The following is a 144,179-nucleotide window of genomic DNA, read 5'->3' as shown; positions in this document are numbered from 1 at the left end:
CTCGTGCATCATATTGATCATTGCCCGACGCGTACGCTGAGCTACCACATGTCAGCTATGGTTAGACCTATCTTTGGAAGGATTAAGGAGGACATTAAAATCGCCACCAATTATTATTGGGACAGTAACTTCTACAAGTTTGGCCTCCACTCTGAAAAGACAAGCCGGGTCATCAATGTTGGGACCTTAGTAAAAAACTATGGCAAGGTCAACCCCCCCTATAGCCACCTGCACCAGAATCCACCTCCCGGATTGATAAGTTAACGTGGACTTGATGGAGCTGCCTAAGTTAGATCTCAACAAGACGGCTACTCCTTTACTATGTATTGTCTGCTCAGAGCAGCGCAAGCACTCAACCCATTTATATTTACTGAAGACAACTCTAGACTCCAGATAGCTCAGATGAGTCTCTTGTAAAAGAAAAACCTGGGCAGAGGACTGTTCCAAGTATTTAATTATCAGCCTTTGTCTTCGAGGGCATCGCAGCCCATTGACATTCCATGTCAAAAACTTTATTTTTGTGGATGTCATTCTATACCAGATTCTCCTCCGATCCCCCCTTCCTCCTTAGGTCGGGCAGACTAAGGTACAGCTTACTCTTTAAAATAAAGTCGGGAATGAGAATTTTTTTTGTATTTTCTCCCACTGCAACCCCACCCGTGCTCCACCACACCCCACCCCACCCGCCCCCCGTGACCCCATCAATCCTCCAAATCCTTGGGGAACCCTCCCTTTTCCTCCGGGCATAAGCCCTTGGACAGAAACCCCCCTTGATGTGTGGCTATAAACAAAATATTTCTATACTTAATACTAACAGACTGATCTTTCTCAAATACGTGGCCTTATCATTATTCAATTTCCTCATAACACTCGCCCTGTTGTTTAATTTTATCTATTTATTACGGATATGACCATGGGGGGAACATGGCGGCCGGAAGCTAACGGCCGCGACGGAGCACCCGTGATGTGTGGTTCAAAGGAGTCTGACTGGATCGCTACGGTGGCCGACTGCCATTGAATTCGCCCTGTTATGTCGCTTAGGCTAGTGATAGCAGCATAACTCTTCTCTGAAAAGCTTCTTGCCCGCTCACCCGCTCACCCGCTTACCCGCCCGGTATCTTGCAGGTTCCTTGTGGCGGCGCTGGCTCCTTCGGGGCAGCGTGCGGATGGTGCAGTACATAGGGGGCGGAGCGGCTTCAGGGCTTCCGTGTAGCCGCGTTCTCAGTGCGGCCCGGGAGTGGAAACGGTGGGCTCTCGTGGTACAGCTCCGGTTGCTCTGCTCGAGGTGCCGGTTTCCTCATTTCATCCATTTCGGCACGCAGCAGTGGGGGATACATCAACCTACAAATTAGCGCAAAATGAGGTAGGAGTTGGGAGCGAGAGTGCGGGGAGCATGACTGAGTTGACTAAAGTGACTCCAAGCCAGGGGTGTGGGCCTTTGTCCCAGACTGGGCTGAGCTTGGGAGATACATGCTTCCATCCAGTATTGGAGGCACATAAAGAGGATACTACGCTGTACACATAAAAAAAACCTTGCACACCAATTAGTCTATCGTATGGAGAAGTGTGCGGGTAGTAACCCCAATAGTAGTTTGTGTCTGTCACTAGAGTATCGATCAGGAAGATACCCTTAGTATAACTTCAATCAATCAATCAATCAATCAGAGCATTTATATAGCGCACTACTCACCCAGAGGGTCTCAAGGCGCTAGGGGAGGGGGGTCCGCTACTGCTCGAACAGCCAGGTCTTGAGTTGCTTCCTGAAGGCGAGGTGGTCCTGGGTCAGGCGGAGGTGGGTCGGGAGGGAGTTCCATGTCTTGGCGGCGAGGTAGGAGAAGGACCGTCCCCCTGTGGTGGCTCTTTGGATGCGGGGGACGGCAGCGAGGGCGTGGCCGGTCGATCGGAGCTGCCGTTTGGGAGCGTAGAAGTTGAGGTGACTGTTGAGGTACCCGGGAGCCAGTGCAGGTCTCTCAGGTGTCCGGAGATGTGGCTGCGACGGGGGATGTCCAGGATGAGTCGTGCTGAGGCGTTCTGGATCCGCTGGAATCTCTTCTGGAGTTTGGCGGTGGTTCCGGCGTAGAGGGAGTTGCCGTAGTCCAGGCGGCTGGTGACGAGGGCCTGGGTGACCGTCTTCCTGGTCTCGGTGGGGATCCACCGGAAGATCTTACGTAGACTTCAGTGAAGGGGGGCGGTTCTCAATCTGGACATCAGTTGCTAGGAAATCCTGAGCCTTTCCAGCATTCCCCTTTGCCATCCCCACCGTCCATCCAACCCATATCGGGGTTAGTCGGGTCGCCTGGGTCTCCTGGGACGTTGGCCGATATTCTGATGAGCTTGAGAGATGACATTAGTAGGAGGTTTACCATCACGGAGGCTAACCAGGCAGCTATCCAGGCTTCTTGCAACGTGCTTGCACAGAAGGCAGAGGAGGTTGCACAGAAAGCGGACGTTCTTGAGGCTGAGTTACCAAAAATTAACGAAGCTCTGAGTGCGTCTTCTGCCTCAATGATTAAAATGGGCAAGCAAAACCAGGACTTGAAAGATGACATCGAGCAGTTGGAAAACCATTCCAGAAAAAATAATTTGAAAATCCTAAATGTCCCGGAAGACCTGGAAGGGAACGATATTAAGAATTTTGTTGTTTTGCTCCTGAAGGCAACCATCCTGAAAGACTCTGAGGATGTAGGTATGGACCTGATTGCAGACATTCAAAGGGTGCATCGCGACCCATTTAGGAGAGTTCCAGGAAGAGAGCGCCCTAGGAAAATCTTGGTGAACTTCCTCACATACACTATCAAGGAGAGAATATTATCTCTAGCCCAGAGAGCAGGGCATCTTAAGTGTAGTTCGTTCTCTGTTGCATTTTCCTTCTCTATTCGTTCAGATGTCTCCCATATCACTGCCACAAAGCAGTGGGAATTGGGCAAAAGAATGACGATTTTGAATGCACTAGGAGAAAAAACCAAATTGAGATTTCCTGCTTCACTACGTATCATATGGAACAACCACATGTATAATATTCGCCAACTAGATGAAGTTGACTCCCTAATAGATAAAATCAGAGAGGGAGGCGGGGGTGGAAGCAGTGGTGGACGTGGAAGTGGAAGTGTCAGTAAGGCGTAATCAGTAAAGGTATGCATGAAATAAAAAACGGTTATATCCATATCACATTCTATTTTGAAGACATTTAGGTACCTAGAGGTAGAAAATTAACTATTTGTGAACTGATATTAGCTGGTAAAACTCTGCAAATCATGTTACAAAAGCTTATGATGCTAAAACCAAGTAAACTGTCTTAAATGCACTGTATTCCACTGTAGCATTGGTATAGAGCTTCATACTGCTGATGAGGCCAGGAAAGACTAATTTTTCGTTGGTTCCTGGGGGCCTTTCCGAAATTGTGGGGTTGGAAGAATGTTAGATAGTACATATACAGCCTGATTCATGTACGGGCCGTTTTGCGTGTCCCTAATAGCGATTAATAGCGACTCGCTATTGAGGAAACGCAAAACGGCATTCATGTACTTTTCGGGGAAAAAATAGCGACTCGCTCGCGGGCGCTAAAGCCGTTAGCGACCTACAAAAAACGCAGAAAAATCGCTATTTCCGGCTACCTGCGATCGGGATAGCGACTCGCAATCCCGATCGCACGGGATAGCGACTCGCAATCCCGATCGCACGGGATAGCGACTCGCAATCCTGTGCGATCGGGAATGCGAGTCGCAATCTCGCGGGATCTGGAAAACGGGAAGACGCATTTCGAGCACCGTGATGACATCACAACCAGGAAGCAGCCAAATCCCACCCCCAAACACCACAGTGACGCTATCAGTCGAGTGTTCACGACCGAAAGCTGCCGCTAAACCGCCGTTAGCGACTCCCGACCCCGCCGAAATAGCGACCGCCATGTCCGACGAACCTCAGCCAGGCCCCAGCAACAGCGCTGGCCGCAAGCGCAAACTGAAATTCTCCGAGCAGGAGCTGGAGAACCTTATAGAAGGGGTGGTGGCCAACCATGACCAGCTGTTTGGTGCCAACTCCCGGAGGGTCCCAGAGCAGGAGAAGCGGAGGATCTGGGTGGGGATTGCCTCCAGCGTCAACTCTGTGGGCGTTGCGGACAGGTCTCTGGAGGAGCTGAAAAAGCGGTGGTACGACCTCCGAGGGCGTGCCAAGGAGAGGGTGGCGGAGCGCCTTGGTGAGGCATCAGGCACCGGAGGTGGTGGACCGACTGTCCCACCCAACGCCCCCCTGGAGGACCAGGTAGAGGACACCTTGGAGAGGGAGGCGTGTGTTGGCGTGACCCCTCTGGACTCCTCCCGCCCCACCCAAGACACCCAAGGTAAGTGGCATGCGACTGCGACCCTGTCCCCTATGACCGCCCCTGACCAAATAGGCTCACTCATTGGCCCTTAGTCATGCCTATGTTGTGCATCAGGAAATGCCCTGAAGCATTGTGGGAGACGTAGTATGTCCACAATGTAGTAGTACCACAATGCGGCCAGAAAGGTTCCAAAGTGCGCAAATACACAGCCACCCAGGGAATGACACCCAGCATGCATGTAACATCTGCACGTCTGACAGTCACATGCACCTAATGAGTATCCACTTACCCTCACAGGTGCGGGTGATAGCAGTGACAGCGAGAGGCTGCTGATCGATGAGGAGGCCCAGGAGGAGGAATCCCTACCTGATACCCAGCCACCAGCCCCTGCAGCAGCGCCAACACCAGCAGCCAGGTCCCCCACCTTACCTGCTGCAACATCTGCAGGCCCACCGGCTGCCAAGGCCAGGCCCCCCGCCTCTGCTGCTGCAACATCTGCAGGCCCACCGGCTGCCAAGGCCAGGCCCCCCGCCTCTGCTGCTGCAACATCTGCAGGCCCACCGGCTGCCAAGGCCAGGCCCCCCGCCTCTGCTGCTGCAACATCTGCAGGCCCACCGGCTGCCAGAGCCAGGCACCCCACCAATGTGCCTCCAGTGCCTGCCGCACCTGCAACACCAGCTGCTACAACACCTGCAGCACGTCCAACAAGATCTGGGCCAGCCACATCCGCTACACAGCGGCCCAACAGCAGGCGGGGCAATGGGCATCTCCATGCCTGCATGAGCGTGGAGCGGCGCATGCTCCGAATACACCAGCGCCAGTCGCAGCAGCAAGGAGCCATCCAGCTCCAGCTGCATAAGATAGGCCGCAATGTGGCGGGAGTCGGCGAGCGGATGGACCGCATGACGGCGGCCATGGACCGCATGACGGCGGCTATGGAGGACAATACTGCAGCGCTGGTGAAGCACCGCAGTGTTGCAAGCAGGCGCCACCACCAGCTGCTGAGCCGGCTGTCCACCTATAGTCGCTCCAATTATGTGGCAGCAAATGCCACCACCCAGCTGGCGCGGCGCTCGTTGACCCAGCAGCACCAACTGGTCCAGTGCTGCGAGGACATTACCCGGGTGCTGGAGCACTTGACCACCGCCGTCACCGCACTGCATGCACCTGTGCTACCGGCCATTGTGGGGGGGAGATGATGCGAGTGAGGGTGCCTCCAGTGTCAGCAGCCACTCTGCCACGCAGGCCCCCCCACCTAGGCGCAGCACCAGGGCTACGCCTGGTACAGCTGCCCAGGATGAGGAAGAGCCTCACAGGCGCCTGGGAATTGTGCGCCGGAGGCGCCAATGACATTGTGTCAGGGACACAGGCGCAGGCTGAAGCTAAGCCTGCCATGAACCGTCTCATGCAGTATGCATGAATACTGCATTTTGTAAATAGTTGTTACCATGACCCTTTTTTCTTGTGATTCAAACAAATACATTTATTTTGCTGCACACATACGCCTTGTGTAATCATTACAGTTTGCATGCAATTGTGATATGTGGGGTGGGGGAAGGGGGTGGGCTAGAAATTGTTAGCTGTGATGTGGTTGCGACGTCTGTGGCCTTCAGCTGGGTTCTCCCCGCGTGCATGGTGCGCATGTGCTGGTGGCCGGTCGTCCCCCTCAGATTCACTGCCTGAGATGTCAACTGGTATCCGGCGCTTGGTTGCAATGTTATGAAGCATTGCACAGACAGCCACAATGCGGCATCACGCTGCAGGACTGTAATACATGGCCCCACCTGTCTTGTGCAGTATACGGAACCTGCTCTTGAGCAGGCCAAATGTCCTTTCAATACAGTTCCTTGTCCGGATGTGCGCAACATTGTAGCGGCGTTGCTGAGGTGTGGCAGGGTTGAGGTAAGGGGTCAGGAGGTATTCCCGTAGGGCGTAGCCACTGTCACCTGCATGAGAGGAGCAGATGTTGATTGCCTGTGCAGCGCAGTTACTTCATAGCAATGTGACATTGTCGACAAAGTGTACTTACCAAGTAGGTGTCCTTCCCCAAACTCTCCCCTGATCAGTCGTGTGTGGAGTCCGCTGTGCCTGAAGATAAAGGAGTCATGGGTACTCCCTGGGTACTGGGCCACAATGTCAGTGATGATGGTCTTGGCATTGCAGACCATCTGTATGTTGAGGGAGTGGTACGACTTCCTGTTGCGGTACATATACTCCGTGCCAGCTGGTGGGCAGATGGCGACGTGGGTACAGTCTATGCAGCCAAGGACATGGGGAAAATGGGCAACATTATAAAATTGTAGTTTTGTGAGGTCCAAATCCTGTTGGCTCGTGGGAAATGTGATGTGCTGGTGGAGCTGGCTGAGCATGGCGTCAACAAAAGTGTGGAGGCAGCGTGACATGGTGGGCTGGGATATCCCCCCAGCAGCGGCTACTATGCCCTGGAAACTGCCGGATGCCAGGAGGTGCAGGCTGCACAATACCTGCACATGTGTGGGCACAGAATTGTTTCGCCTTGTTGGGTGCTGCATGATGGGGTCGAGTTCTTGTATCAGCCAGGTGATCATTTCCCCATTCAGCCTGTATTTAGCATAAATCTGTTCTCTGGTTTGCCCCAGCAAGGTGACCCGCTGCCGGTAAATCCTTGCCTGCCTCATGCGTCTCCTCCGTGCTGCTCGCTGTAGCCTTCGCCGCCTCACCACCATGTACATCCCAGGCATTGTGGAACGCCTATTGCTGCTGCTGAATGTCCTTATGTGTGATTGGTCAGGCCTGGACCTGTTGGTGATTGGCTAACAGTTTTTAAAATTTTGGTTAATCATGGCTTTTATGGTTACCACCTGCTTTGAGTTGTCCTTAAATTGCGCCGCGCAAACGTGCGATTTAGCGCTTTTTCGCTAATGTATTTCTTTCATGAATGCCGATTGAGACAATATTGCGTTTCGCTATTCAATTCGCAGATTCCGTGGTTGGTCGCTATTTCAGTATCGCTAATGCTCGACTTCCCGGAGTCTGCGACTATTACAGCGTAATCGCTATTCCGCTCGCTATTATTTTTTAGCGATTTCGCTATTTCGTACTTGAATGCCGATTCCGTGTTTTGCACCCGCAATTGCGTTTTCGCAGCCATTGCGGGCGCTATTTCGCTTCATGAATCAGGCTGATAGTGTGCAAGATGTTGGTTGAGGTGGATGATGTTTGAACACATGCTTCCAACATGGGTCAACATCAGACATGCCCTGCTTAAGCATGACGTTTTGCATAGAACATGGAAGAAGACGTAGCTGCACATACCTATGTATCGAGCTGTAAAGATGATTGTCTGCATCTTGTGTTTAAAATGATTGGAAGTGAGTGAGTGAGTATTGGACTTCTAGAGCGTGAACTTAGCCCAAGGGCGCTATTTGCAGACTAAAGATTGCAGACCACATAAAAGGCTCTACCTCCCCACCTTGCCTTCTTAAACCTCTGTAATGTTAACAAATTTTTGTCTGAGGACCGGAGCAGTCTGCTAGGAACATACCGCTGGAACATCGCCTTGATCCCCTCTGGGCCTGACCCATAAAAGGTGTCATGAGCCAGGCACAGTGTTTTAAAAAGGATCCTATGGTCCAGAGGCAACCAATGAGGTGACCTGATGGAGGCTGTGACTGAATGGAATTTCGGAAGATTCATCACCAGCCTAGTTGCAGCATTTTGCACCTGCTGCAAACGTCGCACTAGACCCTTGTTAATGCCCAAATAAAGGGCATTACAATAGTCCAATCTGGACGTTACCAAGGCAATAATAGCCTGCTTGTGTGCTTCAAAGGAGAGGAAATGGGACATTTTTCTAATGATCCCAAAACAAGTGGACACTCCTGCTGACGTGGAAATTAAGGGAAAGTGAGTTATCAACAATAACCCCTAGATTTTTTTGTTGTGTGCAACCAGACAAGGGCAGGCACCAAGATTGTCCGGCCACCAGACACCGGACCTGATCTCCAATTTACTGCCGAAAATCAGGACCTCAGTCTTCTCTCCATTTAGTTTCATAAAGTTCTCCACCATCCAGAAGGAGAATGCCTGCATACAGTTCCTGAAATTGAGGGCAGAGTCCCTAACGTTAAGAGCAATGGATACCAGTATTTGGGTGTCGTCCGCATAGGACATAACCTCTAACCCAAAGGATCTCACAACCTTAGCCAGTGGGGCAACATAGTGTTGGACTCAGGGAGGAGCCCTGAGGAACACCACATGACAAGGATTTAGAGGCCGAATGAATTGGCCAAATAGTCAATCAATCAATCAATCAAAGCATTTATATAGAGCACTACTCACCCGGGGGGTCTCAAGGCGCTAGGGGGGGTCCGCTACTGCTCGAACAGCCAGGTCTTGAGCTGCTTCCTGAAGGCGAGGTGGTCCTGGGTCAGACGGAGGTGGGTCGGGAGGGAGTTCCAGGTCTTGGCGTCGAGGTAGGAGAAGGACCTTCCCCCTGTGGTGGCTCTTCGGATGCGGGGGACGGTGGCGAGGGCGTGGCCGGTCGATCGAAGCTGGCGTTTGGGAGCGTAGAAGTTGAGGCGATTGTTGAGGTATCCTGGGCCTTCGTTGTGTAGGGCTTTGTGTGCGTGGGTGAGGAGGCGGAAGGTGATTCTCTTGTTGACCGGGAGCCAGTGCAGGTCCTTCAGGTGTCTGGAGATGTGGTTGCGCCGGGGGATGTCCAGGATGAGTCGGGCTGAGGTGTTCTGGATCCGCTGGAGTCTCTTCTGGAGTTTGGCGGTGGTTCCGGCGTAGAGGGCGTTGCCGTAGTCCAGACGGCTGGTGACGAGGGCCTGGGTGACCGTCGTCCTTGTCTCGGTGGGGATCCACCGGAAGATTTTACGTAGCATACGCAGGATGTTGAAGCACGACGAGGAGACGGCGTTGACTTGTCCGGTCATGGAGAGGGAGGAGTCCAGGATGAAGCCCAGGTTTTGTGCGTGGTCTGTTGGTTTGGGTGCGTTGCCTAGGGCGGAGGGCCACCAGGAGTCGTCCCAGGCGGAGGGTGAAGATCCCAGGATGAGGACTTCCGTCTTGTCCGAGTTCAGTTTCAGGCGGCTGTTCTTCATCCATTCGGCTACCTCTTTCATCCCTTCGTGAAGGTTGGCTCTGGCGGTGGCGGAGTCGTTGGTGAGGGAGAGGATCAGCTGGGTGTCGTCGGCGTAGGAGATGATGTTGATAGTCCCAGGTCTTTCCATAATTGGAGATAATTGCCAATTCCTCTTATTCAAGAAGGTCTTGGGTTCTAAAATGTGGTTGTCTGGAGAAGAAAATAATGCCAGTTTGAGATTTTCGAATGGTGAAGCAATCAATACAGGGGTCGGCCACACTTGCAGAGATCTGATTTGGCAATGTTCATAAACTTTTTTAAGAAGGAAAATTGTCTTCATCCATGCATTGCTTTGTGAATTATACACACTGCTCTAAAGGGGATCATTCAGTTACTGGGAGCCACTGTACAGGCAACGGCCAGCTGTGATATGGGTCTGCGTCAGTAGGTTGTGAAGCTGTCTGGTTGCTTCATTTGAATTTCTCTCTAGTTTACATATAGTGGTAAATTAATGATCTGTCCCGTTGTAACAATCTCCATTTTAAAGATATCGAACAGGAGGTGGTCAGAGAACATCTGCACTTAATTGTTAGTAATCAAAATCAAAGTCACTTTATTCAGCAAATTATCACCATCAAAGATCATAATAATACAAACATGTGGAGTTAGTTTAAAAAGAGCAGAATAAACTTTAAGACAATAAAATGACAACAGAAATGTTACTAAAATTACATACACATAAAAGTAAAAAATGTAAATGTCTTGTAGCACACAGGTTAGCTACCAAATAGTATACATGCAGCATAATTTAAAGTGCTCTTTGCCTGATCCATTACATTGCCACTAAAAACAAGGGGGGATATTCTCAAGAACGTGCAATAATCATCGCCAAATCGGTTAACGCAATCTCTGTTATCGCCGTCTATTGCAGGAAAATAACTCAGTGTCAACGTCGTATTTACAACGCAGCGGTATCATGCAATAGTATCCCAATAACTCGTCAAATGTCCGCGATAAAAGTCCCTGGACGGCGCTAAAAATCGAAACCCCATTGCGAAAACATTTGCGATGGGCACAACTGAGAAAAAAACTGGGGGGATGAGGGCGATGGGCATAATGGCACACATGCACAAGTAGGTATAGCAGATCTGCAGACAAACCATGCCTAAGAGTCACAACTCTGACCAGGAGCCCAAGTTACACAAGTCTGCGACATCTCAGCACTGTATAAGCACAGAAGTGAAAGGCACACAACCTGAAAGGGATAAGGGCCAGCCAAATCAGAGCCGAAGGGGCAACTCACCCACAATGCAGCGCAACACATAAGATTGAGAGCACCCCAACATGGACAACAATGTGGTACAAACTGCAACACTTTCACAACAGAACAGACAACACAACTGCTGCTGCTTGTGTGCACAAAATGGCCATTTGCATTTGGCATAGCAGAAAACTGTGCGATGACAATGTACAAGTACAACCTCACATCCCTGATGGTGTTGAAATGCCAAGTGTCCCGCTTCAAGTAGGCGTTTCCTCATAAACAGTCATAATGTACATTACCATGCTGTCTGACAGTAAACTTGTACAATGCATTAACATACATGTGAACACAATGTCAATCTGAATTTCCCCTTCACATGGCAGAGGGAGAATCAACACCTCCTGTTAAATATTGGAGGGATTTGTTAGCATGAGCTGAAATCCATTTTGCATTTCTGGCTGCCACATGCTCGCCATGTGCACTGTCCTCCCTCAGTGTTGACTGCTCTTGTAATCTGGCTAGAAACGAACTATATTTAGCATCTTCCACCTTCGCACATGCTCAGAAGGGCCTAGCTAGTAGAATACACCTGCTTCTCTAGTATAACTGTCAGGCTATTTTGCTGCTGTATGGAAAAGTAACTCTCCTCCCACTTTGTTGAGCAAGCAGATCTTGCATGCCCATATTAGTCATTTTGCATGCTTACATGAGCCAGGACTGCCCCTTGGTCTTATGCTGACTATGTAACCCTAAGCATATATAAGGCCCCAGTTTTCTGTACTCCTTAGACTGCCTCATTTAGTTGCTAAGACTTCTGTGTGACGAAGTCTCCCTCATTTGAGGTTAATAAAGATGTTCTTTTTTTATTTCAGCTTCTGTGCCAATTTCTTCTTTGTTGGTTTAAAAGGACCAAGTATCAGTGGGATCCCTGAGAAGGTTTCTATTTTCTACACTCCTGCAGAGCAGACCCAATAACTCAGCACTGATGATGAAGAGGACCTCCCGAACGTCTACTCCGACGCACTCCAACATCTCAGGGACAGCTCCGGCACCCCACCTCTAGGAGCAGGGCAGGCCAGCTGCATCCATGAGACCCCACCCCTGCACAGACCATACAGCTGGAAGGACCCACCACCACGGCTGTCTCCCAGAACCCCCACAACCAACACATGGTCTTCCAACGCTGTGTGTTAGGGTGCCAGAAGGAGATATCTGACCAGCTGTGGATGGGGTTCGACCTCATGGCAGCCAAACTAGATGCCATACGTGGGTGTCTAAGTCCCATCAGGGACAACTCACAGTCCCTAATGGACACCCACTGTTCGCTATTTGCTCCTCAACAAGCTATGGCTGACATCGCTGAAGTCATGACTCTGAGCCAAGAACAATTGCCTAGTCCCCAGCAATGTCATCTGTGAGTTGGAACACATAAGGAGAATGATGGAGAGCTTGGAGCAGATGCAGGCAGAAAGAATGTTTGCCGCGGCTGCACACCAGCGAGATGTAGCTGGGACCTACCATGCCCTGCAGATCCTCATCATGGCATTGCCACCACAAGGTCTGGCACGGATGGATGCTGCTAATGCTACTACTACATCCACATCTCCTCCCCCTGAAGTGTCAGTGCCACACAGTGTGGCAGATTTTCCACCTCTTGCACCCTGATGTGTCACTGCCACACAGTGATTCAGATAAACCACCACCACCCGCATGTGAGGCACCTGACACATCAGAGGACGAAGGTGAAGATGAATCTGGCTTTGTGGCTAGAATGAAGTGGTAGCATTCACCTCCGCCATATGGCCGGGTTCAGCTTGGTTCTGCCCTCCGCAACATGCCCTGGAATAACACCTCCCACTGTCCCCCTATACACTGAGCGACACTCACCTTGGACCTTGACATGGACTGCCATATTTGGTTTGGTTACCAATGACACAGCAATCACACTGCAGACTGTAGTCTTTCACTCTCTATGAAGTTGTCAATCCTGAAAGGACTCTGGCTGGCCCTCCACGGGCCATCAATGGAAAGCGGGCTTTGCATGCCACTGTACTGGTCCAGCTGCAACACTCCACTGAATGTGAATAAAACATTCCATTTCACACAGATGTGTCATGGCCATGATCAATCAAGAATGAAAGTATGGATGAATGTAGGGACAGTGATTCCACAAAAAGGTACTCCCTGGGTAGTGCTATCAATGTGCATGTATGTCTGTGACGCAGATAGGCATTGAGACACACATTATCATTCAAATCAACACTCATCACAGTTGAAAACAAGTGAAGGTGCGTAGACTTTATTCGCATATGCTTGTCAGTACGGGCAAGATAAGTGCCACAACATGCAGACCAAAGCATCAGTATGTCAGAATGAGGAATGTTGTCCACTCTGGGGGAGTGCCCCACCTTTCACAGGTGTGTTAAGCCGCGTTGTTGTCTGCTCATGTATCTGAGTCCAGGTGAATGCAGCCATGTCCACTGTTGTCGTAAGATATGTGACCAGATGTTCAAGATGCAACAATGTGTCGGGACATGTGCAATGTGTTCCAATCTGTTGGGGCTGCAGGTACGTATTTACTCGTCCATGCAAGCGGTTGTAGCTTCGTAGGCTAACATTTCCAACATGAGGTCCTTGTCGACTTCATCAGACAGGACGGCGAGTTGATCCATTAGCAGGTCCAGACAGATGTGCTGCGCCCACCCCCTTTCACCAATTAGCACTACAGCCCAATAGGGGAGCAGTTCAATGTGGTCACTGCACACAAGGATTTGTGAAATCTCCCAGGTCCTGCTGTCAGCATGTATGCCAAGTATCAAGGCATCCCATAAACGGGTATCATGGTGACTCTCCTGGTCGAGGGCCAACAGGGGGAGCACACACATGTCAAAATCCAGTTCAGCTACCGTCCTCTTGGATAGGCAGACATCCATGGCCTCTCGAATATGCATGATCAACAATGCAAAACAGGCTGAACGCAGGTGACGTTGGCAAGGCGGAAACTTAGCCGTTAACTGATCCGCAGCACTGCCAATGGCAGTGCCCCCAGTAAATGCAGCATTCGTGCATGTTACAGATCCACGTGACAGGGGTTGTGCATGTGTCTGGGATGTTCGCCATTGCGTTAGTGGCTCTTGCTGAAGAGGCACTATTTTGACCTGCGCCAGTTCTGTGGATGAAATGCCACATCTCAGATCAATGAGTTGTTTTAGTGTGCACCGGTTGTACACCTGGTATGTTGTGGGAGTAAGTGTGAAGGCCATTCCATGCAAGATAACTTCAAGCAAAGACTCCTATGTGTGGGGTGTGTATACATTGGTCTCTGATTGGGCTGGGCGTAGTGTGGTAGTCGGCATCAGCTGCTATAGTATCTGTCAGGGGTTGCCGGACACATGCAATTCCAAGGTCGGAGGTGCAGATGTGCTTCCGCCTGATAGTTGAGACAAAGGAGCTTTCATCCCTAGTGTAAGTTTGTAATCTGCTTGCATTCATGAAATGTGAAGTGGCTTGTTGGGGGTGGGGTGGGATGAGTGCGACTTTGGGATTAATTTTTGACATGTCTTGTACGTGGCATATGAGCGGCATCACTGTGTGTTACATTGACTAAAAGCTTCTCCTCCATCCCCCCGCACCCATTTACTCATGTGCGCTGCGCGATTGCATCACTTGCACACCTACGGCACAGTATTGTCATGCCTGTCTGCGCATGTCAACAATCCTGACAACGACAATTTGATGTTGGCCATTGAAGGTGGTGGGCCACATGAGTGTAGGCCTATGGTAAGGATAGGGCGGACACAGATGTAGAGTACATGCCTGGCTGAACTGGCGCTACTAATGTGGCTAGGCATTTGGCTCATGAAGCGGCAATACAGATACACACAACACTTGGCATGTTTGATCATGGACCCCGAGCGGTCTTGCGCTCCTTCATTGCTCCGTTCGTATGAGCCCGCCCACCGGGGACATGCTACACTGCAACATTGTCGCTTACAGGGGGGACTTAGCTACATGTTCAAGCTCTTATCCACTGCCTGAGGTGACACAGTTTCATCTGCTGTCCACAGCACAATGTAATGTGGTAGAGCCCGGGGCCATCATTCATACATAATGACCACACGGACACACTTGGATAGATAGTGGAACTGGCCACGGGCACGGGCACCCGGCCCCTTTTTATTACCAAGATCACAGATCTAGTGATGCCTGTGCTGGAAGGGTGTGGGGTGAGTGTGAGCCAGCCCTCAGGGAGTGGTTGGTGCTGGCAACAACTTCAACAGTGATCACCATTAAAGCGGAAACAGAAAACACCAACATAACGCAAACAACTGCGAAGCATCATGGGGTTAGCCGGAGCAAGTACAGAGGTCACCCAATATTCAATCAAAAGGGGCCATGACTTGTGGCACACTGAGGTAGGGGGAACCAGGGCTGAGCGTGCTCATGTGATGAAATTGTCAATATTTGTGTCCCTTTGGGATATTCCTGCTGCAGCTGCTGTGGGGTGTGTTACACCTCCCTCATCTTCATCATCATTGTACCAGGTCTTCCACACTGCCTGAGGTGACATTGTTGAGTCCGCAGTCCACAGCACGTAACTCAATCATAAAGGGTCAATGAGTTGTGGTGCATAGAGTTAGTGGCACCTGTGGCGCTCAGGGGGTGCGCGGCCTGCGATGATGCGTGGTCCGTGCGGGCGCACTGGTCGCAATGTCTGAGGGCTACTTGATTGCGTCATCTACAATCGCGACTTGATCTGAATTGTGAGCCCTGCTGACAGCAATGTAGGTTGGAGGCAGAGGTCAGCAGGGGCCCACAGCCATGTGGTGTTGACTTGTGGTGCACAGAGCTAGTGGCACCTGAGGCACACAGGGTTTGCAAGGCCTGCGATGATGCGTGGTCCGGGCGGGCCGCACTGGTAGCAATGTCTTTGGTCTACTGGACTGCGTCATCTGCAATCGCAACTCGATATGAATTGAGAGCCCTGCTGACCACAGTGTAGGCCAGAGGCAGAGGTCAGTAGGGGCCCACAGCCACATGGTGTTGACTTGTGGTGCACAGAGTTAGTGGCACCTGAGGCACTCAGGTGGTGCGCGGCCAGCGATGATGCGTCGTCCGTGCCGGCCACACTGGAATCAATGTCTGTGGCCTACTGGACTGCACCATGAATTAATCAAGACTGGATTTAAATTGCAAGCCCTACAAACCACTGTGTAGGTCAAAGGCAGTAGTCAGCACAGACATAACTCCGCGTTGCTGTGCCACTGGGTGGCTGTATCGCGGATGCCAGTGATCGGCTGAGGAGGCTGACGGTCACGGCAGCGGCCTCTTGGCAGGGTGAGGGGCACCACCCTGGCAGACGTGTTGGTCATCCCGGAAGTGAACCACGCCCAGAGCCCCAGCCTATTTATTCACACTCCTACGCTGGACTTGGGTACGCCGGACCAGCCCACTCCATTTGCGACACAGGGGGACGACACAGATACATGACCTAGGTCTTTCCCACTGCCTGAGGTAACATGCTTTCGTCCACTGTCCACAACACTGCAAACATCGGCAGTATGTGTCCACATGGACAGGTCTGTGCTCTGCATACCGAGGTCTGTCCAGCACATCACCACCACGCATTGTGTGCATTCTTATTCATGGGTGACTTGCCTCTTTCACACATACTTGGTTCCCACCTCTCCCCACATTCTGGTACTGTGTGGCTGAGGGGCCATGCTGTTTTTGGAACATCCGCTGTCCTGTTCTGCGCTGCCTCCATGGTAGTCAATGGGAGGGCAGTCCAGGGGGGCATGGGGTGGGTGGCGGTGGGTGTTGTGGCCCTCTTTGGTCTCCTAGCTGCATGATCACTGGCTCCCTGACATGTGTTGGTCTTCAGATTTTGCTCTGGGCTGGGCTCCCTATCATACTGCAGGTAGTCGTTCTGCTTTACACCAGTAAGAGACAGGTGTTAAATCCCTGCTGCTAACGAGCCTTAGCACCTGTTTTTGGATCGCATCACAGATCTGGCTGGCCGTTGAGAATATAGCAAAGTGGTGCTTTTGTGTGTTTATGCACGGGAACGCCTACTCTGCATATCATTAGCATTCGTTATCACTCTCATCCGTGGCGGTGTTTTTTGCGGAAGCTATAGCTGGAAAACTGGCAATTTTGGCAGTTTGCACCAGCTTGAAAATGGGGCAATAATTCTTTTGCCACTTTTGCTGCGCTAAAGGGACGATAACTCGGCGATAAGTCCTTGAGAATATGCCCCAAGGAAATTGCAAAAACCACAAATTGCCTGTTGTCGGATGTTATGATTCTAGAAGTTTCTCTGAAGTCTTTGACGCCAAGGTTTTGGCAGAGCTGGGCAATCCACTTACTTCTTATACTACGACAACTAGGGCAAATAAAAACATGTTCAATTGTTTCGGACCATGTTGCACAAGCGCACAATAAGCATTACCAGAATTTGCTGTTTTCCCCCAGTTGGCTGTAGTTATCATTTTCCTAGCTTTAGAATGATTTGTATGTCAACAGAACCACTATTGCAGCGACAATTGTAGCTTTTACAGTATCCAAAGTTGCACTTAGAGGTGCCTCAATGCCATGACCAGGATGGAATCCATTTTGGTTGTCCGGCAGCAGGTTTTTATCTCATGTTGAATGGTGATATTTGTTTGAATGCAAGTCTTTCAATCAGATTGCCTAATAAAAGGGCAATAGCTATTGGTCAGTAGTTATTTGGGATCAGATGGACCAGAACTTGGTTGTTTAGGTTTAATGTGTGTTATTTGGAGTTCCCTTTGGAAGGTGTTAGTTGCTAATGAATGATTAATTTTGGTTTTGACCAAGTTGGCCGCAGAGCTTTTAAGCAGAATATCACTGAGAACAAGAGCTGGGCAAGGGTTCTCTGTTGCTCGCCTTGAACTAAAGGCTATTATTGTGTTGCAACAAGCCCTTTAGTGATGAAAGGTCAAAGAGCAGGTATTTCAGACTGTAGTTTGGTTTGTGGCTAGCTTGAGGCTTTAGCAAAAGTGCTAAAATGCTGTTTGTTAATATCAAAGTAACTTTCAAAGTCACTGGCGTTTTGTATAAAATTGTTTTCCAAAGAATCTCAGTGATATTGGGACTTTATCATTTTCAAAACAGTATACCCTGGGTTGAGGGATTGAAGATTTTATGTTGTTGGCATGAGACTGTTTGGAATTTGGAATTTGGAGGGGTATTTATAAAGCGCGGCGTTCGCTCCGGAGGGAGCATCATGGCGCTATGAATCCTAAAGCCCAAATCACAGAGTGAAAGGAGGGTGGGAGCTAGATAGCCGCTTTAGTCCAGTCGTCGGGAAGATTGAAAATCCAGGTTTTAAGGAGTTTCCTAAAGGGTTTCTCAAGGGTCTGAAGTCTGAGATGTCCTGGCATGCTGTTCCAGGCTTTGATAGCCAGGGTGCTAAGGGTTTTACCGCCTTTAGACTTCAGGTTGAACTTGGTGGGGGTCATAAGGTTTTCTTGTGAGGATCGAAGGGAACGACATGGATTATAGTGGGGGAAGCGCCTGATGAGATAAGCGGGAGCTGTTTGGTTGAAGGCTCGAAAAGCAACAATGAGAATTTTAAAGAGTATTCTCTTGTGCAAGGGGAGCCAGTGTAAGGTCTTGAGGGCTGTGGATATTGATGATTTGCGTGGGAGTTTTAGAACAAGGCGGGCAGCGGTGTGTAAAACACTTTGAAGTTTCGAAAGAGTGGATTTTTTAGTCCCTGCCAGAAGACCATTACAGTAGTCCACCCGTGAAAGTATGAGGGCTACTGTAACTGTCTTTCTAGATTCAAGGGGGAGAAAATCAAAGAACTTCCTCAAAGATTTAATTATGCCGAAGCATTTTCCTGCAATAGACGTGACATGATGATCGAACGAGAGGTCAGAATCAAAGGTGACCCCAAGGTTTCTGGCAGAGGAGACCGTCTGAGGGGGGGCTACCGAGTTGTCAGGCCACCACAGGGCAGGGCAGAAGGAGGCATTCTTTCCAATGGGGAGGATCTCGGTTTTATTTGAGTTGCAGCGAAGATGGTTCGCGTCCATCCATTGGAAAACTGCCGTTAGGCAGTGTTTGAGGTTAAGCTCAGCTTTATTGGAATTGTCGTCGAGGGGGATGATCAGCTGAGTATCATCGGCATAAGAAGTTACGGTTATGCCAAATGATTCTATCAGACTGAGAAGAGGGATGAGGTAAATGTTGAAGAGGAGGGGGCTTAGGATGGATCCTTGGGGGACTCCAGAGGAAACCTTCTTCTCATTAGATTTAAAAGAGCCAAGGGTGACAATTTGGGACCTATTGCTGAGGAAGGATCTGATCCATGATAGGGCTGAGTTGGTGATGCCGATATCGATAAGTCTATTGATGAGGATGGAGTGAGATATGGTATCGAAAGCTGCCGTAAGGTCGAGAAGGATTAGAATAGCCTTCTTCCTTTGATCTTGTATGGATTTTATGGTATCGGTCAGTTCGATTAAGGCGGTTTCAGTTGAGTGATTGGCCCGGAACCCGGATTGCTGGGGATGGAGTAGATTGTGTGAGTCGAGAAAGGTCTTAAGCTCTTTGTGTACGAGCTGTTCTGTTATTTTACCCAAAGCGGGTAGCAGGGTGATGGGACGGAGGTTGGTCAAGTCCATTGGGGATTTGTTTGCCTTTTTCATAAGTGGCTTAACCATGCCTTTTTTCCATACGGAAGGGACAGAACCGGAGCTAAGGGACAGGTTAACTATTTCGTTGATAAGAGGATTGACCTCGTTAATGATGAGGTGGAGAATCTTGGGGGGGCAGGGGTCAGAGGGGGAACCAGATTTGCACGCAAGAATGGCTTCTCTGGTCTGAGTCAAAGTTACAGGGGTGAAGTTTTTGAAACTATTCACGGTCCGGCACGGTTGGTCCGAGTCGGGGATTTTATGAATTGGAGGGGGTGGGGGGAAATCTTTTTGAATGGAGGTGATTTTATCATCAAAATAATCAGAGATCCTGTCACACAGCTCTTGGGATGGGGGGATTTCAGGCTGTAGAGCTTTGGGGTGGGTAAAAGTTTTTACTATAGTGAACAGAGTTTTTTGCTTTTGGCTGGCTTCGTTAATGGCGTTTACGTAGTACGTTTTTTTAGCCAATTTGATGGAGGAGAGATAGTTTTTTCTCTGTAGAATATAGGTGCTACGGTCGCCATTATCGTAGGTTCTGCGCCATATGCGTTCAGCTTTCCTGCAGAGTAGATGTGCAGAGGCTAGATCAGGCGTGTACCAGGGAGCTTTGATTTTATTTTTCTTCAATGTGCTACCCTGTTGATTGGGTGGGCACCGTTTAGTGAGTTCCTGTGAGAGCCAGTTGTGAAAGCAGACAGCATCTCTATCGATGTTACCGGATAGAGAGGGGGTGCTGGTTGGGGAAAAGGGATGGAGGATTAGATTTTTCTGGACCGTTTTCCAGTTTATCGAGTGAGCTTGGTAGGAGGTGCGTTTCATGCTGGTGGGGGGGTGACAGATAAAAATATGAAAAGGGATCAGGCAATGATCTGTCCAAATCTGGGGTAGGGGGGGCAGGGTAGTGATGGACGGGAAGTTAGAACAGACACCATCCAAGGTGTGACCAAGAGAATGGGTAGGCAACTTGACGCTTTGTTGTAGCTTAAAGATTTCCAGTGTCCGCAGAAAGTTGCTGGTTTGGACGTCTGCAGAGGTCTCTAGGTGCAAGTTAAAATCTCCTAGGAGGGTGAAGTGTGGGTAGCGGAGTAGAAAGTGTCCCAGTGCATCGTTCAGGGAGTCAAGAAACTTGGTAGCATTTCCAGGTGGGCGATAGATCAGGCCACCGGAGAGGGAGAGGGAATGGCTGAGTTTGATGGAAAATCCAAGTCCCTCTACGTCGATGAGGGGGTCAAGGCAGAAGGTGTGGCAGTGAAACGTGTTCCTCAGTATGATGGCAACACCTCCTCCTCTACCTTTCTGTCTGTCCTGCCTATGGAAGGAGTACCCCTGCGGGAGGGCTACGGCGATGTCAGGGTTACAGTCTTCAGTGAGCCATGTTTCGGTGATCATGAGACAGTCGAGGTCGTGGTCAGTAATAAGATCGTGAATGTCCTGACTATGTTTGCGCATAGATCGGGCGTTTATCAGGCCACCTGTGAAGAAGGGACGCTGTTGTGTGGGGGGGGTTGGTAGCTCAGAATCAAGATTGAGCGACCAGCAGCATTTATTGCAGCTGAGGGAGCTGACTACTTTTGATAGATCTATTTTACAGGAGCAGTCAGACCTACCTCGCAGTCGGCGGAGGTCATCGGGAGCGTACCTGATGCAGTGGGGATTTTGGGCAGGGATTCCTGCGCCTTGCGCGGTCTTGGCGCGGACGGGCGCAGACGGGCTTGCCTTAGGCGCTCCCGCTGCGCTCGTCCGCTGCGCTTCCTGTGCATGCACATATTTATAGAGAGGGGGCGTGTCCTAAAGGGGCGTGGCCAGCGCGCACGCCTGTGCTGATGGCGGCAGCTGGGAGAGGAAGGGCGTGGTCAGAGTCCAAATCGGCTGAGCGCTGAGAGTATTGCCAGAGATGTGCTTGGAAAACACAGGTACAGTGAAAATAACACCACACAAATTAAAACAGTTTGATTAAAATTCGCGCACTTTTTGTGACCTCAAAAATGCGGTAAATGCTAAAAGAGTACCTCCAGCTCCCGGCTACTTTGCCTCAGGACTGGGATCAGATTCTAACGAGCGCTTGAAAGTGCAGCGTTTTCTAGTGAAGGCAGGGGGCGTGGCCTAAAGGGGCGTGGCCAGCGCGCACGCCTGTGCTGATGGCGGCAGCTGGGAGAGGAAGGGCGCGGTCAGAGTCCAAATCGGCTGAGCGCTGAGAGTATTGCCAGAGATGTGCTTGGAAAACACAGGTACAGTGAAAATAACACCACACAAATTAAAACAGTTTGATTAAAATTCGGGCACTTTTTGTGACCTCAAAAATGCGGTAAATGCTAAAAGAGTACCTCCAGCTCCCGGCTACTTTGCCTCAGGACTGGGATCAGATTCTAACGAGCGCTTGAAAGTGCAGCGTTTTCTAGTGAAGGCAGGGGGCGTGGCCTAAAGGGGCGTGGCCAGCGCGCACGCCTGTGCTGATGGCGGCAGCTGGGAGAGGAAGGGCGCGGTCAGAGTCCAAATCGGCTGAGCGCTGAGAGTATTGCCAGAGATGTGCTTGGAAAACACAGGTACAGTGAAAATAACACCACACAAATTAAAACAGTTTGATTAAAATTCGCGCACTTTTTGTGACCTCAAAAATGCGGTAAAGGCTAAAAGAGTACCTCCAGCTCCCGGCTACTTTGCCTCAGGACTGGGATCAGATTCTAACGAGCGCTTGAAAGTGCAGCATTTTCTAGTGAAGGCAGGGGGCGTGGCCTAAAGGGGCGTGGCCAGCGCGCACGCCTGTGCTGATGGCGGCAGCTGGGAGAGGAAGGGCTGTTGAAATGGAGTGTGAACAGTGTTTTTTCTGCTGTTTTTATTCTTCGAAGGAGAATTATTGATATTGCAGTGTGTTTAGAGAGATATATTTAGGGCCTCATTTATGAGAAGTGACGCATCGCTGCATGAAAGCAGTGATGCGTAATTTCTCATTGCGCCCTCCTTGCGACTTGTGACATGATGGATGCATCATATTTACTGTATTACGCATCATGTCGCAAGGAGTTACAGATACGTCAGTATTTCTGATGTATCTGTAGGCGCAAAAGTGACGCATTGCTGGAGTGTGTCACAAAAGTGACGCAACTCCAGCAATGTGTCCTTTCACATGGGGCAAGCCCCATCTGAAAGGGCCTGCATCAGTCTTACGCCTGCTGTGAGGCAGGCGTAAGATATTGACACATTTGCACCCTAGAAGTGGTGCAGTGAAATCTCGTAGATTTCACTGCGTCACTTATATGAGGCTTACTTACGTGGGAACGCCCACCCTGCATACATTATACCTGACACAGGTATAATGTAGCACAGGGGTTTACAAAATGATGCATCTGCTTAGATGCATCACTTTGTAAATAGGGCACAACAGAAGGCATGTTTTATACAGCAGATACTTCACAAAAAGTGACGCATCAGAAACGCAAAACTGTCACAACTCCTCATAAATAAGGCCCTTAGTTTTTTGCTGTTGCTGTGAGCTTTCTTCCGGAGCTTGTCAAGGGTCCTTTTTAATGATTTTAGAACATTTACTTTGGGTGTCAGCCATCCATGAGTTCTGGTATGTTTTCTGACAGTAAACAGTTCAAGTGCTATAAGAGCATCAGAACCAGTTGCCAAAACATGATAGAAGTGTCCAGCAGTTATTATTGCATTGGCTATGTGGTGAAATGTTGAATGGAGTGAAGAGGAAGACAACCAGTTTCTTCTGGGAGTTGATGGTTTTATGATGGTTTGTGTTAGACCTGGCATCCTTGTTGTAGTTTCCCCTGTCTTTTTTCCGCTACCCCCTGTATTTTTTGACTATGTGCTGGACCTCCTTTATGCTGGTTTTCGTTCTGGGCACTGTATCACTGCTGATCAGTGCTAAAGTGCAAGTGCTTCCTTTTAAATTGTGATTATGATTGGTTATCTATGATTGGAATATTGTATTTACTGGTAAGTCTGTTGTAACGTTCACTGTGTGTGCCCAGGGCCTGTAAATCAAATCAAATAATAGACCTGCAGCACTGGTTGTGCCACCTATATGAGTAGTCCTGTAAACATGCCTCTGACCTGCCATTACAGTGTCTGTGAGTGTCGTTCTCAAACTGCCATGTTGACCTGGCAAATGCACCCACTTGCCAAGGCTAAACCTTCCCTTTTACAACATGTAGCACCGACTAAGGTAGCCCTATGGGTAGGGTGCAGTGTATGTGAAAGGTAGGACATGTTCTGGTGTATTTTACATGTCCTGATAGTGAAATACTGCCAATTTCGTTAATCACTATTTCAAGGACTATCTCTCCCATAGGTTATCATTGGAGCTGCCTTGTAACATCTTACAAGTGTAACTGTCAATTGGGGAAGAGATAGAGATTTGAAGTTCGGTTTCCCTGGGCTCAGAATTAAAAAACACATCTTTTAGTGAAGTTAGTTTTTGAATTGCGTGCTTGAAAATACCACTTTTAGAAAGTGGGCATTTTCTTGCTTTACTATTCTCTGCCTGTCTGTGGAACCAACACCTGGTTTACACTGCCAGGGGCTGTTTGTACATTCCCTCTAGACAGTCAGACAAAGGGAGCTGAGGTGTGCCCTGCATACTCTGATGGCCCTTCGCCAGGCTGATGGGTCCTCCTGAGCCAGAGTGGTGGGCGTAGTTGTCACTGACACCTGAATAGGGCTGTGCCTGTCCTCTAACAATGCTGTCTCCACCACCCTGAAGTGTGTATGGAGCCAAGGCAGGATCTTGTGAACAACAAAGACTTTGAAGAAGTATGCCTACGTTAAAGTCCAAAAGGGGTACAAGTATTGAACCTGTAACCCCGCATTTTTAGAACACCTCTGGACTGTGGACTCTGCCAAGAACAATAGCGGAGCCGCTGTCAGGAGGAAGTTGCTGCTTCTGTCTGTGGGCAGTGAAAGAACTGGATTTTGCTTTTTGAACCTTGCTTTTCCAAGGTTTTCCAAGAGCTTGTGTATACTTGCCTCCTGTCGGAAATCTCAGGGCCATCAAAGGCTTAATCTGCAGCTCCCCTGAACTCCACTGCTGGGAGTTCTGACCTGCTAAGTGGGGCCAACTCCAGTGCTTGGCCCATGGAGGTTACTTTGCTGCTTCAAGATCTGAAAAAACCATCCATTGCCCATGTAACCCTGTTTTTCCTGCCGCAAAATTGCTGGTCAGTTCAAAAACGGATGCATCGCTACAGTGTGGCTGAAAAATCGACGCAGTGCCTGCTCGTGGCCCGAAGAACCACTGCAGCCCGAGTCCAGAGCACTGAGTCTCTGGCGTCCGATACCCCTTCTCCAACTTCCACCCAGGCACTGCTGTGCGGCTGAAGTAACCGGAGCACTACCTGTCTGCGGCTGTGGAAATCGGCGCAGTGCCTTACTTGCCACCGCATAAACCAAGAGGGCATGCATTTTTACATGCATCGTACCTGTGTGCCACTTCTACATCAACATAGCCCCGCAGCCAAGAAGCAAAACAGCGTTTCCAAAATTTGACTCATTGCTTCCCCTCATGGTAAGATTTTGATGCAACACTTCTCCTGTGTGCAGGAAGAACTGGCGCCTCCACTCCTCTAGGACTAAGGAATGGATGCCTAACTTGTGTTTTCCGGCGCATTACCTCATGCAGCTGTTTTTTGTGTTGAATTTTGATGCATCACAGTTACTTAGTGTAAAATCACCGCATCCATAGAGTTCTATGGACAAAATTGCTAAAACCTTTTAAAAGTTATATTTTAAGTTCTGTATGTTGGCTTTTTGTCGTTTTTGTCTTGTTTGGTTTAGATAAAGATTGTTTATTCGTCTAAACTGTGTGGTGTCCATGTGTAGTGTTTTCATTGTTTTACTGTGTGTGTGTGTGTGTGGGTGTGTGTATGTGTGTGTGTGTGGTACAAATACTTTGCACATTGACTAGGAGATAAGCCTGGCTGACCGTGCCAAGCTACCACGAGGGTGAGCAGGGGTCATCTGGGTGTGTAACTCCCTTATCCTGACTAGAAGGAAGGATCACTTCTTGGACAGGGTGCAAAGCACTGCCAACTAGAAACCCCCAGTGCTGAGGCGCAGTGTTTGCATGAGGATTTCAGAGCTCAGGATCTGCTTGTGGGAAGAGTACCCTTCGGGACTGACAGCAGTGTGTCATCTCGAATCTGTCCCCAGAGGAGCTGGAGGACATGCGACAAGCCAGAGAGCATGAGCTGGAACTTGAGAAGCTCATGATGGAAAGTAAAAAGTTTGAAATGGCGCAAAAGCTATAAGATAAGCATAAAACCCTTGCAATAGAGGAGGAGAAATTGCTTTTTGCCCATAGGTTGAGTTTAAAGGAGCTGGACATCAAGGCCAAGCACAAACTGTTGCAGCGTACATCCATGGCAATCTAAGGGGAGGTGTACAGTCCCAAGGATAAAGTAAGGAATTAGAGAAGAGAGGATGACATTCATGGTTGTTTTTTGGGTTATGAATCAGCTTTCCACATGTACCTGGTCCCTGACATACAATGGGGTGCGAGTCGGTGGAAGCACTTTGAGGTAGAGGGGAGAGACACTTTGACAGCCTTTGGGCCAGCACAGATTCACACCTATTCTATCATGAAGGATGCCCTGATCACCAGGTATCGTCATATGGTCGATAGGGTCATTGTCGGCATCGCTAAGTTAGCATGAGCTCTGCTGCCATAATGTTGCTTTTGCGTGCGTTAGTACATGACTTTATTTTGCAAGACTCTGTTTATGCCTTTCACATGAGAACCGTCTGTTTTGTGCGTGTCGGCCTGTTCCTGGGGTTTAGTCTGAACACAGTGAGCAAGGTCGAAAAACAATGTCCCTTGTAATTCCGTTCTGGTCAGTTACTAGCACCTAGATAAAACACAATAACACAGCTGTGGCTGCGGAAGACTTGTGCTTTGATATTATGGGAATGCATGTTTGGTTAACACACACTTGGAGAGGGTCTTTTTCAGGGAGAAGAGCCATGCTATTCCTATGATGTAGATATACCATCTAGGCAGTAAGGAATTGGGGTCGGCTGGGAAATACTTCTTCTCGCCAAGGGGAGGGTGGTTAGGCCTTATAGTCCTTTAATCCACAGTCTATATAATATGACATCTCCCTTTATAATATATGGACTTGCTACAATGCTAACTGTTTTAGGTTTATGTGTATTGCTGCTGGTAGTGGCTCATATACTGCATTATAGAGCACAATAGTTAAAATAAACATTTTAAACTGTAACAGTGTCTCTGACAATTCCTAATGTCGTCAAGTACAAGCGTGTGAGCAAAAGGGTACGTCTTGCTACCGCGATTCTAGAGTGAGTCGGGAATGTTGTGTTCTGGGGTGTCTAATCATTTGTATCTTCATGATTGTTTAAGAGAACGAGTGAGACACTGTAGCTAGTCGGTCCTGGGATTGTGGGTACTGAGGTGGTAGGAAGGCTTAGCCCCTATACACTGAGATCCCATATTCCTGCACATAGTTCTGTGTATGTGCAGAATCCCTGCAACAGTATGGAATCACCCCAGGGCAATGCAAGACAAAGTTTAGGGGGTACAGGAAAGTTGATTCCCAAACTTGGTATGAATGTGTTGATAATTTTTGCAGAGCACTGGATGGTTGTGTAAAGGTAAGCCAGGTAACAAATGATCAGGGACTGTATAAATTGATTGCGTTGGAGAACTTGTGTAATCTTTGTTTTCCAGAGCTGTGCCAGCATTTGATTGATATCAGTCTGGCTGTCCCAGGAAGCTTGCTCATAAGGTGGGCCGCTGAATGAGTACCAGGGTCCACAAGGTGTATTGGGGAGATTTTGCCAAGTGTGGGCAGGGTCCCCAGCAGAAGAGTGGGGGGGACAAGTTTAAACAGAAAGAGTTATCTACAGGGCCTTAATCTAGTTCCCAGGGGAAGGAGTCCCAGCCCGTCAGAGATTAGAAGCTTTGGATCTCTACAGGGAAGCCTGCAGAGAGGGGTCCCCATAAATGTTGCACATGTGGTCAGGAGAGTCACATGAGTAGGGATCTCAAGTATCCGAAATAGACACGGAAATCCACTGCTGCTCAGTCAATGGGGTTGAGCTAGTGAAGGGCTTCGGAAGGATTGGGTTCCAGACGAAAGGTGGGTGCCAGCTGAGATGACCCTTGTCTCAATAGGGGATAGTGAGATGGTCCAGAGAACCTTTGTGCCTGAGAAAACTAGGAAGTACAGGCAGTGGCTGCCCATCAATGGACAGAGGGTGGAAGCTCAGAGAAAAAGAGTAGTCAGTGTGATTACTGTCAGTTGACACCTGGTGTCTCAAGAGCAGGTGGTCCCCAATGTGTTTCACCAAGTAGTTGCAGTGGACAACTCTGAGTGCCAGTACAAGGTGGCACAGGTTCCATTTTATAGGGGGTAGTCTCAGGTTCCTTGAGGGTAGCTGTGAGTTCATCAATGCCTGTTGATTGTCTGTCCAGGTAACGAACTAGAGGACTTCCCTTGGTATGAAGTGGACTGCCAGTCAGATGGTGGGTCTGCCTGAGGGCATGCAGGACCACTCAGTCCATGGCAGCCGGTAAGGATGATCAAGAGGGCCTGCAGCTTGAAAGAGTGGCCCAGGTGCCAGCCAGGAAGAGATAGGGCAGGAGGGACAGGAAATCCATCCCAGACGTTTTCCTCAGTCTGGGAGAAGGCTGACCCTGAGGGGGACACCAGGAACCTACAGGGGAGCAAGTGGTTGAATCTGTAGACTTGCCTGAGCTGACCCATTGACAACAAGAAGGGGGTTCCACCAGGGAGGTATGCAACAGATGGCTGCAGCTGGCAAGGAGTCTGGATCACGGTGGATTTACTGAGAGAATAGTCTCCTGTATAGTGAGCCTAAGTTTGCTGAGCCTGGGGCAGCCCATGTGTTGGTGGTACACCAGCACTTCAGAACCTTCCCATTGAGTATGGCTCATGATGTGCCTTTGGCAAGACACTTGGTGTAGGACAAGACCTTTGAAAGGATTGCCCCCCACTTCTTTTGGCCCCAAATGAGAAGGCACTCTGATGCACATTGCAGGTCTTACCAAACGTGCCAGGCAAGTAGCAAGAGTGGAAGAAGATGTAAGGCTCCACTCCAGCCTTTCGCTGTCGTGAGCACCCCTTTTGAGCAGGTGTGGATCGACATTTTGGAGCCTAAGCACCCAAAGACAGCCATGGACAACGGGTTCATTCTGGTCTTTGTGGACCATGCCACCCTGTACCCGCAGGCTATCACTCTGAGGACAGTGATGGTGCCTGTGGTGGACCTGGCACTGATGAATATTTTTCTGGCATGGGTTTCCCCAAGTAGGCGGCATTTGACCAGGCTACCAATTTCATATCAATTTACAAGAAGGTTATGTGGGAAAAGTATAGGGTGAACTACAAGTGTACCACTCCTTACCACCCCCAAGCAAATGGGTGGGTTGAAAGGTTCAACCGTACCCTGAAAGCATGATTGGGGTTCTGTCAGACTCCATGAGGAGTAAGTGGGATATCCTCTTACCATGCCTTCTCTTTGTATACAGGAAGGTTGTGGTAAATAAATAATTAATTACCGATACTATTTTTCTATACATTAAATAAAACAGATAGCTCAATAAATAAGAGGCAGGATCCGGGGAATCTGAGTTTAACAGGCTTTAATCAGGCATAAGGGAAGGGACAGGATCGGAACAGCCTGAAATAGAATGACACGAGTGGCAGCTGCCCCGTCTCATTAACAGTACATAGTATATATAGGAACACATTATAATTGCATTGAATACAGTAGGCGTAACAAGTGACAAATGTAAGATAAGAATACATGGGCGTAAAAAGAAGGCGTGTACAAAGGCATGTGATGAAAACGTCACAGAAGTGTCATAAAGTGGGTGGATACATGGAGGGGGCTACCTGGGCAGCTGGAACCTTTAACCTAGTGGTGTGCGCAAACGGACCATGACGTGTAACTAAGGAGAACTGGAGGCTCTGACTTCTGCACTAGAAGAGGAGACGAAAGTCTGCGATGTCAGGACGACATGTACCTATAGCATATCTGGTATCTGGTGTTTGGAGTACATGTTGATAGAATCTAAAAGTTATCAGGGCAAAGGCTACTTGACACTAAGGCTGGTGCATGCATATATTCTACATGTATTGCGTGTGCTATGAATCTTCTATGGATATTAATTCAGTAATTCTCTTGCATGGAGACAGGAAGACTAGACTATAGCTGAAGCTGTTTATGCGGTTCGTTAGCTTAGGAATGTGAAGACGGAGAGCTGAACTGATAACTAGAGGCATAACATATTCTTGGCAGGCAGGCAGGCAGAGCCAGGCCGGGCACCGCGCTGCGCGGCAGGAAGTAAGTGAAGGGTCAGGGATGCAGGTGGGGGCTGCATCGCTCCTCGGAGTGAATTCAGGAGACTGGAGCTTGAATCTGGTGTTCAGGCCCTTTGAGGCCTAGAAACGGGGACAATACGGTGAATTAACGTGCACAATGTAAAACGTTGGCAACATAGGCCTAATACTCGTTGCTTTCACGAGAACTGGAAACTAACATACTAACGTTGGACACAACTATGATTGCGTCTTTAATCGATCATAGGGGGATATATGCATATCGATCATGCACATATAACATAGGATGGGGAACACGTAGGCACACATGACAAGGCAAAATTCAATTTTCCTCATTCCCTCCTTGTGCCCTACGTTTCCATCAGGAAACATCAATATTCATGATACCATCTATCTGTTCATAGAGCATCATTTGCTCGTCTCGAATTGTCTTGGAACGGGACTTTGGACTTGGAATACAAGAGGTAGCACACAAGCCGCAAATCGCAGGGCCACATTGTAAACATAGACAACAACTGAATATGATCATTACTACTATACCCAGGAATGACAATACTTTCCATCCCCAGGCAGATATTATACTCCAGAGCCAACCGGACCATGTCCAGGTGCCTGGATTCTGGTGTAACTGATGGGCAATTTTATGAAGTCTGGTTATAGCTGAATAAACAGACGGTGCGTTATTAGGAATGAAAATGCAACAACTAGATCCGATGACTCTACAGGCTCCTCCCCTATCGGCCAGTATGACGTCAAGGACGAGACGATTTTGAAGCACGACAAATCTCATAGCAGATTGCTCTTCAGTCAAGTTACCTAGAGCGGAAGTAGTCTCATTCACTACTGCTTCAAGGGTTCTGGTTAGCCTACGTATTAACTTACTATTCTGGACAGGACCTATGAAGAAGAAGAAACCTTTATTGAAATCTTGATATTGTTCTAATGCAGTTTCAGTTTGATCGACAATTGGGGACTCAGTCTCCCTTCTATGTCTAACGTGTACTAGATGTGTGTTTCTGTGATAATCGGATGGGGCTAGGAAAACTGGTGGCAGTAGGAAGGCAATGTAACATGTTCCATCCCAATCCAGGGGCAGACGAACATATGCGGTCTGACCACATACAAAATAAGAATGACGTGAGGCTTTGAAAGTAGATTTCCCACTGTCACTATACTCGATCATAGTAGTACAATCACTATGTCCTACATGTACTGTACCATTCTTTCTGACACATAATTCGCCTTTCACTGGTAGAACTGTAATAGCAGGCAAATCTGGAGTAGTCTCGGACTGAACATTCAAAACCATGAAATTCGAGGAATAATTACCTAAATCATATACTTCATTTTCTAGATCTAACCCTGTTCTATGAGAAAGACCTTCCTTGTCTGGGAAACATGTTCTATTCAGAAGGGACATATCGTTTGAGGATAATTAAACAACAGGGGGTGGTGATGGACAGAGTTTCTGAATTAAGCAGAATCTCTCACCCAGTCAAGAGATCAGGGCTAGATCCAACACCGTTTTTTAGCTCATTGCACCATCCCAGTTTCAGAACCTGGCTGTATGCAAATTAGTCTGTCCCTGGCCCAGTGCATCATGGGAACAGGGCAGACCAGACTACAATAGCCAATTCTTTCACTGGGAAGGAAACAAGCTTCCGGGGACCGGTTTCTGGCATTACAGCCGTCTTCGGCCCGGCTTGCTTGAATCCTGATGGTGCAATGAGCAAGGGACTCACGTCTGAGTATACCCTTCCACGCTTATGGTGGACAAAATAATTAAACAACAGGGGGTGGTGATGGACAGAGTTTCTGAATTAAGCAGAATCTCTCACCCAGTCAAGAGATCAGGGCTAGATCCAACACCGTTTTTTAGCTCATTGCACCATCCCAGTTTCAGAACCTGGCTGTATGCAAATTATTCTGTCCCTGGCCCAGTGCATCATGGGAACAGGGCAGACCAGACTACAATAGCCAATTCTTTCACTGGGAAGGAAACAAGCTTCCGGGGACGGTTTCTGGCATTACAGCCGTCTTCGGCCCGGCTTGCTTGAATCCTGATGGTGCAATGAGCAAGGGACTCACGTCTGAGTATACCCTTCCACGCTTATGGTGAACTGGGAAGGGAACAAGCTTCCGGGGACCGGTTTCTGGCATTCAGAGTTTCTGAATTAAGCAGAATCTCTCACCCAGTCAAGAGATCAGGGCTAGATCCAACACCGCCAGAAACCGGTCCCCGGAAGCTTGTTTCCTTCCCAGTGAAAGAATTGGCTATTGTAGTCTGGTCTGCTCTGTTCCCATGATGCACTGGGCCAGGGACAGACTAATTGCATACAGCCAGGTTCTGAAACTGGGATGGTGCAATGAGCTAAAAAACGGTGTTGGATCTAGCCCTGATCTCTTGACTGGGTGAGAGATTCTGCTTAATTCAGAAACTCTGTCCATCACCACCCCATGTTGTTTAATTATTTTGTCCACCATAAGCGTGGAAGGGTATACTCAGACGTGAGTCCCTTGCTCATTGCACCATCAGGATTCAAGCAAGCCGGGCCGAAGACGGCTGTAATGCCAGAAACCGGTCCCCGGAAGCTTGTTTCCTTCCCAGTGAAAGAATTGGCTATTGTAGTCTGGTCTGCTCTGTTCCCATGATGCACTGGGCCAGGGACAGACTAATTTGCATACAGCCAGGTTCTGAAACTGGGATGGTGCAATGAGCTAAAAAACGGTGTTGGATCTAGCCCTGATCTCTTGACTGGGTGAGAGATTCTGCTTAATTCAGAAACTCTGTCCATCACCACCCCCTGTTGTCTAATTATTTTGTCCACCATAAGTGTGGAAGGGTATACTCAGACGTGAGTCCCTTGCTCATTGCACCATCAGGATTCAAGCAAGCCCGGCCGAAGACGGCTGTAATGCCAGAAACCGGTCCCCGGAAGCTTGTTTCCTTCCCAGTGAAAGAATTGGCTATTGTAGTCTGGTCTGCTCTGTTCCCATGATGCACTGGGCCAGGGACAGACTAATTTGCATACAGCCAGGTTCTGAAACTGGGATGGTGCAATGAGCTAAAAAACGGTGTTGGATCTAGCCCTGATCTCTTGACTGGGTGAGAGATTCTGCTTAATTCAGAAACTCTGTCCATCACCACCCCCTGTTGTCTAATTATTTTGTCCACCATAAGTGTGGAAGGGTATACTCAGACGTGAGTCCCTTGCTCATTGCACCATCAGGATTCAAGCAAGCCGGGCCGAAGACGGCTGTAATGCCAGAAACCGGTCCCCGGAAGCTTGTTTCCTTCCCAGTGAAAGAATTGGCTATTGTAGTCTGGTCTGCTCTGTTCCCATGATGCACTGGGCCAGGGACAGACTAATTTGCATACAGCCAGGTTCTGAAACTGGGATGGTGCAATGAGCTAAAAAACGGTGTTGGATCTAGCCCTGATCTCTTGACTGGGTGAGAGATTCTGCTTAATTCAGAAACTCTGTCCATCACCACCCCCTGTTGTTTAATTATTTTGTCCACCATAAGCGTGGAAGGGTATACTCAGACGTGAGTCCCTTGCTCATTGCACCATCAGGATTCGAGCAAGCCGGGCCGAAGACGGCTGTAATGCCAGAAACCAGTCCCCGGAAGCTTGTTTCCTTCCCAGTGAAAGAATTGGCTATTGTAGTCTGGTCTGCTCTGTTCCCATGATGCACTGGGCCAGGGACAGACTAATTTGCATACAGCCAGGTTCTGAAACTGGGATGGTGCAATGAGCTAAAAAACGGTGTTGGATCTAGCCCTGATCTCTTGACTGGGTGAGAGATTCTGCTTAATTCAGAAACTCTGTCCATCACCACCCCCTGTTGTCTAATTATTTTGTCCACCATAAGCGTGGAAGGGTATACTCAGACGTGAGTCCCTTGCTCATTGCACCATCAGGATTCAAGCAAGCCGGGCCGAAGACGGCTGTAATGCCAGAAACCGGTCCCCGGAAGCTTGTTTCCTTCCCAGTGAAAGAATTGGCTATTGTAGTCTGGTCTGCTCTGTTCCCATGATGCACTGGGCCAGGGACAGACTAATTTGCATACAGCCAGGTTCTGAAACTGGGATGGTGCAATGAGCTAAAAAACGGTGTTGGATCTAGCCCTGATCTCTTGACTGGGTGAGAGATTCTGCTTAATTCAGAAACTCTGTCCATCACCACCCCCTGTTGTTTAATTATTTTGTCCACCATAAGCGTGGAAGGGTATACTCAGACATGAGTCCCTTGCTCATTGCACCATCAGGATTCAAGCAAGCCGGGCCGAAGACGGCTGTAATGCCAGAAACCGGTCCCCGGAAGCTTGTTTCCTTCCCAGTGAAAGAATTGGCTATTGTAGTCTGGTCTGCTCTGTTCCCATGATGCACTGGGCCAGGGACAGACTAATTTGCATACAGCCAGGTTCTGAAACTGGGATGGTGCAATGAGCTAAAAAACGGTGTTGGATCTAGCCCTGATCTCTTGACTGGGTGAGAGATTCTGCTTAATTCAGAAACTCTGTCCATCACCACCCCCTGTTGTTTAATTATTTTGTCCACCATAAGCGTGGAAGGGTATACTCAGACATGAGTCCCTTGCTCATTGCACCATCAGGATTCAAGCAAGCCGGGCCGAAGACGGCTGTAATGCCAGAAACCGGTCCCCGGAAGCTTGTTTCCTTCCCAGTGAAAGAATTGGCTATTGTAGTCTGGTCTGCTCTGTTCCCATGATGCACTGGGCCAGGGACAGACTAATTTGCATACAGCCAGGTTCTGAAACTGGGATGGTGCAATGAGCTAAAAAACGGTGTTGGATCTAGCCCTGATCTCTTGACTGGGTGAGAGATTCTGCTTAATTCAGAAACTCTGTCCATCACCACCCCCTGTTGTTTAATTATTTTGTCCACCATAAGCGTGGAAGGGTATACTCAGACGTGAGTCCCTTGCTCATTGCACCATCAGGATTCAAGCAAGCCGGGCCGAAGACGGCTGTAATGCAAGAAACCGGTCCCCGGAAGCTTGTTTCCTTCCCAGTGAAAGAATTGGCTATTGTAGTCTGGTCTGCTCTGTTCCCATGATGCACTGGGCCAGGGACAGACTAATTTGCATACAGCCAGGTTCTGAAACTGGGATGGTGCAATGAGCTAAAAAACAGTGTTGGATCTAGCCCTGATCTCTTGACTGGGTGAGAGATTCTGCTTAATTCAGAAACTCTGTCCATCACCACCCCCTGTTGTTTAATTATATCGTTTGAGGATGACGTTAACGTGGACCATGCTCCACACGAACCATTGTGTGAAAACGGATAAGGAAAGAGTGGCAGGACTCCCTTCGGTGTCTGGAAAGGGGGGAGTCGACCACACACCCAACAATTAGTGGCATTGCTGGTCTGGTGTGAATAGTGTAACATACGGATAAAAGTATTGTTGCGCATGGCAAGACGATATGATAACTCGTGAGGAGGCAGTTCACTAAATGTGTGCTCTACTGTAACATTAGAAAACATATGTACATGTGAATCAACAGGAGGAAAATATATATATAAAACATAACTTATGCCTGTAATCGTAAAACTCAGAAATAACAAAAGTAATAGAGTAATAATACATCGACTTCGAACATTCTTTTGATAACGTATTCTCTTAGAGTTTCGACTAACTCTCTCACTATGTGGGTCTATCTCATACATGTCAGGAACCTGTCTAACCGTTTCACCCGAGAGGGACTTAGACAATTAAACTGGCTGACTTACTAGACCTCAGTTTTTCTTTATACTCCTGCTGCGGAGTTTTCTCTAACTGGGGAAGTTTAGATTCAGTGTCTGGGCAGTCCTTGAGAACGGGGCAGTCCTTGAAAAAATTTTTTGGTCTGAGTCCATGAAATCGCTTCACATGACTGGAGTGCAACCACCCCTTCCGACCCTCGACCTTGATTGCCGTCCTTGTTGTTAGCAGAACGAGTCTTGGTTCCTTCCAGCGGGGCTCCAGCGGACTTGAACGATCAAAATTTCGAACCAAAACTAGGTCGCCTGGTATGACCTCATGCGGTTTCACTTGGGTGTTGTCTGGAAAAGCAGCGGCGACCTGTGAACGACAAGAGAGTAGTGCAGACATCAAGGAAGCCAGGTAATCTGTCAGCATATTACTGTCAACATCTGTAATTGTACGGGGTCTAGGTGTACCCCACATGTTTGGGGGGCGACCGAAAACTACCTCAAAAGGAGACAGACCTGAACGGGAGTGAGCGACCATTCTCATATAAAAAAGGGCGACTGGCAGTGCTACCATCCAATCTACGCCTTTCTCTGCGCATACTTTGGCAATGCGGATTTTCAGGGTCTGATTATGTCTCTCTACGAGACCAGCTGCTTCAGGATGTCGTACACAGTGGAACTTCCACTGGTACCCTAACAGAAGAGATACTTGTTTCATGAGTTCAGATGAGAATGGCTGGCCGTTATCTGAATACACGACTCTCGGTAATCCATAGCGGGGGAAAAACTCACGAACCAACTGCCTGGCAGTGGTCGCGGCAGTGTAATCTGGGACTGGATATGCTTCTGTCCATCTGGACAAAGCGCATACAACTACGAGGACATACTTGAAACCTCGACATCGCTCCATCTGAATATAATCCATCTGGAGGACTTCAAAAGGGTGGTCAGGAGGATGGAATCCACCTTGTTCCACCGGAACACCTTTACCTGGATTGAACTGACAACAGATCATGCAGGTACGCACTTTCTGCTTAGCTGCTGCTCGTAAATGCTTGTTAAACCAAAGGTTCTGAATACTGTCTAACATGGCTTTTTCTCCCAAGTGTGCTGGACTATGTGCGGTGTTAATAATGACTTGAACCATAGAGTCGGGGAGAAACCAAGTGGCTTTTCCCTTCGTCAACCATCCCTGATCTGTCTGGACCCCTCCTTGTTCAGACCATTTCTTGATTTCGTCTGGGGTAGCATGTAACTGTATATCTCGTACGTCTTGTGTAGGGTCCTTAACTGTCATACAAGTCATCTGAACTGGAACGTCTGTCTGTGTCGTGTTGACTGGAATGTCTGGAGTCTGAGCTGTAAGCTTGGCTGTTCGATCTGCCAGGTCGTTACCCTGGGAAATGATGTCAGTGACTTTCGTATGTGCCTTGCACTTCATGATAGCGATAGCTGTCGGTAAATGTATTGCATCTAACAGAGCTTGAATGAGGGGGCCATGCTGAATCTTGGTTCCATGAGAAGTCATAAAACCTCTTTCTTGCCAGAGTACTCCAAAGTCGTGTACGACTCCGAATGCATAACGTGAATCTGTGTATATATTTACTTTCAGGTTCTTAGCTCGTATGCAGGCTTGAGTCGGAGCGACGAGCTCTGCTGCTTGAGCAGACAGGGTGTCAATACGATGTGTTTCTATAACTTCAGTGTCAGTAGTCACTGCATACGCGGCTACTAGCTCTCCTGTACTTGTCCTCATACGTGAACCATCCACATAAAGTGTCAGGTCGGGATCAGGTAATGCAATGTCTGTCAAGTCTTGTCTTGGCTTTGTCATGGTGTTAACAACTTCCACACAGTCATGTGTGGCAGGATTCGAAGTAACTGAGGGTAACAGTGTAGCTGGATTTAAAATGTTGCAGCGTCTGATTTCTATGTGTGGCTGAAACAATGTCAGTTCATATCCTGTTACTCGTGCAATTGTCAAGTGCTGAGTCTGTGTTCGGTTTAAAAGAACTTCCACGGAGTGTGGAACTTGTACTGTCAGGGAGTGTCCTAACACTATGGAATCACTCTGTCTGATAGCTAGAGCTGTGGCTGCAACGGACTTGAGGCACGCAGGCAGAGCCTGGGCCACCGGATCTAATGTGCTAGAGAAATAAGCACAAGGCATTTATTGTCCTGCTTGATCTTGTGTGAGAACAGATAATGCAGTACCATCACGTTCAGTGACAAAAAGTGTAAAAGGCTTACTGTAGTTCGGTGTCGCTAATACAGGTGCATTACATAAAGCTTTCTTTAATTCATTGAAAACAAGTGTATGTTCCTGGGTCCAAGGGAGGACAGTCGATGTGGCTGCCTCCTGCGTCGTTAACTGTATCAGTGGCTTGGCTAGATATGCGTACTGAGGAATCCATTGTCTGCAATAAGAAGTGAGGCCGATAAAAGCTCGTACCTCCTTCTGAGTCTTGGGCTGTGGAAGATGCGCTATTAACTAGATACGGTCTGGTGTCAACTGTCTACCCCACTTGGACAGTAAGTGTCCAAGGTAGACCACTTGCTGGACACAGAATTGCAGTTTCGAAGGGGACACCTTGTGCCCCATCTCGGCTAGAAAATACAGGACTGTAAGTGACGCACGTTCGCAGTCACGTTCAGAACGGGCTGTGATCAATAGATCATCGACATACTGGAGCAGGGCAGTGTCAGTTGGCATGTGAATATTGTCTAGTTGTCTTTTAAGTGCTTGACTGTAAATGCTAGGACTTTCTGTGAAACCTTGAGGAGCTCGTGTGAATTTATAGCTTCTTCCATTTAAACAGAATCCGAAAAGGAATTGGCTGTCTGGATGAATGGGGACACTAAAGAATGCGTTCTTGAGATCAATAACAGTAAAGAACGTGGCTTCGGAATCAATGGCAGTCAATAGGGAAGAAATATCTGGGACCACAGGGTACTGAGGTATGATACATTTATTAAGTTCTCGAAGGTCAATCACTAATCGATAAACTGGAGGTGCATTGGGATCATTACGTTTTAGAATCGGAATGATAGGAGAATTACATACATTGGAGTCAGTTTCTATAACCACTCCTTGAGCAATGAGCTCGTCAATAATTTTCGATAAGGCTGCTACAGCCTCAGGTGGCAATTTGTACTGTCGGATTCGTGGTAATACAACACCTTGCTTCAGAGTGACACGATGGGGTGTAATGTGCATACAACCTACATCTGTTGGACCTTGCGCCCATAAATGCAGAGGTACATTCAATAATCGTGGATCAAAATCACGTAACACATAATGACCTTTAAAGTCTCTTAAAAACAATCTCACTCCTTCTGGGGAGCAGCATATGACTGCTCCTAATTCTTTCAGAGTCTTAATACCTAATAAATTCTCTGGACATGATTTCGTGAGTAACAAGTCTGTAGTTCGGGACAATGGACCAACTTCTAGGGTAACTGGTTTCGATATTTCATTAACAATAGGTTTTCCTGAAAATCCAAGGGAAACATTTCTTGAGCCTGAGAGTGGAGCCCCTGGAACCTCGTCATGACTGATGGTAGTCCTACTTGCCCCTGTATCAATCAGAAACTTTCTGTCTTTCCCTAATACTTGACTGTGTACATAGGGACCCTCTTGATCTACAGGAATCTCGATGAGAGGCAAGCCAACCTCCCTCTCTAGGCTGTTTCATGAATACGGCTGATAATCTGGATACTCTGACTGGGCATACTGGTACATCTGCTGTGTAACGTGCTGTGTGGCAGCTATATGCTGCGGTACTGTAACTGTCTGTTGTGCGTTCTGCGGTGGCTGGGAAGTCTGTGAAACTTGTTCTTGTCTAGGCGGACGTGGTCTCTCTTTCGTTTTACCAGTAGCTATGTTGTGTTTCAGAACTGCACATTCGTTTATATATTGACCTGGCTGTTTGCAGTAATTGCAGGTCCCTTTAACGGGAGCTGTAGGATGACTGGCTTGACTCGGACCCCTCTTCTGACTGTCTTGTGGAACAGACTGTGCAACTAGTACTTTCATTTTCGTGTCTTTCATACGTCTCCTTTCCTGTTCCTGCTCCTCCCTGATTCTGTTCTGGTGATACTGGAGCATCTGGAGCATTTGTGACGGAGTATTAGCTTGCCAGGTACTTTCGACTTTCAGTACTCGATTTTTAACTTGTGGACTTCAATTCTCAACTAGTTTGGTAACAAAAAGATGTGGATACGATTCACTACTTGTCTTCAGACCACTATTAATAATGAAACATTTCTCAAATCTAGAATAAAAATCACTAGTGTCTTCATCTTGTTTCTGTTTACAGGCTGAGATAGCATCCCAGTCTTCCTTTTTCGTGGCTAGTAATCTTGGCAAGACTTGTATTAACAATTCGGGCAAAGCTTTAGCTTTTTCCCCAAGACCGGTACCTGGAACTCGTGTGTTATCTTCAGTCTCTAATGTGGTCCAATCTATCTTTTTCTCTCCCACCTCCCATTCTTTTTCTTTGAGTTTTTCATATATGCCCGCAGGCAACAGGACCTTTAACATTTTAATGATATCAGGATACGTGTATTCTCCCATACGGAGCATGTCTTTTAATTCACGGTGGAACCCTGCTGGATCTTTATCGTGACAGGGTATTAACTTTTTCATTTCCAGAAGTTCTATTTTCGTGATAGGGGTGTAAACAAATACTCGTTCTAGATCACCCCCCTCTCCCTTAACTGGATGTACTTCTCGCAACGGATTCTGTCTGTCTATGTAGAATGATTTTCTTTCTGGGGGTGGAACAGGAACAAAATGTGGATTCAGGAACGTTCGGTATTTGTGGCGCTGTTCTAGAATGACACTAATTAAATCGGTACCTAGACCTTTCCATCTGTTTAGGAGTAACTCGTTCAGTACATCATACAAAGGACCTGGATCAGAATGCTGATCCTCATACAGTGTAATGAGGTGCTGGGTCATATACATACCCACCAGACGCTGCTCGGCTGGGGGCAGTTTCAGAAACATTTGTGCCACTATTTCATCTGGAAACGTGGCAGAATCACTAGTCCATCGAACGGCGGATCGGGCTAGTTCTTGTTCATTTATGGTACTAAGTTCATTATAACCTATTCGTAGTTTCAGAATTTTATCGGTAACCTGGAATACTTGTTCTAGAGAACACTGTTCTGGTACGGGAGGAGGAAAAACTTTCTTGTAATCTAGACGTGAATGTCTGTCGGAAAATCTAGTTCTACCTACATATGGTATTCTGTCGGGATTCTCGCTGTCTACCTCTTCACTTGAAGAGTCATTCTCTTTCTCGGTTGCTCTTTTTGCTTCCTCCTTCTGGTGTATACTTATAATTTCCCTACGAATTTTCCTGTACATGCTTTCTATACTACCTTGTGTCTTATGTTTTCCCTCTGCTATATTGTCACTCCACCTAGTCAGGGCTTTCATCTCGTCTTTGTCTTTATCAGGATAATCTTATTCTCTTATTAAGCAGTTAATCAAGAACTGTAAAATCATATTTTGAATCACGGCTTTTCTATGTGCCATAGCTTCGTGAATACTTCCTGGATTCTCCCCTGTACGGATAAAATGATATATTCTGTCTAGATGTTCTTTCATGTCAGGCAGGGAGGCCAAAAAGTTGGCAACCCGTCTTAAACGCACTGAATATAACATCATGTGATCTTCGCCTGGAACTGAATCATATATGCAGTCAGTAAGGTGTCGCTTGAGGTCTGCGTATGTAGTTATTTTTGGCGTACGCTGTAACGCTGCGTCTCTCAGCGTCATTCGTTTTACTTGAGGCGGGGTGGTAGGAGCACCTCCCCCCGCTGCTCCTGAACTGGAATCGTCAGTTAATACTGAACGGGCTGGTAAAGTAACTGGCAAAACACGTGGTGTGGACTGGTCCGGGGGTACTGGCACATTAACGGGATCCCCAGGACCAGTGGCTGGAGGAACAGGAATTACATTATTAACAGGGTGCTGAGGGTGAGCAGGCGGAGTAGGATTTGCATATTCTGGGACTGTATCGTCCAAATAGGACGAAAGAAAAATTTCAGCTGCAGTCGGTTTATGACGTAGCTTAGTCGGGACCAATGGTGGCGGTAAATTACAGGGTACTTCCGGGGTTGCCTTCGGCAAGCCCTCGGCAAGAAGAGGATACATACCTTTAATAAGGGCATTTCTCTGTCTGTCTGACTGTTCTGCTCTAACTCGTTCACCTTCTTCTAGAAGTTCCCTTTCTTGGGCTTTTTCTGAGGATTCCCTACTTAATTCTGCTTTTCTGAATTCTTTTTCGGTTCTTCTGTGAGATTCTTTGCGCCATAACTCGATGGCATCTTTCTGGGACTGTCTTGCTTTCTTTTTCCATAATGCTTCTTCTACTCGCATGATGCACTCGGCATCCCATGTACCTGATACAGGCCATCTATATTTCTCTTCAAGATTCCTCGTATAATCCACCCATAAATCTAGATATAATATGGCATCTAAGCCATGCTTGTGATACATAAAGTGTCCAGAACTGTCCCTAGGAGGGACAGGAACTGCTTCTTCGAGTAACCCTTTTCTAGTTTTTATCTGACGTAATTTCGAAAACAGAGGCATTTTGGAGTCGTACTTGGGCTAAACACAATACACAATAATCACAGTAATGAAATGGCAAACAAATCACTCATACCACGACATAGAAATACATTAATAACAGTTCGAACAGAATACTACCTGATACTCTGAAAACATAACACTTGAATTTCTCGAGAACGGACTTACTAGAATTACTGGATGCACTGCTAAAACAGTACAGAACATACCGGTCTCGTGAAGAGACACGTCATACCGTATCCACCTAGGTGAATACTTCGGACTGGATCTGTGTACCCAAACCCATCGGACCAGGGACAAACTAATGAACCTGTCTAGATACTTCCCCCGCAACGGTACTCACCGGGAAGCAGAAACTGAAGGCCTCGGACTGGACTGGACTGCTACGACGTCTGATTACTACGCATGCGCTTCGAACTTCGGACTTCAGAAACAGGTGGGCCTCCGGATACCTCGGACCTTGCTCTCTCGGCTTGGGCTCTGGTCGGGACGAACCGCATTCCTCACCGCCTCGTCTGGATGCCGGACCGCAGTTTCCGTCCCCTCCGTGGGCCTGAGGGAGACTTGATGAAGCAGAAATATCTGCACGTGCACGGTAGAGTTCCGTCACGGCTGTAGAAGGGTCAGGGGGCCTGCGTTACATCGCCGGCGCGTGGGGAAGGGGCTCGTCCCTATTCGGGCGCCATTATGTGGTAAATAAATAATTAATTACCGGTACTATTTTTCTATACATTAAATAAAACAGATAGCTCAATAAATAAGAGGCAGGATCCGGGGAATCTGAGTTTAACAGGCTTTAATCAGGCATAAGGGAAGGGACAGGATCGGAACAGCCTGAAATAGAATGACACGAGTGGCAGCTGCCCCGTCTCATTAACAGTACATAGTATATATAGGAACACATTATAATTGCATTGAATACAGTAGGCGTAACAAGTGACAAACGTAAGATAAGAATACATGGGCGTAAAAAGAAGGCGTGTACAAAGACATGTGATGAAAACATCACAGAAGTGTCATAAAGTGGGTGGATACATGGAGGGGGCTACCTGGGCAGCTGGAACCTTTAACCTAGTGGTGTGCGCAAACGGACCATGACGTGTAACTAAGGAGAACTGGAGGCTCTGACTTCTGCACTAGAAGAGGAGACGAAAGTCTGCGATGTCAGGACGACATGTACCTATAGCATATCTGGTATCTGGTGTTTGGAGTACATGTTGATAGAATCTAAAAGTTATCAGGGCAAAGGCTACTTGACACTAAGGCTGGTGCATGCACATATTCTACATGTATTGCGTGTGCTATGAATCTTCTATGGATATTAATTCAGTAATTCTCTTGCATGGAGACAGGAAGACTAGACTATAGCTGAAGCTGTTTATGCGGTTCGTTAGCTTAGGAATGTGAAGACGGAGAGCTGAACTGATAACTAGAGGCATAACATATTCTTGGCAGGCAGGCAGGCAGAGCCAGGCCGGGCACCGCGCTGCGCGGCAGGAAGTAAGTGAAGGGTCAGGGATGCAGGTGGGGGCTGCATCGCTCCTCGGAGTGAATTCAGGAGACTGGAGCTTGAATCTGGTGTTCAGGCCCTTTGAGGCCTAGAAACGGGGACAATACGGTGAATTAACGTGCACAATGTAAAACGTTGGCAACATAGGCCTAATACTCGTTGCTTTCACGAGAACTGGAAACTAACATACTAACGTTGGACACAACTATGATTGCGTCTTTAATCGATCATAGGGGGATATATGCATATCGATCATGCACATATAACATAGGATGGGGAACACGTAGGCACACATTACAAGGCAAAATTCAATTTTCCTCAAGGTACCGCAGAAAGGGGTTGGCTTTAGCCCCTTTGAACTGGTGTATGGGAACCCTGCCAAAGGAAGTCTGGGAGAAAGCTCCCAGGGTGTGTTTAGTTACATGTTGGCCTTCAGAAACCAGATTCCGCACTTCAGGAAGCTCACTCAGGCAAACCTAGAAGCCAGTCAGGAGAACTTGAAACGCTGGCATGACCAGAATACCACTCTGGTTGAGTTTCAGCCTGGCCAGAAAGTGTGGGTAATGGCCCCAGTGGAGCTTTGTGCTCTACAGGACAAGTGGTCCGGGCCTTTTGAGGTAAAGGAGCACAAGAGTGATGTCACCTACTGGCGGACTTGCAGACTCCAAGGAACCCTTTAAGGGTCCTACATGTGAGCCGCCTCAAACCACATTTTTAGAGGTCGGAATTTATCATGCTCTTGGCAACAGATGATGGGGTGGAGCAGGAGAGTGAGCCTCTTCCTGACCTCCTGTCTACCAAGGAGCAAGATGGGTCAGTGGAGGGTGTTAACTTCACCCTACACTAACCCAGAACCAACAGAGTGACTGTCACCAGTTGATAGAACAATTTGTCTCTCTGTTTTCCTTGACCCCAGGATTCACCCATTGGTGTACCCACAATGTGGATAATGGGGACAGTTCCCCCGTGAAACATAAAATCTACAGGTTGACTGACAAGAGGAAAGCCAGTATCAAGAAAGAGGTTTCCAAGATGCTAGCACTAGGAGTGATAGAGCCTACCAAAAGTCTGTGGGCCAGCACCGTGGTCTTGGTCCCAAAGGCTGCTGCACCCAGTGCCCCATCTGAACTGCAGTTCTGTTATTTGTGGACTACTGTGGTCTCAACGCCGTGCCTAACACTGACGTGCATCTCTTCCCCAGAGCTGATAAGCTCATACATCGGCTAGGAGCTGCTAAGTTCCACAGTGTGTTTGACTTGACATATGGGTACTGGCAGATTGCCTTGACTGATGGGGCCAAAGAGACGCCAGCGTTCTCAACACCAGAGGGGCACTTCAAGTTCCATGTCATGCCCTTCAGGTTGAACAATGCCACTACCACCTTTCAGAGGTTGGTCAACCAGGTCCTGGCTGGGTTGGAGGATTTCCGCACTGCCTACCTGGATGACATTGCAGTGTTCAGCTCCAGCTGGGAGGATCACCTGCATCACCTCTGGGAAGTGTTGAAGGCCCTGTAAAGGCAGGCCTTACTAGCAAGGCCAGTAAGAGCCAAATAGGGCAGTTGGCTGTAGTGTACTTTGGACACCAGGTCGGAAGCAGTCAGGTGGCGCCCCTATAACCCAAGATTAACACCATTCCGGCTTGGGAGCCTGCAAGATTCAGATAGAGGTGAGAGCCTTTTTAGGTCTCACTGGTTATTACAGGAGATTTGTCAAGGGCTATGGCACCATTGTTGCCCCCTTGACTGAGCTGACTTCCAGGAAGCAGCCAAGGAAAGTGATCTGGAATGAGACTTGTCAGATTGCTTTTGATGCCCTGAAGGCAGCCATGTGCACGACGCCCGTGCTCAAGGCACCCGACTTCTCCCAAGAATTTGTGGTGTAGACAGATGCTTCAGAGCATGGTGTGGGGGCGGTACTCACACAGCTAAATAAAGTGGACCTGGACCAACGTTTAGCCTTCATTAGCAGGAGGTTACTTCCCAGGGAACAGATTTGGAGAGCAACTGAGAGAGAAGCTTTTACTGTGGTTTGGACACTGAAAAAGCTAAGACCCTACTTGTTTGGGACTCGCTTCCGGTTTCAGGCAGGCCACAGGTCCTTCAGAGATGGTTAATGCAGATGAAGGGTGAGAACCCAAAACTATTGAGGTGGTCAATATCCCTACAGGGAATACACTTTATGGACTCGCAGTCCAAAGAATTCCTGTAGCCCGAGTCCAGAGCACAGAGTCTCCGACATCCGAGACCCCTGCTCCGACTTCGACGCAGGCCCTGCTGTGTGGCTGAAGGAATAGACGCATCATCTGTCTGCGGCTGTGGAAATTGATGCAGCGCCTGCATTTTCTCACGCATTGCACCTGTGCACCACTTCTACGCCAACGGAGCCCCGCAGACAAGAAGCACCACAATATGTCCGAAATGTAATGCATCGCTTCTCCTTGCAGTAAGGCTTCGATGCAACACTTCTCCTCTGTGCAGGAAAAAATTATGCCTCCACTCCTCTGAGACTAAGGAATCAATGCCTCAATTGTGTTTTCAAATGCATCCTCCCTTGTGGCTGTTTTTCATGTTGAATTTTGATGCATCACAGGTACTTTGTGTAAAATCATCACATCCAAAGACTACTATGGACAAAACTGCTTAAAGTTTTTTTGAAGTGATGTTTTAAGTTCTGTACTTTGGATTTTGTCGTTTTGGTCTTGTTTGGTTTAGATAAAGATTGGTAATTGTTCTAAACTGGTTTTGATGTCTATTTGTAGTGTTTTCATTGTGTTACTGTGAGTGTGTGGGTCAAATACTTTACACTTTGCCTCTGAGGTAAGCCTTACTACTCGCGTCAAGCTACCAAGGGGGTGAGCAGGGGTTGTCTCTGTGTGTGTAGCTCCTTTATCCTGACTAGAAGGAAGGGATCCTTCTTTGACAGGCTGCAAACCAAAGCCAACTATAGACCCCCATTTCTAACTGTTTGAAAGGTGACTTTGTCTTTATTAATGACATGGGGCCCGATTCACAAAAGCAATCTGAGACAAAATCCTAACTTTACGACTTTCGGGATTCACAAAAGGCATTTAGTAGTAGTAGAGTTAGGAATCCTAACTTTACTACTACTAAATGCCTTTTGTGAATACCGAAAGTTATAAAGTTAGGGGCCGATTCACAGAACAAACTTAAGACAAATCCTAAACTTACTACTTTTGGTATTCACAGAAAGGCATTTAGTAGTAGTAAGGTTAGGATTTTGTCTTAAGTTTGACTTAAGACAAACTTAAGACAAACTTAAGACAGACTTAAGACAGACTTAAGACAAACTTAAGACAGGCTTAAGACAGACTTAAGACAGACTTAAGACAAACTTAAGACAAAATCCTAACTTAAGTCTGTCTTAAGTTTTTCTTAAGTCAAACTTAAGACAAAATCCCAACTTTACTACTACTAAATGCTTTCTGTGAATACCAAAAGTAGTAAGTTTAGGATTTTGTCTTAAGTTAGTTCTGTGAATCGGGCCCACTGGATTTTTCTCAGGTTAGTAGTAGTAAAGTTAGGAATCCTAACTTCACTACTACTGCTAAATGCCTTTTGTGAATACTGAAAGTCGTAAAGTTAGGATTATTGTCTCAGATTACTTTTGTGAATCGGATCCATGGAGTTCCCAAATGAAAATATATAATGGTCACTTCAAATGACAGAGGACATACTCACTAAGACTGAATTGGGAGAGGCAAATATAACATCAAGAAAGTCCCTGTCTGTGTGGGTGGGTCCAAACTAAATACAGATAATTCACTGATTCCAGGTTAGAGTTAGGTTCATCAAACCATGTGTTGAAGTCTCCAAGAATGTAAATGTTAGAGTATTTCTAAGGTGTATTCAACAAAAAGAAGTGGTGAAAGGGCTCTGCAGGTGCTGCTTTGTACGGTGGGGGTCTTTAGTCCAGGAGGAAAAAGTAGTTTGATGCTGGCAACGTAGAGCATTGAAAGAATTATCAGGTAGATTCATCAAGCTTTTTTGCGAGCGCAAACGGTGCGAATTGCAAAATTCGTCCGTTTGCGCCCGCAAAAATGGCATTTGAGATTCATCAATGGTTCATGAATTCGCAATTTGAAAAATCACAAATAATTGCGGTTTCACAAATTGCGATTGCATTAAGGGAATCGCAATTTGCGATTCCTTAAATGCAATTCATGAACCATTTTAGAATTGCGAAATCGCAATTTTTGGCTGCTATTTACCGCGAAGTCTGACTTCGTGGTAAATAGCAAAAGCTTAGAAAAATGCACTTTAGTGCATTTTTCTAAGTTGGATGTTACACACACACATGTCCTTAGGACATGTGTGTGCGCAACACCAGTGTAAATCACAATTTCAGGGGTGCTACAGGGTGTCCTTTGGACACCCTGGCACCCTTGAAATCGCATCCTTATTTGCGAATCGCTAATTGCTAATCGCAAATAAGGATTAACTCCCCATTCATTCCTATGGGGTCTGTAGGAATGAATGGGGAGTCAATCCTTTTTTGCGATTCGCAATTAGTGAATCGCAAATAAGGAAGATGTAGAAATCGCTATAAATTTTGCGATTTCTACATGCATCCCGTTTTGTGAGTCTTTAATAGCGATTCCTTAATAATCGCTATTAAGGACTCGCAAAAGAGAAGCATGATGAATCTGGGGGCTAGATTCACATGCACAGGCTTGGATGGCCTCTATTTGTTTGGGCTGAATGGCTTTTTTGTGGACAAACGGTTGCCCACCACAGCCTCTTTTACCGGATGATTTTTATGTTGTATTTTATATCTGACCGGAATGGTTTTGTGACATGTGGGTGACATATCACTTATAAAACAACACAAAGGTTCCCTTCTCCTAAATTTTAAATGTAGGATGTTGGCTACAACTAGTTCCAAGACCCAATGGACATAACAGACACAATCAATCAATCAGTGATCTGGATCAAGATATAGAAAAACACGATTTTTTTTAAATAAGAAGAAGAATTTCCAAGATGCTAAATTACAAACTTATATACACTCAAACTGAAATAAACAACAATATCAAGTAATACATTCTGAAAGGGAATGTTATATAAAAAGTTTTTAAATGAAAGTCGTACATAAAATTTATTATACAAAGTTCATGGGATTTCGACTGATTCACATTATTCAAAAGCAATTTAGAAATTCATAGACATGTTGTTAAAAATAGATTATAAAAAAACAAGACAAAAGAAAAAACTGTCGACGTGGCGTTTCGGTTTACGTATGTGTCGTCCCCTTCTTCAGGACGATAGTTCATTTATTAAAAAATCTAGACAAACAATATAAAGGACTTTTGTTAGAGACCAGATCGAATACAATTTATTGACAACATTCCCTTTTTACAACTTCATTTATTGGCGTCATAGAAAAAGACTGATTACAAATAAAAATATTGATTCACACAAATTCAGGGGGTCTGATAGTCAGCCTTGATTAGGCAATGGACTTTATTTAATTGCTTAGGTATGTTCACTAATTACATGCACTTAACTAGTCTTAGTGACAAGTGGTCATTTAAAAAAAAATCATAAATGGGATCTTATGTTACCTTTCTAGAAATATAGACCTCTAAGGTTGGTTTTAACTACATAAAAGATGGTTATCACTTATTCCGTATAGAAGTATCCTGTGATTTCTGGGCGGGGTTTTGAACTATAATCCTTATTTCCTCCAGAAACGATTGCATGTTCCTCATAATTTAAGAAGAAGACATGTGGGTCTGACAATCTTTGGAAGCATATACCACACCAAAAAAATAGAACAGCAGCATCGTACTTTAAGGTATCTATAATGAATAGTCATACTTCATACCCATAAGACCAGTCCATTGTATGGGAATAAGCCAGCACGGCGGAGGGGTATAAGGTAAAATAAGATCCCATTTATTATGAAAAAAAATTTAACTGACCACTTGTCACTAAGAATAGTCCAGTGCATGTAATTAGTAGACATCACTAAGCAATGAGATAAAAGTCCATTTCTTAATTAAGGCTGACTATCAGACACCCTGAATTTCCGTGAATCGATATTTTTATTTTTAATCCATCTTTTTCCATGACTCTAAAAAATGAAGTTGTAAAAAGGGAATGTTGTCAATCAATTGTATTCGATCTGGTCTGTAACAAAAGTCCTTTATATTGTTTGTCTAGATTTTTTAATAAATGAACTATTGTCCTGAAGAAGGTGACGACACATTCGTACACCGAAACGCCGCGTTGACAGTTTGTTCTTTTGTCTTGTTTTTTATAATGTATTTTTAACAACATGTTTATGAATTTTTAAATTGCTTTTGAATAATGTGAATCAGTCGAAATCCCATGAGCTTTGTGTAATAATTTTTATGTACGACTTTCATTAAAAAACTTTTTATATAACATTACCTTTCAGAATTTATTACTTGATATCGTTGTTTATTTCATTTTGAGTGTATATGAGTTTGTAATTTAGTGACTTGGAAATTCTTTTTCTTTGGTCAGAAAATGTGTGTTTTTCTATATCTTGATTCAGATAACAGATTGATTGATTGTGTCTGTTATGTCCATTGGGTCTTGGAACTAGTTGTATCCAAAATTCTACATTTAAAATATAGGAGAAGGGAAGCTTTGTGTTGTTTTATGCCTAATACCCATCCCTTTTCTTAGTATCAGGGTACCTCATCTTTATTGTGACACTGAAATATCACTCAGCCAGATTGTTGTCCCAAATAGTAGATCAGTTCTGGAATCAGATATTAGATATCACATGGTTACATGATGTTTTCATTGATCTGTCAGTCAGTAGCTTACAGCAGTGGAATTAGGGGTTTATGGTAGAGACAGTGAAATGGGTAAACTGCCAGAGGTGAGTAGATGAATGTATATTGTACTGTGAATGTGGCTTACAAGTATGTGGGTGAATCGGTGAAACATTTTACACGAGAAACTTACTGTACAGTTTCAGCAGGCTTCAGCATACAACATTAACCATGTCTCCCAGACTAGCAATAGAAGGTAAAAGACATGCCACAAATAATCTTTTAGGAGCCCCAAACCCCACTCCACTTGCCACTTGTGCTTTCATGGGCCTCATTAAAGCGGACTTCCCCCAATGTTGTTGGATTCTTCAGCAGTGCCAACAACCATGGTCGGTTGGGATAAGCTGAGTCTCTGACCTAGATGGAAGACAAAAAAGTGCTAACAAATGTAACACAATTTTAGATTATTTAACTAGAAATTCCTCAAACAATATTATCAAGGATTGTACTGACCAACATCTCAGGCCCTCTCAGGTCCAAGTTGTGACACTTGAAGGGATTTGGAGCTCTTTCCTAGTACAAAGGAATCAAGGGCAGACCTGGGGAAATGCGCACAGATGCTTGTGATGTACAAATGTGGTCAGCAGAGAACTTGCATGCTGATTGAATGGAAGTGCTCCCGATTCCAATATGGCACGTTGTGGCACTAAGGCAATATATGTATCATCATTGGCTCCAACCACATGTGATAGGTGCCCAAACCATAAAAGTCCCCCTTCACATTGGCTAAATCCTGCTGCTGTGGAAAATGAATGAAGCTGTTGATGTGCACCATCATTGAAAATACAACTTCTTGTAGCACACCACAGAAAGTTGGTTGTGACATTCCACCAGATGCTGCCACAGTGTACTGCAAGGATCCTGTGGCCACAAAATGAAGTACTGCCATGAGTTTAACAATTGGTGTAATAGATGTGGGATTTCTGTTGTGAGGCTGAAGATCTGGCTCCAGCTGATGACATAAATTCAGTTTAGTTTGCCTATTCAATCTGTACTTCTTGATTATATCCCTTTTTTTCCATTTTGGCAAGTTCTGGAAATGGGTGGTACACCTGAGGTTGTCATCTCCTCACTCTCCCAGGATTCATATGTCTGCACTGGAAAAACATTTGAACATTTTTTACATTTTCCACAGCAACTTATTTGATCACTAACAATAAAGTAATGTAGTTCTACAAAAATATATATGGTTTTATTACATAATTTAACCAAACATTTGATGTTTGTCCTATGCGCTTCAAAAATGACATTTGTAGCCTAAAATAAATGTAAAAGAATAAAAATGTGTAAATAATAAATAGAGTTGCAATCTCCAAAATGGTGGTACTGCCGAGACTGCTCTATTTTTTTACGAACTTACCGATCCTGGTGCCCATGCCCTTTTTCAAAACACTAAACACGCTTTTGACGGAACTGGTATGGGGGAAAGGTAGATGGCGTATTAGCCTGGCCAAACTGCAGCTTCCTACGGACAGAGGCGGTATGGGAGTGCCAGACCTGATTGCCTACAGCTATGCGTGCCAACTCCAGTGGGTGGCGTACTGGCTGGCTGGCCGCAACCTCCAAGAATTGAACATGACGGAGGCAGACAGAAATCGGGTAGAACTGCACCGGTTACTGCTTCCAAAGGCAAGGGTGCCTGTGTTGGCCCCACCTCTATTTAAATTGGCACTTGCGCATTGGAAAAGGGCGGTCAGGTACACGAACAGGCGCTCATCCTACGCACCCTCGATACCATTACTAGGCATCCCACTGGGGTCTGGCACGTTGACAGAACGCATACTGCAACCCTGGCACGATGCTGGAGTTGTGCAAATTGGGGATTTCTTCTCGGAAGGCAGGCTCTTAACGAATGCAGACTTCAACCGTCTACACCAGACACCGAGGGCATTATATATACAACACGCGCAAGTTTCACACTACATAGCCGCACACTGGGCGAGGGACGGGGCGGAGCCAGACACGTATACGCTGATCACTATGCAATACCTCATAGGGACGGGGAGCCACCTGACGAAATGGCTGACTAACGGCATCCGAACCAACAAGGCTCTTTCGCTACACCCCCTCAGGTTGCGCTGGGAAGGCGATATAGGAAGGGCGCTCAGCGACAAGGAGTGGGAGAAGACACTGAAACAGCCGAAGAAAGTATCACGTAACCCAAAGTTCAAGTTCATCCAGCTCCTGATTGTACATAGGGCTTACTTGACCCCCCACAGGATACGTGCAATGTTCCCAGATGCGGCCGACACCTGCCCCAGATGTCAACGAGAAGACGCGGGCCTCTTACACATGTTTTGGGACTTCCCTAAGCTGGGTTATTACTGGGGGAAGATTCACCGGATTCTGAACGAGATAGCGCCGGGCAGGCCTTACACATTTGCATCTTACAGCATATTAGGGGTAGGTCACATGGAGAAGAAGAGGAGTGTGGCTACCAGATTTGTGGATCTGGCAATATTGTTAGCAAAGAGGGCGATAGCGATGAAATGGAAGTCGGCTAGACCACCAGAGATAGAGATTTGGAGTAGGGAAGTGTTGTGGTGGGGAAAGGCAGAGGGGCAGGAGCTACTCAGGGAAGAGCGTAGAGGCCTTAGAAAGAATCCCATTTCCTTAGATTGGAGCGCGCTATTGGGGGAGTTTGAACGGGATATTCAGGAACACGTCGAATAAATGCGCACATCGATGGGCAGGGGGGGAGCGCTGCGACTGGATTGATGGCGGCACATACACCAAGAGGTGCACACGAGTACTGTGGGCAGGAGGGCATACCCCTGGGTCAGGATGCAGACCTTGACTACCTTGTACACTGAATGATTGTATGACAAAGTAGGAGACCGAGTGTCCTGATAGACATGTAATGTGAAATATGTTTGAGACAATGCCAGTATTTAGGAATAATATGTGCAACAAATAAGTGCTGGGGAGGGGAGGGAGGAGGGAGTTCAAGAGTTATACTATTTCACACAAAAACCGAAAATTTAAATATTGGTTATATACTGTCATGGGCACCGCAATCGAAACACGATAAAACTGAGCATTGTACTATGTCTTGTATCGGTGGATTTCTGTTATCAATAAAGATATTTTCAAAAAATGTGTAAATAATAAATTTATATATATATATTTTTTTAAATGAGTGTCCATCGAAGTTTGTATACGTAAACAAACTAGCCCCCAATTTGAGTGGTGATGGTGCACTTAACAGTCACAAACACACTATTCTGACATTTTAAAATTGCAGGTGCCTAACCTCGTCGATAGGACATTTAGAATCAGATAGGCACGGTGGAAGTGGACGGTAAACTCCGTGAAGGCCAATGTTGGTGAAAGTAACGTATGAAGGCCAATGGCTGTGTCCGTCTCCGTGGATGATCGTGTATGTCATGTACATGTAGGCTGTGGTTAGAAAAAGAGCTCACTTACCTCCTAACACTGCTGCTATCAAAATCTCGTCCACTTTTTGCTGCTGTTTGTCACCTCTGGAAGCAACCATGCCAGGTCAAGCAGGTGAAAAGGCCCTTGCCTTCATACCATAGGAGTTTGGAGTTGCTGGCAAAGGAGGTCCTTTCCCTGTACGACCAGTCCTATGGCTCACCGGATGAACAGGTACACGTTTGAAATGCATATGTGAATCTGTCTAAACGTTTTTTTGTGTTCCATTAATACAGGGTACAATGTCACTTTGAGTTCCTGATTGAAGTGTAGTGATTGATGTTAAGTGTCATATATTTTGGTTCTTACATAGGACAATGATATTTGGGATTTGTAAGCACTTTACAAAGCTAAAAAAATAACAAAATTAATATGTGTTGTGTGTTTAAAGCCCTAGATTCTATTTGGTGTATATGCAGAGACGTATGTATGTGTATGTTTGATGTACATGTGGTATGTTTAAAACTCACATCATGGAATTCAGAAAACACGGTATATACTCTTTAAAACTGTACATACATATGTATTTTGTACAAACCAAATGAAAATTATTGTAGCAATGTGTTTCACCCCAGAAATCACTCAGTCTAGATCAGGGCACTCAAAACAGTTGTTTGGAAGCTACCAGTAGCTCCCACACCCTTTCAGAGTAGAACACAGCCTTAAGGTCATTTAATAGAAGGGCACAAGGTATTTTTTCATGTAGATGTTAAGGAAAGGCTGTGTTCATCTTCTACAGGAAACTTGGCTTGAAAACCCATTTCACGTGCCGGGCTTTGCAGGTTTCCACACAGGAGTTAGATTTGGACACCCTAAAGGAGGACTGCCAATTTATAATTGAACAACAAGCAGCAACAAGCATCAGTGCTGTAAGGGAACTACGGGTTCGGGCAACAGCATTAATATCACAGCTGTCAAATCAACACAGTGGGACATCCCAACAGAAAGCGAGAACACGACAGGAAAACAAAGCAAGCTAGGCAAGCAACTCCTGAGAGAGCTAGAGCATCTCAACCTTCTGGCACATTAGTGTAGTTCCTATATTCCCAATAGGCTCTGCGCAATAGAATAACATATCCTATAGATCTGACGTAGGAATTATGTCTACTAGGTCTCTATCGAATATATTAGACTTAATTGTGAGTGCCAGCTAGCTCAGAGATCACTAGAAACGTTCTTGAATACACAAGAAGGGATTAGTTTCTGATAACCGCATAAACATGACAATTTTGTTTCCCAAGAATAAGAAATGTATCTCTAGAGTCGCGGAAACAAGAGATAGTTATTTTACTCAGTCAATCGTGCATGCTTCATTTCACCAGTGGTGCAGAGAAATAGAGAGACGGGGGTTTTCAATAAAAGTATTTATTGAGCAGTCTTCTTTCTCATGCAGAAGAAATGAACTGCTACAATCGTAATACTGGTTGCAAAGTACAATGCTTACAGTATGGAGTATTATAAAATAATACTGTAAAAGCATGATATGGTTTCTAAGCCAAAAAATACATAGAATACATACATTAATAAATAAAGACTATAAAAATACTCAACTGGTGCTTCTAAAATACGCCCACCCGGTGTACCTAACCTAAGTCTAGGACAAGGGAAGAAGTAAGTGAGATGTAGCTTAGGTTCAGTATTCTTTGCCAAGAATCTATCCAAGAATTCTCCAAGGGTCTAATCAGCTCCGTACCTTGGTTTTAGAATAAAGGAGGACTGGTATCTCTCTCTCAGGACTCGATTTCCCAACAACCCGCAAGGGTAGCTTGGAAACACCGGAGCTAGATTTCTCGGCAGGAGAATAGACAGCGTCTCTCTCAGTGCGTCTGCTGGAGGGTCGGCTTCCTTCGGCACTTGCTGCAGCGAGATTCGTCGGGCAAGTAGATAGTCGAACTGCTCCAAACCACCGTGTGTTTGCTTGGGCAAGTGTGGGCATATGTATACCTTGAAGGTGCCGAGTTTGACGTAAGGTTGGACATAATAACGTCATCAAAGGGTCTCAGTTCTTTGAAAACTCTATGAGTTCTTGGACAAATTAATATTCAAGCAGGGGTAAGTCCCTGACTGCTGAAGGCGGGTTTTTCCAAGAAATCATTGTAGAGTTTCGGAACTAGTGGAAGTAACCATGCCATATTAAGACTGCATGAGCTATGTCTTAATATGGTTATTATTGCTATGCCTATATAAGGATACAGTACTTTATACCTATATAAGGGCATGAATCTGGAAAATTACACTAGGGTCCTAAAATGCTATACAACACCCACTCCACGTATTATGTTCGATAGTACTAAACCTATAAGCATCTAAAACATAACTAAAGAATGTGTTCACAATCCCACCCAAAATACATAAAATGTATTCCAAAAATGGTTGTACACATAAATGAGTATTTGTACTGTACGCATTTTAAAAGCGATAGTTGTCATTCAAAGCATATTCAACGACAGTGGTAATGCTATATGAAATAATAAAAAAATACATTTATGAATGGCTCTATGTTTACAGAAGAAAAAGTCGAGACCATTCCATAGCAGAATATATATTCTGTTATTATTTTTGAGGACAAGGCCCAATATTGTCTCTAGAAAGTGTTAAAAAGAATTTAATGTTCTCTAAGAATGGTTCTACTTTAAGCAGATTACTTAGTGCCAGAAAAAAGTTCAATTTTGGAAAAAAGTCATATAAAAATAGTACAGAAAATAGAGTTCCAGAATTAGAAGTTTTGTTTTGACAAGCGAAGGTCGAATTCAGAGTTCATGGAACGTTGTGTGCTAAATTCAAAAGCTATTCTCAGTGTCAGGAGAAAAGATCAAATCATCTAAGCTAGGAAAGAAAGGTGAAAGTGGAACTACTTCATTAAGTAGATCAATTGTGCACAGATGAGAAGCATCGCCATCAGCGTCATTTGCATTAGCAACGTTCGCAGTAGATGGTACCTGTGTGCCTGTTGTTCCACGTACCCCACCATTAGCTGGAAGTGCCGGTGAGATCTCAATGAATGCCGTCATCAGGATTGGCAGCCGTTAGGAGCACCACGATGCATGAGCCGTTACCGGACCTAGCAAAGTGTCAACATCCGTTGGCAGTGCTGATGGAAGTGTAAGACAAACGTCCAACATGCATTCTTCTCCACAAAACAGGCATCGTAGAACAGGTAAGATGCAATCTTGCTAGATTGGTCTGAATGAAAGGAACCATGAGGTATTCAGATCCCTTAACCCCTTCGACGCTCATGATGAGCTGGGCTCGTCATGAGGTAGCCTCCTCGCACGCTCATGACGAGCCCAGCTCGTCATGTAAAGTGCGTTTTTTAAAATCTGAGCACAGGGGCAGAATTTCGCTAGCGCTCATGTGGTTAAACGAGCCAAGCCAAGAATCTGTGTAATTCTGTCACGGTACCGCATGGCTAGGAGAGCGTTCTCCATGGTAGTCTGGGTATCGCTGGTGACTGGACTTGCCATATCGGAGTAGAAGAAATAAAAACAGTATCCCTGCTTCGAGTCCCAAAATGAGAGGCAGACCGCCGAACACAGAGTGTACGAAGTTTGGAAAAATGTCTAGGACTGCCTCAAACGGTGCTAACAGTCCCACAAAAACTGTCTTAAATACATGTACAATACCACTGGTATCAGACATGTTTAAGATACGACCTAACATTTCTGCTAAATGTATTAGACAGTTCGTTGATAATAGGGCATGTATCTCCGCAGAAGTCCTTGCGACTTGCAGATCATACGTTTCTCTGGACGAGGTCAGTGGCACAGTTTTTTGCAAAAGAATGGCTTTCATTCTGCTTAAAGTATCAATTCGTATAGAAGAGATGTTCAGTGAAGGCCATAGTGGGGACTCCCCGTCTGTCTTGCTTTTTGGAAGCAATACTTGCATACAACAAGTGACCCTGGCTGACACACTAACTAGATATGCTATACCTGGCATCATTCCACAACAGCTGTGATCACTCAACATTATGTAGCTCCCATTGGATAGCTGCCTAAAAACTGGATCTGTCACTGCTGCTGGAGAACCGTGCAGGTGGCAAGAAAGGTTATTTGAAGAACCCTCGCAGGCTCCGTGTAAATTAATGCCTTGACACAAAAGTGTACCACTTAGTGAGTTCTTACAATTTTTCCCACTAAGGAATAACTTCTTACCCCCACTTCAACATTTGTGTGTGTATTGTAAATTCCAGGTCGACTTAATGTATTCTTTACCCAACCTTTCATACATGCCTGCTGGTATGTGTCTTAAGCAATACCGAAACTGGAAAATCGTCACTGGTATTGTTACGGTGCCATGTATCATCCATTCAACGACAGGTTTCTCAGAAACAGTTAATGGTAATCTTTCCAGTTTTTCTATCCTCAGCTCCGTATAGTCTGCTCCTCTTTGTGCCAAAGAGATTTGTTTATCTGTAAGGTTAAATACAGTAAACAATGACGTGGTGTTGACTAGACGCCATGGCACGTAGCCTGAACGGAGATTTTGTAACGTCCAGCTTAGTAGCATTATAGAACGTAATTGAGGCTGGCCATGTTGTAACATTAGCCAGTCCTGTTCTATTATGTCAATGGCAGATGATACAATGCTGTCTAAAGAATACATTCTGGAGGACAGAGTTGTTAACCCATTGTCCACTACAGAGAGAGGTTCTCTAAATTAATATGATCAATTTCTCGTATTCTTTCTGCAGTTTCCATTTGCGTGACTTTCCATGCTTCATTGTAAGCAGCGTATATATCGGCGTATATGAAACGTTTATGACGTGGTTTACGAGGTCCAAGTAAGAAGTCTCTCAAATCAACGCCATCTTTAAATAAAGTTAAGTGTGGCTTAATTTCTGGAAGTGTGGATTTCTGTAGCCACTCAAGGCATAGTTTTCCTACACTGTAAGTTGTTATTATGCCTGGATATTGGGTCTGGGAATATCTTGGATCTGGCCTATTCCCCGTGAACCCTTGTGTCTTGTTCAAGAATCTATCTTGACAGTTATTTGTGTCTGTGGGCCAGATTAACCATTTTTTCCAATCAGGATTAGTTCTGTTCTGTTGTAAAATATGTGTTACGTCTACCTCCTCATCTGTCGTGCCATTACTGTCAGGTGTGGGCTTAGGTATGGACGGTTTATTTAAATCTTTTATCTTAGCCAAGCCAAGACAAGATGTTTGTTGAACAGTGTCATTTAAAAACATTATTTGCCCTGGGATAATGCAGGCTCTGAATAAGGAAGGCTTCTAAACCTTGCACCTGCCAGTCTTTTGTGCCCCAGACAGTTTTTCTCTCAATGTTGTCTTTCCAAAAGTTAAAACCTAATGTAAACAGCTGAGCATAAAAGGCTGCAGAATAAATTTGTTAAGTATTAGTCAACATGTTTTTCATTCCTGTCTTATTCATATTTTTTAAATAAAACGTTTCTGGATTTGTGACATTAAAACCTGAGAAGTACAGAAACTTTTATAAAATGTTTATGAGCTGCCCTTTGGCAGCGTCAGACAATGTTCCCATTGATTATAAGTAAAAACATTTCTAGGGTTTGCGGATTTGTGCAAATAATGGTGTCCATAATGATTAAAACAATACATTTGTTCGTAATCTGATGAACCTTTTAAGTATTCATTGTGAATTTAGCTGACCTTTCTAAATCTGTCATCATGTTATTAACAGTTTCAAAGTCCCAATCATCAGAAAATGTGCTGGGTGAAACAAAGTCACTCAAAGAAACCTTAAACTGGTGTAGAATCTTCAACAGTTCCACCGGGCCATTAATGTCATAATTTGTTGTGTACCATGCTATACCACCAGGTGTAGGAACGGCTGTGATGTTCACTGATGACAGGTCTCTTCGCTCACGGTGAGATGATTTGTGTGGTCTCAGGAGCAAGTTGATATTCTTACTTGCTATGTCCATTGTACTGTATTTACCATCTATCATCTTTCCCAAACTTAAAACAAGAATGAACCAAAGTAGGAGAAAAAGCACACCTAACACAATTCAAAATTCAACCCATGGTAAAACCAGGTATATTTTTTCAAGTTGATGAAACAGTTCTGTTATTTTTTCTTTGAAAGCTTTATTTGCTGGTGCTGTTTCAGGTTCACTGGGATCCTCAGAAAATGTATCAATGTTGATGAAATAGCCAGAGGCAGTTCGGTCAATTGTTGGGATTGCATCCGGATTTTTCTAAATCGCTGGGGCTGCTTCATCCTTTGCCATGTTGGTATAGTCAGAGGCTATATCATTGTAGACAGATGTTTCTTGGCGAACTGTTATTTGGTTTTCAAGAGGCACTAGTTCCATGGCTTTGTTGCATAGTCCTTCTTTTCTCACTGTAGGTTTATCAAAGGTGATAAGTCTTTCAGTTTGAACCTCTTGGATTGTAGCAAGATTTGGTCGTCTGCTACATCTTCGGAGTCCACTGGGCCTACTACTTATTATCGGCCACATGATGTGGTTTGACCAGGTCGATGGACACAACTTGGTTCTCCTTTCTTCCAGCAAGGGGCGGCAGTAACACTGATCTTGGTCTGTGGATTGCTAAGACAGGTACTGGTTTTCTGTACGAAGGTCCAAATTCCTTCTTCACCGCGATCTTTTCTCTGACTAGATCCCCAATCTTTGGAATCCAGACAGGTCTTGGTGGGACAGGTGGTGTTTCTTCAGTGGTCGTTGGCTTTTGTGTTGTGTTGCTTAGACTTCTTCTTGTTTCATTTAAGTCCTGCAAAAAGCCAAACCATCTTTGATATCAAAGGGTTTTTGTCCCACCACTGAAGTGTGACGATCAAGATCCTGGATGAGCATTCTAGTACCAAAAAGTATTTTATTTGGAGTAATTCCACTCAGAGAATTTCTTGGCAGATTATTAAGACTATGTTGGACACTTATTAGATGTTTGACCCACGTGTCACCCGAGCCTAATACCCTAGCTGTTATAGATTGCTTTATGTCACGTTTTTTTCTTTCCACTACCGCATTTCCCTCAGGATGGAATGGACTTGAGTACCGCAATGCAACGCCCAAGCTGGCCATGGATTCTTTGTAAGCTCGAAAGCTAAATGCAGGACCCTGGTCAGAATGTAGCATGCCGATTGCGTATGTGCCGATAAAGACTCGCAAATCTTTTATAACACTTCGGGCGTCAGCCGAGCGCTGATGCCACATCCAAATGAATCTGTCCTATTGGTTATGGGGCCGTATTTTTCCGTAGGGACGTCTGTGTGTAGAAAGTCTAATGCTGTCTAACAATGGTGTCTGAACTGGGCTGGCCACACTGTAGTCAGGTATATGGTGGCTTTCAAAGCTATGATCTCTGTAACAGACATAACAATTAATTCCAAATTCGTAAATGTGGGCGCTCATCCCTGGCCACCAGTATATCTTTTTTTAGTTCTAGTAGAGATTTTGAGATCCCTTGATGTATCAGACACTCTCCCATATGTGCTTCTTGAATCAAAGCACCTCTCCGATTCCTGTTTCGAATTACCCTATCCCCCACTCCAGGGATTCGAGCAAAAGGAACGCAGTTTGCATCAATTATGTAAGTATATTCGAGTGGATAGTTTGGAGGTAACGTTTCTCCGCTGCCTTTGCTAGTGGCAACGACAGCTAGCATTGTTTCACCATCTATTTCTGTTTTTGAACGAGGGATTACAGCTACGGAAGCAGTTTGCTCAGCTGCCTTCGCGGCTTCATCAGCCAATGAATTCCCTGCAACGTGAACGCCATCACGTTGATGACTCAGTGTATGGATCATGTGAGTCTTTTGTAGTTGTTTCTGTAATAGAACTACTTGTTCCCAAAGCATTTTATGCATAATCGTGCCACATTTTGCATCTTTGAAACCGTTTTGAACCCAGTTCTGCAAATATTCATTGTAAGACTGGACGCAGTAATACGAATCGCACACTATGAGTGTGGGGAACTCGCGATCGGTATTTTCAAGCGCCATCTTGAAAGCCTGTAGTTCACCTTGCTGAGCTGTACAGTCTCCTAGTGATTGAGTTTTAGTGACCATAGGTCGAAATTTACCTTCGCGCCAGCGACCTTTAACAATCGCGCACACAGCACTATAGGCTTGTTTACCCCCAATTGCGGGTTGTGCTGATCCGTCTGTATAGATTATACATCCGTAATGTTCTAGAGGCAGAATCTCAATGGACTGAGGACATTCTTGTTTGTATTGTAGAAATTCTTGTGTTTTCAAGTATGGGTCAAAAACGTATTCTACGTCTGTTGCAGCAAGAGATTTAACCCATTGTATCCATCTTGGATGTAAAGCTTTAGCATTTGGAATGCTCGCTTTTTTACTGCCTCTAAGGCAGGTACAGGTGTAACGACATTATGCGTTTACCCTGCGCGAGGGCCCTCTCCTTTGCTACTGCAGTTTGAACTGCTGTCAGAATTTTTTCTGTTGAAGTGAATTTTATTTCAGCTTGTGTGTACAAGTGTGATTTGTAAGTTATTGGTACCTTTTCACCTTCATTAAATGTTAGGTACGTGAATCCGCATCACCCTGGGATGATTCGGATTACAAGATTGCGCACGTTGTCGCGTGTCTGTAACTGTGTTTTTGCTAACATGTCTGTCTGCACTGAACGCAAAATTTCTGTGTGTTTTTGAGTCCAATTTGTTGATTTGAAATCAGGTTTTATTAGTTCGTAGAGAGGTTTAACCCTTTCTGCGTAATTTAGAACGTAAATTCTTCCAAAATTCAGGAAACCTAGAATTGACTGTAAGTTTTTCAGCGTCTTTGGAGTTTGGAGCAGCGCACATTTCTCTAGAAAGTTTGCTGCCAGGCTTTTGCTTTCACTTGAAAGTTTGTATCCTAAGAATAGGACATTGAGGTGGGCAATTCGTGATTTCTTAAAATTGAATTTGTACCCTTCAGAGGTAAACCCAAGTATAATGGTGTTCACTCTTTTCAAGTGCCTGTCCAAGTCATCGTCTGTAAGATAGATGTCATCGACATAAGATACTGCCTCATTATCATACATTTGTAGTAATTCTGTTACTCTGGCTGAAAATAACCCTGGACTATTCTTGAATCCCTGAGGGAGACAGCAAAATTTTCGCTGTTTCCCCATGATTGAGAAAGCCGTCAAATACCTGCTTTCTGGTGCAATGTTTTGACAGAAGAAACCGTTAGAAATATCTAATGTGGTTTTATACTTTTTGCGCATGATGTTATTCATCAGTGCGGCACTGTGTGCATTCTGTACTGCAAAGTTTTGCAACAAGAGTTTAATGTCTGTAGTCCAAAACTAGACGATATGTATTGTCCGGTTTGGAGACAGGAAACAAAGGATTGTTCATAAACGAGGTGCATGTTTCAATCACCCCTTGGTATTCAAGTTGATCTAAGATCTCCCTGACCAGTATTTTAGCTTCCTGTTTAACAGGATATTGCCTTTGCATTGTTGGTTGATTTTTTAACTGGATTTTATGGTGAGGAGAGTCCTCATCCCATCCCACAGGATTTTTATATAATGCTGGAGCCTGGGCCACAGCCCATTTTCTGGCATAGGTGTATTTTTTCTGAATTGCAATATGATTAGAGAAGGCTGGCATAAATATTTCTTCGCCATGTGAGCATTCCCTGACAAATTCAGGTGGCCAGTCTTTTTCAGCTAAAAGAATGTCATAACCCTTAGAAAGCTTCTCCCAAAAGAGCGCTTTTATTTTTCTAGGTATGTCCCCCTCCAACCGAAGTGTTACTTCATATAATTTATGTGGTACACTAACCCTGGTGTCGGCAGTTTCAACTTGAATGCATTCATTCAAGTCCACTGTCCCCAGATGATCCTTCAGGATCTTGCGAGCTATGGTAACTTCTGCTGCACTGTCTAGCATTGTCTGAGCCCACTCCCCGTTCTTGAGTTGTGTCCGCAAGATCCTCGGCATGTCTGATCTTTACACTTGCTACCTTCTTCTTAGTGAATTGAGTTTTCTTATTTTTTGGAACGTGCTGATCGTCTTTGGACTTCACGCATTCTTCTTTTTGTTCTGACCGTCCTCTTCTTTCTGATTTCTGCGAGGAAGTCTGAAAGGTACGAGAGGAACGTGTATCAGTATCTTGATATCTATCAGGTTTTTTCAAATTATCCCTATTTCTGAGGTTATACCTCTTTTCAGAGGGCTCCTGTTGAGGAGACCTTCCTCTGGACTGAGAACGCTTCTCTTTAGGAACTGTCTGTTTAGTGTTTTCCCACTTCTTTTTAGGATTAGTGAGATTATTTTTAATAAAAACTTTTTCCGGATTTTCAGTTAGTTGGGGTTTTACTGGTTTCCCACCCAAGCTATCTCTACCTAGTTCTTCATAGGATTTCTCAAGAATTCTTGAAATTTCATATGGTTGCTCAGTTATATCTGTTTCTTTTAGTTTTTGGCGGATTGCCTTTGATGTTAGCTAATAGTATAGCCGAGACCTGTTTGAAATCTTTTAGTAACTTCATACCAAGATTTAAAGCAGGTTCTGGTCCGTATTCATTTTGAATCTGTCTTAGGACGTCTGGTATTACCGCCACAGATGGAACACCATGTGTTTTGGTGTAGATTAAAGCAAAAACTGTACTGCAAGCGTCACAGTCCACCACGTGTGGTACAATCCCCATTGGTAAACAGATTGTTAAAATTCTGTGTTTTTCATGAGGTATACTATCATGAAATACTGCCTCTATTTGAGTAATTTTTTGAGCTAACCAGAACGTAATTTGTTCCCTTTTGGCGGGCAATTTACCAATGACTGATTGTATAGTCTGTGGTGTAATTTTGTTTGTGTTCCCCTGATGAGGGGTCTGCTGTGGAATTCTTACAGCTGGTTGGACTGTTAAAGTCCGCATGACATATTGAACCAACTGTCCATGTATTTTAATTAGCTGTTTTAGCTGAGCTAATCGTTCTGGACCTGTCATTCTCTCAATGTCAGGATTTGGTGTATAGCTGGCTAATACCGGCCATGTTGCTCATGGTCTATCTAGTGGACCGAGCCTGGTAATGTGATTTTGATGTTGTAGGGCGCCTTAAACCAGAGCTGATGCTCTTGGCAAGTTAATGGAATTTCAACATCCTCGAAAGGAATATATTTTGCTGGAGGTTCCTCTACTTTGTAGTAGTGGAACTTGTGTGTTACTGGATATGCTGTAGGAAATAGAATCCATGAATAGATTACCTCTGTCTGCCGATATTTATGTGCCTCTATAAAAAATATTACTTTACCACCTCTCAATGATACTCCATTATTTATAAGCTTTATAGTGATTGTTTTCCTTATATTTACCGGGATGAGTATAGCATCTGGGTCATTCTGTTGGAAACCTGTGTCGTCTAAAACTGCCTGAGCTTCTGCTGCTGCTCTCTCCCTTTCGTCATCACTCTCCGGCATTTTGTTGACCGAAAGTTTGCAGAGCAAGTTTCAAGGAAACAAAGATGTGCACAATATTTTTGGAACACTGTATCCTTCAACGTTGAACAAACCAAAAACTAATACAAAGGATTTTCGTCCTACTCAGTTTTGGCGGATATTATATCCTTTTACCCACTCCAGACGTCTATTGGAGTATTTTACGGGAAAAAGGTGTCTGTGTGAAAAGCACGACTGAGTTACTCTAGTATCAAGCATTAAATTAGTGCCTTACCAAACGTTGAGCGCCATGTAGTGTAGTTCCTATATTCCCAATAGGCTCTGCACATTGGAATAACATATCTTATAGATCTGACGTAGGAATTATGTCTACTAGGTCTCTATCGAATAGATTAGACTTAATTGTGAGTGCCAGCTAGCTCAGAGATCACTAAAAACTATCTCAAATACACAAGTAGGGATTAGTTTCTGATAACCGCATAAACATGACAACTTTGTTTCCCAAGAATAAGAAATATATCTCTAGAGTCGCAGAAACAATAGATAGTTATTTTACTCACTCAATCGTGCATGCTTCGTTTCACGAGAGATGCAGAGAAATAGAGAGACTGGCGTTTTAAATAAAAGTATTTATTGAACAGTCTTCTTTCTTTCTCATGCAGAAGAAATGAACTGCTTCAATCGTAATACTGGATGCAAAGTACAATGCATACAGTATGAAGAGCATTATAAAATAATACTGAAAAAGCATGATATGGTTTCTAAGCCATAAAATACATAGAATACATACATTAAAAGACCATTAAAGTACTCAACTGGTGCTTCTAAAATACGCCTAACCCGGTGTACCTAACCTAAGTCTAGTACAAGGGAAGAAGTAAGTGAGGTGTAGCTTAGTTTCAGTATTCTTTGCCAAGAATCTATCCAAGAATTCTCTAAGGGTCTAATCAGCTCCGTACCTTGGTTTTAGAATGAAGAAGGTCTGGTATCTCTCTCTCACGATTTGATTTCCCAATAACCCGCAAGGGTAGCTTGGAAACACTGGAGCTGTATTTCTCGGCAGGAGAAAAGACAGCGTCACTCTCAGTGCGTGTGCTGGCGGGTCAGCTTCCTTCGGCACTTGCTGCAGCAAGATGCGTCGGGCAAGTAGATAGTCGAACCTTTCCAAACCACCGTGTGTTTGCTTGGGCAAGTGTGGGCATATTTACACCTTGAAGGTGCCGAATTTGAAGTAAGGTTGGACATAATAACGTCATCAAAGGGTCTCAGTTCTTAGAAAACTTCATGAGTTCTTGGACAAATCAATATTCAAGCAGGGGGGAAGTCCCTGACTGCTGAAGGCGGGTTTTTCCAAGAAATCGTTGTAGATTTTCGGAACTAGTGGAAGTAGCCATGCCGTATTAGGACTGCATGACCTATGTCTTATTATGGTTATGTTTTCTATGCCTATTTTAGGATACGGTACTTTATACCTATATAAGGGCATCAATCTGGAAAAGTACACTAGGGTCCTAAAATGCTATACAACAGCACTAAACAACTGCTTTCCGGTGGAAAACCCACCTGCAGCAACCTTTCACTCCAAGGCTGCCACATCAACATTAGATTACACATTTGTTACTTTAACATTGTTTCAGAAGGTCTCTTCATATCGTCTGGCTGAGAAGGACTCCAGTGATCATTTCCCGCAGGTAGTCACACTCAAAGTAAACCCCGAAGACGCGTGCCAACTGATTGAATTAGCATGCAGTGCATATATCATAAACAACAAAAGGGTTAAGTGTAACTTCAATTCCAGATACCAACTGCTGGGGGACACCAAGTATATATTAAAAAAACAGCAAGATAGCTTCACAAGCCAGGTAATTGCATGGGAGACCCTTATGAAAGACCTAGGCAATATATTTGCTACCCCAGTAACGAGCGGAAACACACCATTGCAAGGATCCTGACAGGGCCATCTCACCTTTACCCTTGCGCAACTACAGCAAGTAAAGACACTTAAGACATGCCCAAACACTACACTGTAGTGTAGTTCCTATCTTCCCAATAGGCTCTGCGCATTGGAATAATACCTACAGCAGTAAAGGCCTAGACCAGACGTTAACTAGGTCTACTACTGTCGATACTAGACTTAAGTTTTGGGTTTGCCAGCGTAGCTCAGAGTTCGCTAGAAACTTTCTCGAATGTTCAAGGAGGAATTAACTTCCCTGATTAGACAAGAAGGGATTTAGTTTCTGACAACCATAGAACATGACAACTTTGCTCTCCCCTAATCAAGAGTCAATCTCGAGAGTCGTGTGAACAAAAGGCAAATTATTTTACTCAGTCAGTACGTGCATTCTTAGTCTCATCAGAATGTAGAGAAAAGGAAGAGACGGGCGTGTTCAATAAAAAGGTGTTATTTATTGATCAGTCTCTTTTCTCGTACAAGAGAAATGGATCGATATTATTGCAATACTTATAGTTAAGTAAAGTGCATACATTAAAAGCAATAGTATAAAGTAATACTGTAAAAACATTGATATGGTTTCTAAGCCATAAGATGTTTAAAATGAATAAGATATATTTACATACACATATACATTTGACTAAACGTACTCAACTGGTGTTTCTAAATACGCCTACCCCGTGTACCTGACCTAAGTCTAATGCGTGGGCGGGAATAGAAAGTTACAGTTTAAGTTAAGTTTGTTTTTGCCAAGTGAATAGCTAAAGAATTCTCTGAGAGGGGTTATTCAGTTCTGTACCTGGAAGTTAGGATGAATGAGGAATGGTATCTCTCTCTCTGGTCTCGATATTCCAGGCGGCCTGCGAGGGCTGCCCAGAAACGCCGGTGCTGGATTCTCGGCAGGAGAAAGCAGCGCGTCTCTCAGCGCGTCAGAAAGGCGGGGCTGCTGCCAGCGGGGTCTGCTCTGCTCTCGGCTTCGGCAAGGATGGCTGCTCCGTCTCGTCACCACGCGTGTGTTTGCATATGGCAAGATCGGTAATATTTATACCTTTAAGGTGCCGAGATTGACGTAAGGATGGACATAGATACGTCAATAAAGATGTCATACGACTTGCTCGTTAGCACATTCTTTACTAAAGTTCTCTGTGAAATCAAAACAATGGCCGCAGGGTTTTGCCCAGGTTGTCATAGGTTTGATTTGTTATGAGAACTTATCAGGGACTGGAGGAATATCGCTTGTCTAATTAGATCGCAAGCGTTATGACCTAATCAGATAACATGTTCCTGTGCCGTAGTGTGACTGCGTCAGATAACGGTATCTGCATCATGGGGGTTTTTCGGCCTCATGGGCTGACTGCTAGTTAACTTGTTGGTTTGTTTAACTAGAATAGGGTCAGGAATAGGGGGATCGATTCAGAACCGATAGGAATACATGACACCCACTCCACGCTAACTATGGACATATTTACTAATCTAGGCATAGTATAACATAGTACAACATACTATAGAGTAGTGTGTATACCTTACCACCCCAAAATACATAAATGCATTTTGAAATTTTCAAATATACTGAAAAAAATTGCAGACATATATATATGGTATGCACTCAAGCTGTAGAAAAATGCCAAAGTAATTGCATTTGTATACATTAATGCTTATTTGGTATATGAGAATTACACATGAAATGGTTTCTGACAGAAAAAAGTTTCGAGACCATTCCATCACAGAATAAAATATCTTTATGAACATGCTAGCGGGCAGCTAATGTCTATAAGCTATCTAAAATTTAGAAACCTTAGTTCTCTAAGAATAGTTCTTACTTTAAGCAGAAGATAGTGTCCCGAAAAATATGCAAAAATATTTGGGGCTGCTGAAAAAACTGCTGTCCGTGAACTGGAGCGAAAATGTTCATGTGACTTTATTTTTAAAGTTGAAGGCCGAATTCAGGGAACGCCGTGTGCGAGCTTGCTCAAAAGTCTCTATTTCTGTTCGGGTGAGAACATCATATCATTTAGGCTTTCGAAAAAACTGTCAACAGCTTCCTGGGAAAGTTCCACTAACTCGGAAATAGGTGTAATCATGCATTCATGCGCATGATTGTCTCCATTGACATTCTGATTTGCATTACTGACAGAAGGTCGTACCTGTTCGATGCTGCTTTCATCTTGAACTTCACTACCCATCAATCGTAGTGGTGAAGCTTCCACGAATGCCGTCATCAGGATTGGTAGCCTTTGAGGGCAGCACAAAGCATGAACCTTAATCGGGCTCAACAATGTTTCTGCATCCATCGGCGCATCCGATTGTAGCGTCAGACAGGTGTCTAACACGCATTCTTCTCCGCATAGCAGACACCTCAATACAGGTAAAACACATCTTTGCCACATTGGTCGAAATGATAGAAACCAAGTCATGTTCAGGTCTCTAAGCCGGGAGAGTCCCAGGATTTTTGATATCCGGTCCCGGTATCCAATGGTTAGGATTGTTTCTTCCCTTGTCGCAAGAGTTTTGTCTGTGACATGGGTTGCCATAACGAAAAATAAGGACTAAGAATAGGATTCCTGCAATTAGTCCCAGGATCAGGGGAAGTCCGCCAAAAATCGAATGGACGAAATCTGGAAAAATACCCAGTATGGCTTTGAATGGTGTTAATGCCATCGAAAATACTGTCTTAAATACCTTTGAGACCCCATTGGTATCAGAAATATTTAAGATTTCACTTAGGATTTCCGCGAAATGTACGGGAGAATTAGTTGATAATAATGTATGTATCTCTGCAGTCGTCCTTGCGACTTGTAGATCATACGTTTCTTTTGATGACGAGAGCCTGGTAGGCGTCTGAAGAAGGACTGTTTTCATTCTGCTTAAAGTATCTATTCGAATAGAAGTAATTTTCAAATCGGGCCATGCCCTTGCCTCCCTGTCTGGGAAGGAGCTGGGGAACAATGAGCGTCCACAGCACTTGACCTTCGCAGTCGTAGTAACTAGATAAGGAGTCCCGGGCATAAGACTACAACATCTGCGGTCTACAATAAGAATGTAACTCCCATTATAGAGTCTTTGAAAGAATGGTTCTATTTCAGTTGCAGGTGCGCCTTGCTGGTGACATGAAAGGTTGTATGAATTCCCTTCACAGGCTCCATGCAAACTAATTCCGTTACACAGAAGCGTGCCGCTTAGTGACATCGCACAATTGTTGCCACTAAGAAACACTTTCTGGCCTTTATTACTGACACATGCATGTGAATAGGGCAGGTTCCATGTTGTTTTAAGGTACCCCTTTCCCAATTTCTCGTACATGCCAGCCTGTATATATTTTTGGCAGTATTGAAACCTGAAGGTTGAGATTGGAATATTTATGATTCCGTGTATTATCCATTCACTGACAGGTCGTTCTGACATTGTCATTGGTAATCTTTCTAGTTTTTCAATGCTCAAGATTGTATAATCAGCACCCTTTTGCGCCATACCGATTTGTCTATCAGTAAGGTTAAAGATTTGGAATAGTGACGTTGTGTTGATTAAACGCCAAGGCACATAGCCTGAACGCAGATTTTGTAACGTCCAGCCAAGCTGTACAATAGAATGCAATTGTGACTGACCATGTTGTAATAACAGTAAGTCTTGCGATAATATATCGATTGCTGAAGACACAATGCTGTCCAATGAAAAAATTCTGGAGGACAGAGTCATTAACCCATTGTCCACTACAGAAAGTGATTTTTCCAAATTGATACGGTCAATTTCCCGTATTCTTTCTGCTGTTTCAATTTGATTAACCTTCCAGGCCTCATTGTATGCTGCATATACAGAGGCTGCTATGAAACGCTTTTGACGCTGTTTGCGTGGTCCCAAAGTGAAATCACGCAAGTCAGCACCATCAGTAAGTAAAGTTAGGTGTTGCTTAATTTCAGCCAGTGTGGAAGTTTGTAGCCATTGAAGGCATAATTTGCCCACACTGTAGGTGGTTATTATCCCTGGGTGATGTCTTTGAGGATATCTAGGGTCTGGCCTGTTCATTTTGAAACCCTGTGTTTTGTTCAGGAATCTGTCTTGACAGTTATTAGTATCTGTGGGCCAGATCAACCACTGTTTCCAATCAGGATGTGTTCTGTTTTGGTTTAATAAATGGTTTACGTCTATCTCTTCATCCTTAGAAGTGTTGCTAAACATTGTTGGCTTTGGAATAGACGGGTTATTTAAATCTTTGATTTTGGCTAGGCCAAGACAGGTTGTTTGTTGAACAGTGTCATTTAAAAATATCATTTGTTCTGGGATCATGCAGGCTATAAACAAAGCTTCTATACCCTGTACTTGCCAATCTTTTGTACCCCAAACACTTTTCAATTCAACATTTTTGTCCCAATAATCAAATCCAAAAGTATTCATTTGTGCAAAAAATGAGTCTGAATATAACAATTTTGTGTTGGTTATCATGGTCTTGGTTCCTGTCTTGTTTGACAATTTAAAATAAAATGTTTCAGCATTACTTGTGTTAAAACCTGAAAAATATGAATATTTGTCGTAAACGGTTCTTGAGCTCCCTTTTGGAGGTGTTGCACAATGTTCCCATTGATTATAATTTAAAACATTTCTAGGTTGTGCAGATCTATGTAAAAAGTGATTACCATAGTGGTAATAGCAATACATACTGTCATAATTTGTAGAACCCTGCAAATAATCATGTTTGGTAAATTTAGCAGACATTACTAAGTCAGACATCATATTATTAATACTTTCGAAGTCCCAATCATCAGCAAATGAGTTTGGTTTTGCAAAGTCACTCAATGAGATCTTAATTTGGTGTGGATATTTCAGGATCTCGACCGGACCATAAATTTCATAGTCAGTGTTGTCCCAGGCTACCCCACCAGGTATCGGATTGGCTGTGAAGTTGGCTGAAGAAAGTTCTCTTTTCTCGACGTGTGAAGATGTGTGTGGTTTGAGGACCAAGTTGATGTTCTGACTTGCTGTGTCCATTTTAGCATATTTTCCCTCAATGAAGCGTCCCAAAGTAAGTACCATGATGAGCCAAAGTATGAGGATAAATGCACCAAAACCCACCCAAAATTCAATCCATGGGGAAATCAGATATGTTTCTTTCAGTTGTTTCAAAAGTTCTTTAGCTTTATCTTTAAAGGTTTTTGATGATGGCTGTGTTTTTGATTCAGTGAAGCCTTCAGAGGAATCATCGAAGTTTATGAAGTAGCCGGACGCAGTTCTGTCAATTGTTCCAATTGGTTCAGAATTTTTGTTTCTTGCATTTGCACTTGGTACTTCATTGTAGATTGGTGTGTCTCTGCTAAATGTTTTTATTTGGGTTTTCAGAGGTCTGAGTTCTATTGCATTGTTGCATAGTCCTTGTTGTTCTTCTGTAGGCGTTTCGAATGTGATGAGCCTCTTCGTTAGGACCTCTGTACTAGTAGCAAACCTTGGTGTTCTGCTACTTATTGGAAATCCACTTGGCCTACTGTTTGTTATCGGCCACATGTTGTGGTTTTACCAGGTCGATGGATACAACTCGGTTCTCCTTTTTACCAGCAAGTGGCGGTAGTACAACTGATCTTGTCCCGTTGACAGACAAGACAGGAACTGCTTTTCTGTAAGAAGGCCCAAATTCCTTCTTTACCGCGATCTTTTCCCTGACTAGATCCCCGACTTTTGGAATCCAGACAGGTCTTGCTGGGACAGGTGGTGGTTCTTCAGTGGTTGTTGGCTGTTGTTTCAACTTTATGTTGCTCAGGTCTTTTCTTGTTTTGTTTAAGTCCTGCAAAATCGCCAAACGGTCTTTGATATCAAAGGTTTTTTCTTTCACCACTGAAGTCTGACTATCAAGGTCAGAGATCAACATCCTAGTTCCAAATAATAATTCGTACGGACTGAATCCCTTCAGAGAATTTCTTGGCAAGTTATTGAGACTACGTTGGACACTTATTAGATGTTTGACCCACCCAGCTCCCGAACCTAATATCCTTTCTGCTATAGATTGCTTTATGCCTTGGTTTTTTCTTTACACCATCCCGTACCCTCAGGAAGGAAGTGAGAAGATTCCCGCTGGACTGTGCTCATTCGGCCATGTTTCCCCCCAGGCTGGTGGGCTTGAGTGAAAACAATGGTCAAACGTAGCATGCTCTTAGCGTATATGCCATTTAGACTCGCAAATCTTTGTATAACAGTCCGGACGTCAGCCGAGTGCTGGTGATCTACATTATAAGTGGAACTAGCCTGTATATGTTAATCGCAAGCCCTGCTTTTTACTGGTGATATTATCTGCCGTAATACGACGAGGTATCAAACTCTTTCTCTCCCCACTGCGATCTCTATTGCAGTTTGGGCAGCGTTTTACAAACATGGTGTGACGCAGGCTCATGCCTGGCCACCAGTACCGTGATTGTAATTCTTCCAGAGAATCTTTTATTTAAGGTGTCTGAGACCCTCGCCCATATGTGCGTCTGCGATTAACAAGTTTCTCCTGTCCATGTTTGGAATCACTCTATCCCCCACTCCAGGGATTCGAGCAAAAGGGACGGAGTTTGCATCGATTATGTATGTATAATTGAGTGGATAGTTGATCGGTAACGCTGAGCAGTCGCCTTTTGATGACGTTTTCACCGCCAGCACTGTTTCACCGTCAATGTATTTTAATGTACGCTTTTTTCGAACTACGGGAGCCGATTTAGTGGCTGCCGCTGCGGCTGTTTCAGCCAATGAATTCCCTACAACGTGAACGCCATCACGCTGATGACTCAGTGAGTGTGTCACGTGAGTCTTTGGTAGTTCTTTTTGTAAAAGAGCTATTTGTTCCCAGAGTAGTTTCTGCTTTATTGGTGCATCTGTGTCATCTTTGTAACCGTTTTGAATCCATGTCTGCAAATCCTTGTTGTATGATTTGACGCAGTAATATGAATCTGACACTATAAGTGTCGGGACTTCGCGATCCGCATTATCTAGCGCCATTTTCAATGCTATTATTTCAGTTTGTTGTTCTGAATTAGTTTCTACTGAGTGTGATTTTGTTAATAGAGGTCTTAGTTTACCTCCGCGCCACACTTCTTTTGTAATCTCGCATGTGGGGTTGTATGCCTGTTTTCCCCAAACGGAGGGTTGAGCATGTCCGTCTGTATAGATTACACAGGCGTAATGTCGTAGAGGCAGAATGTCGATTGGAAGAGGGTATGTTTTTTCATATTCTAGATTTTCCATTTCTTCTAGTTCTGGATCAAGGAAGTAGTATACTTTGTCCGTTGTGATTGAATTTACCCATTGTAACCATTCTGGATCCAATGTTGTTGTTGGTAAATTACACGGTGTTGTTAATGCCTCAAAGGCTGATTCAGCTGTTCTGACTGTGATGTGTCTACCGTCAGCTATGTCTTTTTCTCTAGCTATTGCGGTTTGAACTGCATGAACAATTTTTTCTTTGTTGCTGAATTTCTGTTCAGCTTCTGTGTACAAGTGTGATTTGAATGCAATTGGTACCTTTTCTCCCTCATTAGAGGTTAGGTATGTGAATCCGCATCTCCCTGGGATGACTCGAATCACAAGATTGCGTGTGTTATCACGTGTTTCTAATTTTGTTTTAATTAGCATGTCTGTTTGTAAGGATCTCAAAATTTCTGTGTGTATTTGAGTCCAACTGGATCTTTTAAAATCTGGTTTTATCAGATCATAAAGGGGTTTTACCCTTTCTGCGTAATTTGCAATGTATGTTCTTCCGAAATTTAGGAATCCTAGAATCGACTGTAAGTTTTTTAGTGTTCTAGGTGCTTGGAGTACGGCACATTTCTCTAGGAAATTGTCAGCCAGGCTTTTGCCTTCACTTGATACCTCATATCCTAAGAATAGGACCGTCAGATGGGCAATTCTGGATTTTTTAAAGTTGAATTTGTAACCCTCTGCAGCGAACCCAAGTATTATGGTGTTCACTCTTTTCAAGTGAGTCTCCAAGTCATCATCTGTTAAGTAAATGTCATCGACATAAGATAATGCTTCATCATCATATAGTTGTAGTAATTCTGTTACTCTCGCTGAGAATACCCCCGGGCTGTTCTTGTACCCCTGGGCTAACCGACAGAATTGTTTTTGAGTGCCATTTACTGAGAACGCATTTAAATATCTGCTCTCTGGTGCTATGTTTTGACAAAAGAATCCATTGGAGATGTCCAAGGTTGTTTTGTATTTTTTGAGCACTATGTTATTCATTAGTGCAGCACTGTGTGAGTTTTGCACTGCAAAAGTTTTGCAACATGTGTTAAGGTGTCGGTAATCCAAAACTAGACGATATGAATTGTCTGGTTTGGAGACTGGAAACAAAGGATTGTTCATTTGTGAGGTGCAAGTTTCAATCACCCCCTGGTATTCTAGCTGATCTAGTATTTCATTTACCTGTTTTTTAGCTTCTTGCTTAATTGGGTACTGCCTTTGTGCAGTAGGTTGTGATTTTAACTGGATTTTGTGAGGAGGAGGATCCTCATCCCATCCTACATGATTTTTATATAAAGCAGGTGCTAGAGCCACTGCCCACTTTCTAGCAAGTGTGTATTTTTTATGAATTGGAATTTGATTTGAGAAGGCAGGCATAATTACTTCTTCGCCATGAGGGCACTCCCTGACAAACTCTGGTGGCCAGTCTTTTTCAGCTAGAAGGATATCATAGCCCTTGGAGAGATTATCCCAAAATAGTCCCCTTATTTTCTAAGTCTTATCTCCCTCTATACGTAATGTTATCTCGTATATCTTGTGGGGTTTGCTAACCCTGGTGTCTGCAGTTTCCACTTGAAGATATTCATTCGTGTCCACTGTCTCCAGATGATTCATAAGGACTTTGCGAGCTATGCTCACTTCTGCTGCACTGTCTAGCATTGTCTGAGCCCACTCTCTGTTTTTCAGTTGTGTCCTCAGTATTCTCGGCATTGTTAACTACCTTGATACTGGCTACCTTCTTTTTTGGAAACTGTAATTTCTTTTTTAGCTGAGCAGGTTCCTTGTCTTTGGACTTGGCGTGCTCTTCTCTTTGTTCTGATCGTCCTCTTCTTTCCGATTTCTGCGAGGAATTCTGAAAAGATTGACAGGGACGTGTATCAATGTCTTGATATCTATCAGGTTTTTTAATATTATCCCTATTTCTAAGGTTATATCTATTCCCAGAGGGGTCACTCTGCGGTGACCTCTGTCTTCGGTTTGGAGATTTTTCTCTTCGCCTAGGAGACCTTCCTCTGGACTGGAATTTCTTTTCTTTAGGATTGGATTGTTTATTTCCATCCCAGTTCTTTTTTGGTGAATTGTTATTAAAAAATATTTTTTCTGGACTTTCAGTCAGTTGCGGTTTTACTGGTATTCCACCTAAACTATCTCTACCTAGTTCCTCATAGGATTTTTCTATGATTCTGGCAATTTCAGCTGGTTGGTCTGCTATATCTGTCTCCTTTAACCTCTGGCGGATCGCCACATTTGCTGCTTCTCCCTTTATGTTGGCTAATAATATAGCCGAGACCTGCTTGAAGTCTTTTAGTAATTTCATACCAAGAGTTAAAGCGGGCTCTGGACCGTATTCATCTTGAATTTGTTTTAGCACATCTGGTATTACCGAAATGGATGGAACACCGTGCGTTTTTGTGTAGATAGAAGCGAAGACTGTACCCCAAGTGTCACAGTCCTCAATGTGTGGTGCGATTCCCATTGGAAGACAGATAGTCAGAATCCTGTGTTTTTCTAGCGGGGTGGTGTCAGGAAACACCGCCTCTATTTGGGTAATTTTCTGTGCCAACCAGAATGGTATTTGTTCCCGTTTAGCCGGTACTTTACCTAGGCAGGATTGGATGTTCTGTGGTGTAATTTTATTTGTGTTCCCCTGGTGAGGGGTCAGCTGTGGAAGTTTAATCGTTGGCTGAATTGTTGAAGTCCGCATTACATACTGGACTAATTGTCTATGAATTTTTAGTAATTGTTTTAGCTGTATTAACAGCTCTCCAGTAGACATCCCTTCGATGTCTGGGTGTGGTGTGTATCCGGCTAAGACCGGCCACGTTGCTCCTGGTCTACCTAAAGGACCGAGCCTGGTGATGTGATTATTATGTTTTAGGGCGCCATCAAATAAGAGCAAATGCTCTTGGAATTTGAGTGGTACTTCCACCTCCTCGAATGGAGTGTAAATGTCAGGTGGTACCTCTATTTTGTAATAGTGGAAGTACTTTGTTACAGCATTTGCTGCTGGAAAATGTATCCATGTATAGTATACCTCTGTCTGCCGATATTCGTGTGCCTCAATTACGAATATGACTGTGCCACCTCTAGGTGTCAGTCCATTTTCTATAAGTTTTAAGGTTATAGATTTCCTTTTGGTGACCGGGATTAGTATTATATCCCCGTCTGCGTCTTGTAGTGCAGTATCAGCTGCTGCTATTTCAGCTGCTAATCTAACTGCCTCTCTTTCATCATCACTCTCTGCCATTTTACCGACAGAAAGCTTATGTCTTTTGTTTGCAGATCAGGTTTCTTATGGAACAAAGATTAGATGCACAATATTTTGGAACTGTTTATCCTTCAACGTTGACTAAACCAAGAACCATACATAGGAGTTCCCTCCTGCGAGGTCTGGCGGATATAACCTTTCACCCACTCCAGACGTATTTGGAGTATGTGGGAAAAGGGGTCTGAGTGAGAAAGCACGACTGAGTTACTCTAAATGTCTTACGTTAGTTTTATCGCCCTTTCCAAACGCGTTGGGCGCCATGTAGTGTAGTTCCTATCTTCCCAATAGGCTCTGCGCATTGGAATAATACCTACAGCAGTAAAGGCCTAGACCAGACGTTAACTAGGTCTACTACTGTCGATACTAGACTTAAGTTTTGGGTTTGCCAGCGTAGCTCAGAGTTCGCTAGAAACTTTCTCGAATGTTCAAGGAGGAATTAACTTCCCTGATTAGACAAGAAGGGATTTAGTTTCTGACAACCATAGAACATGACAACTTTGCTCTCCCCTAATCAAGAGTCAATCTCGAGAGTCGTGTGAACAAAAGGCAAATTATTTTACTCAGTCAGTACGTGCATTCTTAGTCTCATCAGAATGTAGAGAAAAGGAAGAGACGGGCGTGTTCAATAAAAAGGTGTTATTTATTGATCAGTCTCTTTTCTCGTACAAGAGAAATGGATCGATATTATTGCAATACTTATAGTTAAGTAAAGTGCATACATTAAAAGCAATAGTATAAAGTAATACTGTAAAAACATTGATATGGTTTCTAAGCCATAAGATGTTTAAAATGAATAAGATATATTTAAATACACATATACATTTGACTAAACGTACTCAACTGGTGTTTCTAAATACGCCTACCCCGTGTACCTGACCTAAGTCTAATGCGTGGGCGGAAATAGAAAGTTACAGTTTAAGTTAAGTTTGTTTTTGCCAAGTGAATAGCTAAAGAATTCTCTGAGAGGGGTTATTCAGTTCTGTACCTGGAAGTTAGGATGAATGAGGAATGGTATCTCTCTCTCTGGTCTCGATATTCCAGGCGGCCTGCGAGGGCTGCCCAGAAACGCCGGTGCTGGATTCTCTGCAGGAGAAAGCAGCGCGTCTCTCAGCGCGTCAGAAAGGCGGGGCTGCTGCCAGCGGGGTCTGCTCTGCTCTCGGCTTCGGCAAGGATGGCTGCTCCGTCTCGTCACCACGCGTGTGTTTGCATATGGCAAGATCGGTAATATTTATACCTTTAAGGTGCCGAGATTGACGTAAGGATGGACATAGATACGTCAATAAAGATGTCATACGACTTGCTCGTTAGCACATTCTTTACTAAAGTTCTCTGTGAAATCAAAACAATGGCCGCAGGGTTTTGCCCAGGTTGTCATAGGTTTGATTTGTTATGAGAACTCCGTATGCCTTATCAGGGACTGGAGGAATATCGCTTGTCTAATTAGATCGCAAGCGTTATGACCTAATCAGATAACACGTTCCTGTGCCGTAGTGTGACTGCGTCAGATAACGGTATCTGCATCATGGGGGTTTTTCTGCCTCATGGGCTGACTGCTAGTTAACTTGTTGGTTTGTTTAACTAGAATAGGGTCAGGAATAGGGGGATCGATTCAGAACCGATAGGAATACATGACAGCCATGCCGTATTAGGACTGCATGAGCTATGTCTTATTATGGTTATGTTTTCTATGCCTATTTTAGGATACGGTACTTTATACCTATATAAGGGCATCAATCTGGAAAAGTACACTAGGGTCCTAAAATGCTATACAACAGCACTAAACAACTGCTTTCCGGTGGAAAACCCACCTGCAGCAACCTTTCACTCCAAGGCTGCCACATCAACATTAGATTACACATTTGTTACTTTAACATTGTTTCAGAAGGTCTCTTCATATCGTCTGGCTGAGAAGGACTCCAGTGATCATTTCCCGCAGGTAGTCACACTCAAAGTAAACCCCGAAGACGCGTGCCAACTGATTGAATTAGCATGCAGTGCATATATCATAAACAACAAAAGGGTTAAGTGTAACTTCAATTCCAGATACCAACTGCTGGGGGACACCAAGTATATATTAAAAAAACAGCAAGATAGCTTCACAAGCCAGGTAATTGCATGGGAGACCCTTATGAAAGACCTAGGCAATATATTTGCTACCCCAGTAACGAGCGGAAACACACCATTGCAAGGATCCTGACAGGGCCATCTCACCTTTACCCTTGCGCAACTACAGCAAGTAAAGACACTTAAGACATGCCCAAACTCAGCACTTAGAAAACTTCGCTGGAATCCACGTAATGACAACCTGCAACGAGAGCAGAGACGGAACAAAGCAACACTAAAAAACGAATATGGACAGAAAAAAGGGCAGGAGAAGGCCGGCTCTGGGCAAGGCTCCTCCACAACTTAAAAAGTATTGCTCACATATGGTTCTGGCACAAAGTAAACAGTCTCCAGCATCCCACACATAAAGGGATCCGTTCTCATATAACTGAAGAAGCCTGGACAAAGTTCCTGCACAACCACTTTATCCTCCCCGAGGAGGAGCGGGATCAATCAACTCTGGTAGGAGAAACTGCACACGATTCCCTCAACAACATAGATAAAAAGGACACTAGAAGTACATCTCAAGCCCAACACCCACTCCAAGGCCCTACTAACGACCCTTTCATCCCAACTAAGCAGCAAATAAAGAAACCGATAGCCTAAGAAACAAAGGAGGGGGTCTCGGGCCCAAACTGGATGCCGTCTGCACTATTTAAACAGGATGCCAGCTATTGGTCAGAAAAACTGGAGCTAAGTTGCCAACAGATATCAATGGATGCCGTAATCCCAACCTCACAGTGAGGATCGATAATCTCACTGATCCACAAATGCAGCAACGAAAGTAGTGCAATAAACTATTGGCCTGTGGCACTTATCGACAACGCGGTTAAATGCTTCTCCGGAATCATCCTAGAGGATCTAACATCGTGGGCTACAACTAACCATATAATTCCACTAAACCAAACCAGCCTCTGCAAACATACGGGAACTATAAAGAATATCATGGTCCTTTCATTATGAATAGATGGGTCCAAAAATGCAAAACTGCCATTGTACCTCTGCTTCATAGACGTCTGCACCGCTTTTGATCATATTGATTGTGGCAAGTCAAGCTAGGGTTGGCGACCCACCTCTCAAGATGCATCCCAACCCCCAAGGACCTGAAGCAGGGCTTCGTCCTTGTCCCTACCCTGTTCAATCTTTTCTTAGATGACCTAACGAGAAAACTGGACAGTTGCAACTCTTACACTCCGAAGTTGGGTGGGCTAACCCTCTCCAATCTCCTTTACACACATGACCTGGTGCTAAGCCTCACCCCGATCAGCGCGCAACACCTTTTTAATGCCACCCAAGTATATTCTGCAGACCATAGCCTAAAGATCAACTTTGAGAAAACAAAAACAATGGCAGTGAACAGCATGAAAAAAAACCCATTAAGCTGACACATTGCCTGCCAACTCCTGGAGTTGGGGAGGGAATACAAATACTTAGGGATCATCATTGATAAAAAAATGGCTTCTTTCAAACCGCAGAAAGAGGCCTTAAAACAGAAGGGGGATGCCTTAGCACTAGCCCTAAAAAACCTGAAGAAGAAAGTAGCCAGACCAACTCTAATACCACTGCTCCAGGTAATACAAGCAAAATGTATCCTGACAATAACATATGGGAGTGAGCCATTATGCGAAAGTGACGCATCAACTTTGGAAGGGATCATGGCTGGACCCTACAGAATGATCTTCAGCCTCCTCAAATACACCTTTCCCTCACAGATCCGATTGCAGTTCGACTTCAGACACAATCCCTTGCTAGGAGAGCGTGTTTATTAAGTGCTGGCGCAAAATGAAGGACACAGATCCAAACTCACATCTATACCTGGAACTGTTGATCAGGAGCAACTCCTGTGCTAAGGCCTACCTCAATAAATCAGTCACTCAACTTGGCCCACAGGACCTTTAGGAAACACCTGCAACCCATGCCAGCTTTAAATTGCCAGTAAATAAAACCATCAAATTGGTCTTGTCAATTAAGGACAAGTCAGCAGTGGCAGACAAAGCCCACATCTGGTATGTGCTGCACAGTTATGGTAAAGAAACACCTCAGCCCTACTTCCATATGGGATATACAAACTCAATTAATGAACAATTTCTGAGACACCATTTGGGCTTATTCCCTTCACTCCTACACCATCCACCCTGGAAACATACCACCACTATGACCGACTGCCGGTTGTGTCGAAAGGGTAAAGAAGACATGATACACTTGGTGTGTACCTGCAAGGGGCTAAAGGCTGAGCACAGAGCCATGCTATGCAGACTCTTTAACCAAAGAGACATTTGATCATGCAGACAAGTGGTATTGGCCCGTTTCTTGCCCATGGATGCACAGCTGAACTGCCGCTTTTTGAACTTCCTTGCAAAGGCAGAAAAGAAATTTCCTTCTGAACTGGTCTCATGCACCTAGATGGAAGACCTATTTGAACACAGGGACATAAGAACGCCAATGCAACCCTTTTTCCCTTCTCTAGTTTAGAAAGCTAGCTTTAGAATTATTGACTACATAGTACATATGTCACCTCAACACCAGAATGAAAACCCCTTATTCAATCATGCTCACCCTGACGCTCTCACTGTTTTTAGGTTGAACCTAGAGTCAGCGCGCATGCGCTGCTCTACGAGGCATGCTGTATTCCGTTTGTGAATAATGGCCACACCCACTGACTTTCATAGGTTGCTTACTGGGCCTTTCGAGCTGTCTTTCTTTGGTATGGTGCGTTGGTACCATTTGTCCCTCCTTTTGGTGAGTTTGTTACTCCCATGGAGACTGTCCCCGTTACATGAGTCATTTTCCTTCAAGGCATATCTTAGTGTGGGCACTTAAATAAAAAATCGGATCTTGAGTACTGTAATTGGTGCTCATGAATAGAACTCAGGTCTGGGTTTCTTATGTTGTGGATTTCTGATTTATGTGATGATTAGAGTCTAGGACATAGCTGGTTGGGAAAGAGTATCTAACAACATTGTGCAGGGTGTTAAGACTGCAAGTAAGTATTTGGTTTTCAGAACTGCAGTGCTCCTAGTCTTTACTACTGGCTCTGTAAGCTTTAAAATGCTTAATTTACTAAATATTTCTCTATAAATTAGACCTCAAAGAGTAACCAAATGGTATTTCATGAAAGGGCACGCCCCTTGAATGTGGGCCACGTGTTTCTAATGCTGGCCACGCCCCTTGACTATGGGCCATGCCCTACAAATGTGGGCCACGCCCCGCAAATGTGGGCCACTTTCTTCGTCAGTGCCCGGGCCAAATTGTGATCCCAATCCGACCCTGGCTGTCAGTACGTTCTCCACACGCACCACAAATGTGCAGGGAACAACAAAAGAAACAAAGGTTTCTTTTTAAATATTAAAGGGCCTATGGTTTCCAAATTTTGACTGCTAATAAAGAGTCTGCCCAAGTTTATTTTTGGGAAAATTATGGTGAGCAGGACACTGCTCCGTGATAAGACCTGAAGGACCAAAACAATGTTGGTTGCCTATACAATAACTCAGCAGGCAAAGGGCTGCGACACTTAATGTCGTAATGTTACGATTACGATATGGGGATACTGTTCTGTTCCAGTGTATTTGGGGAGAAAGTACAATTGTGGACACTGGAACACACTTCTAGAATTCTGGAGTAAAGAGATTTAGAATTTTCTCATGGTAAATTTTAAAACAGGGTGGGCAAGATTGCGGTGGTTGCGTTAGGAGACCACCTTACAGCTGTAAACTACTCAGGCGGGGCATTATCACAAACAAGCATTTGCAATGCAGTCAGTCTCGCAATTGCGAGATTTTGAGCTAAATGCCTTTTATTTATGTGTTTTAAAAAACCTACAATAATAAAAGGCATTGTCGTTTACAATACCAATAGGTCAAAGTTTCTAAAATGCGAGACCTGTTGCATTGCAAATGCTTGTTATTATTGCTGTAACAGCTTTGTTAATCAAGGTTTGGTGGGACAATGAGCCCATGTCCAAACATCCTGCTATTGCACACATAGGTGCCTTAAAATGTCCATGTACTTCCTTAAAAGCACTGATGACTGCTTAATTGTACCTTAAGCTTTTAAACTTTCTCCTTGATATCCCACTATGCCCAAACCACAACCCATAATGCTCAGGCTATTTGCACCTTAAGCCTAAACACACTTTACAGATCTGCAAGGCCATTATGGCGTTTTAATTATGTTGGGAACCTGCTGATTTTGCACATTGGTAGATTAAATGTCTATGTCGCTGACGATCTCACTGCGGATACTTTTTAATTACTGCTGCAACATTGTTAATCAAGGTTTGGAGGTGCAAAGCTCCCTTGGCCTAAACATCCCACTATTCGTCACATAGGCAGCCTTAAATGTCTCTGCACTGCCTTAAAAAGCACTGAGGACGCTTAATTGCACTTTAAGCTTTTAAACTCCACCCTCAATGTCTCACTATGCCCAAAGCTCAATCTCTAGTTGTCAGCCTATTTCCACTACAAGTCTTATTGGAATTTTAAAGATATCCAGGCCCTTATGGTTTTGTAATTATATCGGAAACCTGCTGATTTTTCACATTGGTAGATTAAATGTTTATGCTTCCTTTTAGATATGTACTCTGTAGTATAGAACACCTAGATTGCACCTTAAGCTTTTAAACTCCTTTGTTTTGATGATACAATATGCACAAAGGTTTTGCTTTCAACATTCTGCCTTTTTGTACTGTAAGATCTAACTGTTGTTCAAATATATGTCAGAATATCACACAGAGGGATTCAAACTGCGAAATTTGTCGATTATAACTTTGCAAATACTGTATGGTGCCACCGCCATCTGAATTGTTTTTACCATGTTTTATCATTGTTTTTATGTTGCAAAGGTGTTAATTACCCAGGCAATACTAAATATACATGAAACTTGAAATGTGTTTATGTGACATCATGATGATCAGGCTGCCGATAGCAGAGCCTGACAACGAGCAGTGCTCATTCAGAATCATGGGCCTGGCTGGGACTGAATCACAGAGATAAACAACTGAAGCAATGTAACATATATCCTTCCCAGGTCTACATTTGAGATGTCACAGGCCTGGATTAGTGAGTTTAGGCCATGGCATGGTATGAGTGTAATCAACAGGTCACTACAAAAGTGTGTATTAAGATATTTGTTTTGATCAGCATGTGAAAATACACATGTTGTATGGTGACTTATGAGTCATGATTGTAATAGATGTAGAAATATTGTTTACATCAATACAAACAAAAAGTCACAAAATCATTGTTTTTTCTTTCATTTCTTGTATCCATATAGATCAACGCCCATTAAAAGCTGAACATTTGGTAGGCCATCTCCAGTAAGGTGTGGACTCTGGGGGTGTACAAGCAGCGCAGCGTCCATTGCTGCAAGAGATGGGAGGACCTACGACTCTGTACCAGAAAGTCAGCTGAAGTCCAGCACAGGCAGTCCTCCCAACGTGGGAGGTTCATGCATCGCACCCTGACCCCCATAATAGCTTACATTCTTGCAGTGGCCTATGCGGAGCTTGATGGCGAGTTAAGGGCCCAAAAGCAACAAGGGGGTACGTTCTTATCAGCGTTTCACATGACCTGCGATAGTCCCAACTTCAGACTTGAATCTTGAGTGTGGAAACGTCACTTTTAGGCACTTGCAATTGTTTTTCTCATTGTAAAAGACGAGACTGAGTACTATTATGGTCCATGTAAATGTCTGCCTTCCAAAACATGAGCGGAAGCAGTCTTGTTTATCAGCGAAGAACTGGTGTACTTGTTATGCTAAACGTAGCCTCAAACCAAAGTGTAAAGGTACATCTATAGGTCATCCATAGTCACGGCTGAAGTAACCCGTATGTGTAAAGTGTCCCGCTTCGTCCTGCCCGTCCTCCATACGAAGCGCCTAAAAGTGACGTTTCCACACTCAAGATTCAAGTCTGAAGTTGGGACTATCACAATTGCTGTTTCAACTCCCCAAACTAAACAGGGGACTTTGGATTTTATACATGCTTGCACAGTTTAAAGTTTGAGCCTTAAAAAAGTCGTCTACGCGACGAAACACGTGTCGGCTGTCTGCTTCTACACTACAACTTCGTGTCAACAACATCAAGAGTTTCTACATATTTATACCTGCATTTGGACTGTATCACCTTGTCTATTATGTCTGTTCTTGGGGCTGCCTTTACGACTAAATCTAACTGACAACAGGGTCAGTTGCAAACTAACCCGATGCTGTGCTCGGTACTATAGTTTTTTCCAAGTTTATAAGGAAAATTCTTTTTCCTATACAGGGTAACACTGGTTAGGTGGCACAGGGTTTACATTGAGCACGCTTATACATACAGAATCTAACTTATTGAAAACATTACGGAGGTGCTGACCGTGTCTGTATTACCACTGCCACTTGTCTTTAGTGTGATACACAAGAAGAGCTGTTGAAGGTGTAAGTTTTGCACAATGTGTATGATGACGTGCTTTGTCTATTTATTTGTTGGAAAGGATCCCACCCGATTTCTGTTCACAACCACAGGATTGTTCTGAGCAGACACATGGCTGCTTAAACTTCACATATACACCAGGGGGCTTATTTATAAGGCTTTTGGGGGCATTTTACTCGCAGTCAGATGCTCCTCTGCTCTAACGGAGGAGCAGACCTGATATGTTCTACATTTCTGCAATACTTGAGTGACTTAAGGTAAGTGTTACGACTCTGAAATAGCAAAACAAAGGAGACTGGCTTTCAGTTTCTACAAAAAATGTTACAACATTGCAGTATTTGTTGACACACAGTGATTCATATTTAATTTTTAATATATGTCGTTAATGCAGTTTTTTGTACCTTGTATATTGTCCAAAGGCATATTTGGTGTATAACCTAATTTGTGACATAAGTTCACTATTCTGAAGAACAAAGGCGATCCATTCAGAGGTGTTCAATTGTTCCTTAAGTAGTAGTAGTAGATAAGCTTTATTCGATAAAAAGTTTATCATAAAAGCATAACATATAAAATTCAAATTTTATAAACATTGATCCTTGAAAAAACATCATAATGTACATTAGTTTAAAACCATTAAGTAAACTACAATATATACAAGCTAAAAAATATACAATTAAAAAGTGGGAATCCATTATACAAGGCTAGAAAAAAAAATAGCAGATTTAACATTCTTAATCTTTTAGAGAGATCATTTAGTCAGATCTATCGCCCAATGTCTGTCAAATTTTTAGACCAGTTGCATTCTTGCCTGAAACTTTGTTCCTTAAGAGAATTGATTATGGTTAAGAGACAAGATCATGTTTGATGTAAGAGCTTTCATGGGGAATTACCGAACTGTGAGTAAATAGTGCCTGAAGATAATCCCTACGTACAAGAGATAAGGATGCGAAGAATCAAAGTTTATGAGCCTTGTAGCAGGTGCAATACGGAAACTGGGAAAATATTTTTTGCTCATAGCTGTTGATCAGATTTATTCACACAGCTACAATAAAACTATTTTGTATGTCTTTTCAGCATCATCCGGAGCAGGCGAAGAAAACTTTGCCCATGAAGGCGGTGTAGCAGCTGGACATTGTGTCTCACCTGGTGAGACCACCGATACAGAGGGACACAGTGCCACAGAGGGTGGGGAGACTGGTGAGGAGGGCTCCAGCTCAACATCTCCTTTGGCGACCTCTCCAAAGGGCCAAGTCCCTAGTGGTGGCAGACCCTACTGTTCTTGTTACACCACACCCATGTCCTTCAACAAGAGTACCATCTCCACCCTCCCTCTTGCTTGCCCTGAGTTGGTGAACCCAATCCACCAAAAAGGGTGGCATCTCCTTTACTATAGGCACCCCACCCTACCCCTGCCCCTGTCTCTCCCGCTGCTCTGAGTGAGGAGGCTATTGACCTTCTCCGCAGCATCGCTGTAGACTAGACTGCACTCCTAAATGCCATCCAGAGTCTTATATGCCATATGCAATAAATGCTAGCTTACCTGGAAGGTATTCATAGTGGTATGTGTGGCTTACATCGGTCTTTACAAAGTCTGGCCTTCTCACTGACCACAGTATTTTAACCATCCTAACTTTGTGCCCCAATGTCACCTCCATCACCATCTCAATCCCCCATTCCCAGCCCTGTCCCACGCACACTTACACCTTTGCACACGTCTACTCCCACACACACATGCAGCACACTCACAAATAAACACAGAGACGCAACCAAACATACAGGCACCGCAGACACCAGCACACCCACATGCACCACCAGCACATCCACAGACACTATAGCCACTACCACACCCACAACCAGCATACCCACAGGCACTGCAATCACCACCACACCCACATGCACTGCAACTACACCCAGCACCTTTGCAGACACTGCAGCCACACCCAGATGCACCACAACCACACCCAGCACTTCCACAGCACACCTATCCACACACACACATTAGAATTCACACCCACATTCATCCAAACAACAGACACATATGATACAAGAAACACCCAAATGTGCATGACATACACCAGACCCACAGGCACCTGTACCTAACAGACACATGCACATCAGACACTGCCACTCTCCCGTCCTCCCAAACCCAACTCCCTGCCGAACACCCTACCCATTTCCCCCATAGAAGGTGTCCTTTTCACCCTAGCCCTGCCACCTTCCAAACCCCAACTCACCCCTAGCAAATGTAAATCTACCCCTCTCACACCCCAATGCACTTCTTCCACATTCCAACCCACCCCTACCAAACACAAATCTACCCCTTCCACACTGCAACCGACCCCTTCCACATCCCAAGCCACTAACACCAAACTCAAGAGCACCCCTTCCAACACTCCCCAAACCCAAAGGCACCCTTCCCAAACCACTCTTCCTGTGTAAGATCTCTGAGGTGCCTCCTCTGCTCCTTCCTAAGATGTATCACCATGGCAGTGAATTAGGAGTCAAGCTTTGTGCCACTGTGCACTAGTGCACAATTTTGGGCTTTATGGACTGCCAACTGGATTTAATATTATTTTAAGAGCTTATCTCATTTTGTGGAATAAATGTTTACTTTTTATTTCACCAAAATAGTCCTGGCAATAATTTTCTGTAGCAGTTGTTTGATTCCTAGCAATGTTTCTGAGGAAATGTGGTCTTTATTTTTCTTTACCACTATGATAGCAGGTAATACAACTGATTTATTTTTTAAATGTCTACTTTGTTAAGAGCATACACTGGGTAACATAGTATGTGATGGTGGTGTAAATTTAGGTGCAGGCATTCATTATAGTACTGGCCACTTGCACCAACAAACTGATGTTACAAATTTTATTTGGATGTTTCTACAGGTGTATTTGTTTCCCCTTCATTACTGATCAGTATGAACATTTTTGTGACTATTGAAATTGGATACAGTACAGGACTTGCACTAGACAAGGGGAAATGTTACATGGATTTATACGTTGAATACTTCTAATGTGTGACTGAAATTGATTTTACTGTTAAGTTCTAAGGTAGAGGGTGCACATTGTCTACTGCAATTTCTACATCATGTTGCATTGCAATTATCCCTATGATGATGTGTATTCCATATGGCTTTAATGTGGGAATTTTAGAAATGTCTTTAAACACACCTTTTTGATTGTTATGTGGATATTGTTTTTGCTACAAGTGTCAATTTATTTAGGTAACTTGCACCACATGTTTTAATACAATGTTACCGTACAAGTATGCTTCTTTAAATTTCTTAAACGTCAACATTAAAGACATCTGCATTGCAGATTGACATGCAAGAGAGTTTTATAAATGCACAAGTCTTGTGCAAATGACAAGAAAATAGGTAACTGGCAATAGTGGAGTTTACCATTGATTGCATCCACAACTGTTTTGGTTTTGTTTGCCATCAAGCAGCAGTGGCAGGACTTGGAAGAACCTGGGAGTGTGGAAGTGAGAAAAGGTGAGTTTCTTCCCTAAACCCCTTGCATTCCATCAACTCAGCAAACTGCATATGCCTATTTTGTCACCAACACAGTTGTGATTTCCTGGCAGTGATGGCAGGTCTCCACTGGTCTTTTATCTATGTAAGTGTAAATGTAAATGTACAGGAATTTATATAGCGCAAATCACCGAGCGGTTTCTAAGCGCTTGCTTAGGGAACCCGTCCTGGTATTCCCCTGTGAGATAACCCCGGCAGGGTATCCGCAAGGTGAAAGCCAGGCATTGCACCGCGAGGGGCCGTTGTGGAGATTAAGCAAGCTATTGCCCAGAGTCGCAGAGTGTGAACCTGTGAATCGAGTAGGCACCGGAGCGAGAATTGTCGAGTCCATGGACATTTTAGGACTCAAGACCCCGCCGAGCCGGGAATTGAACCCTGGTCCCGGGCTGACCTCTGCTTCCAGTTCTGCCTCCTCTAACCAGTGAGCCACACTTCTAGTGAGTCACACTCGCTAACATCTGAATAGGGCGGGTGGCTTGCCAAGCCAACAGGTGGGATGACTGCCAAAAAAGCCACAGCGAGATTCGATCGGCCAGGATCTAAATCAGGCCCTTAGTTTAGAAATTCTTATCCCATCCCTGCACTATATGTATTTTCCCTGATGTTTGTAAGATTATAGATGCAGTGGTACATGTGATTTTTTTTAAATATGTTTTTGATTGGCTTTAGTTAATAATTTTTATTTAACTTTGAATTTTTTATGACAATATATTGAGGGTATTTTATTTATTGTGTCTCTTTTTACCCATTTTTGTTACATGTTTTAGTATTTGATAATGATTAGTTTCAGTAATATGGTTTTTAAATGCTTATTTAATGGTTAGAATTTAGACATGTGTAGACATTTTGTTAAATATATTCTTTGTATTTTACTATTGATTTTCTATAAGTAATATTATGTTAACTATTTAAGAATTGTTTCTATTAGTGTGATATGTTTATTTGAATTGATAAGATAATATTAGAATTTTTATTTTATTTATTATGGTTATTTGAAATGTACATCTGTATGATTTTTTTTAAAGTTATTTAATAAATGATAACATGTTTTCAATGTTATGTGTCTTTTAAAAATGTATTACTTCGAAAAAACAAAAAGTTACATTTCTAAAGTGGCAATAATGCTAATTATATTCACGGATAAATATGTAGATATAAAATGTAATGTGAATATTTTGGTCCAAAAAATGTTTGTGGTCGATATTCTGCTACTGGGATGAGCAGTGCTATAAAAGAACTAAATAAAAAGTACATTATTAGGTGCCACACACACACAGATAATTCTTGCACTCTCATACTGCATGCATATCTATTTCATGGGGGTTAACAATGTCCAAAACCTGCCTCCAGGTTATTTTTTTTCTGAAGTATTTGTAAAGTGATAGGCTATTTGCCTGTGTTTCCTTCCATTGGATTGGCTGGTGCCCCTCTAAATCAAGCTTATCTGGCAAGAAGTGAAAATAAGAAGACCCTTCGCTGGCTGCAAGTTGCTGCGATAAATTGATTTCAGACACCATATGGGTTCTGCTAAATTCAGTCCTGGTGTCAGGAAATGACACTAGGACAAATTCAGCATATTTCCTTGAGTTGGCCAGATCCGTCCCAGAAATAGCTGCCAGACCAGGATCTGGCATACTCCCCTACTTTCCAGTGCTGGTTCACTTAGACTGCAAACTGAAATGGAATCATGGAGACATATTAAATAATGTTTCAAGCAACACAGGGCAGCAAGAAGAATTGCTGATCTGCGTGAAATGGAGAGAGCAGAAATGCTTCATTTCTACCAAGACCTGGCTGGCACACTTCTGCTCCCTCTCATCAATGGCGCGCTGGCTGCTGCCTAACACCAATGCAGGCACCCTTGCTCCATGCTGCAAGGGCACCTGCATAATTTTCTCATTCTGTGTGTGCTGCAGAATGGAGCACATGTGGAAAGAGGAAATAACGAGTAGAAATAAACACATTTTCCTACTTACATTATGGTCGGAGTGGTGTACCATTTTGGGACAATCCCAGGTTTACTGATTTCAGTAAATCTGGGATTGAATCAAATATCCATGGGTGGAGCATGGGCCTCCACCCATAGAACATTACCTCTATAAAGTGTAACACAGCACAGCACATAGCACAGCGTTGTGTCACATTTGTCAACAAAGTCATGCAAGGTGGCACACATCCCTCCATGCTTGGCTTTGTGACTCTTACTGAAGACTTTGTGTTGTCCTTGCATTGATTTGAATGCCACAAAGACAATGCAAAGGCTGTGTGAATCTTGGCTGTTATTTGTCAGCTCAGAGAGCACAAGTGCAGAGTATACTCACATAATTACGATCTCAAGTTTACCCTGTTCACAGCCTGAGTAACCTATATGAAGGCAAAACTGTGATCCATAAAGAGTCTGAAAAGGTACGGTCCAGGAGATCTCTTCTTCTTCTTCTCTGGTTGGTTTTCATATATTTAGATCTTCCAGCCCCTAACATACAAAGTGCATCATACTCCTTGGGTTTTCCTGACACGTGCAGATCTCCTCATGGCCTCCACTCATGGAGGGATGCCTAAGTGAGACCTCCCACTCATTGGGCTGTTCAAACCCCCATTTTCTGTCCTGAGGAAGACCCGCCATGACTCATTAATAAGACCTTGTCAGGGTCGAAATGTCGACGATCACTTATGGTTCAGCGCTACCAAGTCTCTGGTTCTAAATTAATGAGCAACTGTGCATTCTACCAGAGCCATTGTATACATTTTTTTGTTCTGACCAACATTACAATCCTTTCCTCTTGTGTACATATCTGTATATAAACGTCACTGTTGTATGTAATCACTGCACCGCAAGCACCGATCACTCAATGTCACTTTACCACATGTCACTTTTACCTTGTGTTTTATATTGACAGCCCGTTTAATTGAATTTCTGCAAAAATATAAAAATTGACTGATATAAAATAATAATTTTTTGCAAGCATACATTAGTCAGTGTGTTTTGTCACTGTGTTCCAACTGTATTGAATATGTGTACCATTATTTAATCAATGCAAATGTTTTCATTGTTGAATTTATTTATTACGTATTAAGCAACCGTCTTTGTTTTACTCCAATCCGTGCAAAGCAATTGTGTTCTCCCCGACAGAACCACTGCAGTTTTTCATATGCATACCCAGGTTCTGAGGGACACAGGTTCACCTCATTGTAGTTATACCATACCCTACACCAAAGCAGACAATGTTATGTTATGTTAATTGAATTTTTTGAGCGCACAGCTGCCCCAGCAAAGGGGCGTCCCGGCGCTATATCTGAGAAGGTAACATAACTAACAACACAGAAAAAGTGGGGGGTAATTAATAAGGCAAAGGAAAAAAATGAATTAAGATTACCGTATGACTCCATGTCCACATGGCCCTGGCTCGTGCCTCTCCGTTTATGCAGCATCAATGTGCAGAGGAAATTGAATCTTTATTTGAGCCCCTCACCTGATGACTCATTCTAATGGAAATCCATTGAAACTAGTCTTAGGCTTTCTTTTTGCAATCCTGTGTACAAAGTTATTTTGGCCAAATGCATTCAGTTTAATTGAAGCGAGTCACAGAAGGCATGAAGAGGTTAAATGCCATCCCAGGACTGTAACATGATGTTTCCTTTGATAAGGAGTAGTCTGAAATGAACATGTCAATAAAAAAACAGCATTATGATTTGTGACACTTCATTTCACAAGACTGGACAGGAAACAGTTAACTGGCGGCTATTTAATGGTATAATGTCTTACATCCTGTGCCGGACGTTCTATTTAATAATCGTGCTAGAATTTCAATGATTTAGGGGCATATTACCAACAATTAGCTATATTTATCGCTAACTAGGCTTAGCAACGATTTTTTTATCGCTAAGCATCGCCGGAAATTATCGCTGAGAGAACGTGCTATTAGCAACGTTTATCTCCAAAGCGATAAATTTTCCGGCGATAGCGTGAATATCGCTGAGAATTTAGCGATATTCACGCATTAGCGACAAAATGCTCTTAGCCATGTTATCCACATCCCATTGGATAACATGGCTAAGAACTGGTCAGAGCAGGCGTTAGTTTTTGGCGATAGCGGGAATATTTCCATCGCTACGCCTGCCTTGCTAATAGGCGATAGCGACCTTAGCGACTGCTTTCAGTCGCTAACAGGTTGGGTACGCCCACTTTGCATGTCATTAGCGATAAATATCGCTGACATGCAAAGCGAGACCCAAACCGCTCGCTATCGCCTAAAGCTGTCGCTAACTGCTGTTAGCGACAGCTTGCTAATGCGGCGATAATTGCCTATCGCCCTCCTTGGTAATATCCCCCATAGTGCTTTAATCAAAGCAAATAAACTTAAACTCCCGAAACCCATTAGATTGTTCAATGAAGATCATTGCTTGTTCCAGGTTACTGACTTGTGTTGCAGTACATACAGGAGAACACAGATATAAGTGCTGATAGTTTGGTCTTCTTATTCTAAGTGCCTTGCACCAGCTGCAACTGAGGCTTTTTATTTGCAGCATGTTTACGTCATAGAAGAAACCATTAACTTAGCACTTCGGGGATATTCACCTAAATAGCTAGCTGCCCGTGCACAACACTACAATCATGACTCCAAAAGTTGACATGGAGTCACGTGATAGCCCTATATGTAAATGTATTTCGATTTATATAGCGCACGAATCACCCAGGGGTCTCAAGGCGCTTGCTTAGGGAACCCGTCCTGGTATTCCCCTGTGAGATACCCCGGCAGGGTATCCACAAGGTGAAAGCCAGGCATCCCGCCGCGAGGGGCCGTAGTGGAGATTAAGCAAGCTATTGCCCAGAGTCGCAGAGTGTGACCCCGTGAGTCGAGTAGGCACCGGAGCGAGAATTGTCGAGTCCGTGGAATTTTGAGCCTGAGACCCGCCGAGGCGGGGAATCGAACCCTGGTCCACGGCCGATCTCAGCTTCTGGGTCTGCCGCCTCTAACCACTGAGCCACGCTTCTCCACTAATCACTATCACTATATCAGCTCACCAGACTGTAGGGTCTGGCTGAGGCAACAGAATGCTAGGCAGTCCAGTACCTCTCAAATGTGGGTAAGGTGAGTAAGCATAGGAAAGTGTCAGCCAGATACATGGCTGCCAACTGGCCCTATCAGGAGGGCGATTTTGTGATGGTTTCATTTTGTCACACATCAACATTAAGCATGCTCGGACAATTAGACATACACTAAAAATGGTAAAGTTGAGGCTGCAAGCCTGTAGGTTGTAAACACGGCCTCAGAGACAAACTACAGGCCATACTAGATACCCAGTCCTGAGGAAGGCCCTTGTACCCAGTCCATAAGGGTTAAAATTGAAACACGTAGACCAGCATACAAAGGAGGGTCAAACAATTCATCTCTCTGAAGATGTATGAAGTACTGATATATAAGGCTTTCTTGGAAACTACAGACGTGAATAGCCCTGTATAGCCCCCACCCCCCTTTATGGACTGAAAAAAATAAGATTAGTGCTGTGTTTTTATTCTGTTTTCTAAAGTGCATTCAACAGTCTGGATGCATTTTCTTGAGTTTTTCAAACTTTTTTCTCTATCCGTAATATACTGTAAAGTTATAATTTTATTATTGTGTTTGCACTAAATGTGCTGTATGACAGTTGACATATGTTTAAACAATTTCAGAATAACAAACATTTCAATACCTGGTCACGACTAGACAGTGTTTCCTACTACACTAAATGCTTCCTACATTCATGATCAGTGAGGTGTTTTTAGGAATTCTCTCATACGACTTGGGTTAAACCACTCCACTAATTTCTAAAACTGACCTGACCCTCATTTGTATATGACCACTGGCTAAAAAACAGCACTGGCAGATAATCCACATGACTTTATGGTCAACTGACATCTTTGTCCATCAGGCGCCATATTGTTTCAAACCATCTGTTTTGAATGTCTGACTCTTTGGGGCATCCCAGCTTGCTCAAGACCCAGGTGATTGTGGCAAAATTATATCTACTCACTTATAAGCGTATTTACTGAGGCTTCTTTGCATGAGTGTGTCTTACTCCAGTAAATTCAGGAGTAAGACACAAGCAGAATAGGAGTAAGGCAAAACTACTTTAACGGAAAATCTTTGTGATTTAGGCCTTCAGTAACAGTTGCTTAAACTGATGAAGCCATTTCCTTCCCTGCATCTAGCTTTGGTATCTGCTCTCAGAGCTGCCAGTCACTGACAGCGGGCGCCTTGTGGGAGTTTTCCAGCTGTGGCAGTCTTTGTTAACTGGCAGCCCATCACCATGGCAAATCTACAGTGGCTACAAAAAGAGAAAGTGTAAACATACTTGCTTAATTTGTTCTTGCATCGGTGGTGTTCGTGATTGACATCCTGAAAGAGCCCTGGAAGTGCCGCATACCATTATTACTATGTCTACATTGTTCTGTTGCACTGTTGTATGGCATTTACCAAATGTTGGGAGACTGAAGTAAGTGGAGGTTTTGTTAATGTTAGCACTGCACTTATCCCACTGGTATATTCAGCATATATTTCCCGAAAGGGAAAATATGACTATTAAATGAGACCGCAGCCTATAGGGCGACCAAGAGCAGTACTGACAAAGTCAATAGGTATTGCTTTGTGTTTCTAATTAAAAGGTAGTGTGTGTTGAATACGTGCATTTTTATGTGGCTTCATACAATTATGCTTGTGAACAGGAGGGGACTTGAAAGGAGTGTGATATTTGGCGTTAAGGAAATTCTAGGCGAACATTTGTATTATGGTATATATATTGTAAGCATATATATATTGTAAGCATAGAATGCCTGGGTTTTAAGGTAACATAAACATGGAAAGTACATTATTGATATTAGAAATGTGTTTTTAAAGTTGAGAACAGTTTTGACATTCATTGATTTTAAAAGAAAGGATGGCAGATGCATTAATGTGTAAACATCAATTGTAAAACCTAATAAAACCCCACAAAATACTGATGTACCTAATGATTCTCTTGGGACAATATATTCTTATAACATTACTTCCTAGAAAACACTACATCACACACAGCAAACATACAGGGAGCAAATATCCAGTGACCAAACCCAGCCACTCCCAACCAACACTTGTCCATTCACCAATCCGGCGGAAGAATCTAGGGGTGAAGGCTACAATCCCACCCTTGCCCCATGACCAGCCCTCAATGACAAACATGGATAAAATAACAACTAATCTGTTACTGCAAGGAAAACCCGGCAAACAGTTCATAGTGAAAGCGTAAGTCCCTTAACTTTCACAGGGGCGCCAAGTAAAATTCACCGCCAAGGATACATTTAGGCATCAGAAAAACATTCAAGGCACGATGGGCGTAAAAACATCCAGAGTCGCAGCTAGGAAGGTGGATAAAAGCGAGGAGTGAGCAATGAGTTCTTTCAAGATTTTCATAAGTAGCAAAGCTTTGCCCAAGCAGAGATTTTTTGCACATTGTGAGATAACTGACAATAAAACAAGAACATTCTTAGTCTAATTGAACCAAGCCGAGCTGAAAAACCGTGAGAGGATTCTAACTTTGCACCAATACTTTTTCGGAACCTGTGCAAATTCTTTTACATGTCCACCTTTATGAAGCCATTCTACTCACAATATCTTTGTGCAAGAGAAGCTGTTTTCTTTGAAGTGCACTTTAAGTAGAACCATTTTTAATCTTTGTCTTCAATATTCTTAAATAAGGAAATCAAAAATGCAAATTGTCTCAAAAGTTATACATTTCAATACAATGACTAAATGCAAAGACCTATGGCTTGATCAAAGATGAAGGATCAGTTTGAGGAAATCAAGGTCTGGCTTGGACAGGCTGAGGAGGGGTTTGGGTTTAGGGGGATCTAGAATAAGAATATTTATGTCCTTAAACTGAAAGTACAGTTTTTGTACTTCACGGGAGAAGTCAAAAGTGTGTTTCAGTCCTTCCTACTCGTTCTCCATTAACTGGGTTCCAATTAACCAATCAGTCAAACAGGACTTTTAAAGCATGCTCCATCACACATGATGGTATCCAGATGCTGAGAACCCTGCTGCTAGGGAGGGAACGTTGAAAAGCCAGGTCTTGAGTTCTTTCCTGAATTCCAACAGAAAGGATGAGGTCCAGAGGTGGAGTGGGAGGTTGTTCCAGACTTTCGCAGTGAAATAGGAAAAGGAGTGTGAGAAGTTGGTATATGATGTCCAGTATGCTAGTGGGCACCTTGCACCAGTCCAAACGACCCTTATTGATGGTAGTTGTAAAGTCAACTTATAGAAAGCTATCCTAGTGGTAGCTGTGGAGAGCAGCCTTCAGGCTAACACTTAGTGGCGAGTTAAGCAAGTTGTTTTACCAATTACAATCTCTTGAATGATCAAATGAAAGCACACCACACAAGGTATACATCAAATATATATGTATTTAATCTAAACACAACCCCTCTGGTATGTTTATGAGGTCAGAGGTAAAAGTACAATACAAGTAACTTAATTAGCATACGATAAGTTGCACAGTATACGCTGTGCCCTAGGGGGCTCACAAACCATATACTAAAATAGTAGTATAAGAACCATGTGAGAGTTAGAAAGCAGGCCTAGGGCCTGTACAACCACTGGGGCTACCTAGAATCACTAAAGGTTAGGATGCAGGAGGCCCACGGGGGTCGCGTGCAGTGTCTAAACACAGCCACAGATCACCCTTGACTTTCTACGGAGAACAAACAAGTTACAATTTTAAAGATTAAGGGCACTTCTAGGTGAACTACGATGGAGCCCTTTAAGACTGGGAGACGTAGAGACTTTGCGGTCACCTATCACTCTAGTGGCCCGTTGTTTAGTTTTTTATGATGTGGGCTGGATCTAGTCTCGCTCTCCTTGAGTGTGATAGCGTGTTTTTAGGTCTTGCGGACTCCTATTACTTGAATGGCCCATTGTTTAGTTTTCTATGATGTGGGCCAGATTTAGTCTCGCTGGACATATTTAAGGCCCCGTGATTTAGGCTTCCCCCCTTGTTTCATTTTATTATTCTGTCTCTATTTTTCGGTCAGATTTCTCGAACCTACATGACTCCATTTCTGAGCCGCCATACTTGATTCGTGCTTGGGGTCCTACATCTTGAATCGAACTAGGAGCCTCTGCGCTCACTTGCTGTGGTCCAGGATTTCGTCATCTTCAAGGTAAAATGAGAACCGCTATGACCGGATGCCTTTCTATGACATGTGGAACGATGTCTTTTTCTGTTAGTGTTTATTTCTATTTTCTGTTTTTTTCTCTATTACTTAGCCTTTGGAACCAGTAGTTTCTGTGTTTCCATCCGGATGAAGCCTCTTGTTTATTTTACTTCAGCCACCGGCCCACGTTGCTTGTCTGGATATTTTTATCAGCTGTATGCGTTTCACGCTATATCCGGATTGCACCCTAGGCATTTATCTTTCCTGATTTACAGTAAGTCTGGGGGCCTCTGTGTTTGCATTTTTGCTCCATTTCTTGGGCACACTGTGTTTTCTCTGCACCCATGAGCATGACCTACTTTAGTGGACTCTCAGGCTTGCTTTCAATGTTGTTCTTGAAATTAATGACTTTCTAGACGCTATGAAATTTATTTTTTATGTGATCTTTTTACCTTATTTCCTATTTTTTTCTGCTTTAGACTTGAAATTGATTGGGACTATTCTTACACTTATTCTTCTCTACTCTTTTTTGACACCGGGTGAAGGCATTCTTTAGAACCGTTGTAGAATGATTTTTGCCTTGATTCTAAGGGAGAATGTGTCTAACTATATTGTATATACTATTTTTATAGCTTGGATGGAACGTCCGTACACAAAATATACCGGATTTGGGATCCATGCCATTTATTGAAATTCTGCATATATAAATTGTTCCTGTTCTGCCTTGTTATTTCCCCCCACTTGTGTCACTTAACTACAAAGATTTGTATTGTCTGTGCCCTGAGGAAGGTGGTGGCTACTAGGTAGCCTTAGCACCGAAACGCGCGTCGGCACCGTGCAAGACAGAGACCTTTGGGCAAGGATTTCCAGCGAATGTTTATGTATTACTGCCCATTCCAATATAAATTTCCTTGTGTTTTCTGCTCCCCCTTTTTCTTTTGCATTTGTGTATATATATATTTGTTGTGTGGATGCCGGATGTGAGTTGGCTTGACTGTTTGAATAGCTAGACGAATGAGAGCTTCTGTGGATGCGTTTGGGATCCGTTTTTTCTCTTGATATCTCTGTGTGGGGTTGAAATATCTTCATTTGTTCACTGACTTGATAATGGCCTAGGAAGTAATCAAAGAATCCTTTTGTCATTTTTGGAGAGAATTTTTTTTTTGTACAGCACACTATATATTTATGTTATCATTGTTTATTTTGCTTATTTTGCTTGTTGATATATTTCTTGCAAAATTGAATTCAGTGTCTTTATTGTATTCCTAATACATTTTGCTCATCTGTATTACATTCTTTGCATTTATTTTGTGTCACATTCTCCCTGAGGCTATATTTAGCTTTGTTGTTTGTTATCATTTCTGAGACGTGGCTATGCTCCAGTATTTAGGTAAACAAAAGAGAGAGAAAAGGGTGTGACACCGTGAGGTGGGGAGGGAACTCCTGGTCCCCTAGACTAGATATAATATGAGAAATGGAGGAGTGCCCCCTAGAGGTTAATTATAACCTTCTGGCTTACAAGGTGCTCAAATTGTACCCCAACTCGGGACAACCTTTGTCCTTAGAAGACCCCTCACTCACCAACCTAGTTGGTGACATGCTTCATCATCGGGGTCCCACCCAGACAGCCGAATGCCATCTGGGTGTGCTGCGACACCTGACTACAGTGGAGCTGGTTTGGATTTCTTATATGTGCAATTAAAATTAAGTGTGTGTGTTATATTAAAAGTTTATCGGCAGCGTTGTCGTGCAACACACTGCAGGCACAATAAAGTTCATAACAAAAAACAACCCTTGCCGGTAAACCTCGCGCACTGACGCCAGGGACGCGCTCAGAGGTTTCCATGACAATCACGCCCCACGTGATCAATCCCGGAAGCCACCTACACCCTTTAAAATCACCGTAGACAGCATCCACACAAACACAGGGACTGCTCCAGAGAGACTAAGTAGGTTACCCGATCGCGAACAGAAACCCACAAGTAAGTGCTTCCCTGCCGCCCAGACCAATCCGCACCATCTTTAAGCCTTTGTCCGCTCGGAGCTCTAATTCCCCCCCCCCTCCGGCCGCGCCCCCCTTTTTCTTTCCCCAGATCGTGGACCCCACTTTCAGGTCCCGAGTAATCCCCAGGAAGCCCGGAGTTCGAGCGCTTCTACGTAAGATGAGCAACAGGCTTTTTTAACAATTTCCCCCCGCCCCCCTCCTCATTTCCTCTCGTTTCGAGACTGTGCAGCCCTGTTTTAGTAACACACGGTCGAGGATGTCTGCAACAATAAGTGTGTGTCTCTCACTGAAGCTATGTGATGTGTCTCATTCACCACAAGAGTATGTGAATGAATTTTTTTAGTATCCACCAACACCGCAAATCTGAATGATGATTCACCAAGTTGCGAGTGGACAGCACGACAGCATAATGCACAGACCTAACTAGTTTTTCAAACCACGTGTGTCTGTGCAAGCTATGAGTCATACCTACAACAGCATGCTTGACTGTTAAACAGATATGAGTTATGGTTTATATTATGCGATCTCCCCCTGAGAAGATACAGATCAGGAGGAAGTCTGAATCAAGGTGCCCCGAGATTGAAGTAACATACCAGTTATGTATGTACTATATTCTTGATTCATTCACCCCCCGTTTTTCCTTACAGGTTTTTTTCCAACAATCAAGGAGAAGAACACCGTTTTTAAACAAATCACAAGTTTGTGATATGATACACACGAGGCCGAGGGCAGGGTACACCTTAGGGTGTGTACACCACCCAGACCTCTACACCCTGGTCCTGACGAAAACCTTAGAATCACACATAGGTTGAAACATGTAGACCATTTTAAAACATTTTTTCATCATAATACACGCCTCCATTTGACACCAAAGTCTACCTAATTAGACAAAGGTGTCCCACTTGTTTTTAATGTTGCCCAATCACTCCGGAATAAAGTCTATGAGTGAGTAGTTTTTGGACAACTTTTAATATAACACACTCACTTAATTTTAATTGCACATATAAGAAATCCAAACCAGCTCCACTGTAGTCAGGTGTCACAGCACACCCAGATGGCATTCGGCTGTCTGGGTGGGACCCCGATGATGAAGCATGTCACCAACTCGGTTGGTGAGTGAGGGGTCTTCTAAGGACAAAGGTTGTCCCGGGGTTGGGGTACAATTTGAGCACCTTGTAAGCCAGAAGGTTATAATTAACCTCTAGGGGGCACTCCTCCATTTGTTATATTACGCTCCAGTATTATCATTGGGCAGGTGACACCTTTCTCTCTCATTCGTGAGGGAGCCTTTGCTTTTGCTAGGAGACTTCTAGAGTCAAGACCCACGGGAGCACCGTAGTACGTGTGTTACCTCACCCAGGGAAGCCGGGTGCATAGGTGTCTTTTGGTGTCGGGTTTCGTCGTCAATTCCAATGGAGAGCTGCGAAGAAATGCTGCAGGCGACCAGAGGAAAAGTGTCCGGGTGGATCCGAGGGTGGATCGGAGATGTGAAAAACCAGAAAGCAGAAGTGACAGAGTCTGGGTCACTAGCCAGTGACCAGGATGGCAAAAAGAAGATACCAGCCGATGTCGGGTGTTTTCAGATGAAAGAGGTGAAGCTTGTCTCTTCAGCCACGTGGACCAGGAGGTGTCGATGATGACCAGGAGCTGGATTCGAGCTGTCCCATAAAGGATCTAGTTGACTGTGGTGTTGAAATCGGGATTGGACCCAACAAGCCTTGGCAACAGCAACACATGCAAGATGTTGAGATTGGCTTTGGTGCAGACCAGCAAGGTCTGAGGGACTCTTCCTTTGGAGGGGAATGAGAGCACGTCTGAAGCAACCAGGAAAACTCGGGAAGTCAGAGATGGCCCTTCGTGGGAGCTCGCTAGCCAACCAACTAGAAATGGCAAAGGGGCCTCGAGCGGAAATGCACAAAGCAGGCCCACGGGACACTCGTGGAGTGTAGGCCTCTGAGCTTCGGTGCAAAAGGTGCTTGGGCAGGGGCTTCAAATACCCTAATGCACAACTTCAGGATACCTCGGGAAGTAGGTGCAGTTGCAAAAATGCAGGATGTCCAGTAGTACCGGTCCCACATCCCTCGTGTCCGCCACAAGTCTCAGCTTTGCTGGGAGTGCAGGTCAGTGTCAGAGATGTCTGGAAGTCCATGTCCTTTGTCGCAGATTCTTCGGGATCCGGCGGGAACCTCGAAAATGCAGACCAGCAAAGATGCTGTTGGTGCCTATTTGGACAGGGTGGTCACTCCTTGACCACAAGGGAGATTTCTTCTGTCGTTCAGTCGAAATGGAATGTCGAAGGTCCAAGATTTATGTATCGGAGTTTTGTCCGGGGTAATCTAAAGTCTCAGGGACTGGGCTCCTATTCTTATAGCAAGTTTAGAGGTTGGACTAACTCTAGGGTCCCACCTATGGGAGGACCTGGGGAGGTCCAGTTTCATTCCAAAGCTGGGGCTGAGTGCCCCAGCAACCGGTTTGAACTGGGAAATGCATGGAGCACCTTGTGTGCCCCAGGCAGTGTCTGAAAAGCATTCACTGAAAGCAACCCACCCTGCCCCAATACACTAAAGCCTGTCTGGGGAGGTGCTGGCACCTCCCTGGACAGGAAACCTATTGTCCAGGCCTCCCCTGCCGGAGTTTCGTCCAGCAGTAGGAGGTCAGACTCGTGTCTATGGCAGCAGCATCCATTTTGTGATGCAGGGGCTCTGTTTAACTTTAACCGGGTTTACCAGTAACTACATGTCTTCTCCCTCTTGAAGGGTGGAATGCTACCCCCGCTGCCAGAACTGGCAGGGGGGGGAAGTATTCCAAAGTGTTTGACATCTTTCACAACATGTTTTGATAAAGCCAAACCAAGGTTAGCATTAATCGCGAGGATTATAATGCACTTAAGAGTATATGGTATGGCTATAAGAAGATGGTTCCGAAAGCTGCAGAGGGGCTCAGTTCATTCTAGGGCACCCTCTCACACAAAACCAAGCACTCTGCCTCCAGGATTGTAGAGGCCTGCCATGGGAGTGATTTATAGGTTAATATGTGTCTATATATATATATATATATATATTCACTGAAAAAAAACATAGGTTTCAGCTACGTTATAGTTAGGAATTAGCATTTAAAAAACCTTAGAAATTCACAGAAAAAACCATAGGTTTCACACATGTTATAGATAGCTGGACATTTCACTCATACAAAACCATTGAAATTCCCCCATTATAGTTAGTTCAGCTAACTATAACTCGCACGCCCGCAATGCACTGCTGATGACGTCACATATTACATCACTCATGACATGGTCAGTGACATCACTCATGACATCACTGATGACATCTCAAATGACATCATCCAGTGAATGTGTGTCTTTCTGAAATATAAATATTTTTTATATATGTACTAGTTTACCCGTGGCGCGTTGCAGCGATCTCCGAAGAAAGGAAATTCAAGGAAACTCGTTATGATAACATTCAATTTACATTGTGACATTTTTATTGAAACTTATTCATTTTAATATGGAAAACATTTCAAAGTGTCGTTTTAATTCTATTCATTTATTTGAGTGCTTGTGAATACACAATTTTTTGTTTTTCCATCTGGTGCGTACATCAGTGTTCGAAAGATTATGAGGGCCTGGGGGGGGGCCGATATTTTAAAAAAAATGTATGCCAGAAACCTTCGCGGGAGTGTACTCAACAACTTCCCAAAGTTTTCTGGCGATCACATGAATGCTGTTGTAATTCTATTTATTTATTTGAGTGCTTCTGGATACACAATGTTTTGTTTTTCGTCTTGTGCGTACATCAGTATTCAAAAGATTATGAGGGCCCTGGGGGGGCCGATATTAAAAATAATTTTATGCCAGAAACCTTCGCATGAGTGTACTCAACAACTTCCCAAAGTTTCATGGCGATCGGATGAATGGTGTTTTAATTCTATTTATTTATTCGAGTGCCTGTGGATACACGATTTGTTGTTTTTCAGTCTGGTGCGTACAATTCTAAAGATTATGGGGGCCCTATGGGGCCGATATTAAAAAAATATTATGCCAGAAACCATTGTGGGAGTGTACTCAACAATTTCCCAAAGTTTCATGGCGATCGGATGAATGGTGTTTTAATTCTATTTATTTATTCGAGTGCTTGTGGATACACGATTTGTTGTTTTTCCGTCTTGTGCGTACATCAGTATTCTAAAGATTATGAGGGCCCTGGGGGGCCGATATTTAAAAAACAAATATGCCAGAAACCTTTGTGGGAGTGTACTCAACAACTTCCCAAAGTTTCATGGAGATCGGATGAATGGTGTTCGGTAGGGGATATTACTTAGCGTATAGATGAATGAATGAGTGACTCACTGTTTGTATGTTTTTTGAAGACAGTATGTGTGCAGGACTGTATGGGTGAATGAGTGTGTGTATGGGTGTGCTAATGAGTGAATGACTGTCTCAATAGTGTCTTTATGAGCAAGTACATATGTTTTAAACTAGTATATGTGAGTATTGATGTATATAAGTGAGTATATGCGAGAGTGAGAGATTGGAAGAGTTCCTGTATAAGTAGGTATGTGTTTCTATAAGTGATTTTCTAAGAGAGTAAGCATGTGTATGTTTCTGTAGAAGTAAGTGTAGTGGTGTGTGTATAGCTGTATATGCAAGTAAATGGATGTTTGATAGTTTTTTTGCATGTGTGAGTATGTGTGTGAGTAACTATGGATGAGTATCTGTGTGTAACAGGATGTATAGATGTATGAGTACATATGATGAGTGAGTACATGTATGAGTGACTATATAGAACTGTTGGTGAATGAGTGGATGTGTATGTAGAGTTTGGAATTACTGAATAGGTTGTTGTAACTGGTATTGGTATCTCAATTGTTTTGAAATTTTTAGTTTCTATTTTTGAATGTGTGTATCAAAGGTTATATTACGCTGAGAGGAGGTCTGCCACTCTTTCACAAGGATGATTTCATCAGTGATGTCATTTGAGATGTCATCAGTGATGTCATGAGTGATGTCACTGACCATGTCATGAGTGATGTAATATGTGATGTCATCAGCAGTGCATTGCGGGCGCGCAAGTTATAGTTAGCTGAACTAAATATAACGGTGGAATTTCAATGGTTTTTTATGAGTGAAATGTCTAGCTAACTATAACATGTGTGAAACCTATGTTTTTTCAGTGAATTTTTAAGGTTTTTTTAAATGCTAATTCCTAACTATAACACAGCTAAAACCTATGTTTTTTTCAGTGAATTTCTAAGGTTTTTTAAATGCTAATTTCTAACTATAACGAGGCTGAAACCTATGGTTTTTTCAGTGAATTTCAAAGGTTTTGTAAATGATAATTTTTAAATGTATTAATTGTTATATTTTTATACTAATTTACTACATTGTTTTAAAGTATTTATTTTTAGATATTTTTATTTTTTAAATTACATTACACATGTTTATTATAAATTGGAAAAAAATGTTTTTAAAAATATTGAAATTGTAATATTTTTTTATTTTATATTTTTTTTATTTATATACATACTAATATAATAAAGAGAGAGCCCAAACCTTTGAGGCGGGTAATCTCAGGAACCACAGCACCAATCACAACACCCAATACAGCGTTGGAAAGGGCAGTTGCAGCAGAAGGACATAGGCTATGCAGACACCCACCATATACATTTAGGCGTCGATTCCGATCCGGTAAAATATTCCGCCGTACGATTTGTATTCGTATCCGATTCCGTACGAATGGGAAATTTCCGTCCGACCTGTGAATTCCGATCCATTCCCGTTGATTGCCGTACGAATATCAGCGAACCATACGAACCACAGTCGATGACCCGTACGAATATGCATCGTGAATCCTACCGTACGATTTGTAACCAGGCCGTACAAACACACTAGTACGATCCTGTACGAAAAGCATGTCCGCGATTCGTACGGCCCAAAGTATTCGCGCTTGAAGATTGATTCGTACGGGATTATTCGCCTCACAGCAAGCAGCATCAACACATACCACACGTGTACCCCTCGATTAAGCCTACGCGCACCCCCCCACCCGCCAACGGCCCGTACCACTCACCGCACGCACAAGTACGACACGCACACACCCCCATCAAGCCTATGCGAACCCCCCCGCCAACGGCCCGTACTAGTCAACCGCACGCACAAGTACAACAAGTACACACCCCCATCAAGCCTACGTGAACCCCCCACCCGCCAATGGCCCGTACTAGTCAACTGCACGCACAAGTACGGCACGCACACACCCCCATCAAGCCTACGCGAACCCCCCCACCCGCCAACGGCCCGTACAAGTCAACCGCACGCACAAGTACGACACGCACACATCCCATCAAACCTACGCGAACCTCCCCACCCGCCAACGGCCTGTACAAGTCAACCGCACACACAATTACGACACGCACACACCCCCATCAAGCCTACGCGAACCCCCCACCCGCCAACGGCCCGTACTAGTCAACCGCATGCACAAGTACGACACGCACACACCCCCATCAAACCTACGCGAACCCCCCCCCCATCAACGGCCCGTACTAGTCAACCGCACGCACAAGTACGACACGCACACCCCCCTCGATCAAGCTTACGCGAACCCCCCCTGCCAACGGCCAGTACAAGTCAACCGCACGCGCAAGTACGACACGTACACACCCCCATCAAGCCTACGCAAACCCCCCCACCCGCCAATGGCCCGTACAAGTCAACCGCACGCACAAGTACGACACGCACACCCCCCTCGATCAAGCCTACGCGAACCCCCCGCCAACAGCCAGTACAAGTCAACCGCACGCACAAGTACGACACGTACACACCCCCACCAAGCCTACGCGAACCCCCCACCCGCCAATGGCCCGTACAAGTCAATCGCACACACAAGTACGACACGCACACACCCCCATCAAGCCTACGCTAACCCCCCACCCGCCAACGGCCCGTACAAGTCAACCGCACGCACAAGTACGACACGTACACACCCCCATCAAGCCTACGCGAACCCCCACCTGCCAACGGCCCGTACAAGTCAACCGCACGCACAAGTACGACACGCACACACCCCCACCTTCCAACGGCCCATACAAGTCAACCGCACGCACAAGTACGACACGCACACACCCCCATCAAGCCTACGCGAACCCCCCCTGCCAACGGCCCGTACTAGTCAACCGCACGCACAAGTACGACACGCACCCCCCCCTCGATCAAGCCTACGCGAACCCCCCCCTGCCAACGGCCAGTACAAGTCAACCGCACGCACAAGTACGACACGTACACACCCCCATCAAGCCTACGCAAACCCCCCCACCCGCCAACGGCCCGTACAAGTCAACAGCACGCACAAGTACGACACGCACACCCCCCTCGATCAAGCCTACGCGAACCCCCCCTGCCAACGGCCAGTACAAGTCAACCGCACGCACAAGTATGACACGTACACACCCCCATCAAGCCTACGCGAACCTCCCCACCCGCCAGTGGCCCGTACAAGTCAACCGCACGCACAAGTACGACACGCACACACCCACATCAAGCCTACACAAACCCCCCCACCCGCCAACGGCCCGTACTAGTCAACCGCACGCACAAGTACGACACGCACACCCCCCTCGATCAAGCCCATGCGAACCCCCCCACCCGCCAACGGCCCGTACTAGTCAACCGCATGCACAAGTACGACACACACACACCTCCATCAAGCCTACGTGAACCCCCCCCACCCGCCAACGGCCCGTACTAGTCAACCGCACGCACAAGTACGACACGCACACCCCCCTCGATCAAGCCCACGTGAACCCCCCCACCCGCCAACGGCCCATACTAGTCAACCGCACGCACAAGTACGACACGCACACCTAACGCCAACACCTAAACCAGCACAAGGACTTTGCTAACGAGTCGCACAACAACACTGAACATGTCTCCTGTGTACACACCATTGAGAAACAATGTCCTGGTCACAGCCAAACAGGCAAACAGAGGTCAACACTAACACCCACCCCATATAACACACACACCACCAATTCAAATTAAGCCACACCCACAAATTGACCAATAAAATGGTCCACACATACAACCCATCATCCTTTGCAACATACCCATTCTTGCAAAGACACAGACATCTCACCAACAATTGCAACCACACACCTTCACACATACACCCTATCTCATCGACACCCACACCACCCCCTTCACAATCAGACCCACACACCCTCATCCATACACACCATCACCCCCTCAATCACATACACCCCACACCATGACCACACCCAAAAATCCAAAGTTCACTAACCCGGAGAATGAGATCCTTACAGATGAAGTCATCAGAGTCGAGCCACAGCTGTTTGGCGCATTGGTCAGACAGACCAGCATGGCTGAAAAAACACGCCTGTGGGAGAGGATTGTAGACAAGGTCAATGCTGTTGCACCCATCAGGCGCACCAGGCCAGAATGCCAGTCCAGGTGGTATGATCTGCGGAGGATGGTCAAGAAGAAAATGGACCAGGACTACGCATATGCACACTACACTGGATGTGGTGGTCCCCGCAGACCTCCTGTATACCATCCCTGGGAGGAGAAAGTCATGGCCCTGCTGCCACCGGTGGGAGTACACGGAATTGAAGGAGCCATTGAGTCTGGTGAGTGTACAAAAAACACATGTTACATGGGTGGACTTACAACAGTGCCCAGCAGCATGGGGTGGGTGGCCATGAGTCCCAGCAGGACACAACAGAATGGGGTTAGTTGCAAGGGGGAGGCACAAAGGGTGGAAGGTGTAGGGTAGGAGGCTGCTCTCATCCCATATGTCCCAGGGACACACCCAAGCCCCATGCCCAATGCACAGGGATAGGGAAATATCACACAAGATAGTAGACCACAGCTTCTAAACAATTTCATATTGCTGACACACCTTCCGGAGATGCATCATTTTGTGACACAGTAAGGCAGTGTAGCAAGTGAGCGAGCACAAACAACCTGTCTCCATCCCTCTGTTGCCCTCCTCCCTCTGTCTCCCTCCCTCTGTCTCCCTCTCCCTCTGTCTCCCTCCCTCTGTCTCCCTCCCTCTGTTTCCCTCCCTCACTCTGACTCCCTCCATACCTCTGACTCCCTCCATCCCTGTCTCCATCCCTCTGTCTCCCTCTCCCTCTGTCTCCCTCCCTCTGTCTCCCTCCCTCTGTCTCCCTCCCTCTGTCTCCCTCCCTCTGTCTCCCTCCCTCACTCTGACTCCCTAAATCCCTCTGACTCCCTCCATCCCTGTCTCCCTCCCTCTGTCTCCCTCCCTCACTCTGACTCCCTCCATACCTCTGACTCCCTCCATCCCTGTCTCCATCCCTCTGTCTCCCTCTCCCTCTGTCTCCCTCCCTCTGTCTCCCTCCCTCTGTCTCCCTCCCTCTGTCTCCTTCCCTCTGTCTCCCTCCCTCACTCTGACTCCCTCCATCCCTCTGACTCCCTCCATCCCTGTCTCCCTCCCTCTGTCTCCCTCCCTCACTCTGACTCCCTCCATACCTCTGACTCCCTCCATCCCTGTCTCCATCCCTCTGTCTCCCTCTCCCTCTGTCTCCCTCTCCCTCTGTCTCCCTCCCTCTGTCTCCCTCCCTCTGTCTCCCTCCCTCTGTCTCCCTCCCTCCCTCTGTGTCCCCCCCTCCCTCTGTATCCATCCCTCAGTGTTCCTCCCTCTGTCACCTCACCCCAGCTCCCTGGGCACAGACACAGTTGCACCCGAGCACTGCACAGGCCTTATAAAGACCATAGAGCAGAGTGTTTAGGGATGTCTCCTAATTACCAGCAGTCATGTACTAAGTGCCTGCGGCACACCCACCATTTGCAGGCAACACTGTACTGTGTCAGGACACAAAGTTTGGAAAGCTCTGTAGTACACAATGGGCCCAGGTGTAGGCAGCACAAGCCCCTCCTGTGATCATTGCAAACACAAACACCAGTACAAGGTCACACATCCTGTGCAGGACCCCACAACCACGATTATGCCAGCATGCTACATGAGGGGACAGCCAAATCATGAAGGATGGACGCTTGCAAATCACACGCAAACTACTAGCATGGCCTGTCATACACCCCCCTTACAGAAACTCATCCCCTGGGGACAGGCAATGGAGTGCAACACTGTCCCAATTGTCATGTACCACAACTAAACACTCACTCATATGAATACGCATACAACTTTTACATGCACATTGCAGATGCTCCAGTCCATTGTGCCTCTCACACAATGCATGTGCCCCATCTCATGAACGTTGTGGAATCCACTTAAGTACCAACATGGACATGGGTATTGACAAGGTGATGCGTCTTGGAGAAGTGCCACGTTCTAAAGCCATGATCTAGAAGTGGGTGTACAGGTCCAGGGGTGTTGGCATTGGTTGGCCATCACGGAACAGCAACACCTATCCAAAGTAGAAGAATTTATCCAAACAAATAATGCTGTCTCTTACATGAACATGCTGCATCTAAACTCTGTGCATGCTTGACGCAGACATAAGGATTAACACTGTGTCCTGGATGTTGCGTGAACCAGAGCACTGCTGTATATGTGTTGTGCCTGCAAGAAAAGACACAGCAATGGCTGTGTCAGTCATTGTCAAGAGAATGGAAGAAGGAAAATACCCCAGAGTACATGTCAATTTACTACCACTACATACACAACTGAACATGACAACAATGTAAAGCTTGTGGAACTGTGATGCTGATAAAGGCTAACTAATTAAGATGTCACTTGATAGTGCATTAACAGTGTCTGTCTCTCCCACACACAGGGCAACGTGTGGAGATCCCCTCCAACCAGGGGGGAGAAGGATCCCAGTCCCAGGCTCAGCAGGACCCTGACCCCACTGACAGCGACGCCACTCAACGCACTCTGGATAACCCCAACCAACCTGGCTCCTCTGAATCCCAAACCCCTGCAGCAACTGTACCAGCGACATCTGTGCCAACCACCGGAACCATTCCCACCACATCCCAGCAGACAGGTCAGAGCCCTGCCCATGATCCACCAGAGAGCCTGTCTGAAAATGAGGGACACCCTTTGTCGGGCACCCCTGAGGTGGCAGACAACATCCACCCTGCCAGCACTCGGGGGGCCCGTCGATCGGATGTGCCCACAAGCGCAGGCCGTGCTCGTGTGGGTCAGGGTGGTGGGAGTGGCGTAAGGCGGAGGCGAGATTCTGGCCAGTCAGCTGCAGGGCCCGGTATGCCTGAACTCACTAACATCCTGGAGGCATACCGGCGGGACACCAGGGAGGCAAGCCAGCTAGAGGAGGCCCTCAACCAGGTGAAAGAACAGCAGGCTGAGCAAAATGCCAGGCAAGACCAACATTATGGACGGGTGGAGGCAAGTCTGGCTGAGCTCTTGACGGTGCATCGGGAAATGAGGCAATCACTACGTCAGATTGCTGCCAACATGCAGCACCCTCCCTGTGTCACCAGGCCAGCTACATCAAGGCAAAGTGCAACACCAGCCACAGGGAGGGAGGAGGAGGAGGAGGAACTGTCTGACGTAGCGTCCCATGCATCGTCCATGCCTGCACGTGAGGGTCCCCCAAGGAAGAAGGGTCGTCCACGGCTAAGACGTTGAGAGGCAGTGGGCCATGCACAACTCCCAGGACACCTGACCTGGCATATTGCCCTTGGGTGCAACAGCATCACCTATGAGACTCTCCCACATGGACTTGCTGGTCACAGTCTGCCCAATGATGCCAAGCACTGTGGCCTGGACTCTGTTGACTCAAACTGTAAGGCATCTCATCTCCAGCAGTGAACTTTGGATTCCCCCCCTTTCTCTACAGCACCTCTTCATGTTTCCTGCACAAGATCACCCAATAAATATTCTAAACATCATACGCATTTGGTGAGTTATCTTGTACCCACAGTATAAAAGAATATGTGTGTGCAAATGTATGAAATGCAAGGGTATTCAACAAACTGCAGCCATCCACACACTTGGATCTGAGTCCGGGTGAGGACACACATCGGTCACAAATTCCTAACAACTAGATACATGGATGGAAACACACACCTGTGAGGGATAGTAAATGCTGGAGGGGGGTGTGGATCACAAAACTGCAATTACAGCCTGGCCCAGGAGAGTCACTTTGAGGTGTATAGATCAGTGTGACAAAACTAGTTGTCCACGTAGGGAGTACCTACATCTGTGTCCTCAGGTATGTGAACTATCATCAGCATGATGCTGTACTGTGGCTGTGATGAATGGCGCACAGGACAAGGGTGGCAGGACAGACTGTGGGCAATGGGCTGTAGCACTCTACCCAAGCTCACCTGATTACGTGACCTCCCCCTATGGACCTACAAGTACTAAACTCCTGTGATGGGTGCAACACATCTAGAACAACTACCCACGTCTGACAATTATCTACACCAGAACGGCCAAATCACACCACACCCAAGAGACGTGGTCATGGTGTGTGTCCCCTGTGGCTACTTGACTGACTGTGACTGCTATGTTGAAGTGGTGTGACCAGGTCTTGTACTGCCACGTGACTGTAGGGAAGCTGATTTTTTGCTGCTGTGGTGTTGACAAGGTAACACTGTACAATATTGTGCCTATGGAAGGTGTGTGTGCGCTGTACAAGGCACATGACCTGGTGGTATGTAGACACACTGTTATGTGGCTCAGCATAGTCTTGCCAGTATGTGTTGCACACACAGGCATAGAAGCTGTAATGGCTGAGTTTGAGGCATCGTGATACCAGGAGGAGGATTGTCTGGTGTTCTCTGTGTGTAGGGTGGCTGGAGCATGCTCTACAAATGGATGGAAGGAGGGGTATCCTGTAGGCGTGTGTGGTCCTGGATAGTGTGCGCTGTATTGTGGCTGTGTATGCAGCAGCCGGAATGAGTGAAGACATGACGGCAGGAAGGGTGTGAGAACTTGCAAAACAAGCACATACCACAAGGGCATTGGCAAGCCACAAAGTGACATGTGTATGTGAATGCAGGAGTGTCTGCTTCACTCAGGGTCACTGCAAATAAAATGGCACAGTAATCACCAAAGATCACGGTCACTGGATTAGGCCCCTTAGTGACAAGTGGGGCACCGGACACACAGCGTCAGCAGGTGTAGACTACAGCTAGTGTGTTCCAAGTTAAACAGCAGCTACACAGCCATCTACCTCACACACAATATAGTATTTTAGCCTTAACCAACACCATGCATGTAGTCACTGTACACGTAAACACATAACAAGTATAAGCTTACTTCATGCCATATAGTATACATGCACATTAGAAGGACATGTGCGTTGACATCAAGGAGGCACAATATTCAGTTGAAATCACACGTCGTGCACAACATGATGATTTACCTTGTGAGCCCATGGAGCATTATCAAACATACATGGTCATTGGCATTGGCAAGAAGACAAAAAAAGTTTATGAATGATGTCACCTGTAATGCAGCAGAATGATTCGCTACAAGCCAGCCAGGGACTGGCCGTACCTTTCTTCATCAGAGTGGTGTGATGCTCAAAGGGTTCCACCTCCAAATAGCCCCTTGGTCTGAGTACAAATGACAGACACAAAAGGGTGATCAGGCGAGGGAAGGAGAGGATGGGAACTGCAGGGAGGGAAACCTGAAACAGAGGCAAATAACCATTAGGAGTAGTTTCTCATGTCACTGACACTACAAATACCTCATGAGATACACTGTACCAGTCACACCTGTGAAGTGTAACGACTGTAGCCAATTTGAGATCACTCATCATGCTATCATATGAGATCCGATGCTGTAACACAGACACATAAAACCTAGGACAGTCTGGCATCTATTTGAGTCTTGTGTAACGCTCACAAGTCAGCTACTATGCAATGAGATGTATGTGGACAAAAAATAATTCACAGTGTCTGATGATGCAAACCCTACAAACAAATTAAAACATATGGAAATGCTACTTACGCAAAGTGTAATATCTGTATTTGATTATGTGTACCCGTAAGGGCCATGTAGGCAAACTTGACATCACCCACAACAGCTGTAAGAATCACATATGATGAGGAAGCTAATGACCTACATGCAATGAACGCACTCTGTAGCCAGTCTTTTGCTCTATCAACTTCTCATCACTATGCTAAACATGACAAGCAGGTTGAAAATAACTCAACAGCAAGTGATGTTGATCCAAGCCACATAATGAACCCTACCATCGCACAGAAATGATGCATGGGACAAGAGAATCATGTGAATGACCGCACTCCACTGGTGCAACACAATAATTCACATATGCATCATCCCAACATTGTCATGTCTAATGCTAAACATACATGGCATCATGTGAATTAAAACAGAACTGCTACTCACTGTGAAGTCTGGCGTAGCAGTATTCTCAACCTGCACTGAGGTAACGACATGACAGTGACATGACATACTGCAACAAGGGGCAATGCATCCATGCGAACAGAATCACAGGACAGTTGTCTTAACATGTGGAACATACACTGGGCCACACCTACATGACATGGTTTTGTGGTAAACAAACTGGACTGGGCCACAAGGTGGAGGTGAGGAACCAGACACATTCTAATGCACACAGTGAGGCTGCAATCCCCCACAGAGTCCGTGGTTGTGACCTCTAACACAATGTCAAAGCATGGTATATGCAATGTTGCAGTGTCAATGTCTACACACATTGATGCATTCACCAGAGTCTAAAACTACAACAGATGAGTGTCACATGGGGTGACTATCCTGTCATGGGAGTGGGCCTACATGTAATAAGAAACATGATGTTGTTGCATGTATGCATGGTCTAACAACATGCGCATGAACATGTACCACACATTTGAAACCATACCAACGCTAAACAGCCTCATATGAGTCCTTACCCAAATTGCCTTTTCCACATGTCCATGCATGCTCCGTTGATTTGGCTGACGTTGCAATCATAATGAGCAATAGCAGGCTGACCACGATGACACCAACGGACAACAGGCAGGGCGAGCTGGGGATGAGAGGCACACAAGGGGTCAAGTTCCGTATAAGGTCATTCTGACATTGTCCTGTTGAATAGCCTGATGTTGTAGTACACATGTACATTCCAAGTACACACATAGCACGTATGTGTGTTGCATTACATCTGCACCTGTGTGACACTGCACAACAAACATTCAAGTGACATTGCATACAGTCAGTTGCATACACAACATGCTACCCATGCAACTCTATAGTACATGTGTTACCAAAATGCACCTATGACTCACCATTATGAAAAGAAGTTGCGGATGAGGTGACTCCGGATATCATCTTCATCCTCCTCGTCACTGGCATCCTGGGCAAGGCCTTCATCCTCAACGGGCGGATGTTCCAGCTCATCAGGATCAAGGTAGAGTGGCACGGCCTTCTCCACTGCCATGTTGTGTAGCATGCAGAACACAGTAAAGAAGGCACACACCTTGCGTGGGATGTATTGGAGGGCTCCGCCTGTCTTGTCCAGGCACCTGAACCGGCTCTTCAGGAGTCCAAATGTTCGCTCGATCACCCGCCTGGTCTTCACATGAGCATTGTTGTACCGCTGGTCTGCAGCTGTCCTGGGGTTGCGTAGCGGAGTCATTAGCCACGGCATGTTTGGATATCCTGCATCTCCTGCAAATTGACATCATGGAAATGAGTGTGTACTGACATACATAGCTGACAGAGTTTACCCACCAACAAGACATGCCCGATGGTTGTGCAGCTGCATCATCATCTGTGGTACCCTGCTACGCCTCATGATGAAAGCATCGTGGCACGATCCTGGAAAACGTGCAGAAACATGTGAGATAAGCATGTTGACAAGACACACCACCAGGGCATTTATCGAGTGGTAGTGTTTCCTGTTGCGGTACGCTTGCTGCTGAGCCTGTGGTGGCACCAGAGTAACATGTGTACCATCAATTGCACCAATTACATGTGGCATGCGTCCCAGGGCATAGAATTCCCTCTTGACATGGGTCCCCTGTTCTGGAGTAGGGAATGTAATGAATTCATCTATATGCAGCAACATAGCTGACAATACTTCGCTCAATACCCGGCTTACCATTGTCTGAGACATCCCTCCCACATCAGCTATGGTAAATTGGAACGTACCTGTGGCAAAGAAATGTAGGGCTGCCATCACCTTTACCTTGGTTGTCAGCGCAGTTGGATACCTGTGTCGTGGTTGCAGGTGTTGTGCCAGCCTGTCCGTCAGGTCCTTGATCAACTGTCTGCCGAAGCGGTAACGCCATATGCAATTACGTTCCCTCATGGCTTCCAAGTCTGGCAACGGCCTTTCCAGAGGGGGTGCCCTGCAAAAGATATTTAGTAGAAAATGTGTACAACTGTCAGACAAAGACAATGACAATGTACATGGCACAAGCAACACTGCTTCAACAAATCTAGACAATTTTGAGTGTGGCGTGGGATACACACTGAGGAAACATGTGCCAGCTGCCAGCCACTCCTCCGTGAAAAGTAAAAGACCTGTGGTCTGTGGAATGGATATGACATGCATACAAATGATCTGATGGGAAGGTCTGAGTGAGCATGACAATGTATCACGTCAGTGACACACGTCACGTGAATTGCATTAGGAGGTTGTCTGCACATCCAGACAGCTGAGAGCAATACACACACCCACATCACATGTGGCATCATTTGCACAGATCTGACATTTTCCTATTGCAGTGTGATGTTTCCTAAACTATTCCATGGACATCATCAGACAGCAGAAATGTGTTATTTGTGACAAATGGTCTGTGATGCCATCACACATATGAGCGGTTAATTTGCACACTGCACAAGTGGCATGGTGTGCGTACATGTGACACCCTGTCATCACGGCAAGGACCCATCATAAAAGCTCCTACAGCAGATATACTGAACAGTGTGAACAAGTTACTTACCTTATGTAAATAAATATCTGTAAGGAACAGTAGTTAGTACCATATTCCAACCTTGGAATACATACCAGGCTTGGAAACAAACCACCTCCGTGGATACCATCGCTCTGCCCAGTGAGTCAGTGCTATCCAGCCCACACCGGATCAAATACCGTGCCGCAGATCGGCATTCTACAAGGGCTTGGCCAAGTATTGCACGTACCTACAACCCGCACTCTGGCAGCAGTTCCACAACCGTGTCCCACAGAGAGTGTGTGTATCGGACAAAGAGGCATGTGATGTTGGAAGACCTCAGCCCCAGACTCGGGGAGGATGATACCATCTTTCCGTACTGCTCATACCTCTTAGATACCCTGTCCAGCGGAGTAAACGGGAATGCGGTCTGTGATTTGGAGGCCTGGATGCCCATGCTCTCTGGGGTGGGGTGGGAGGACAGGAAACATGGGTCGTCCGGGGACGGGTGTGGGCGTCTGGCAACGTGCCTATCTACAGCCAAACCTGCAGCGGGCCTGGACATGGTGGCCAATATAGCGTCAGTCAATGCCTCATGAAACGGCTGCGGAGGCTCAGCCGAGCTTGACTGCAGTTTAAGGACCTCAGTGAGGAGGTTGGTCCTCACGGCCGCAACGGGGAGATGAAGGGTCAAGGCTTTGGCCGCCCACGTAAACACAGCACTGTACGTTGCCCGCTCATCCAAAGACACGGTTGGAGTAGAGACATTACCAGTGTCTGGCAAGGTGTCCAGACCACTCGCATCCCCCAGTCCACCTGTCCTGTCGTCTTGGGACTGACACTCACGTGTCAGTGGGTCTTTAGAACCCTCCCAATACTCCTTATCAACCATTCCCTGATAATCAGGGTTGTCATGAGATGTGCCCGGCTCGTTGAAGTTTAACTCCCCATGCAGCATTAAAAGCGGTGTTCTGCCGCGCAGTTCCCACGCCGGAGCCATATAGTGTGTGGTATCGGGGACAGCACCACCCGAGGACGGCGCAAAGGGTGACACCTATGGGACTGTTGCCGGTGAGGTCGTGAGGTGAACCAGCGAGGACCAGGATCACCAATCGGATCCTGTCTGTCCCAGCGGGGCCAGGACGAAGGCGCCGCCAGCGTCAGAGCCAAAGCAAGTGACGGCATCGGGGGCAAAGCACCAGACCCGCTAGTGCCCCCAGACGGGTCCGCTGGGCCCTAAGCCGTGGCGTAGCCCGTCGGTGGAGTGAGGGACATCATGTCCATGAGGAAGCGCACTAACTCCTCCTGCGTCGCATGCTGGCCAGGGACCGGAGGTCGTGGTGCAGGCTACGATGGCTGCAAATCGGACGGAGCCGCGTGGGCGATGTCACCCGAATCCCATGCAGCATTGCACGTGCATTGTGGTGAGTTTGAAGTGCGATGACGTCTCTTTGACTTCTTGTGGTTACCTGACGACTTTGCCCTGGAGGACTGATGTCAAATCCCGGGACTCTGATGTCTCAACACCCACGCCCGGGGACTCGACCTACGTCCAGACCATGAGCTATTGCGGTGCAGGGCCAACTGCTGGAGTCCGAGCCGCTTGCGGGACCACTCACACCTAGCTTCATATGTGTGGTCCCGGCAGTCGGAGCAGCTCTTGTTGTCGTGCTTGACGTCTAAACAGTGAAGACACCGACGGTGAGGGTCAGTCACCGACATGAGTCGGTCGCAATCCTCACAGGCTTGGAAACGGCCATCCCTATTGGCACCGTCCTGAGTCGGACAATCCAAGTTAAATGATCAGAAGTGATCGTACTATGATTTGAAAAAAAATGAATAAGGTTACACTTATAAGGGAACTGCGCTGGTGGTGTGAAAAAAGAGGACCTGACGGAGCACGCAGAGGCGACGTATGAGTACTCAGACAACGTTATCACGGCGCACACAAAGCCAACGACACACGCGGAGCCGCAGGAAATGCCTACCGACACACAAGTGTACTGCTAAGCCGAAATTGGCATATCCAGTATGACACTTGGGGATATTCTAAGGTAAGGAATATAATACTGACCTGTTTATTTCATATGTAAACACCATGCACAATGTCGCACATGGCACACACATGACGTGGTCACACAGGGTCATGCTGTGCGTCAATTCGACCTCTGTGACAGTGGGCATGTTGCTGTCATCATGTGACAGTTCCCTGTACTGAATGGTGTGCCATTCCAGTGTTGATGTGCATCACAATATGTTGCAGACGTTACTCAGGTGCGAAGTGTTGAATGTATGTGATACACATGTGCACAATGATTAATGACATGTCTCAACAGCTCTTCACACATCAACTGAGCCACAAGGTCACAGTCCCTGTGCTTCTTCAATGTCTGCCACACCTGGGGCATGCTGATGTAAGGATACCATGCTGATGTATGCATCCACATCGTCAACATGAGTGTAGACTACATCCCTGCAATGTGATTTCCTGGGGTCACTCTCCCAATGGTGACATGAAGGAGGTCAGGAACGCAGCCTACATAAGCGTTCACTTGAGCATGTCTGACGCACTGTACCCCAATGGTACGTGTGTGTGTACGCCTCGTTTCCCCATTGCATTGTCGCCATAGGCAAGCACAGCGTACCCCAATGGTACGTGCGTGTGTACGCCTCGTTTTCCCATTGCATTGTAGCCCTACGCGAGCACAGCGTACCCCAATGGTACGTGCATGTGTACGCCTCGTTTCCCCATTGAATTGTAGCCATACGCGAGCACAGCGTACCCCAATGGTACGTGCGTGTGTACGCCTGTTATGTTATGTTATGTTAAATTTAATTTCTATAGCGCACGGCTACTCGATTGGAGTGTCCCGGCGCTTTATTTTGGCAGCTCAGAGAAGAAACATAACACCATATAAAACATTCATGAACAGGAAAAAGAAAACACACTAAAGGGTAAAAAGCCAGGTTTTAAGGCCCTTCCTGAAAGACAGAAGATTGGAGGTACCGCGTAAGGCCAAAGGCAGAGTATTCCAGAGCTGTGGTGCCCTCAGTCTAAAGGAACGCCCCCCAATACGGGCCCTCTTTACTCGGGGAACCGCCGCCAGAAACAAAGATTGAGATCGCAAAGATCGGGACGGGCGGTAGAAGACAAGCCTGCGCTGCAGATATTTTGCTCCTGAACCAAAAAGCGCCTTATGAGCCAGGGTCAACGCCTTGAAAATTATCCGCTTCCGGATGGGCAGCCAATGGAGCGACTGCACAAGGCCGGACACTCTGGCTCGCCTGTGAAGGCCAAAGATGGCGCGTGCCGCAGAGTTCTGCACAACCTGCAGCCGCTGTACAAGATATTCCGGAAGAACCAGATATAAGACGTTGGCGTAGTCCAATCTGGAGCCAATTAAGGCTTGCACCGTAATCTTCCTGTGCTCTTCTGTGAGCAGAGGAAGAAACTTCCGGAGCATCTTGAGAATGCCAAAGCATGTGCCCGTCAGACCGAGGATCTGAGATCTCAACGTCAGACCATTGTCGATCTTGACTCCCAGATTTTTTGCCAACTGGGACGCCTGTGCAGGGGTGAACATACCATTGCATTGTAGCCATACGCGAGCACAGCGTACCCCAATGGTACGTGCTCGTGTACGCCTCGTTTCCCCATTGCATTGTAGCCATACGCGAGCACAGCGTACCCCAATGGTACGTGCGTGTATACGCCTCATTTCCCCATTGAATTGTAGCCATACGCGAGCACAGCGTACCCCAATGGTACGTGCGTGTGTACGCCTCGTTTCACCATTGAATGGGTTGCATTTGCAACGGCAATGGCACCGTACTTGTGTGGGTATTCACATAAATACATAGGGAACATCTAGGGGAACAGTGGAATGATCAGAATGCAACCAGGTTGTCATGGATACAGAGAGTTTTGAGCCTCCTACAGGTGTTCTAGAAAATTCAGCTGGGCAAAAGTATACAATGTTGCAAAAGTTGTTGTTCAGCTCTGGCTCAGTTTTCAAACCATGCATATGTGTGTCATGGCCTTATGTGTGATGGGATTGGATGAAACATAGGATGCTAACTATGGTGGCCTATCACACACTACTCCTTGGACTCACAGACCCTCTGCAGCACAAATATAACGCAGCATGTGGCTGTGTGAGGGCACTTGCCTGCACAACATTGGAGTGGTAAACACAGCTGCTGTCTCTGTATCCTCTGGACCCTGATTAGCTGAGCATGGAGAGGGCACCTGTATTCAGTGATGGTGAGAACAAGGCCCTGCTGGATGCCCTCCTGCCTAACTACAGCAAGCTGTATGGGAGACCAGAGGAGCAGGTGAGTGATGTGTGCACTACCTTGGAGTGTGCACCTGTTGTGTGTGTGACACTATAGCCACTGTGTATGTATAGTGGATAGATGCTATGTTGTTGGCAGTGAGTGCCAGGGTGTACAGTGTTGTTTCAAGAGGGTTCTTTGTTGTAGTGGGGTGTGTGACAGCATGTCACGTGCTGCAGTGCACCCAGATGTAGCATATATTGCTCAGTGAGTGCCATGCTCAAGGAGTGGGTTGCACCCCTCATGTCATCTGTAGCCTTTAAATGGCATGTAATGCAGTTGTGTTTGCTCACAGGCCACATACTCCTGGACAATGATGCAAATGTGTGGAGCATCCGATGCCCTGTTGTCCTCAAGTATTTTGTGCACATATGTGTGTCTTTGGAACATGGACCAGGTGTGCTGATGTTCTTTAACTTTACATTTGTGACAGGTATCTGCCTATGAGAAGGGTGAAATCTGGCTGGCCATCGCCAGGGCTGTCAGGAGTGAGGGAGGGCCTCGCAGGAGGCTCAGAAACATCAAGTAGAGGTGGCAGGACATCCGGTGCTGGACCCGCCGCATCGTCAGAGTACAGCTGAAGCTGGAAGCTCCACGCCGGCATGGCGGCACCCGCCACCTCACCCCCCCCACATGCTCCGGGTCCTGGAAGTGGTGTTCCCAGACCTCCATAGGCAGTTGCAGGAGGGACAGCAGCAAGAAGGGGGTAGGTACATGTCTGTTTGTTGTCATGTGTGTCACATGCTACCTGCAGTGCTCCGAGGCATGGTAACACTCCCATAGTTGGAGTCGTGTGGTCAGACAGGCACTTAATGCATTGGCATAAGAATGTCCCACTTTCAGCAGCTGCTTCTTTACATGCCTTGCCCTACTCCACATTTGACCAGCGCTTTGGCTAATGATTGTTTTTCACATGTACTCCTATGGTGCAATGTCTTAGTATGCATCTTCCTTTGCACATCATCATGTTGGAGGGGGGTCTGTGACACCTGTTGGTACCTTCCATGTAGCACCACATGTGCACTGTGTCTGCCCTTCTTCATATTTTGGCACTGATCTTGAGTCTCAACATGTGTTTTCTGCACGAGTCAGCCTCAGTGGCCTTTGTCCATGGTACACTTTCTAATTGTCATGTGTTAGCTACAGGTGCACACTGTACATGTGCACTAATTTTGGCTTGTGCATACTCACACTGGGCAGTGCGTGTGTGCATATTCTCAAAATATGTTGCATGTTGTTTGTAAATAATATTGATGGTCAGCCACACAATGTGGCTTTGGGTGTAGACAGCTGTGATGCCAGTGTGAGGTGATGGGACACTTGGTTCAGGTCCCAGGACGGCATTACATGGCAGTTCAGGCAGGACTTTTCCCATGTGGCACAAGGTCAAAGCAAATCAAACATGACCAGGTCTGCATTTAGGTGTCAGGGTGGGCAAATGAACTGTGATGCATCATCAGCTATCCTGTTGTCAGGCAGTGGCTCATCATTGTGTCTCTCATACAAGTTTTTGCCTTGCCTGTTGCTTGTATCCTACTATACTTTGAGCGTCGTGTCTCTTACAATTGCCCAAGACTAGACTTAGCATTGTGCAGAGTTCAGTGGCATGTGACTCATGATGCATGCCATGTTTAGAAATTTGCCCAAATGATTTGTAGCCGATATGTCTGATGTGTACAGGTGACTGATATGTTTTTCTTATTCTCCTTGCCAACAGCATCATCAGCAGAATCTGGAGGAGACACAGGCGCGGACCAGGCAGAGGAACCCAGCGACAGTGCCACCTGCTTTGAGGAGTCAGTGGGAGGCAGTGGCACGGAAGGTGAGGAGGGTCTGCAGGTCGGACCCCATGTGACTGACACATCTTACCATGCAGACGGCTCCAAATCAGACTCTCTGGAGGAGGGGGAATATGCAGCAATGGTCACTTCTTCATCTTTGGCTGGCATCCCCTCCTCCAGTACCATCTCCACCCTCCCAGTTGTTAGGGTCCCTAGGGTCCATGCTAGCCCCCGTGTCTCCTTTTTTCCTGGCACCGCAGCCCCTGCCCCTGTGTCCCCTGCTGCCCTCAGTGCTGAGTCTGTGGACCTACTCCGGCAGATTGTAGTAGGTCAGACATCCATGTTGACTGTCCTCCATGGACATACACGACTCATTACACAGTTGTTGTCGTTCATGGAGGGCATGTCATCTGCCATGTCTGATCTACGTCGGAGTGTGGCTGCCATAGAGTCAACACTGATGGCAGCTCTGTACACCCAGCAGCATCTGTCCCCCCCATCCTTCAGACCCATCCACCTCTGCCTCTCCCATACCTACCCAACATACATGCAGACGCCACAGGTCAGACACAACAACAGACACACCCAGCACACCCACACGGCAGAAAAAGCTAAAATCTCCACACACACAATCTCAAGGGGATGTAGGCACACCCACAGGGAGAGGGGACACACCTCACACACGCATCCACAGACCCAGGAGAACAGACTCACAGCCCTCTACCTCCTCCCCAATGTCTCCCCGGGTTCAGGTGGTAGTTTTTCCGCACTGGCTGAAGTGTGCAGCCAAGTTTATCTTGCTACTTTCAGCGATGGACCGGCCAGTGTGGATGAATCCACAACACCTGCACCCACTCCACCTGTCCTTCCCTCTCCTGTCCATGCGGTGCCGGAGGATTCCACAGAGGATGTCCCCAAAGTTACCACAGCGGATTGAACTACATGTGCAGGCAAGTTTGGGTGTGAGCACATCCATGAAGGCACAAACTGTTATTCTGACTTGTTTGGACTGGCCATTGGCCTTTTATGAGCAAGGACTCTTATTTGCGTTTTCAATTTTGAACCAGCTGAATTAAGCTATTTATTTCAGTTTCTGAACTTTAGTTTGTCTGATAATGTCTGTGACTGCTGTGTGCCTGGGAGCTGGTGTGATGTTCAAAATTGGGTATGTTAACATGTGTCTATCTCCTGATGGTAATGAGGTTAACAATGGTATGTTTTTGATTTAACGGCTGGGCACTGCTGGGCACTGGTGGGGGTCTTAGCCACACACACACACTCTAATGCTGGACACTGCTGGGCACTGGTGGGGGTCTTAGCCACACACACACTCTAATGCTGGACACTGCTGGACACTGCTGGGCACTGCTGGGCACTGGTGGGGGTATTAGCCACACACACACTCTAATGCTGGGCACTGCTGGGCACTGGTGGTGGTCTTAGCCACACACACACTCTGATGCTAGGCACTGGTGGGGGTCTTAGTCACACACACACTCTAATGCTGGGCACTGCTGGGCACTGGTGGGGGTCTGAGCCACACACACAATCCAATGCTGGACACGCCTGGACACTGCTGGGCACTGCTGGGCACTGGTGGGGGTCTTAGCCACACACACACTCTAATGCTGGGCACTGCTGGGCACTGGTGGGGGTCTTAGCCACACACACACTCTAATGCTGGGCACTGCTGGGCACTGGTGGGGGTCTTAGCCACACAAACTCTAATGCTGGACACTGCTGGCCACTGGTGGGGGTCTTAGCCACACACACCCTATGCTGCTGGGCACTGCTGGATGTGTTTTCTACACACCTCTTACACTTACACTGACATAGCAGATGTATGTATTACACTGTTGATGTGCTGTGACGTACCGTACCCCGAGGTCGATGACGTAGGTGCGGCACGTCGCCGTATTACACTGTTGATGTGCGGGGAGTGTGTGGCGCAACGTACCCAGACATTACAGTCGTGCAATTGAGATGTGCGCATGTGGCACCACGTACAGGTATGTTGGACTTCGTTGTACTCACCTTCTGTGCCGTCGTCGGTTTCTATGTACAAGGTGGTGGCCGTACAGGATTGGGATGACACGGACGATGGCGTTCATGTCCTGCTTGTCGCGTACCGGGGTGCGGTTCGTGCCGGAGTCTGGTTTTACGGTAGTTTTGAGCTCTCGTAGAAAAAGAGCCGTACGGAGTGTGTTCAACACGGATCGTACTTCCTGGTTCGGAAGATGCGGTCTATTTACGTTCTGACGTAGCGTGGAGCGTCAGCCGAATGCAAATCGTATGGACTTTCGATTTGTACGGCGTTTTTTACGAGGCGTACGGAGTGACGCTTTTGGTTGGGATCGTACTTGCTGAATCGTACGGGGACGCTTACGGGTACAATTCGTACGGGGAAAAACGTTCAGAACGGCAATTCGGAGCGCTTTTTACCGGATTGGAATCGACCCCTTAAAAGGTAAAAGAACCGAGCCAGCAAAGTAGTCCCTTGTGGGCGTGTCTGCGTTGTGCTGTGGGCGTGTGCTGGGGGCGTGTGGTACGTTCCGCCCTTCATGCCATGTCTCATATTGTGTGCTAATCCCACCCTGCTACCTTTAAATACCCCTGCACCCCATAATCATAACCCACCCTTACTCCTTAAAATACCCCAACACCCTTAAACACTAACCCATATTAACCTTATAAATATACCCTGTACCCCAAAACCCAAACCTATCCCTAAACTCTAAAAATACCCCTGTACCCCAAAACCCAAACCTAGCCCTGAACCCTATAAATACCCCTGTACCTCAAAACCCAAACCTACCTCTGAACCCTAAAAATACCCCTGTACCCCAAAACCCAAACCTAGCCCGGAACCCTAAAAATACCACTGTACTCCAAAACCCAAACCTACCCCTGAACCCTAAAATACCCCTGTACCCTAAACCCAAACCTAGCCCTGAACCCTTAAAATACCCCTGTACCCCAAAACCCAAACCTACCCTGAACCCTAAAAATACCCCTCTACCCCAAAACCCAAACCTAGCCCTGAACCCTAAAAATAACCCTGTACCCCAAAATCCAAACCTACCCCTGAATCCTAAAATACCCCTGTACCCCAAAACCCAAACCTAGCCCTGGACCCTAAAAATACCCCTGTTCCCCAAAACCCAAACCTAGCCCTGAACCCTAAAAATACCCCTGTACCCCAAAACCCAAACCTACCCCTGAACCCTAAAAATACCCCTATACCCCAAAACCCAAACCTAGCCATAAACCCTAAAAATACACCTGTACCCCAAAACCCATACCTATCCCTAAACCCTAAAACTATCCCTGCACCCCATAACCCAAAACTATATCTGTACCCTTAAAATACCCAAACACCCCAAAACATATACCTCAGTACGCCAAAACATATACCCCTATACCCATACTTACCTTATCCAAACATTTTTTTAAAACATGCTTTTACCATTCATGCATTTACAACGAATTTCGTTGTAAATGTATGCGTGGTAAAAGCATATAAAATGTAATGCCATGTGTTATAATGGCATTGCGGAGTCATGGTACTTTCGTAATGAAAGTATGCAGAGTGATGGTATGCGGAAAGAAAGTTGCGGAATAATGGGTGTTTAGACCGTAAGTAGATTGGTGGCACGGCGGCCCACATCTCCAGCAACATACTCATATTTTTTCACCACCCATTTGAAAAATGCAGAGGTCTCTCTCATTGATGGCCAGCACCGACATACACTTTTAGACACACCTACCGCCACAAGTTCTAGAATTGCGAACTTTAGAGCTGGGGAGCTACGCTCGAATCTCGGCGTTAGCTCAACATCCTGTGATTCCAGGCAAATCGCTTTGTCTCCCCGTGCCTACCACAAATGAATGTGTTCTACTGTAATGTAAATTGTGCTCATGCCATGTTGTCGAATTCATGCTATATAATATTGCAAGGAAAAATAAAGTAGGGAAACTCGAGTTCACACACTACTGAACGCGCACTCTTAAGTGCATCAGCAGTGCACTGTGAATCGAAGCGTTTCACAGGCCTGTCACAGATAAGAAATGCTATCAAAACGAAATCCTACAAAACAATATACTACTGGCCGGCAGCAATTCATACCCGGACAACATCGGGACGGGCTGCTAGTATATTTTATATAGCAGGCAATGATATCCTATGGAAGGAAATTCAAGTTACTGGTAAGTACAGTTAAATCTACTTTTCAGGAACAGTAGTGAGCCGAAAGATGCAGCACTGAGGTCTCTCCGGATAACAGGTGAGTAAATCAGAATTCGTAGTTTGGCTGATTTTTGAGGAATTTTTTTAAGTTCCAAAACTCCACACTTAAAAGAATTTCCAAGTGAATACAGTCAATGTTAGCCTATGGAAGGAAATTCAAGTTACTGTAACTACGATTAGAATTACTTTTCAGGATCAGTAGTGGGCTGAAAGATGCAGCACAGGTTTCTCCTGATAACAGGTGAGTAAATCGGAATTCGTAGTTCGGCTGATTTTAGAGGAATGTTTTAAAGTTCCAAAACTCCACACTTAGAAACATTTCCAAGTTAAACCAGTCAATGTTAGCCTATGGAAGAAAATTCAAGTTACTGTAAGTACGCTTAGATTTACTTTTCAGGGTCTGTACTGCGCTCAAAGATGCAGCACTGACGTCTCTCGTGATAACAGGTGGCTGATTTTAGAGGAATATTTTGCTCAATAGTGAGGGAAGGGGGCGGGGCCTGAGGTAACATGTGTGCAAACACGCCCTGTGGCGCGTTTTTGGTTGAGGAATTAATTCCTCTTCAATCCTGAGGACCCCTGTGAGCCAACTAGCCCACCAGGTACCTCCAGTATGCGCCAGGGAGCTGTGTTGCAGAGAGGTGTTCAGAGGGCACGCCCCCTCTTTACAACACTCTGCAACGCAGCTCCGTGGCGCTTACTGGAGATACCTGTTGGACTAGCTGCCCCCTAGGGGACCTCTGGATTGAAGAGGAATTAATTCCTTAACTTAAAACGCGCCACAGGGCATGTTTGCACTCACATCACCTCAAGCCCTGCCCCCTACCTTCACCACTGTGCAAACACGCCTGTAGCGTGTTCTAAGTTGGGGGATTAAGTCCCCTTGCATACTGGGGGTCCCTGGGGGCCAACTAGCCCACCAGGGACCTCCAGTATGCGCCAGGGGGCTGCATTGCAGAGAGGTCTTAAAAGGGGTGTGGCTTTTATACACCTCTCTTCAACGCAGCCCCCTGGCACGTTTGCAGAGGGGAACTAATTTCCCTTGCATACTGGGGGTCCCTGGGGGCCAACTAGCCCACCAGGAACCTCCAGTATGTGCCAGGGGGCTGCGTTGCAGAGAGGTGTAATGAGGCCACCCCCCTTTTTACACCTCTCTGCAATGCAGCCCCCTGGCGCATTTGCAGAGGAGGAACGAATTCCCCTTGCATACTCGGGGTCCCTGGGGGACAACTAGCCCACCAGGAACCTCCAGTATGCGCCAGAGAGCTGCGTTGCAGAGTGGTGTAATGAGGCAACGCCCCTTTCTACACCTCTCTGCAACAGAGCCCCCTGGCCCTTACTGGAGGCTCCCGGTGTGCTAGTTGACCCCCAAGGACCCCCAGTATGCAAGGGGAATTAGTTCCCCCTCTGCAAACGTGCCAGGGGGCGCGTTTGCAGAGAGGTGCAGGGAGGGGGCGTGGCCTCCTCCTGATCCTGTTTTTTTTTAGAATCTACTTTTAAAAAGGGGGGCTGTGTAGCCCCCCTTCTTTTTCATTTTTGTTTGCCCTGGGGACCCCATCCCCCAGGGTCTGCCCCCAATTCTTTTTTTACTGGAAGAGGGCCGCGTGGGCCCCCCTCCCGTGGGCAATTCTGGCCCCAGGGACCCCATCCCCCGGGGCATGCCAATCTTTTTTTATTTTTTTAATGGTGGAGGGGGCTGCACGGCCCCCCTCCTGGGCAACTTATGGCCCGGGGACCCCATCCCTCGGGACCTGCCCTCTCCGTTAGGGACCGTGGGGGGGGTCCTCAAGCCCCCCACAGTCCCTGGCGGCTCCCCGCATCCTGCAGGAGCCGGCATTGCTTTTCTGCATGGGGAGCAGCTATCATGCTGCTCCCCATGCAGAAAATCAATCTGCTTTGGTTTTTGAAAGAGAGAGCAGGTTTCCTGCTCTCTCTTTCAGAAACCAAAGCAGTTTGCTATGGTAGTGCGGAGCCGCGAGGCTCCCGCCCTACCATAGCAAACATCAGTGTCCCGGGGGTAGGCACCCCGGGACACTGTAGGAGCCGCCCCTGGGGGGTGGCGGTCCCCAGGGCCATCAAAGGCTCCAGGAGGGGGCCCCCCTCCCACCAGTTAAAAGCCCCGGGGGTGGTGATCCCCGAGGCTGGGGGGTCCGTCACGGACCCCCTATTTTAAATATTAGTGCCCCAGGGAGGTGGCGGTCCCCGCACAGGGGCTTGAGCCCCCACACAGGTTTTTTCTTTAATTTAAAAATTTGCGGGGGGGCCCTGAGCCCCCCGCATTCTTCTTGATAAAGCCCCGGGGGGGTGGTGGTCCCCGGGGCTGTGGGGGGGCTGTGCGCCCCCGCTATTCTACTGACTTTGCCCCGGGGGGTGGCGTTCCCTGGGGCAGTGTGGGGGGGATTGGGGCCCCCCCCACACTTTTTTTTATAAAGCCCCCGGGATTTGGTCCCCCGGGGGCTAATTAGAAAAAAAAGCAGACTGGATTTTCTTTTTTTTCACCGGGTACGCGTACCTACGCGTATCCCACAATCCTTTAAATTTTTTTTATTTTTTTGGGCCTTGGGGGTACTTGTGGGACACCCTGAGCAGGCCTAGTGGGTCAAGGTGTTTCTACCCTGCCCCCTTTCCGTGTTTTTTGCGTTTCTTTTCCTGCTTTCTTGTGCCTACACTTCCTCGTTTGGAGTGTTGACAGACAATTAGCATAAAGCTTGTGCACGGGAAGGTACGCGTACTGTACGCGTACTGTACTTCGTCTATAGATATATCTATGATTTTACTTTCGATTTTCTAAGAAACTACTGAACGGATTTACACCATTTAACAAAAAGCGTAATCTGCGAACCGAACTCTACCTTTTTGCCAAATTTGGTGTAATTCCGTTCAGCAGTTCAGGCTGTAGCCTTACTTAAAGGTCCCTATGGAAAATTGCATGGGTAAAACACGTTTTGGGACCCCCATTTTTTCTCGGCCCCGCTTGCCGAATCACCCCCAAACTTTCAGGGAAGGAGCGGAGCAGGCCATTTTCTTGGAGAATTTCGCAAAGATTCGTCGACGGGCGCCAAAGTTATTCCAAATAGAATGTTGCGGATTTCCTTTGGAAGCTAGGTCCTAACTATAACTACCTACGGGCGACCGCCAGTAGGTAATATATAGATATAGGTATACTATATCTAAGTAAGGGGTGATTACACCACCTTACCCAGGCTGCAATTGCAAACCTGTGGTGTCAGTTTGGAAGGCAAACCAGGGGTGGCACAATACATGCTGCAGCCCCTGGTAGGCCTAGGGTGCACCTATGCCCTGGGTACCTAAGGTACCATATACAAGGGCTCACACGGGTGACTCAGTAACCAATCTGGTATGTACCTAAAGTACATGGTATCAATTTAGAGAGAGAACAGCCAGGCTGTGGGCCTTATTAGCAGGGCCACAGCCATACTAAAGTCGAAAAACCAGTGAAACACAGCAAAAAGTGGGGGTAACCATAGGAAGCAGACCCTACTCTCCTACAAGGAGCATCCTCCAATCTTGCTTCGGGGAATGCGGGGAGTGTGGATGAGAGAGAAGGAGGCAGAACTCAGGTGTCAGGAGGGTTTGTAGAAGTTCAGGCGGTGGGTGATGTATTCTGGTCCTTGGTTGTGTAGGTTTGCAGATGTGGATCAGCATCTTGAATTGACATCTCTTCTGAATGGGGAGTCGTGGAGTTTCCTGAGGTGGGAGTGATGTGGGTTCACTTTGGGAGGTCAAGGATGGGTCAAGCTGATGAATTCTGTATTGTCTGCAATCTTTTCAGGAGGTGTGAGGTGATTACTACATAGAGTGTGTTGCCGTATTCAAGTCCACTGGAGACTAGGGCTTGAGGGACGGTTCACCTGGTGTTGAAGAGGAGCCATTTGAAGATCTTACAGAGCATGCGGAGATTGAGGAAGCAGGTGGAGGTGACTGGGTTGATCTGGCTTTTAATGGAGAGCTTGCTCTCTAGGATGATGCCAAGTTTATGGGCATGGTCTGTTGGAGTGGGCATGGGGCCACGTTCAGAAGACTACCAGGCGTTGTTCCATGGGGAGGTGTTGTTCCCAAAGATCAGCACTTCTGTTTTGTCTGTGTTGAGTTGTAGGCAGTTGTTATTTATCCAGTTGGCAAGTTGGCCATCGTGGTGGAGTGATCTTCTGATAGTGGGAGGAGAGGCAGGGTATAGATAGCATAGGATATGATGTGTAGTCCATGAGTTCTGACGATGTTGGCCAAGGGAGCTTCCAGGACTTAGGGTCTACATCTTATCCTTGGTGGAGCTGGAGGTACCTGGATGCAGTACGGAACACATTTCTTCAGGATTGGTGCAGTGGCAGATGCAACCAGGATAGGTTTTAAGGATCACCTGGTATAGAACCGGGACATGTGGATCAGATATTTGCACTCTGGGCGAAGGACCCTGATATGTTTTATGTATGTATTCCCATTAGTCATCATATTTTCCTTTCGCTCATGCAGTACAAATGCCTGGTCGAAGGAGCGTATCGAAGTGGGTCTTGATATGTTGAAGATTGTTTGCAGAATAGGCTGCGAAACAAGCCGGAAAAAAGATTCTTTATGAAACGGATAGGCTGTGATATCGAGAAAACTAATGTAAATTGGTATGGAAAAAGTGGACTGAGCTGGGGGGCAATTATAACCCACATTTACCAGAGCTACAAAAGAGCAGAGGGGTAAAGAGTGCATAAATCTTTTTGCAACACATCTGTGGAGAATGATTGGGCCAAAGCAGTGAGATCATGCTCCTCAGGTAAATGAGGAGAGACCTACAGGAGATTAAGAGACATTGTGCTAGCACTTGCATGGTAGGGAAAGATTTGCTGCCAAGGACAGTAAGGCAGAGGGCACTCAACCCATTTGTGTAATGTAAGACATGGCAGAAGGTGAGAATGGAAATGTGTTCTAGGGTTAAGAACAGATGTGCAACAGCATAAGAGGATGAAAAGAGGTGACTTACTACCAAACCTGGAAGCCAAGTGTAGATGTGTAGGAGATAATAGCACTACCTAATTTCAACCTGTCTGTCCATTAGGTTACAATGTAGAGGTATGGATGGCCAGGGTACAAGAGTGTAGCCAGAACATATCAGCTACCTGAAAGCAGAATTGAGTTGTGATGTGACTTCTGGGAGGCACAGAAAAATGCAGCCAAAACAATATTGTGAATGGAGTTGTACAGTACAACAAATACACAACAAAGTGCATGTCCAAATGCTGATCCATAAATGAAATGACATGACCAGGCATGACTAGATGGAAAGAGGAAAAAGAGAAAATACAAGGTGAATCCCACTTTATAAAACTTCAATTTAAATGAAATAACTGCAAAACTCTACCCTTTTAGTATTTATAAATGTAGTAAAATCGTTGAAAAATAGATGAGTTTTATTAATTTTGCTACAATTAGGAAATGCTTAGGGATTGAATATGAAAATCTTTTTTAAGAAATCATTTTTTTTAATTAGCATTATAATTTTCACATGATTGCAGTATTGACAAATTATATAGAGCTTAATACTATATTGCAGAATCCCTGCTTAGAAATGCCAGTGCTGTCTCGTTAAAAGACTAGTATTCCTCATAATAAATGCCAGTACAGCTCCATTAATGACATAGGAGCCCCGTTGAAAAATACTCGAACTATTTCTCTAGAAGTGTAACGCTAATAATGGAAACGTCGAGGAGTACATGGGAAAAATAATGTTTTAAGTTTGTCACAAAAGGTGAGGGTAACTGTTGGAGAAGGATGTCAATTTTATTTGAAAGTATCAATACTTTCAGTGAGCTGGAGGAGGTGAAATTGGCAAAACCATCACTCACCTCACTAGATGCACTCATGTGGGTATAACAAGGAGACATGAAAACTAATCCTGGTTTTCAAAACTTTTCCAAATTATTGTGGTAATAAATATTACATGAAAAAGCAGGACCGGCACTACCAGAACCGCTGCCACTCCAGTTGTGAGGTCTAGTGGTCAAGATCGACACCGTGGAACCAGGAAGCATGTTTTCATAACCCTTTGCCCTTTGTTACCAAGTTACCTGCTCTTGGTAAACCACTTTTTTTTTAGCTTATTTTGCTGATTTCCTTTACTGGATTGGAAGTAATTAAAAGTAGGCCAAAAGCTGTTCGAAAGTTTTTGATGAAAAAACTATACTAACATCCAACATATGTTGACTATTATCCGAGAGAAGACAGGGTCCAGTTTCACACTCTACGTCCTAGAGTGGAAGAGTTACAGGCCTTGGAGTAAGCAGCTTTACATTGCAGTTTCTTTGCTCATACTTTATCAAACTGTTTGATCTTGGGCAAATCATGTCTTTCCTGTGTCTTTTTTCCCTTATCTTCCAAAACGTGAACACTTAAAAATGGTCGTATTTCAAATAGGGCACACATTCCCTGTCTGCACCGTGGCAAACCTTCAACGGGTGCACTTGAGCGGAAAGATTGGCGGGTGCCCTATTACTAATAAATGTCTGCCCACAGAGGCAGCGTATTAGTGAAAGACGAAGTGGCTGCTTAAGTTGCCTCTCTGTTTTTCACTGTGCTGGCAGCAGCCCTTATTGTCTCCTCCTGAGGGGATTTAGAAAGGAAATATACCTGACTCAACCACTAGTGGCAAATATTACTGTGGTCAGATTGTCTTAATCTGCCTTAATTGAGATATTCCTGTAAAATACTTATGGTCCCATCCAATGGCAGATGCTAAAATGCAATAATGGCATCTAAGGTGTAACCGTGCTAAGGACTCTAAATCTACGCAACTTTATATACACACACATATACTTTATCCTTTTAGGAAACAACATTTAAACAATTTAATTACACGTTCCATAAATTATTAGTAATACATTAAAAATTAACAATAATATATACCAAACACATATCAAATTTAAATGAAAACTAATATTATTGTAAAAAAAATGTATTTAAAGAAAGGATTACAGGTAATATTAAAAGTGTTGGAGTCAGATTTATTATTCTAATTCCAATTTAAGTGAAATAGGAAAAGTGTTGGACTTTGGAGGGGCTTGATTTACTATTCCCACATCAACGTAAGTGAGAGCATGGAAGGTGTTCTTCACTGGAAGGGTTAGAGTTACTATTACCACTCCAATGTAAGCAAAAAAGTGATAGTGTAGAACTTTGAAGGGGTTAGATTAACTATTCCCACTGTGATCTAAGAAACTGCTTAAAGTTTTGGACTTTGAAGGGTTACATGTACTATTCCCTATATGACCCCCATGCCCTCCTGCCATGGGGATGCATTCAGGGGACACAGCATGTGCCACCCTGTCTACTTGCACACTCAGTTCCAGGGAGGCGTGGATGTCACCATCCATGTCATGCTGGAACACTTTTGCTGTTCCCATTGCATGCCTGTTTTTCTGGCACCGCCATGGGAACGGCTAAAGGGCCTTCCGCCTGCACAAGTTGAACTCGTGATCAGGTCTGCGGCCCTTGCGCGGCTTTAGCGCAGCCGAGCTGGTGGAGAGCTGGTGCAACTGCGCCAAAGACGTAATCAGACCCACAGACATTATTGGTGGCTAATGTGTAGGCTGCTAAGGTTTGAAATGAGCTAATGCAGCAGATCCAGTACATGCTATCTGAACTTTAGAAACGATAAACCATGTAAACATTTATTATCTTGCCATGAATGCCAGAAAGTATATATAGAATGCAGATTAATCAAGATATACATCTGTAGCCACAACAGCACAAGGGGTCCTTATCTGGCTTCAGTGTAATTGGTATATTGAATCTTAGGAGTCAGGAGCTATACAGACTGATAATAGATGGATAGAAAGATCTCTTATGGTTGGTAGAACTAAAGAATCTCAGGAAGGGACACCTTCCTGCACAAAAACAATCCTGAGAGATACCTTCCAATTTCGTTGTGTTTTGCAGAATGCAACACATGTAGAAAGAGGAATAACCAAGGAGAAATAAAGATATTTTTCCTCGCTATGCCCCACATGGGGAGGTAAAGCATTTCAAAGCATTCCCATTAATGGTAAACCTGGGAATGCACCAAAACCCATGGGTGGATGCATGGAAACACCCAATCTCCACCCATGGAACGCCTCCCTGCTGCAGAGTAACGCATGGCAGTAATTTGCACTGCATCGGGCTACTCTAAATGTATCAAGCCATGCAGGGCCACACAAGGTGGCCTTGTGTGGCTTGATAAATCTAACGTAGGTTTTGCATCGCCCTTGTGCCTCCTTGAATGGCACAAGGGTGACGCAAAACCTTGACGAATCTGGCCCAGTTGGTCTTAAGAGAGAAACCTGTTAACGAAGAGAACGTAGCCAGGAAAATTAATGATGTTAGTGGTGTATGCAAATCTGGTAAACAATGAACAATAAGAAAAATTGAACATTTTATATGTGTTGTAAGAGCTATCATTTATGGTTATGTACAGGTTAATGGTCATTGATAAAGGGTGTAAAAACTGTAGCAAGGCAGGATAGTTTCACAGAGCTTATAGGGTCCAAATCAGCAATGTTCTTGATAAAGGGTTAGATTTTAATATGGTCAAAGGTTCATAGTATGATTCGTATGGGGAAAGAAGTTGGCAGGAGTTTGTGTTATAGTAAAGAATCTAGTCCAAGCAGAACCAACGCAGCATGACACATCGCCACTTATGTGCAATGCATCCCTGGTGCAGGACTCCCCAACTCTCCAGAACCACTGATGTGTAAAGTTTCCTCAAAGCAGGAACTCACATCACAGCCCTGCAGGTCCCGAGAATCGCCGTGTGCAATGCATCCTAAGTGCATGACCCCATGTCACCGCCCAAGCCCATTGGGACCTCAGCTGAGTGATGCATCCTCAACACAGGATCTCGCAATGCTCCGTAACCTGGATTTAAAGTACTTTAGTTTGGCTGACCTAACAGTTCCCTGTCCCTGGCCTGCGCTCCATTGTTGTTAGACTCAACTTGTGACTTTGTCCTGGTTTGGCACGACCAGTTAACCACAGTTGGTGCCTTGTGCTTCTAGGGCTAGTTCTACTGATTAGATTTTTGTCATTTTGGTCTCAAATAATTTACTACATTTAAATGAGTTTTAATCAAGTATACCGTAGCATAGGTATTCAGTGACCGTGAATCGTTATTATTACCTATATAGTTGATAAGACTCATTCAAAATAAGATGAAACCAGGACGTGATCACTAAATGAAAAAAGGCTACCTAAGACATTTCCCCCACCAGATCCTCAGCATCTGACAGCAGCTCTCAAATATATCCTGTGTAATCTTTCTGTATTGTGGAACTTTTAAATTAACATTGTATTGATGTCTCCAAATGTAAGATTACGTTGCTATATCTAAAATCACCTATCAACTGTCTCTCCCACCCCATCTCAGGGACTGTTTATTCCTTGTTGTCCTAACATTCTCTGATATAGCACCATTTACCCTCTTTCAAGGTGATATTTATGCAACCATGAGATTAACTCCTTCACACCAGTGGATGTTGACATGTCTCCACAGGTGGTCTTAGACTGACTGCCAAAATAATAATTTCCAGCTGATGGCCTCTATGGTTTGTTTGGTAATAATGAATCCAAACGTGGTTAGTAGGAGACGCACACCTGGTAAATGAATTTGGTCAATGTCTATATAGGTGGGTGGTGCCCAAGGAGTAACTCCCCCTGTACTTGGGGTGAACAATACTGTAAATTGCACTTTTTCCCTTGAGATAAGTGTCCCTCCAGGGCACTGGTATGTGTTTTTCCTTAGTTTATTCCATAAACGTTGATGAAATTGTATTTGAAGTTGATATCATTCTTTTATTCGTTATTTTTGTTTTAAATTCATCACATTATTCTTTGTCATAATGTTCAAACATATGGGCCGGTGGCCCAATGCATTTCGGGCATAGCCCTTCTTCAGGGGCCTTGTAAATTTCTGAAAGTAACCAAGTACAGTGTTGAATAAAACTTTCATTCAAATACATGCTTTACACAAGTTAATTATCTGTCATACATTGATGCTCATGCATAAAGGTAAGTATAGGAGACGCCAAGGTAATACATCTGTAAAAACACTTATTAACGTCATGCATGTCAGACAGTGAAAGTGACTTGTAAACGTGATGTAAAACGTAAAATAGAATGGGTGAAATCGGCCTCCATGTGTCATGCGGTGAAAGTAAAAACCGTTAGAATCTCGTTCCAATGTTACTCGTGAACTAATGTGCTCAATTTAGTTGAAAAAAATGTGTACCGCGTTTATTAGTTCTGACCTGATTCAAAATGTGAATCTCGTTCTTTGCTGTTGGTTGCAACGAGGCTGAAAAAACAGTTGAATTGAATTTAGTGAACAATTCAACAAGAATATGTTTTTTGCTATATTATTCTACGAAGTACCGGTTGTTTAACCAAAATGTCGAGCTTACCGAAAAAATCAAAGGGCTGGTCCTTTTCCGCGCTCGTGAATTCGAAAAGTTCTGGTTTCTCACGATGTTCGTGCATGTGTGTTCCGCGTTCTAATAGGTTCTAAGGCGTCATGTGATGCGGATTATGTCTCTCAAGCTCTGGTTGGCTAAAATGTCTTTGTGTGCGTTTGCGTGAGAATTAAAGCACTCGTTTGTGCGTTTAAAAAAATGTGTGTGACCGAACTGTAGTCGGCTAAAGATGATACTCTAGCTGGACACTATTGACAGCTAGAGTATCATCTTTAGCCGACTACATGACGCCTTAGAACCTATTTAACCTATTAAACAACCGGTACTTCGTAGAATAATATAGCAAAAAACATATTCTTGTTGAATTGTTCACTAAACTCAATTCAACTGTTTTTTCAGCCTCGTTGCAACCAACAGCAAAGAACGAGATTCACATTTTGAATCAGGTCAGAACTAATAAACGCGGTACACATTTTTTTCAACTAAATTGAGCACATTAGTTCACGAGTAACATTGAAACGAGATTCTAACGGTTTTTACTTTCACCGCATGACACATGGAGGCCACTTCGATTTCACCCATTCTATTTTACGTTTTACATCATGTTTACAAGTCACTTTCACTGTCTGGCATGCATGACGTTAATAAGTGTTTTTACAGATGTATTACCTTGGAGTCTCCTATACTTACCTTTATGCATGAGCATCAATGTTTGACAGATAATTAACTTGTGTAAAACATGTATTTGAATGAAAGTTTTATTCAACACTGTACTTGGTTACTTTCAGAAATGTACAAGGCCCCTGAAGAAGGGCTATGCCCGAAATGCATTGGGCCATCGGGCCATTTGTTTGAACATTATGACAAAGAATAATGTGATGAATTTAAAACAAAAATAACGAATAAAAGAATGATATCAACTTCAAAAACAATTTCATCAACGTTTATTGCATAAACTAAGGAAAAATACATACGAGTGCCCTGGAGGGACACTTATCTCAAGGGAAAAAGTGCAATTTACAGTATTGTTTGGTAATAACACATATGCTCTGTTTGTGGTACAATGAAAGCTCTTGTTACAGTCCTCAAGAGATCGCCGGAAAACATTCTGATTAAGAACCAATGTTATGCAACATTGCCCTCCTATCACCTCCTAAATACCGCCCCTCTCTAGCAGTGGACAGCAATCTTAATTATGATGTACTAGCATCAGAGGGGAGGGGAAATTTCTAAGAAGATATTTAGTTGTTGCAGAATCCCAGGTATCGAGCAACGTGCCCATCACTAGGCTATAAAAGAGGTTCTGGAGTGTACTTTTTCTGGGGCAGTGGAGTCCCACAATGTATTACCCATCACCGGGTGGTCCATTGTGATGCATGTTAGCCTAATGTTTACTAGATGTCTGCTACAAACCATCTCCTATTATACTTAGTTAGTCAGCCCTGAAATGTATTTCACATCTGAGAATCTCGCCTACCTCTGCCCTCCACTCCCTTGGGACACTAAACTCCTTGCTATACTTGGCTGCTTACCCTGGTGACAAAATTCGATTCTGTATCTCTCTAAAAATTTGCTATTCTGCACGAATCTGTACCACCAGGGATACATAAAGAAGCCTGTCAATGGTGCTCATATTGATAGCTATTCTCTTACAGTGTTTTTAAGATGACGAAAGGGCTTGTGTTTGAGGGGTTAAAATGCTTCAATTTGAGGTCTAATCCAATGCTAAAATATCACATAAAATTATGATTAACAAGATATAAGGTATTATTTGAACATTGGAATGTTGGGAGCTCCTTTGAAAACAATGGAGTGCTCCGGGCTATAATGGCTGGTATAAGCCCGGAGCTCCAACATTCCAATGTTTCTTTGTTCACAGCTTGGCTGTGAACAAAGGCTTCAGGGAGCCTGAGGGGATTCCAATCCCCTCACGCTCCCTGAAGGCTTTGTGTTTTTTGTTAGAACATTCTGCCCTCTGGTGGTAGAATGTTCTAATAGCCTTATAGCCCTTCGTAGCTAGGCTATACCGGCTATTAAAGTCCCTCTCCCTTGTTAAAGGCCCTCGCCGAACGCAGGAGAGGGCCTTTATTAGCCGGTATAGCCCTATACGGCGGGCTATAAGGCTATAATACTATCATTTTAGAGTGTGCTCATGTTAGTCGTAGATGCTTGTCAGTCATGAAGTAGTTGCTTAGAAGTTAGTTTTGATGGTCAGGGGTGGACTGCCATGCAAACAAGTAGGTTAGAGACTGCACCATGTGTTTGGACAGTGGAAGAATGATGAAGACTGATGGGCCTTTTCGCAAAGGTACCTTCAACTGTGAGTAAATATACAAGGGAAATGTTGCTCATACACTTTGTAGTAACGTTACTACTTTGTGCTATTTACCTATTTCCAAGTTTAACGTTTCCACAAAGTATGGGCTTACATGTCCCCATCCACTGAAACTGGGTTGAAGTAAGTAAAATACTCATATACAACCAAATATTTACTACAAGTAGTGAAATTCTGAATGTGTTATAAGTTCCAAACACTTGGCGGAGACAACCACAATTAGGCTGGAGATCTCCCTATTGAAAAGCCTAGGGAAACATATACATTTGTATTAATGTTTTTCAAAAAGGTAGCACGTTTTTCTGTTGAAAGTTAATATAAATAAATTTGATATATATTTATTTTAAATATAGAAAAAATGCAACAGAACTAAACATAACGTTGAAATTAATATTTAGTTAAATTAAGTATATTACATGAAATTGAATTTATGTTCTAAAGATGTATTAGAAAAACAGTTAGGGTAAAATGTTTATTTTTTATGTATAGAAAGCAGCTAAAAGATATGCATTGAATTTGTTTAAATTACTGTAATTATTTGTTAAAAAATTGACATTTATTCCTAAATAAAATATGTAATTTAAATATTTTATAATGTTAACATAGTAATATGTTTTAACATGAAATTACATTTATATATATTTAAAAATGTTTAATTACATTTATTTCAACTATGTTTCCAATGAGGTTTTATTTTATGGTCCTATGTCCATTACATTCTATGGGAGGGTATTTTAATACCTGTGAGTGGCCTTCGTGGTGTTGGACTTACTTCAGGCCTGAGCCGGTGTACATTTACTATTATTGTGAGTCTATTTTGGCTTTAGTAACTTTATAAGTACAATTTGTGGAGAGCAATGGCCTTACTCTTTTGTGAGTGTGTTTGTCCCACCGAAATCTCCTTCCTCGTCCTCTCTTAACCCTTGCTTACTCCTCCCTACATGCTCTCATTTGTTTACATATATTCCCCTTTTTCTAGCAACTTCTGTCCCTTCTACATTTACTAGTAAAAATAGGGATGAGCTGAAATCATGGAGTTTCACTACGCAAAATTCCGTGCAGTTACGTAAAAACTCTGCTTGACGCTGCTGAATTCTGCAACCAGGAAGAATTCGGCAGGCTGTGCTGATTTTTAGTAGCAGGAGCTTGTTCCACACTGTAAAATCAGTGCAAACGGCACAACATGGCATGCGAGAGGGCCCTGCTTCTTTCTGCAGCTCGAGTAGAATTTCTACTAATGGGCCAATTCCGATCCAGGTCGGAAGGGCACCGAATGCGATCCGTCTGGAAAAAATAAGAGCCGTACCCGTGTTTTCCGGCACGATAAGAGCTACGTGATATTCACCGACCGAGTCGTTCCCGGGTCCGACCCGCTCCGTACGTCTCGGCCGTAAGCTCACCGTGGCGTGCAATGGATGCAATTTACGACCGAGCCAGTATGATGCCCGCGTCGGGCAGCCTGTGCGAGCCGGAGTGTTCCGGCTCGCAAAAAGTCTGGGACGTTGTCTTTATGGCCGCGTTGGACCGCCTGTCACCCGCAGCTCTATGACTCGGACACAGGGGGAGACCTATGGGTCTCTCCAACACAGGCACGTATGGTGCGGATGGCACCGACACGTACCCACTGTAGGCGGCGCACTTGTCCGCGACGTACCCATTCAGTCAATGGGAGCCAATGTATGCGTTGTACGGCGGGCTCTCATTGACTTCTATGGAAGTCCGACTGAACTGAGTCCAACAGCATAGGGCCACATCGTACTCGCTCGGTCGGACTGCAGGACTCTGGCTCGGTCGGAAAACACTCCCGATCCGGGTCGGTTAGAGTGCTTTCCGACCAGGATTGGAATTGGCCCCTTAATGTTCAACTTTCTCAACGTGAATGTTCGTGACATGCCGCGACTGCCCTCATGCCAAAATCATTCCTAGAGGTGTCTTAGCATCCGAAAATCATGCTAGGGGATGCCATTCTCCACAGTTAAAAGATAGGAAAGACAGAGAGGTAGACCTCCCGACATAGATTTTGAATAGCATAAATAATACTAAACATACTGCAAAATGCAGTTTACGAATAGGCCCCTGAATCTTTTTCTATGGCAGTGCTGGAGTGGCTTAAGATGAGTGTGTTACGTGATACGTAAGCACATCCCTGTATAGTGGGCACACTTATGGAGTTCAGAATAGCTGACTCAAAAGAAAGTTCAATGATGAGAATAACTGGAGAGTCCACACGAAAGTGTCATCATAGGGTTAATTTATGATAGTTCATAAGTTCTTATGTTGGGAGCGTTACATCACGCAAAATAATTGAATGCAATCAAACGAAGTATCTCAAAATGTGCTCCAATGCATTTCGGACTATGGAAAGTCCTTTGTCAAGGAGCGCTGCGGAGGGATACAAAAATGCAACTTAGATCAACGATGCTAGGCGGTGAGAATCAAAATATAACAAGCAATGTGAAGTAACATGCATGTTCAGATAAGTCAGTGAGTTCAAAACGGTGTCACCCGTGTCATGCGAAATGAGAATAGTAAAATTAAAAAAGTGCGGAAATTAAAAATATATAAAGGGTTCCTTGGAGGGGACCGGTGAAGGTGCAGTTAAAAACAGGAGCATAACGGAGGGTAAGCCGTGCAAAACGGGTTGTGAAAACAAGTGAAACAGGTCTCACGTTAACGCACTCGGCAGAAGGCTCACATCAGTGCTGCAAAACAGGAGGGAGGATTAAGAAATGTGACAAATGCGTGAAGCATGAAATCAAACAGAACGCTGAACGGCAAGCGGTGACAGGTGACTTACTGTGGAGAGGTTCACGAGGTGGACCGAGTATCACGAACTTCGCGGAGTTACTGCGGAGTTCGCTAGGAGGGTGAATGGTGTTGAAATAGTGAAAGGACACCAAAGTGAAAGGTGGTGAGGGCGGCCATCTTAAAGTGGAGTGTGATGACTAGACAAGTATGTATACAGAACAAAGTACATGGCATCAAAGCAAAACAATTACAGGTAACAACTGAGTTCGGTTCGGTCATTGAGGCCAAAAGGTTTCAGAGACTGAAGCCTATAAATCCACGAGGTTTCTCGTTGTAAGAGGGTCTTGTTGTTGTCCCTACCCTCAGTGTGGGTGACCATTTCTAATACAAGGTATTTCAGTTGTGCCACACTATGGTGGGCTTCATTGAAATGAACAGCCACATTTGATTTAGAGTTCTTTGTCCTGATATTGGACTTATGTTCGTTGAGTCTGATTTTTATTTTTCTACTGGTTTTTCCCACGTAGGACTTTCCGCATGGGCATTTAAGCAGATAAATTAAATTAGATGAATCACATGTGGCGTCTACATTGAGGTTGATCTTAAAGCCTCTCATAGGGTGGTTTACAGTGTTGCCTGCAATGACATTGTTGCAGTTGCTACAATGGTAACAAGGGCGAGTGCCCGTGTGGTGAGTTTT

This window comes from Lissotriton helveticus, chromosome 7, assembly GCF_964261635.1.
Source record: "Lissotriton helveticus chromosome 7, aLisHel1.1, whole genome shotgun sequence".
Taxonomy (NCBI): Eukaryota; Metazoa; Chordata; class Amphibia; order Caudata; family Salamandridae; genus Lissotriton; species Lissotriton helveticus.
Note: the sequence above shows the minus strand (reverse complement) of the source record.